This window comes from Polypterus senegalus, chromosome 8, assembly GCF_016835505.1.
Source record: "Polypterus senegalus isolate Bchr_013 chromosome 8, ASM1683550v1, whole genome shotgun sequence".
Lineage (NCBI taxonomy): Eukaryota > Metazoa > Chordata > Cladistia > Polypteriformes > Polypteridae > Polypterus > Polypterus senegalus.
The window spans coordinates 5,923,897-6,045,792 of record NC_053161.1 but is presented as its reverse complement, the minus strand read 5'-3'; the positions used below and the strand labels follow the sequence as shown (position 1 = coordinate 6,045,792).

Here is a 121,896-nt window from a genome sequence, read left to right as displayed (position 1 = left end):
CCTTTGGCGCCCATGGAACCCAACACCAAACTCCAACTCTCATGGAGCTCTGTGGGAGTCTGAGGCATCGCTGCAACCCTGGAGAGCTGCCATCTATTGTTCCGGGGGTTGGCCTAAAGTAAATCAAACAAAATTTGCAAATGTTGCAGAAAAATGTTTATGTAGAGTCTATCATGGTTACTCCACTATTTGCAGGGTTTTATCTCAATGATCCTCTCTTATTTGCTGGTATGTGTTTATTTTCCGATTTAAAATTATTATTCAAATATCTCCATGGAAAAGTAAAACATAAACAGTCTTCCGGCATTTTCTTCTTTTGTCAGACTCCACCCAAGTCTCTGGATAATCCTTCACAGTCTGCAAAAAATACTGAGCACAAGCAAAATTGAATAAATAAAAGAAATAACAATAACAATATAGTCTTTCTTCAGTCCAGTTGGTAAGTACAGAATTCTAACAATATTATTGACTCCTTCAGTGGGCTTTTCTCAAAGATAGTCATGTCCCCTATTTCTTTATTATAAAAAATTTGCATTAGGAAGCTCATCAACATAAGAACATCTTAGCTATCATTTTTCAAAAAACTGTTCAAGTATATTGTAGAGAAAATTTTTATTATTTACTATTTATTAAACTAAGAGGGATAGGGTTTTTTCTGATATATCTTTGTGCATTAATATTCTTTTCTGGTATTTTTAATAAAGATATAGTTTAAAAAATTATTAGCTAAATTCATTTTGATGTCTTTAACAATTCAAAGAGTTTATGTGTAAGCCTAATATTTAGCCTATTTTTCAAGGAAATATGCTGATTTCTTCTTGTACCGCCTGTTTGACTTGTTGCATTTTGCATTTTTCAGTTGCAGCCCCAAAACATTGGAACAATTTGCCAATGCACTTAGCCAGGTTCCTTCACTAGCTGTCTTTAAATCTTATTTAAAAACACACTTTTACTCCCTGGCTTTTAAAGCAGTATGATATGTTGGCTGTTTTTGTACTTTTTTTTATCATGAATCTCTTCAGATCTTATGTGTTTATGTGTTTCTGTTTCTTTTACCCTTTGGTTATTGTGTGTCTTATATGTTGAGCTTTTATTGTGGTCAGCATTGATGTTGTTTTTAAAGTGCTTTATAAAAAAATAAATAAATAATACTGTGCATGAAATTGATACGTTTTTCTTTAGAAACAATGAAGTCCCATAATGAGGATTCAGCATTAGCAGGGAAGAATTTAAAATCAGCCTGGCTAGGCATAAATGAGGGGCTAAAATAATGGGAGTCTCGGGCTGGAGCTCAGGTGCCACCTGATGATGGGCAGCTGAAACCGTACAAGATTTCTTTATATATCTTATATCCTTATTCTGCATTCTGTTCAAATTTATAGATTAACCTGCTTTTGTACCAATACCTAAAAGGCATTGTACTTGGTCTTATTCATTTTAAGAACTAAATACTGTACATTTTTTCTGTTTAGATAGATAGATCTTTTTTCCATACCATACTGTATCTCTGCCTGCGTAAATAAGATGAAATCTATCTAGTATTAAAACAGTGTCAGGTATGTTCACTTCTTTGTAATGTCGCCATTCCTTAGTGTTCTTCAACACTTAAAAGACGTTTTGGCACTGAGGAATCCAAGTGATGAAGATTTTCAGGTGTTATTGCTCCATTCTTCCTGTAAACACGTCTTAAGGTGTGCAACAATACAAAGTTGTTGTTGTTGCATTTCTTGTTTCAAACTTCTCCAAACATTCTCTACTGGGGACAGCTCAGGGCTGCAGGAAGACCAGTTCATTACCTGTACCCTCATTTTCCACAGCCATCCCTTTGTAACTGAGTGTAGAATGTGATTTTGCTTTGTCTTGTTGAAAAATGCACATTCTTTCCCTGGAAAAGACATTGTCTTGAAGGCAGCATATGTTGCTCTGCCATCACAGTGTATAAGTTACTTTTGCCAAGGGCAATGACACAGCCCCATACCATGACAGACCCTGGATTTTGAACTTGTTGCTGACAACAGTCTAGATGGTCCTTTTTGTCTTTGGTCTGTGTGACGGTCCATCCCAGATGCCTTCGAGCCCAGAGAAGTCAATGTCACTTCTGGTCATGGTTAACATAAACCTTCTTTTTTGCAGAGTAAAGTTTCAAGTGGAATTTGTGAACATAACTCCATATTGTAGTGCTTGACAAATGTTTCCAGAGTAATCTCTTGCCCTTGTGGTTATATCAGCTATTAATGAGTGACGGTCCTTGATGCAGTGCTGTCTGAGGGATCAGAGATCATGGGTGTTCAGCTTAGGCTTGCAAACCTGCCCTTCATGCAATGAAATTCCTCCAGATTCCTTGAACCGTTAAATGATATCATGCACTGTAGAGGGAAAAATATCCAAATCCTTTTCATCTTTCTTTGGTGAGCATTGTTTTTAAACATTTCAATCATTTTCTCATGCATCTGTTGACAAGCTGGAGATCCTCTGCCCATCTTTGGTCCTCAAAGACTTAAAAAATTGAAAATAACTACTTCATTTTCTCTTTTCTGTTTTCCTTCACTATCCTTCCATTTTTTCTTTCAATGCCTGTGTGTGTTTTTTTTTTTTTGTTAACTTTACTTTCTTAAAAAGAAACAAAATAAGACCTAGACACATTCCTTCTTGTTTAATGTACAACTCCAAAATCAGAAAAATTTGAATGGTATGGAAAATACAAACAATAATGAAAAAGCAGTGATTCTTAATTTTATTTCATTGCAGACAGTATAATCCCAAGATATTTCAAGATTTGTCTGGTCAACTTCATTTCATTTGTTAATATGCATCTATTTCTGCATTTTGAGCCTGCAACACATTCCAAAAAAAGTTGTGACGGGGACCAAATTAGGGTCAATAATATGGTAAAATAATTAAATAATGACGTGATTTCAAACAGGTGATGACAACTGGGGATTGTAGAAAATTAGAAATTAGAAAGGGAGAGTGTGGAGGAGACACACTGGCATGGGCTTGTCTCTATGGGGGAAACGACAGGGACTTATTATGCCCTCTCAAAGGAGGGAGCTGTCCTCCTCAATGGGGCCGAAGTCCCAGATAAATGTGGGGCATCCCCAGACCAGCAGATGAAGACTTTACAGGCATGGAAATTAGACCCAGAGAGGCCGACCTTCTGCTCCCTGGGAAATGGTGGCAGCATGGCTAAGACCATTTGATTGCTCCACCTTCCAAATAGTGCAAAAAGTGGCTTGTTTTTTGCTAATGTCCAACCTTCCCAATCATTTCACCCAGCCGGTCTGGGGAGACTTCCGTAATATTGACAAGCTCATTTGACTCATCGAAACATCTAAGACAGTTTCAACAAACTGGGAGAGCAGAACGGTCTTTTAGCGGACACTATGGGGATCACGTCCCATCCAATCTGCCACCTCTATATGAACCGGAGTGTGTGCCGGAGTCCCCAGATCTGCAGCTGCGCAACTCACTCTGGGATAAGGTGGGATGTAAGTTGAGAGAGAGGGGAGGGTTGTGTGCACTTTCAGACCCCCTGTTGGTATCCCATGCGGGAGTAGTAGTAGTAAACGATTTTAAAGTGGAAGCCCTCTTCGATTAAGGCAGCAACATTTCTATTGTTGACCGCCAATATGTACTCCCACGACAATGGATTAAGACAAAGACCAGTATAACTTTCATTCATGGAAAAGTCCGACATTATAAAACCACCCTATGTTTCATCAGCCATGGAGAATCGCTGAAAAAGTTCCCTGTAGTGGCCCTCCCAAATCCAGCATTCACTGTGATTCAAGCGTGGGACTTGTCTAATAATAGAAGTGGTGCAGTACTGAATACTCCCAGACCCAATTTAGGCCTAGATGATTACCTCATCAACCAGTGCCTCGACAAGTCAGGTTGAATCCCTGCCCCTTGAGGTCAGACTGGACCCTCCCTCTGAAATACATTTCCAATTTAGAGAGACGCTGGCTTCAAGAATGCAGTAGTACTCGTCAATGGCCAATGCACACATCAGCCCATGCCACAGGGTCGTCACATTGTAATAAAAAATTATCTATTATATTGGGTTTCTGACCATGAGGGGGAGGTACAGAAGTTGTTGTTAATTCCATGTACCTACCGTCAGCAGGTCTGTGAGTTAGCACACTCCCACCTCCTAGGATGCCATTTGGGCACCGAAAAGACATTAGAGTGTATTAAGCTCTGATTCAGGAATTAACAAGGAGGTTCACTGTTTTTGTATCTCTTGTCCAGAGTGTCAATTGTGGCAAATTCCTATGAGGGACTATGCTCCTCTCGTTCTCTTTCCCTTGATTGATGTTCCATTTGAAAGGATCGGGGTCAATATAGTAGGACCCCTAGAGCCCTCAGCCTAAGGACATAAATATATTTTAGTCTTCGTTGATTATGTGACCCGATATCCAGAAGCTGTTCTTTTACACTCAGCTACATCTAAGGCTGGAACTAGTAGGGGTCTTTGCGGTCCACGGTGTATCATCCTCAAAGCGAAGGTCTCGTCGAGAGGTTCACTCAGACTCTCAAAGAGATGTTTCATAAGGTAGTCAGCGGGGACAGGAGGAGTTGGGATCAGCATTTTCTTTGCCTATCAGGAAGTTCCTCAAGCCTCTACGGGGTTCTCGCCTTTTGAATTATCATATGGATGACAACCCCAAGGTATATTGGATATTTTAAAAGAAGGCTGGGAAGGAGAGGCTCTTCCCTCTACAAATTTATTGGAGTATATCGTGCAGTTACGTGATAGATTTAGAAAAGTTCAACCTATACTAAAGAGTCACATGGAGGAGGTGCAAGCAGCACAGGCCCACTATTATGACCACGGTACGATGCTCTGAGAATTCCATCCGGAGGATTGTGTCATGGTGTTGGTTCCCATCTCCCATTCTAAATTGGTAGCCCATTGGCAAGGCCCCTACGAAGTTAAGGAGAGGAAAGGGTTAGTTGATTATTTGGTGAAACAACTTAATCGTTGGCCAAGCGAGCAAATATATCATGTAAAGTAGCGGAAACTGCGGAAGGAAAGGGATCCTGATCCCTCCTCCGATCAGCCCCGCTCCTTCTTTGCTCAGACTAACATACTTAACTTTGGTACAGAGTTAAACCCTAGACAGAGACAGGAACATGAAGCAGTTATCCTGTCTGTCTCGGAAGGGGTGAACAAGAAACCAGGAAGGACCTCTCTGATTGGCCAAAAAATTGTGACAGAATCCAGGGTTATATTCCAAGAGCACCCCTATCATCTTCCCAAAGCAAAGAAAAAAGAAGAGGAGCTTGAAAACAGGCGCATCCTGGACTTAGGTGTAATAGAGGAGAGTCATAGTCCCTGGTCAAGTCTGATAATGTTGGTTAGTAAGCCTGATAGGAGTTGGAGGTATTGCAATGACTTCCATCGACTTAATCAAGTTTCCCTGTTTGATGTTTATCCAATGCATCAAGTGAACGACCTCTTTGAGAGGCTTGGACAGGCAAATTATTTGACCACACTTGACATGACAAAGGGGTACTAGAAGGTTCCTTTAACGAACTCCACAAAGATAAGTTTTTGCTCATTTATCGTAAGGACTCTCTCCATGCCAACACCGATGCTGTCTCTCATATCCACAACCTTTCAAATAGGAGTCAACTAAAGGGCCTGAATGATGGCAATTCAACATCCAACCAGGAGGTGGCGGGGTGCACTGTCTTTCTCAATCCCTTGCAGATCATTCTCTGGGAAATCCCACAGGGTTCAGGTGCCTTTGATGATGTCACTTTCACTTCCAACGTCTTCGATGATGTCACTTCCGGTCATGCCTCTGATGACGTCACTTCTGCTTCCAGCCCCGATGACGTCACTTCCTACACTGCCCTTTAAAGCAGCTATCTTAATTCAATACCGGCAGTTCTGTTTTGGACTCAGTCTTATAAATAACTGATAATCTTTAACTACCTTTCTGCAGTCAAGGCACATTATACGGGTGGCTGCCCCAAACTTTTATGATTTCTGTTTGTCGTTCTTGTGACAACTGTTATTTTATGTTTAAGACAGTCCACTGATCAGATAAACCTTTGCATGCAAAGCTAGAATTGACTGGCCAGCTATCCTGTGGCTGGGGAGGGATAGAAGGCTTTGCAGTAATCTACTTATTTCTATATGAATATGTCAAAGGTATCATTTTAAGTACTCTTTTTCCCCTACAGGAATAATACTTGTATATTGAAAAAGCAGTTTTGCATTTTTGAGCCAAAAAAATATGACTGGGACAGGCCACTAAGGAAGAAAGTCAGGCAGTGAGTTAACTAAGAAGAGAGCTGAGCAGACAGAATCAAGTTGGTTATAAATGTAAAAGAAATGTGGAGGTATTTAACTACAGTGGCCAAGCTGGTAAGAGCAAGAATGCAAAGGCTATGGATAGGATTTGAAGTATTTTCTTAATGTATGCATAATAAATCGTATAAACAATTGAACTGGGTCACCTTAGCACCCTACCACAACAAAGCAACTGGCTTAGTAAATTGCTTTTGGTATCTAGTATAACATATTAAATGTGAGTGTGCATCAGGTCACAGGATAATGCCCAGGGACACTGCAGAGTCTTAAAGCATCTCTGCATGGAATGGTTCTCTGGCAAAAATAGAATGATGTTAGTATGGCTTATGTTTCTTTGCCCAGGTGTTTTCCTTCCTCCTGGCATCTTGCTGTACTACAATTTAGAGAGTTAAGAGACAAAGTGGTCATCTATTGCTGTCATAAAAATGATATTTTCTAGGCAGTCAGTGATCTGTTGAGTCCGTTCTTCAGTGAGATGAACATATTGCTTAACGTATGGTCTGTCTTGACTGTGCTCTTTGCTATGATTTAGCAAAAATGCACTAAATGCACCACTCCACAGTCAACTCCGTTATACCTGGATTTCTGCACTTACAGTTTAGTTCTAGATTAAGCTTTGAAATATAATGGTTCACTCAGTCTTTTTTATGGACATACCCTAAGCAGTGTGTCCTGTTACAGAGCTGAAGTTAAGGCCAAATAAAAAGTGGAGAGCAGAGCTAGTGAGTTTTAAGGGTTATAAGGCAAGCAGAGGACATTTTGCTATTGGTTTCTTTGAGTGAACATAAATCCCATTTTTGGGCTGAAAACTGGTGCAAAGTTTTCTATTTTCCATTAACCTGGAGAGTTTAGCTTTATACTCCATTATATGGCTCAATTGACTTTAATTATGTTCTCATTGTCATGGTTGCTTGGTTTTGCAAAACCAATTACCAGTGAAGTTTCAGAATCAGAATGCTACTCCATCTTATTTCTCTTTTGTTTCATTTTGTTATACAACATCTCTGACATATTTTAAATCAGTTCAACATGTTACTCGTTCAGTCTTACTAAGATGAGCAATTATTGAGTAAAGCTTTCCAACATAAAGACAGCAAGTAAGCTTTAAAAAGATTGTGAAACATTGTGGATCTTAGAATGGGTAGTAGCCTAATAAAGTTTAGACATTTTGGGTTTTCAATGAACAGAAAGCAACACCTCTGTGACCCCAAGAGGTATAACTTCTTATAAAATGCTGTGCTCATATGTTTTACAATTAAATCTTTTAACACTGTTTAACTTCACTTTATCATGTATTGTAATTTGATATCCAATATGTTTACTTATCTATTTTATCACTTTGCAATGTAAGTGTGAATGAGTGATTGGTGGAAACTGCTTTGTGCACATTTGTTTTAACATGTAACAAACAGTAACACTTGGAATTCTCTTCAGTTACTGCTTCTATTCCTGGCAGTACAAGTCTGGGAGTATACACAACTCTTCTGAGGTTAGGAAATTTTAAAACACACAGGTATTTAAGATGTTTCATAATAAGCACCTTGGGTGAAAAACATAAAACTGTGGATTAATGAAGCATTGTTATTTAGAATGTAATCAGTCTTGTCATTCACGTTGCTCAACCACAGCATTCAACATAAAGGAGGAAGATTCTTGAATTTCAATGTTGTGCGATTCCAGTCGCTCTTAAGGAAGATCCAGTTTGTCCTGATTTATTTATATACACCTTGTTTTTGATGTTTTTAATTTTTTTTCACAGTGAATAATGAAGGTCAGTTATAATAAAACAGTTTGCCTGATGGTGCTGTTTATTGGGGCAGCTGCGCTTTATATGTATAGTGTGAGTTTTGAGCAAAATGGAATGAAGGCATTTCTTGGAGAAATTCAATTACTTTTAAAGCAAAATAAAGAACTGATGAATGAGCTGAAAATTAGACAAGAACACTCTGGTAAGTTTTTACTTTTGTATTACATTTACTGTTTTTGTAATATTACAATGGACATTTATCATTGCTTTTTAATGAGTCATTCACAGCCTTTACAGTATATATTATAGATATATTTTAGCATGTTTAACTTGATTAGCACTAACAACCTGATGATGCGCAGGTTCTAAAATTGCACTGTAAACTACTTCTAATTTTGTTACAAATTATTAATATTGTTTTTGCTATTGTAACTATTACGAATTTAGCACATTACAAAAAATTTTATGTTTTATACACCACTCTTAATTTTTGAATATTAAGCTGCACCAGATACTTGGACTAAATGCTTTTTATGAAATACGTTTAAATGATGACTTCAACAAATATGCCAAAACCAATGCACTTTAATTTCCAATTGAGGCAGAAAATTTGCATGCAGCTCATAAATAAGTTATTTTTATTCTAATTTGCATTAAAGTTCTTATTTCTGCTGTTAGAATCTTTGCTTGTCATGAAATCTTTAAGTATACCAACTTAAGAGTTTGTTTGAAGCACTTATTAAATAAAGGATAAGGAATAATTTTTTAGTTATTTTTTTTCTGAAGTAATGATGAATGCAGAATTATTCATGTGGAAGCCAGGCAAACATTTATTGGTTACAGGGGCTGCAATCTAACCCTAACCACTAACCTAACCCTAAGCAGAACCTAAGATAGGAATCCAAATGGCATGTGTATGCATACAAACTTTTGGAGCATTTTTAAGGTTTTGTTTTTATTTATTTTTTTAGTTTAGTAGTTTTTAGTAGTTAATTTTTTAAGCTGGTAACTAAACCTGCACATCTTTGGCATGTGGTAGGAAAACACATTTAAAACATGGGTAGACTGAACATATGCCACAAAGACAGTAAACGGATCAAGATTACAACCTAGAAATCTAGAGATGTAAGGCAGCATCACTGACTACTGCATCACCATGTTGCCCATTCATACAAAAAAAATCAGGTGACATTAAATATTAAATTGATAACACAGAAAATTTGGACTTTTATCTGTTAATAACACATACAGTATGCCAAGGTCCAGCCAGTTCCAGGTTCTTACCTTGGTGCAAAACCATGACTATAACCGTTCATCTGCTGACACAAAAGTTGTTTTTCAGTTCACTACATGTATCCTACATACTGTTCAAGTTTGTGAAAGCCTCTGTACATGTTATGTTCTGCCCATACTGGAGAAAGGAAGTTATTTTACATGAAGAGAGACCAAAAGGGAAAATGTAACCAAAAAATGAGCCTAATTTAGAAAATTACCATTATTTATCAAAACAAAAATTATAATTCCAAAAATCATTTTTAATATAACTATTGCAAAGTTTCTTTAACCAGTATTTCCTTTAAAGAAAACGGCAAACAAAGATATTTGTTTAGATGTCAATCTAAACTAGGATGATATGCAAAGTACTTGGACTGACCTTTATGTAGTCATATAATTAAAGTCACACATTTAGATTCCTGAGCAGGTATTCGTGGTGACTAGCCCAAAAGATAGCAGTGCCTCCTAAATGGAGTTAGAAAACATTTGAGAAATATTCAGTGTACCCAAAAAACTACTCCAAAAATATTTGAAGTGTAGAAATAAATTCTATGGATTTCAAAAGTCAAGTTGAATCAAGAGGCCTTATTAACATACCACACATACACAGCATACATTGACTAGAAATAATGTACTCCAGGACCACAGTGCAACATACGCATAATACAGGAAAAGTGCAAGACAAGTGAGAACTATACTATAGTATACTATACATAGATAAATAAATAATAGGTAAATTAATAGACATTAAGTACAGTACAGGGCACCAACCCTCAACAATGTGTGTTTTATTACAAAGTTATATGTGGAAGAAGTATTTATATGTCTGTTGAAATCATTTTTCCTCTCACACACCAAAGAGTTTCCTTCCTTCTCTGTCATTTTTAACATTTGCTCTTAAAAAAACCCTCCCGCCCCAACACTCTAGAGTTCTGGTTACAACCGATTTGGAATTTTTATGTGCTGAAAATTTGAGTCTGGGTACTCCATTTTTTCCCAGTTACTAAAGATGTACAATGTATGTTATGTTGGTGGAAAAATGTAAATTGTCCTGCTTTGAATATGGATGTGTGTGATCTGCATCCCATCCATGCATCCTGTACCATATACCTAACACTGACTGTACAGGTTATGTCTTCTGGCATCCCTGAATTGAAGAATACAGGTGTGATAATATTATATTATGAAGTGCAAGTCTTTAAGACTTTAAGACAATTCCTAAACCACATTAAAGAAACATGGATTTGTATAAATAACATAATTGCTCAAACTGAAAGCGCACACACACTTTCAGACTGCCCTGTCTACATGATTACATGCAGAAGAACAATAATGGAGTACAATAAAAATATCCTAAAAACAATGGAGCCTAAAATCTTAATGAAAGTAATCTAGGGAAAGAAAACACTTTATATGGCAGTGAGGTGTAGAAAGAAAATATTTTTTCTTTTATCAAACTCCAAATAGTTAAATCAAATATACGGTTTAGGTAAGTTGCAACCTGCTATAAAAATGCAATGACTAAGGGGTGGCTATGTCAGAGACCTGACAAAAATACGAAAGAGAGGATAACCATCAAGGAAATCATTTAGAAACTGACATTTAATTAACAGGTGTGTTGCAAGGGCTGAAATGTTGCATTTCCAGTTTTTTAAGTAACTTATACATATTATTGAATTTAAAACAGGACACTTCCTTAATCCTTAAACGGATAAACATTCCAGTAACGTATTATGATAATGCAATCTTCCTCACATGATAAAAAGGCTTTGTTGCTTTAACATGAATAATGCATCCTTCCATTATTGAGGTTACTTAAATCAGCAAGAGAGTCTGTGCTTCCAGTTGCCACAATCCCTGGATCGGGAGTCAGCTCATGGCAGGGAAAACTTGTTGTGATACCCTTTTTAATCACATAATATTTATAGAATAGTTGTATATTGTTTGTATAATATATGGAATCATGACCAACACCACAAAATCTGTCATCTTATTATGAATAGAAAAAGTCATTAAGAGCACTCGTTTTTATTATAGGTAATGCTCACATTCATTTACTAACACACCTTGCTTTCTGCAAAACATTTTATCAAAGTTAGTGGATCAGGTCAATATGATATGATTTAATTATTTGATTTAATGATTTAATATGATTTCATTATATTAGGACTTCTGCTTGTATTAATATTTCCTCTCCATCCACCATACCATATCTTGAAAAGGGAGCTGCTCTCTTTAAGAACCATTTAGTTTCCTTTCACTGGCATCTGTAGAGTAGCTTGATGTCAGTACACTGTTTTTCTTTTTTAAGGCATTTCTTTTTTTGGACATCTCCAAGGGCCTCATGTATAAACATGGGTTTTGCAGATTGACAGCACCCAGCATCAAAGCAGTGCTTTTGTTCCAGTGTGATTTCCCTTTCTTTTTTAGATTCACATCCCTGACACTGCTTTATCATATACGCTGAAATTAACCGCATATCATTTATTAGTTTAGGGCATCTGATTGTAATCAACCTGTAACTATATAATGGTGCACAGAATGGCCAAACTATTCCAAATACAATAGCTGCTTTAGCGTTGTTACTTTCAGTGCACCACTGAATATTTAACCCATTGTATCTGAGTGTGGAATCACAGTTCTACAGCAGCTAATCGGAAAGAGGATTATTGGGATACAGCATCAAACACACACTGCCTCAGCCATGAGCACAGTCTATTTGAACCCTTCCATACAGTATGGCAAACACTTCAGAGCCTTTCCTGTAGGGACCTTGCACTTCAGAAACAGTTTCATCCCAAGAGCTCTAAACACACTCAATCAGTCCATCAAGTGTTCCTTGTAGAACTGTTTGTACTTTTAAGTACAATCACCTCTCTGTAAACTTGCACTACAGTTTTAATATTGTACAACCTGAGCCACTTTATAAAGCGCATATTACATATGCTGACAATTGGCTTCTAAGTTGATTTAGATTTCCAAGCGCTTATCTTCTTGGACTCTTGATATCATTTTTAAGATGAAATGCAGTAAAGTATATTTATTACATTAACAGATTATTACAGATAAATTTTAAATGTCATTTAATATAATGTGCAATATATTGTTAATAATTAAACATGTGAGGACACGGTGGACAGCAGTAGCGATGAGCTATTGCCCCATTCAGGGATTGTTCCTGCCTCGAGCTGTATTCTTGCTGGGATACGTGCGACCCTGGATGGATAGATGGATGGAATAATTAAACATGTACTATGAAGATATTTCAGTGTTCCATAAAAGTTTTGGGGCGGCATGGTGGCGCAGTGGTAGCGCTGCTGCCTCACAGTTAGGAGACCCAGGTTCGCTTCCCGGGTCCTCCCTGCGTGGAGTTTACATGTTCTCCCCGTGGGTTTCCTCCGGGCGCTCCGGTTTCCTCCCACAATCCAAAGACATGCAGGTTAGGTGGATTGACGATTCTAAATTGGCCCTAGTGTGTGCTTGGTGTTTGTGTGTGTCCTGCGGTGGGTTGGCGCCCTGCCCAGGATTGGTTCCTGCCCTGTGTTGGCTGGGATTGGCTCCAGCAGACCCCCGTGACCCTGTATTCGGATTCAGCGGGTTAGAAAATGGATGGATAAAAGTTTTGAAGAATCAGTGTTCTAAACCTACAGATGGCTTGACATCTATTACAGAGCTGATCGTGTGGTGATTTGTTAATTGGAGAAAGAAAAGGAAAGAAAGGTTAGACTAGAAAAGAAATACTAGAAAAGGTTAGTATGTTTGAAAGAGACAGTACTGCTACAATAAATTATTTCATTGAAGGTCACGCACAACGCAGTAAGCATCTTGTGGGAGGAAGGAACAATTTCTGGACATCACTAATACTGTGCCACCATGTCTCCATGTTTAATACATAGTTTAATTCCTATCATTATGAAAATGACATCAAGTATACATCTTAATATTTAAATTGTAAATTGTTCAGAGAGCTGTGATATCATGAATGTAATGTATTCTGTGTCCTGTCGGCAGAAGAGAAAGCCCATTTAAGAAGCACATGGTGATTCACACACACACAGTACATAGAAGAAAACATAGAATAGGAAACATTTAACATTGCACTTTAGTTATGATGGGATTTGAGAAACTAGTAAATTAAACAATTTTAAGATGAAGTTTATGACGTTCTACTTTAATGCCAAAATATGTGATTGGAGCTGAAATTTTGAGATTTAAGTTGACATTTGGACAACTGTGTCCTTATTTTTGTTTTTCGTTTCTCTGTACCCTAATACGCTTCCATATGACACTCAGATGGTAGGCTACGACTCACCTTTTCATGGCGACTTTGAAATCTGACCACTTCTTGTTTATTTCAGGCACTTTGCGACTTTCTGAACTTGAAATTTTGAGCTTTTCTGCCACTCTGTTACTCAATCAACTTCCTTTTGTTGTTTATATCACTGCTTAAATCAACAGATAGTATGTTTTTCCTTGCCTCTACTTGGTATTCGCTGAAATTCTTCTTTTTCCCCTGTGCTTTTGCCATTGACTTTTCACAGAATGCAAAACATAAGGGGCTATTTATATTGATTTGCAAATTCAAAGGGGCATAATTCTGGGAGAAGTCTGGGTGGGGCAGAAGGCGCGTGTATGAACGTAACTTTTAAAGCTGACCGGGATTTAAGTAGCGGAAGAACATGGAAGTTGGCATACGCACAGATTTATGCATCTGGATTTTTTGAGCGTATGTACATTTCCCTTTTGTCCGTATGCCATGTTTTAGTCTGAATTCTACGAACGCCGTTATGCATGAGGCCCCTGGTGTATTGGAGTGTAAGAGATGGGGACTTGTTTTCTGCCTATTTCATGTTTATAGCATTTCTCATTTGACTGTTTCCATTTTTTTAAAAAAATCAACAAAAATGCTCATTTGCAGGTGTGGGTGGATGAAGTCTTCTGTGGTATATTTTTTTTACAACATATGATCACAATTGCTGGCAAGTTCTGCTCCGTATGTGTTTGTGTGTGTTGGTAGTGGTTGAGGTCTAGGCCAAGAACCATATCGTTTATCCATTTCGATAACCTACTCAATCCAGCTACAGGTTTATGGAGAACAGCGACTAAAAAAATAAAGAGCCAGTAAACTAGTGTAAGACATCCTGATCTTCTAACTTACCTTGGATAAAGGGATCAATCAAATCTTACATGTGTAATATGTCTGGAATTCAGCTTTAGTACCCGAGTGTAATGTCATCCAGTATCCACAAGAGGGCTGCAATGTCCAATGAACAAAGGCATTGTACAAAGAAAGAGGGACGTACGGGCTAGAATGTGTAATAGACAAAGAAAACCAGACGCACAAAGAAAGAGGGAAATTAGAGCTAAAATGTGCATTGAACAGAGTGAACAAAGACACACAAAGAAAGAGGGATATAAGGGCTAGCATACAGTATCTGGTGAACAGAGATTCCTAAATGCATGATGTGCTTGAAATAGACTGACTTATAATTGAACCATTCTGCCAATTTTAATGAATGGATGTTTTGCTTTGCTAGTATCTATATAATGTAAGCTGATTTCTGTCAGTCTGGCAGTAACACTCTGGCCATGTTCTGTGTTATAGCTTGTGATGCACCATTTCCTGGATTGTATTTTTAAGTATGGAATAATAAAATGCATTGTATTTTTCATTCAAATAGGTGAGGCAGCACAAAACTTTGCATTGAGTTTGAGAATACGATACCAAATAGTGTATAAATGAGGCAACAAACTGACACTATAACATAATGAAGGAAAATTTCAAGTGAAAAAATAGGAAATAAAAAAAGGAGTACTAGTCCATGGTGATCTGCTCTCATTAATGTAGCAAAATGAGAAATGGAATAAATCATGTAAATCAGTAGAAAATTCCAACAGCAGTTATAAAGAGGTAATACCTTCAACTACTTCCCTCTCTGTGAAAGTCAGTGGGCTCCAATTTGATTAGTATTCCCCCTATCTTTCAGTTTATTTCCTACCATTTTCTTCCTTTTAACATCACCTTTAATAGGTTGATAATGTCGGTTGTATATGTCACCTGTTGGAATGAAAGCTTCAAAGCATTTTATTAATAAAAGTGACTAACGTCGTGAGCATATCATGAGCAACGTCGTGAGTACTTCTGACTGCAGTTACACTCCCATTTGAATTTGTTTCATTCAGATGATGCTTCTACACTTAGATTTAAGCACTATACAACCAGTTCATGATTTATTGTGGACTGGGCTGGCCAGCATAGTCATAATGAATAAAGTTTAAATGGAAATAAAAAACATGCATATTGTATTTATAGGTAGTTTTTTTTGCATTGTGGAGCTTTTGGAGTTAACTTTGCAGATAAAATGCTGGTATGCAATTATATGATTGCCATGGCTATGTGTGTGCTAGCACATAGCATGTTAGCAGATCTTTGTGATATGTCCCTTATTTGTGGAATATTTAGGCAAAATAAATAAATAATAAAGACAAGAAGAAGACTGGAACAAATAATGACTTTATGCATTTGCTAAATTTTAACTAAGAAAAGGACAAATCTATTATTACTTAATGAAGTTATGGCCTGGGAATATTCAAAGTTTCAAAATGGGATATGCTTTTCTTTAGATTGGTATGAATTTTGATGGCAGTTGCATCACTGCAGCTCCTTGATATGCTAGAACTTCTTACAATTTACATTTTCATTGTAGATCCCTGCAGTTGTGTGTTTAACCCTTTTTCATAAAAGGGGTTACTTTATAAGATGTTTATAAGGCTCCAGGAAATATTACAGCAATAAGTGGTATGACAAACAAAAGAATCAGTGATAAGTAAGACCAATCCTTAAGTACACTATCAGGCCAAATAAGAGATTCTAATGAACCTAACATTGACGTCTTTGGGCTGCCTGGTGACCACGTACAAACTGCACACAGACATTGATTGGGGTGAGGACTCAAAACCATAATTCTGGATTTGGAAGATGGCGGGGATAAACACTGCCCAGTATTTTGATTCGTTATTCTGTTTTTTGTGGACATTTTCACTGCAGTTTACTTTTAGATCAGGTCTATTTGTGAAAACAACACTGAAATGACCTATTCAGCTCCTTCAAGGAAAAGAAGCAATGGGTTTCCTTAAGCTGATGTAAAATGACATGACTTTTAGTTGTGGGACATGACAGATTTTCCGACCACAGGTGCTGATTTCGTTGCTGGACCGTATCAGTTTACACAACTGTAAATCGTTACCCATGTGACATTTACCGACTGAGTGCTGACTTTCCCGCACAGATATGCTCACTCGTTTTGGTACTGTCTAAAGTGTTCTGCCTGATGGAACCAGAGCTGTATGAACGGTTAACATCTACAACTTCAGTCACAATCTTTGTTTTTCTTTATCCATTCTGTCATGGTACATAAAACATGAGACATCAGGCAGATGAGCTTCTCTTCTGTTTATAAAATCCAAAACACGCACATTCCTTATTCTTCATTGCTGCATTATATGAATTGTACTTTGGGATGAGCATTCATTGGTTGTCAGCATGCATGCACACAAAGTCCATTGCTATGACTAAACACAAAATCAGAACTGCTTGATTTTAGAAGAGTAGGTTTAGGACACTGAGTCACATGCATTTCACGTTACACAAACTGCTTTACAGGAGTGCACCGCCAACTGCTTCTGACTTTCTATGATTATGTAAATGAAGGCTATGTCTGAAAATCGCTTAAAAAGTAATTTTAGAAATGGTTCCAGTTATATTCATAACAATAATTTTACAATGACCGTGTGATAATTCTCCTCAATGTCTGTCAATAATGCTTACAATTTCTTCATAATGGAGGTCTACAATACTTCTGTATTTTAATTACAAAAAATTTGGTAATTCTCTGGTGGAGTTAAAGGTGATGATATAAAATAGTAAAATGTAATTGTGCTAGGGTAGAGTGTTTCAGAGACTTTGAGGTTGCAGGATAATACTCTCTATAAACTACTGTCTCTGGGTTTTACTCCAAAACATTGCTCTGATTGCACTGTGTTAGCAGTAAGGCAGTGTGATCAAGTCTTTAGCCTTTAAATCACACATTTGCAGGTTTAGGTCTCGGTAGCCCACCTTGATGCTGAATCATTTCACCATTCCATTCTTGTGCTCTATTTGTAATGTAAGCCATTGCCTTGGATAAACTATGGACAAAGACAGAAGAGCCGACATAAATAATAATTAAAAACAGGCTGTCAAAGACTAAACCATCATGTTGATAGCATTATTGCTAAATACAGTATATCCAAAGGGGCCCTTTACTAGTTGTGGTATGACATTATTTAGGAGATTTTTGTTGCATCCCTTTAACCATCCCTCTCTTTAAATCTGCGTCTTCCAACGGTCCTCTGCTACAACTACAAAAACATCACAACACTTATCACAGCTAGTAAAGACTACAGGAATAATTTCCTGCATTCTCAGACAGAAGAGCATGGGTAGTTGGTTTGTCAATGGAGCTGCTAATTTGAGCAAACAGCAAAACATATCATTTAACAATTGTATTTGTGTAATTAAGAGAGTTTTACAGTGTTTTTCATTTCCTCTTGTGTGAGACAATGACTTAAAATGTAATGTAGTTAGAGAGAGAGAGAGACAACATCGGTATAGGAGATGACAGATATGTGGGTACAGCCACAGAACAAGAAAACATTTATGGTTAAGACGTGAACAGAAGGAATGCATTCAAAACTAGAATTAACATGTTTGCAGAAATTTGGGGGTGTGGGGGGATTGGGGGGTGTGGATGTGTAAATGTCATTTGGTCCAAAGTGCTCTAATGCATGTTTTTCTCTACTGACTTCAAATAGTTGCCATCATTTTCAGCAAGAAACTGGAGGCATATAATTAGTAAAATAAAGTGAGGAGATATTTTAAAGAATTAACATTGTGTCCATCACTGTATAACTGTTAATTACAGGTGGGAGTGCAAACAATTTCAATGTAAACATTTTTTTAATAATCTGGAAAATTAAGTTTCCAAACAGCTAACAGTCATGAAATGCAACAAACACCCAGTTTCATAAAAAAATGTATTATTGGAAGAACCACTAATAAAAAAAGCAAAAAAAAAAAAAAAACCTTTACCAACAGGTCTTTCTCATCTCTAGAGATACTATATTACCTTCTTAGAATTTTAAGCCATTTTAATTCATTGGTTATATTTTTGTTCAAAGTTTCAATTTGTTTAAAGCTATTATAAAAAAATGCAAAGATAAAGAAAAATGAGAATGGAATACAGCCAGGTTTCCTTGTTAATTTTTGTCTTTCCTTTGTTTAAATGACACATACTGTACTTGTCAGTCTTAATGGCGTGTCCTAACTAAATTATTCTTCTTGACAGCAGATCATCATCAAACAGGAATGCTTTGAAGTGTAATATGATGCAAAATCAGTTGTTGTGTGACATTACTCGGTTTGACGAGTTCAGAAATAAAAAGAAAATATTCTTATGCTCGTCAATTACAGTTATTTTTTGCCATTTGAAATGAAAGCACTTAATCACACTGAATTACTGATCTAGTTGCTCTACACAAGCACAAATGTTTTTCAATACTCAAAATGTTTGTTCCTAACACTTTGTTGAATGCAAACTCACACAAATCTGCTGGACAAGACAACATGCCTGGCTGTGTGCTCAAGAAATGTGCAAATCAGCTGAAGGATATCTTTGCAGACATTTTCATCATTTCCCCCAGGCAGGTAGTCATCCCCAAGTGCTTCAAAATGACCACCATACTCGTGCTAAAGAAGTCCTCTGTCTCTTGGCTCAATGACTATGGCCCTATAGCACTCACAGCTGTCATTTTGAAGAACTTAGAAAGGCTAGACATGGCCCACTGAAAGGCGAATTTCCCACATTGAATGACCCTCTCCAGGTTTCCTGTTGCCCGAACCATTTCTTTCAAGTTGCCATATGATCTACTTTTCATCTGGTCTTTCCCCATCTGGAAAAATGACACATATAATTCTAAAATGTTTTCTATTGACTTCAGTTCAACCTTCAACACCAGGGGCCTCATGCATAACGCCGTGCGTAGAACTCACACTATAACATGATGTAAGCACGAAAGCCGAAATGCGCTTACACACAGAAAAATCCAGATGCATAAATCTGTGCGTTTGCCATCTTTCGCGTTCTTCCGCTACATAAATCCCGGTCAGTGTGAAAAGTAACGCTCGTGCACGAGCCTGCTGTCCCGTCCCGACTCCTCCCAGAATTACGCCTCTTTGAATATGCAAATCAATATAAATAGCCCTTAAGCTCAGTGTTCTCTTAAACGACAATGGGAAAAGCAAGAGGGAAAATGGAAGAATTTCAGTGAAGTGGAGGCAAGGAAAAACGTACTATTTGTTGGTTTAAACAGTGGTATAAACAACAAAAGGAAGCTTATCAACTGACATAGCGTGTCAGAGAAACTTGAAAGCTCAAGTTCACAAGTCGCACAGTGCCTGAAATAAAAAAGAAGGTGTCAGATATCAAAGTCGTTGTGAAAAGGTGAGTCGTAGCCCACCATATGAGTGTCATAAGAAAGCTTATTAGGGTACAGAGAAAAAAAAGGCACACATTGGGGAAAAAGCACAAAATGTCAACTTCAATCTCGACATTTCCACTTTAATCACGTAGTTTACTTTGTCATTAAAGTAGAACATCATAAACTTCATCTTAAAATTGTTTAATTAACCAGTTTCTCAAATCACATTGTAATTAAAGTAGCACATTAAATGCTTTCTTTTGTATGTGATCTTCTATGTGCTCTATGTGTGTGAATCACTACTTGCTTCTTAAACCGGCTCTCTCTTCCTCCGACAGGACACAGAATCCTTTACATTTGTGATATTACAGCTCTCTGAATAACTAAAATACTGAGATGTATACGTGATATCATTTTCATGATGATAGGAGTTAAAGCATGTTATTAAACATGGGAATATGGTGGCGCAGTGATTGTGCACGACCTTCGATGAAATAATTTATTGCAGCAAATATGAAAAGAAGTAAGGAACACAAACAGTTTATTTATAAATTGTTTCAAAACACAATCTGGGGTGGCAGCAGTATCTGCATGTATTAGATGCTTTCCACAGTTGAATTGGTCTGGTTGTCTGATACGACAGACCTTTCTGTTGTCAATACGTTCTCACCAGCCTGAAGAAAATGAATATTTATTTTACCACGGTTTGTGATGGTATCTTTCCAAGTCCAAATAAGAACCAACTTCCTTCATTTTCTTCTTTGAGCTGGAAAAACTTTTCTAATGTATCATGTCACCTTTCATGGCGACTCAGCCAAGTCATTTTCAACAAATTGTCGGGCTTGCCAAAAAACAACTTTGATCAGCAGTCTATCTACAACATAGGTAGGCTACTTCTCGTGTCTTCGTCACCCATCATGTTATTAAAATGAGGAAATAGTTTGGAGGGCACAGATAAGCGGTATTTCCCTATTTCTGTATGACGCAATGTACTCGGAATATATAGGAAAATCACTGCATTTCGAATTTAAAATATATGTAATTCTGCATGGTCTCTGACATAAAGTGTGATGTATAAATGTTCACATGTTGAATTCTGGCATGGATCCATGTCACCTCAGATTTAACATACAAGATTTATCTGAAAATATTTATACTACATGTTACAGCTCCGTTGTGAAGCAGTGTGGACACATGACAAAGAAATGGGAAAATGAAAGATACAACTTTATAATCTTAAGGGAATGTATTAATATTTTGTGATATATTATGTCTACAGTAATCACACAAATACACAATGTTATGTTAAGCTGTTGCCACGAATCTTGTGCTTGAATGCAATATTGTAAAGGACATTATATTGGATGCAATCAGTTAGACTAGGTTACAGTCTTCTCTGTGTTGAAAAGCTGCAAAAACAGTTATGTCACATAAAAGGACACATCCTTCGGGAGTAGAGAACAGAAAGAAAAAGAAAACAGAAGATGAGAAAAAACAGCTTGATAAAGCATTTCACTATAATTACATGACTGTAAATCGTTACCCATGTGACATTTACCGACTGAGTGCTGACTTTCCCGCACAGTTATGCTCACTCGTTTTGGTACTGTCTAAAGTGTTCTGCCTGACGGAACCGGAGCTGTTTGAACGGTTAACATCTACAACTTCAGTCACAATCTTTGTTTTTCTTTATCCATTCTGTCATGGTACATAAAACATGAGACATCAGGCAGATGAGCTTCTCTTCTGTTTATTAAATCTAAAACACGCACATTCCTTATTCTTCATTGCTGCATTATATGAATTGTACTTTGGGATGAGCATTCATTGGTTGTCAGCATGCATGCACACAAAGTCCATTGCTATGACTAAACACAAAATCAGAACTGCTTGATTTTAGAAGAGTAGGTTTAGGACACTGAGTCACATGCATTTCACGTTACACAAACTGCTTTACAGGAGTGCACCGCCAACTGCTTCTGACCAACAGGTCTTTCTCATCTCTAGAGATACTATATTACCTTCTTAGAATTTTAAGCCATTTTAATTCATTGGTTATATTTTTGTTCAAAGTTTCAATTTGTTTAAAGCTATTATAAAAAAATGCAAAGATAAAGAAAAATGAGAATGGAATACAGCCAGGTTTCCTTGTTAATTTTTGTCTTTCCTTTGTTTAAATGACACATACTGTACTTGTCAGTCTTAATGGCGTGTCCTAACTAAATTATTCTTCTTGACAGCAGATCATCATCAAACAGGAATGCTTTGAAGTGTAATATGATGCAAAATCAGTTGTTGTGTGACATTACTCGGTTTGACGAGTTCAGAAGTAAAAAGAAAATATTCTTATGCTCGTCAATTACAGTTATTTTTTGCCATTTGAAATGAAAGCACTTAATCACACTGAATTACTGATCTAGTTGCTCTACACAAGCACAAATGTTTTTCAATACTCAAAATGTTTGTTCCCAACACTTTGTTGAATGCAAACTCACACAAATCTGCTGGACCAGACAACATGCCTGGCTGTGTGCTCAAGAAATGTGCTAATCAGCTGAAGGACATCTTTGCAGAAATTTTCAGCATTTCCCCGAGGCAGGTAGACGTCCCAAAGTGCTTCAAAATGACCACCATACTCGTGCTAATGAAGTCCTTTGTCTCTTGGCTCAATGACTATTGCCCTATAGCACTCACAGCTGTCATTTTGAAGAACTTAGAAAGGCTAAACATGGCCCACTGAAAGACGAATTTCCCACATTGTATGACCCTTTCCAGTTTTCCTGTTGACCGAACCATTTCTTTGAAGATGCCATATGATCTACTTTTCATCTGGTCTTGCCCCATCTGGACAAATGACACATATAATGCTAAAATGTTTTTGACTTCAGTTCAACCTTCAACACCAGGGGCTTCATGCATAATGCCGTGCATAGAATTCGCACTATAACATGATGTGAGCACAAAAGCCGAAATGTGCTTACGCACAGAAAAATCCAGATGCACAAATCTGTGCGTTCGCCATCTTCCGCGTTCTTCCGCTACATAAATCACGGTCAGTGTGAAAAGTAACGCTCATGCTCGAGCCTGCTGTCCCGTCCCGACTCCTCCCAGAATTACGCCTCTTTGAATATGCAAATCAATATAAATAGCCCTTAAGCTCAGTGTTCTCTTTCTCCTCTGCGTAGAAAAGCTGCATAAACAGTTATGTCACAAAAACGGATACATCCTTCTGAAGCAGAGTACAGGAAGAAGAAGAAGAGAGAAGATGAGAAAAAACAGTGCGATTAAGCATTTCACCATAATTACTTGCTAAATAGCGTTATTGATTTCAGTCAAGGTATGTTTGATTAATGTTAGGTAGTTGGGGGGTGAGGAGGAGGAATTCATGACCAGTTGTAAACGCATGTATGTCGTTGTAAAATCTATGCATGCCATAGACCCCTTTTCTAAAAACAAAAAGGTAAGTTTATATATATTATTTTACAAAAAATGAGTAGGTTGAGAGCAGTATTGACTATGTCAACAAACTGTAGCAACCCCAGAGAGGCCAGGAAAGAGAGATTCTAAGGTGAAAGTGTAATATTGAGGTAGATTGCAACAGGAAGAAAATAAGAATATCTAAAAAAAAGAAAAGGAAAAAAAGGAAAGTAAATGCCTTAAATTTTATTTTGGAATTTCTTTAGAAATATGTACATAGTTTTCATAATTATTCATCTTTATATTGAACAGTTATTGTAATTTTGTTACAGGTTCATCTTTTCTTTTTATGTCATTATTTAAGTATTCATTTAATTAATTTGATGTCGTGTTTGTTTTGGGTTGCATTTTTATTTTTAAAATGTTATTTTATATTATTTCATTTGAAGTTGATAGTTGTTCTGCAATTTTACATCTCAAACATTTTTTAAGAAAATTCAATTAAAGTGTTTAACATGTCTACAGTAAATGCATGGCCTACTGGTTTATTCGGTTACTTGTCAAAATGCCACATTCAGTATACAACTTATCACTCTACTGTACTCAAAGTACTGTAACTCTTTGAATAGATATTTTCATCCCAGCCCTCAGCCCATCCCCCAAACTACCCTCTCCCCCTAAAGTCCAACTTTTTGCTCTGTTCTAACTCCTACCTCCAACATAGCCAAGCAGTCAGTAATACTGCACAGCTGGTTCAGGTGTGCTGAGAGTTAAGATAAAACAAAAAGCTGAACAGTTTAGGGGAGCCTAGGTATTGGGTTAGGAAACATTCACTTTGAATATTAAAGTACACATTAACACAAGACCACTTTGGTGCGTTTAATACATTTTAAGATTAAAAACCACAGAAGGGTACAAACATGCCAAGTGGCTGATATAATGTAAGTAACAGAAACAACTAATAAAAGTGATAATGGGAGTGTTACCTTTATATTAGGTGTGTGAATGATCAAGCATTGACAATAGTAGTTTTGGCAGTGCCTAGGTGGTGGAAGGCCCCCAAATCTTGTTCTGCTTAGGGACCCACAAAGGCCATGTTTAACATCATCAACTGTCGGAAGCTGACAGGGAAGATGAATTTGCTAGGCTACAACACTTCCCTATGCAACTGGATTCTGGACTTCCTGACAGAAAGACCCCAGGCAGTTTGCGTTGGAAACATCATTTCCAGTACCATCATGCTGAGCATCAGAGCTCCCTATTGCTGCTTCACCACCCCCGCCCCAACTTCTACCACTCCTCATGCTTGTACAGCTGCATACAGCTCCTTAGTAGATGACACAGTGGTGGTGGGTCCTATCAACAGCTGGGATGAGTTTACAGAATGGAGATATGATGATTGGCAGACTGGTGCAAGTTACACTTGGTGAGGAGCAAGTGTAACAATTTGTCTATTAATGCGGTAAAGACAAAAGAGATGATTGATGACTTCAGGAAGGCCCATGTTGTCCACACCACACTGAAAAATCAATGGGTTGTGCTGTGGAATTAGTCAAGAGCACCAAATTCCTTAATGTGAACCTGGCAACTGACCTTCCTTCTTCCTTCAGCAGATGAAAAATTCAAGACTACCTCCACCCATACTTACCACATTCTACAGTACAGGGGCACCATTCAAATGCATTCTGACCAGCTACATCACTATCTGCTTTGGATACTACAGTGTTTCTGATCATAAGGTCCTGCAATGGGTATTTCATACAGCAGTAAAGATCATTAGGACGTCTCTGCCCTCTTTTATTTAGAGCTGCATCCACAAAACCTATTGAATTGTGAAGGACCACTGCCATCCTTCCCATGGTCTCTTTGTACCTCTTCCATCTGACAGAAGGTGCTGTAGCATCTCTACCAGTACTGCCAGGTTCTGCAACAGCTTCTATCCCTTAGCTGTCTGGAATCTGAAGTCTGTGCTGTCCCCCCAAATCAGATCTACTCCAAGAAGCTTACTTATCTTATCTACTGTTTTTTTTTTTATTATTATTAGTTGTTGTTTTTATTTATTTATTCATTACTATCTGTTTTAAGAGTTTTATTCACTTACATCTTATTTATTATTGACTAGCAAAATACCCGCGCTTCGCAGCGGAGAAGTAGTGTGTTAAAGAAGCAATGAAAAAGAAAAGGAAACATTTTGAAAATAACGTAACATGATTGTCAATGTAATTGTTTTGTCACTGTTGTGAGTGATGAGTGTTGTTGTCATATATATATATATATTTACACACACATACATAAACATATATATATATATATATACATATCTATACATATACACATATATATATACATATATATATCTACATATATACACATACATATACACACACACATAAATACATATATATATACATACATACACACACAAATACATATATATATACATACATACACACACACATATATAAACATATATATACATATACATACATATCTACATATATACACACACAGCTATTTCAGATCAGTGCAATACGCTGCTTGTTAAAACGGATAACTCCCACTCTTACGTGCAAGTCTGCGTGGATATTATGAACTATCATATTTGTTCAAGTTCTATTTAAATTTTAAATAGAAGGAATTTTTATTTAGTCGACAGAAATATCTTTGGTAGGAATGGTAAAAACAGACAGGAATATTATTCGTGAATAAATCAACTCAAACCTTAAACAACTTATAATATTTTGCTCTCCATAAAAATTTATCCTGTCTAAATTATACAAGTTAGAAATAAAGTAAACGTTAAAAGAACAAACATTCACATTTCTTTACTCTTATGTAATTTTATATAAAAATAAACTTAGATTTTAAATATCCCAAAAGATTTTGCTCTCCATAAAAATATATCCTGTCAAAATGATACAAATTCAAATATGAACATGCTGCATAACAAAACCTAGAAATATAAATAAAATGTGTTCCTTTCAGCAATAACAAATCAAATCATTCAGTTGTCTTTGCTCATATGTCATTTTAGAGCTGGACGCCTGGCATCTTTTTTTGGCCACAGGTTCGTTTATGTTTGGTGTGAGGTTCTGTGTTGTGGAGATTCTCAGGATGGATTGCAGGTGCTCATCAGTGAGGCGACTCCTGTGTGCTGTTTTGTTAGTCTTTATCACTGAGAAGAGCTTCTCACACAGATATGTGCTACCAAACATGCACAAGGTTCGAGGCATGTTGACGGACTTTTTGTTCTTCAAAGTCACCAAAGCGCCGTGCAAACTCAGTGCGCTCAGTTTATCAGCAAAGTGCGTATTTGGGAACACCGTAGTGACGACTTGGTTTAACATTACTTGGCAACAGGGAAAGTGGGCAAGGTGCACTGGTGCATTTGTGTCTCCCATAAAAGCAGCTTCACTTGAAATCACTTTGTGATTGTGCACGGGTTAAAACGTCCGCTGAAGTGTCAGATTCTTATTTAATTATGCTGCTTTCTGTATCTTCTGCATTGCATTCAGGTTAACCTGATGTTTTGTCTCATAGTGCCGTCTTAGATTAAATTCTGTAATTACAGCCACATTAGCTCCACAAATGAGACACACGGGTTCAGTAAACATATACTCAGCCTCCCATCGGTTTTTAAAGGCTCTATTTTCAGAATCAACTTTTCTCTTCAGCATCGTGTGAGCTAGCTTCGCAATAACTTGATTAACTCGTAAGTGTTCGGCAAGGCAGCTGAAGCGCTGCATTATGGGATCTGTAGTTTATTGTGTTACCAGCGCTTCATATACCCGGGCTTTAATAACAATAATACAGTATATAAAATGATCTCGGGCGGATATAATTACACGCCGGGCGGATGTGGCCCGCCCCTTGAGTTTGACACATATGGACTAAATAGAACTTGAAAAGATATATTTTTCAAATGTGATCGCGCAATTCAGATAGAGTTGACGCGCACTACAGCCTGCATGCCTCAATAAGTCATCCTTCCCTCGCTCTTACTTTTTTACCGTTCATCTAATGAATACACTGAGTATGGCTTTACCAAAACAATCATTGATGGCGAATAAAGTATCCATTATTCGAGTATGTAGATCGGGTTATATATATATATATATATATATATATATATATATATACCCGCGTATCGCAGCGAGAAGTAGTGTGTTAAAAAGCTAGAAAAGAAAAGGGAACATTTTAAAAATAACGTAACATGACTGTCAATATACAGTATTTGTTTTGTGAGTGTTACTGAGTGTTGCTGTCATCAAGGATTTGATTATCATTATTTCTTTCAATCAGGTTCGTATTTGTAGGATGTGTTGTGTTCAAGTTACATTCCGTGTTTGTCAATCGTTGTAAAGATGACAGGTTTCATTCATCGATTCGTTTCTTACTGCATCAATAAACAGCTCGTCTTCTTCTTTATCTGAGACCTGACACACTGCATGCACGGTTTTTTACACTGTCTTCCTTTAGCGGGACATTGACTTTTTCCAACGTGTGCTTTGTTTTGGATTTATGAATATGCTTGTATGTATGAGGCGCTTCATATTTTTGCTGCCTTTTCAATTGTGTAATTCGGTTTTGTTCAGCTCTTTGGAACTGTTGCTTTTTATCTGTGCACTGCGTCAGTTCACGTGAGCAGCTCGGTGTACATGCATCGAAGTTTCCCAGCTGTGCTGGTGCCATCTCGTGCTATGTCCATGGCTGTATTTAATGTTACCTTAGTCCTGGCACTTAAAACTTTCTCTCGCAGTTTTGCTGAGTTTGTACCAAACACCACCCTGACCATCTCATCTTCCTCTGCATAAGCACAGTCCTTAACCCGTGAATATTTAGTGGGAGTTTGCTATTGGATTGCCGCGGACGGACGGCCTTATATGGGCAGGCACTAAATTACAAACGCCAGCGCAGCCTGTCTATGAACTTAATTTAAAGTGTAGGTTTACATCGTGCTTTGTTTCCGAAGTAGCAGAAGTCATGAATATGGTTGTATATGTCACTCGCTCGCTTCTTATTGTTTCGCTGCCTTCTCAATTATACAATGCATGTTTTCTTCAGCGCTTTTTTTAGGTCTTCCTGGTTTTCTATGTACTGCGTGATTACGTGGGAGGCGTGATGATGTCACACGAAACTCCGCCCCCACGGCGTTGAAGCTCATCTCCATTACAGTAAATGGAGAAAAACTGCTTCCAGTTATGACCATTACGCGTAGAATTTCGATATAAAACCTGCCCAACTTTTGTAAGGAAGCTGTAAGGAATGAACCTGCCAAATTTCAGCCTTCCACCCACACGGGAAGTTGGAGAATTAGTGATGAGTCAGTGAGTGAGTGAGTCAGTGAGTGAGTGAGTGAGTGAGTGAGTGAGGGCTTTGCCTTTTATTAGTATAGATTTATTTATCCATTTATAGTATAGTAAAGATCTTTACCTGTTTTGCTCTTGCCCTGTGTTTATGTATCTGTTGCACCATGGTCCTGGGGAAGGTTATTTCTGCAGTACTGTGTATGGAAGGTATAACAATATAGCCACTTGACAAGATTTGACTTGAAAAGAAAAAAATATTGTCAATTTTCTACTTTTGTTTTCAGATGTAAAAGTCAGAAATGTTCTTACTATTCTGACACTATATTGTAATTTCAATGCAACTTTAATACATTAATTATATTCTGACATTTGTTTTCTTAAGATGAAATTAAGAAAAACAGATCCTCTTATTTTTGCCATCCAGAAATAATGGCACACTGTTCTATTTGTTCAGCATGAACTTTACCGTACCATTTGCGTTGGGTAATTGGCAGCTCCAAACTAAGCTCTTTGATGGACTGATTTCTCATTAGGGTTGATGTAAATAAGATCAGCATTGGATTTCCATGACCTTGAACCTGAATAAGTGGGTTGGAAAATGTGCAGACTATATGAACAAATGACACATCCAAAAAGTAGGGAACTATTCCATTATTCCATTTGGTAATTTATGATTCAACTTTGTTTCAGCAAAGGAACAGAATAAAGAAGTCAAGGAAACTCCAAATATGAAGGCAAAGAAAAATACTAAGAAGCTGTTCCCCAATTCACCACTATTTAAGGAGTGGGGAGATGAGCTGTCTGAGGAAGAACAAAGGGAGGCAGAAAACTTGTTTCAACAATATGGATACAACGTTTTTCTAAGTGACAGGCTCCCTCTCAACAGGGACATCCCAGACACCAGAGACCCCAGGTACAGTAGGCTGTCATATCAGGCCTATTTTGCATCTCAGGTTTTTGTTCACAATGTATAATACAAAAATATATCAAAGTGGAAGGCAACCCTAACACACAAAGATGAGCTTTTAAAGAATTGTTCCTAATTGATATTTCAGCTTTTAAAAAATTGATTCTACTTGATATTTCAGCTTTTTGTCATTTTATGCAAAGTTTTTAAAATTTCAGCCCACACTGTCAAATGTCTGAACTTGTTCTACTCATGCTAATCCATTTAAGAAAGAAATTCTTACACACACAACCAAAATCTTTTTAATCCTCTGGATACTGTTGGTTTGGCAGATTTCTTTTACATCTGACACTCTGAACATGCACAGGGACTAGAACATGTAAATAGAATCCCTTGAAGGGGAAGACATGCCTCACAATTTTTGAAACTGTATATTTTATCTCCTACTTTTTTTTTTTTTTTTACAAATAGAATTTAAAAAATGAAAAAGTATACACCAAACCTAACTATGGTTTGTGCTGCCCTTAAAGTCACTTTTCACTGGATACAATGGGGCACTTTGTTCGCTTCTCTTCCACTAATATCCTCTTGTCATTAAAAGGCAGCTTGTTCCTCCTGAAATGGAAATGCTGTGTGGCGTTTCAAGTCCAGAATCATTTTCTCCATCAGTAGTCTTTCCAGGATGCAAGAAGGGAATCATGAAAAATACCGCTCACCTATGCTTTGTTTAAAATCCTTCCACTTGCTAATAATGCGGCAGCAGTTGTTATAATAATTGCTGAAAGAAAAGCAGTCATGAGTACAGACTGCATTCATTTTTCCCTTTATGCACTAAGTGGTTTTGGCTATTATTGCACCTAAAATACCACAATAATAAACAGCTATTACTAGCTATTACTTTGCTTATGTAATAATGGAGCTGCAAATGACTGAAGAGTAACGAGTACAACACTTCAAAAAGTTTTCAAAACTTCTTTTTTAAAAGAAAGAATTTATATGATTAAAAAACTGTTTACACCAATATCAACTAAATAAAATGCAAATAATGTGTTACTTTAGGGATTTTTCTCCAAAAAAAACTTTTAAAGTACACACAGTAACCAAGACATTTTATGCACAACCCTGGAATCAAGTTTGTTCTGTGCTGTCATTGTGGTATGCTTAAGATGTCATATACATAACATAGCATTGTAAAGTTATACTGTTTGACACAAGGTGTCATTCTGTTTGGAAACATTTAGTCTCTTGCACCAAAACAATCTCTCAAAACATGCACTGTAGTTTTAATTTTATAGAAAAAAAAATTTACTCAAACGCTATACATCACTCTGAAGCAACAAGTAAACTACAGTATTTGTAACTATGCATATATAATTATGTACTCATCCAAACCTTTACTTTCAAAATAATTTTTCATGCAAGTTCTTGAAACAATTTCTGTTAACTACTAGACACAGATTAAAATGTTACATTTTATACAATAGATTGGGATTTTTGTGCCGCAATTTACACATCCTCTACTGCCTTCTGTTGCAGTTATCTCACAGAAGTTCAGTGCATTTTTAATTATTCTTTTTTTTTAGTTGTTTCTTTTTTCTAGAATAGACTAAATGCATACATACATTTTCATACCAGCTTCTTCCAGTGCTGGGTAACAGGGGTAGGGACAATGTCTTTGCTGGCAGCCCTGAGCAAAGTGACGGAACTGTGCTCCATGCAACATTAGAATGGGCTGAAACAGGTAGCCCTGAGTGCCAAGCTAGTCATACAGACACATACATTTAAACTAGTGTTTCTCAGCCACTTCTTGGTTGTAGATGGCCGTCACTGGGTTCTGAGTGTATGTAACTTGTTCATGGTATAATCTGCCCTGCCCCTGTCACTGCCACCAGTTAGATTAACAAAACTGAAGATTTTTTTATCCAATTTTTAATCATACTTGCTTCACTAAGTGCTCACTTTACAATACCACATGAACCCCCAAACCCAACGCCACACTTGGATTACATTTCCCATTTGTAATTGCATTTGTTTCTGGGATCTGTAGTGGTGTTCATTGGGTGAGCGTGATTTTAAACAGGATTGGATAAAAAATATCACACAGTACAATCAATCCCTTTTAGTTGTGGGAGGGTATTATACCATGAACAAACCACTAGCTGAAATGCCTTTTTTTTCTCATGTGCTCATGGCACGGTGATGTGTGTGCAACATGACGCAGTGTCATTCAATCAAATCTGGGGGTTCCTGACATGAAACACTCGAGAAGCACAAATACAGTGTAATAGTACTCATAGGTATGCTCCAAGATGAAATTAAAAGATTAAGCCAACATACTGTAGGCAGAACATGTAGCAGACAGCATCTGGGTATGGTAATTGAACCTATGAAAGTGGAATTGTAAAACTGCATGCCATGACACTTCAAAGTTATAATAAAAGCTACTTACAAATCAAGTTTTTCATGAAACGTGTTGTTTATAACAGATTCAAAACTGTGACCAGGATGTGACTCCAGCTTTGTGTGCAACCATGCATAAAGATGAGCTGTCACCCAAAAATGTATTTCCTGCTTTTAATACACAATATCATCTTTTTCTTTTTTGGCTGCTCCTGTTAGGGGTTGCCACAGCGGATCATCTTCTTCCTTATCTTTCTGTCCTCTGCATTCTGTTCTGTTATTTTAATGCACAATATAACTATAATATAAATGACCAATCATTGACAACCATGCAACATTACAATGGGCTGAAAGTAAGCCTTTCAGTATATGTGGCTTGAAATAAGTGAGATCTTTGATAAAAGCACATTCACCCAGTTGTGAACTGCTCACTGCTTGCCTCAAAGCATATGCGTAGAAACTGCATATTTTAAGGATAAAAGAGAGCAGACAACATGGAAACATGTGATTTATAAGTAAAAATACCATTATTGCCTTATTTCATGTACATTTTTTAAATATGGCTGTGTCTCACCAGAGGAACACCTTGTGCGTTAGTGGCTACTTTTTATAAAGATTTATCGAAGTAAATAACTGATTTATGAATAAAATGATAAAGATTCCTTCATTATTGGGGTTCCATCATTTTACTTTACTTATCTGTTTCAGACTAGTCATCTCCATTTATCAAGTGCTTTCTGAGACAAACTCTCCTTAGGTGGCAATAGGTTAAATATGTAATCTTTCAAATATTTGATATATTGCACATTTTAACGCACCTCCTGATGTTTTGTTATGACACTGTGCACAATATGCATAGTGTACAAATCCACCACCTACTGAAGAACCACCAAAACCAAAAAGAGTGACATGGCAAGGCTTTCTGCAGGTTGCAGCATCTCAGCAAGAGCCAGATGAGAGCCTAGATCAGCTTGATGCTATGAGTTGTGAATTTGGCAGTGGTCAAGCTTCAGTGTGGCCAAGGCTGAAAGCAAGACCAGGAGTGAAGATTCTTTGCATTTAGCCTACAAAACAATAAAAAAGGGCTCACGTGTCACCTAAGCTGAAAACCAATATAAAACAACAACTGGCTACAAAACACCACCTGAGTGCTGAGAAAAAGAATGTACAGAAAATGATTCTGAATGGAGGAAGCTGATAAGCTGGTTTGGATATGAAAGAAATAAATACACATTATACAGATATAACAGTTTGAATGATCCTAAGCAAGAAAATAATTTTGACATGGAGTACTTACGAGTTACTGTACAAGGATATGGACAGTAGATCTGAGAACAAAATCAAGCCACTTGAAGATATGATATGGTGACATCCCACACTGAACATCTGAAGCAAATGGTGACTATGATTGATTAATGGGTGACTGATTCAGAGAATTGCTGTTTATGGTAAAACCTATTTTGAAAAATAGTTTGCATTATGATTGATCTGAAAAGCAAAAGGGCTATGTATTGAAAGGATGACTCTGTAAATATATAAAGCAGAGTGTTATGTTTAATCCAGGGTTCCTCATCTGGTTTATATTTAAATATCTTTTTCCTGCTTTTTTTTGTTTATTTTTGACTCATTTATTGCTATGAATGTGGAGTTCCTGCATGAAATGATGAGCATGAAATGTTCCATAAATAGCTCAAAATGCTCACTAGTGCAGGGAAAACCCCAGCATCCCATAGAAATGAAAAATCAAAAAAGAGATCTCCTTCATATTTTTTTGGTTTCTCCTCAACAACAATGAGACCAGAAAGAAATTAAATGGAGACATTGTCTTTTGTCTCCTGCTTCTCAGATTTTTTCTCTTGAGAAAACAAGGTATTAACACATGTGGCTCCTCTTGAGTTTCAGCAGAGATATCAGCAAAGTCACACAATGGGCTCATATCTTACAGTTAGGGTGCATTTTGAAAATATTTGAGTTTTACATGGTGAAATTTATGAACAGTAGTAATAAAACACTTTACTATGACTGCAAAGATGTAGTCCTTGCTTCTGAATAGTACTATTAAAGGCGCTTTTCCACTGCATAGTACGGCACAGCACGGTTCAGTACAGCTCACCTTGGTTCGGCTCAGTTCAGCTCGGTTTGCGTTTCGACTGCAGTTTAGTACCGCTTTAGAGTGGGCGGGATTATTCACGTGTCGTTATAGTTGCGCCGCCTCTACTGCCGTGACACCGTGGAACTTTTACAACAACACGCAGACAACGACAACACTTTAGCTCGACGACGCGCAAGGGTAAGCATCTAAAAAAAGCACATCACTAGCTAACTTTTATCACTGTTGCAAAGCATAAAATGAACTGCCAGTGTAACATTAAAATGCTGATTCTGTATATTACAGATCTTCCACATTTTGCAAAAACGTCGCCGCAACAGACCATCTGTTTGGACATTTAACCGTGCTTCAGAGTGGTGGGATGTGATTGTTCCCGGTTTTGCAAACACTCAGTGGCTGGAGAACTTTCGAATGTCTGAAGAAACATTCATCCACTTATGTAACAAACTGCGTCCAGCGATGGAGAGACGGGACACAAACTTCCGCATGTGTGTACCTTTAAAGAAAAGAATAGCCAGTGACAATTTTCTCCGGCCAATCAGTGACCAGCAGAGTTTACACCTCACGTTTTGGTAACGGTTCGGCGCGCTTGGAACCTCGGCTGAGGTGGTACTAAAAAAAGGACCAGGTACCAGGTACTGTACCCAGTGGAAAATGCCCCAAAAGTGAGCTGAACTGAACCGTGTCGTGCCGTACTATGCAGTGGAAAAGCGCCATTAGTTACACTAATTTATATTGCTGTGCTCCAGTTAGATCCTACTTATTCTGGAGGAAAAGGCAGGCAGTGTAGCAAAGTGGTTAAGATTTTACACTTCAAACCCTGAGGCTGTGTGTTCAAATCCCACTTCTGACACTACTGTGTGACAAGCATCATTTTATTTCACCTGCCTGTGTTCCAAGTAGCAAAATAAATGTAACCAAATATATGTCAAATAGTCACTGGGACAAGGACATCAGTCCAATAAAAATATGAAGTCTTGAAAGATATTAAAACAAAACTAGAAAGAGGTTGATTCTTTAAATGAAACATAAATAAGAATCTCTTTTTAGTTTCATGACCCACCAAAGATCATCCTTTGAGAAATAAAATTTTCCTATTGGTAGTCACAGAAGGGCAAACACGGTATCTTTATACATAAAACATGCACAAAATAACAAAACTGCTTTTTTCACAAAAACAAGCCCCAAGAAGCACAAAAGGAATAGGAGATGCCTGAAACAACAAGGTGTTCCAAGGTAAACAAGTCCCAAAAACACAAATCTAGAAAGCAAAGTCTCAAGGAGAGCATAAGGTGAAAATTCAGAGGGCTGTTCCACGAAGCGAGCTAACCTCAAAATCCAGGTTTATTTCGATAATCCCGGTTTAATTTCTCCAAATTCGGTTCCACGAACGAGGCTAACCTGAAGCTCCGCTTAATTACTATGCCAACATATGCTCTTGGACAAGCCTGCTCCATGGCAGGTTAGTTGTGAAGCTTAGCTTAGCTTGATGAATATGATTGGACAAGCCATGTGATGTCACAGCACGACATTCTGCGGGGCTGGGATTATTCTGCTGCTGTTCTCTCCCTCTTTCGCACACATTGACCCTCCAATATAAAATTATTACAGATTACATGCAGGCAATTCTAATTACTTAGAAAGTATAAAATGACAAGGAGTGCATTGAAGGCTTTTACATGAATAACCATGGCGTGCCCATTTATTCATAATCCAGTTGAGGAGGGAGCGAGGCTCATTCGTAGAGCTTTAAGGCAACAGGTTCCACAATTACTTCAGCCCAGGATAAATCCGTTGCATTTTGCGGATGATTATTTATACGAGCGCTATAGATTTAGTAGACACAGTATTGCATATTTGTGTCAGTTATTGGAACCTTACATTTCTAAAAACACACGTCGCTCTAAAGCCCTTACGGTTGCAAAGTCTTTGTGTATCGCTTTGCGTTATTTTGCCAGTGGTTCATTTCTGTACAGTGTGGGGGATGCTGAACATTTAAGCAAAGCTACAGTGTGCTGTGAAATCAGGAAGGTTTGCGTTGCATTAAAGTCCTTTTTAAATATATTCATTACATTTCCTGGCCACCGAGGAATTCTTGCCATTAAGGAAACTTTCTTTGGAATTAATGGTGCTTAATCTTTAAACATCTACTCATTTACAGCACATAAATCATTACCTGATAAGTAACTGAATTTAATTTGTCAGGCTTTCCTAACGTCATTGGAGCCATTGACTGTACACACGTGAGGATAAAGGTTCCAGCAGGTCCAACAGAGCCTGATTACATAAACCGCAAATCATATCACAGTATTAATGTACAGGTAAGTACTGGTAATATCTCACATTTATATACAAGAGGTGAAAGTGTAGTCGTCCAACATTAGCAATGTATGTCATTACCATTTCCTAAAATGTTTCAGATGGTATGCACTGCTGAACATCTAATTTCAAACATTGTGGCAAAATGGCCAGGATCAGTACATGATGCCAGAATTTTTCGAGTCTTCACTGGCTCAAAGCCTCAGACAAGGCAAGTCAACTAAAATTCACAAATATACTATAGTTTATTATACTACAGTCTAATGTGTCTACTTTCCATTATAGGAATTTTTCCTGGTGTGCTGCTTGGTGACAGAGGATACCCATGTCTACCGTTTCTTCTCACACCATATACAGATCCTGCAACACAAGCAGAAAGACATTTCAACTATGCCCATTGTAAGACAAGGGCACGCATTGAGATGACATTTGGACAATTAAAACCCTGGTTTAACTGCCTGTGGCATCTCAGAGTTACACCAGACAGAGCGTGTGACATTGTAGTAGCCTGTGCAGTTTTGCATAATGTGGCAATACTGCAGCAGGAGCGTATGCCAATAATGACGCATTCTTCACTTGCTGCCAGGACCTTTTTGTTCCACTCATGTTGCTCCTGAAACCAAGCATTATTAATAATTATATTAATAATTACAATTATATATCACTTTTTATCCAAGATGAACCCATATAATTAACATGCTGTCCTGTTTATCAATTTGTTAAAATAACCTTAAAGTACCTTACAACTGGTAACAAAATGCATATGTAAAAGGAAATTTTAATGACTATACATTTTGAAGGCTTGAAACTGTTCTCATTTAGTTGTTAAATAGTTTGACATCCTTAACACAAAAGTTACTAAAATCATGTTCTTACGCATTTAACTTGTCAGCTATTTTCTGCCATGCAGCCTCACGAGCTTTGATAATACAGCTCGTGTTCCCCTTTCTAATTATTATAGCTTTGTAGTCCTCATAGGCTTGTAATAATAATTTTGCTCCTAAAAAACGCAGCTCTTTCCTTAGTTTCCATTCTTACTTATCCAGCATCGATTAACAAGGCTGCCTTTTATATCGCGTGGACGCGCACGAGCCTCGCTTATCAAGCTGGTTTGAATTAGCGGAAATTAAATACACCTGAATTTTGTTCGTGGAACTCAATGAGCCTGAAGTGAACTGTTAGGCTAACTCAAGCGAGGCTATTACAAATAATCCTCGATTTTATAAGCTCGCTTCGTGAAACAGCCCTCAGTAAATTCAGAAGAAAGCCCAGTATAATCAGAAGAGAAATTCACTAACACAAGTGCATCCAATGAATTGTAAGGGACTGCTTGTTTTCTCAGCCTTTATAGGTCCAATGGCATCACCTTGAAGGTGATAGGCAGGTGACCACGCCTCTTAGGGAACCACCCACAAAAGTCCCCATAAAATACATGGAACATAGCATGTAAGTTACATAGACACCTAGGAACTAAAAAGTACAAAGAAAATATATAAAAATTAAATGATTCATCTTTCAAAACAACAATAAAATGAATGAACCCCTGTAAAGCCAAGATATTTATTACATTTAAGTATTTTATTATTATTTATGTTTATTATTTTTTTGAAATATTTTTGATAGTTTTTTAAAATAATTTGGTTTCTATGTGTAGATGTTTGTTCTGCTATGTCCTTTGAGTTTTATGGGTGGTTACCCATGAGGCTGGTCCACCTGTCAATCTCCTTTGAGGATTTGCTTCCAGCCCTATAGTGACTTGTGGGAATTGCAGCACATTGTATGCACTTGGTGGCTGGTCAGCTTTCATTTTGCAATTGCTCTTTCTGGCTGTTTGATTCATTTGCTTCTATTTTTAGGATTGTGGTTTCTGGTTAGTGTTTTGGGTCTTGCTTACTTAGTATTGCCTTGTTGGCAACTCCTTTTTATCTTCTTTTTAAAGGGCTTTTGTTATATTTTATCATTATTTTGTTAATAAATCCTCCATTTTATAAAGATTCTTGTGGACGTGACTATAGATGGGCATACTTTAAGTCTTTTGTAACTTTTTGCTATTCTTTTTGAATTAATTCAATTTACTTCCTTTTTGAGGCCTAAAAAGCCTATAGCCTCCCATTTTCAAGAGTACAGGGTTTCCATAGTGTGAGAGTTGGGCTAGTTTTGAAGGCCTTGCCTATTACTATTTTCTGTGCCAAAATGCACTGATCTTTAATCTTTACACCATTTTGCACTTTTTTTCTATACAGATGTGCAAACAAAAAATATCCAGAGGACCTTCCAACATTGAGTGTGGTTCTTATTTATCTGAATGAAGCACTCTCCATCCTGAAGCGTGCCATAAGGAGCATCATTGACAGGACGCCTCCACATCTTTTGAAAGAGATCATTTTAGTAGATGACTACAGCACAAATGGTTTGTATTCTGGTATTCAGCTAAATAATTTGAATACAATGCATGTTGATTTCACATCATTTTACATTTAAGACTAGAATTATCTACAACAATGAAAAACATTATTATATTTCAAGCATCACAGGGAATCACAGCTTATTATAGCAGCATTGAACACAAGTCAAGAACCAGTCCTAGACACGACACCAGTTCCTTTTTGTACACTCACATGCACTCATAAACAGCCAGTTTAAAGTCTTCACACTGCATGGAATGAATGTATTAGAAATATGCAAGGAAATCTGAACACCAGGAGAAAACTCTTGCAGCTTCAGAGATTTAAATCCCCCAGGATTTAAAGCTAAGCCTTTGAAACAGCAGTACTATCTTTAAATGTTTAAGCAAGATGTAAGTTGTGGAGTGTTTTAATAAAGTACTTTAATCACTAATCTTTCCAATCTCTGCATTGTTTGAGGCTACCTTATAAACAATGCAGAGGACAGAACTCAATTTCTTAATAAACACAGTGTTAACACAACGGATGAATCACATGCTCGAGGATATCAGTGGAAATTAAGGGCAAGTGCATTTAAGATTAATGCCAGGAGGCACTTCTTAATGCAAAGAGTTATGGGAATCTAAAATAAACTACCAAGACATGTACAGTAGTTGAAGCATAAACCATGACATCCTTTTTGAAGTACCTGGATGAGATATTGGGACAGCTTAGCTATCAGCTAAACAAATGAGCTTGATGGACTGAATGGGCACCACTTGTTTCTCATATTTTATTTTATGTTCCGTTTGTATGTACTTTAAAGCAGTCGCTAGACCTAATCTGGAGTACTGTGTACAGTTTTGGTCCCTGGGCTACAAAAATGAGTAGAAAAGGCAAGGAAAAGTCCAGAGAAGAGTGATTAGGCTGATTCCAGGGTTACAGGGGATGAGTTATAAAGAAAGATAAAAGGAGCTGAGCCTTTTAAGTTTAAGCAAAAGAAGATTAGGAGGTGATTAGTACAGTGGATTGAGACTGTTACTTTAAAATGAGTTCATCAAGAACATGGGGACATAGTTGGAAACTTGTTAAGGGTAAATTTCGCTCAAATATTAGGAAGGCTTTCTTCACACAGAGAATCATAGATACATGGAATAAGTTACTAAATAGTGTAGTAGACAATAGAACTTTAGGGACCTTGAAAACTCAACTTGATGTTATTTTGGAAGAAATAAGGAGTTAAGACTGGAGAACTTGGTTGACTGAATGACCTGTTCTTGTCTAGATTGTTCTAATGTTCTAATGTAAATATTATGATCTATACGGTTAACATATAAACATTTATGTCTGATACAGTACAGATAATCATTTCATTGTAATGGTCCACAAAACTAAAAATTCATAGCTTTTAATTACTGCATATGTTTGTGGGGTTTTTTTTGCAACAAATATACATCAGCTTTTAAGGTGTCAAATAAAGCAACCCTACCCATTAATAGTACTTGCTTGTTAAAAACTATAAAAGCTGTTATTAATAATACAAACTCACTCACAGATCCATCTGTCATTATCTAGCTGACCATGAAAAACAAATCTTTAACAGTCACAGATTCACTATGTATATTTTGAATTGCAGCGGTCATGTAGCCTACCTCCTAAACAAACTACTTGAGGTCAAAAATGTAAAACAAGGTCAAACAGATTTGTTTATCAGTACTAAGCTCATACTGATGTCAAAATCAACAGTCATAAACCCACAACTAAAGCCCAAAAATGTCAACCTTAATCAGCAGCCTGACTGAAATGTAGAGTATTTTCAACCCCAAAACAAAAAAAAAATGATTTCAGTCATATGATGTTGGTTCATCTAGCTATTATTATTTTCCTCTTTTTTAATGTTGACTCTAATGGGAAGAAACTTTCTAAACACATGTCTTTCTTCCAATCTGCCTTTGTGAAAAGGATGCACAAAACTTTGGTGTTTTCATTAATGCTGCCAAAGTGAAAAACACCCATCCAATTCATTTTGAAAAGCGTGGGATAGATACCAAACGAAATGCCCACAGGAATGACTTCAGAAAACACCATGAAAACATGGTCACGTAAGGCAGAGACAGAGACAAAGATGTTGGCAAAATCTGACAGCAATTACTTATTTACATAGCATAAATGTTACCCTGAGCTATTTTTGTTGGTAGTTAATACTTTGCTTAAATTAACAGAGGATCTGCAAGAAAAACTACAAGACTATATTAAGCTAATAAATGAGCAACACCCTGGGCTGATTAAACAGGTTAAACACGCAGAACAGATGGGGCTGACCCAAGCACGAATTTCTGGATGGAAAGCAGCTACAGGAGATGTTGTTGCTATCTTGGATGCCCATATAGAAGTTCAAGCAGAATGGTAAAGTATCTAAACGTTATTATGTTAATGCAGCCTGCATCATCTCAGCAATATTGTTAATTCCTAACTATTGGCAGTTTGGAGATTTTATTTTTCATTGGGATATTTAAAAATATTTAGGAAGCAAGATAACAAAATACCTTTTAAGAGTTCATTTAATTTTCAGCTTTGCTGTATTGGATGTTTTTAATGTATGGACATAAGCAGACTTTTCTGTTCCATATATATCATATAAGCAAAGTTCAACAAAGTTAAATAGTGACTTTATAAACAAGTTTCAATCAGTGTGGGAGATTTATGTTTCACGCTCCAGCCAGAACTATTACGAGATCTGTAAAATTTGTGAATAAACTTAATGAAGTTCATAAATTGGTGAATATCTACACCAGTGTTTCCCAACCTGGGTCCTCTGTCCACATGCGTGGAGTTTGCCTGTTCTGTCTGCATGGGTTTTTACTCTGGGTACTCCGGTTTCAACCCATAGTCTAAAGACATGCAGATTAGGTGTATTGGCTGTTCTAAATTGTTCCTAGTGTGTGCTTGGTGTGTGGGTGTGTGTATGTGTGTGTGTGTGTGTGCGCCCTGCAGTGGGCTGGCGCCCTGCCCGGGGTTTGTTTCCTGCCTTGTGCCCTGTGTTGGCTGGGATTGGCTCCAGCAGACTCCCGTGACCCTGTAGTTAGGATATAGCAGGTTGGATAATGGATGGATGGATGCTAAAGTATTTGCAGCCCTTTGTGATTCAGTGCTGTTTGCGAGCGTGTCTGCTCTGCTTATTTTTAATTATCATTAATAAATACAACAAAGGGGGAAAACTGCACAGAGAAAGGGCAAAATATAATGAAATCAACAAATGAGAGTTAAGCATTTAAATCTATAGCAAAAGCAGAAATATTTCTAAATTTCTTATAAATGTAAAAATCATGCTTCTGTGCTTTTATGTAGAATAAAAGAAAAATAATACCAGCTATTTAAATGAGATCAGTGTTATCAGGTGTTGGAACAAAAACCTGCAGCCACAGTGTGCACCCAGGAATGAGTTTGGGAAACATTGATCTACACAAATCATTCTTCACTTTCTCTGTTTGTGATTCGAAAGTGGTGATAGACTACTTTTAAATAAATAGTTGCTGAAATAAATACAAAGTAAAACAATACAGCTAATTCATAGCATAAAGATAGTAGAAGATGATATATCCATATTTATAAAGAAATAATATGAAAACAAACAATACAGAATTTAAATCTATGTCAGCCTGGTTTGTTTTTTTTTCCTTTAAGAGGTGGTTCCTTTAGTTTTTTTACCTGAAATTAAAATAGGGAAACTTATAACAGGTAAACACTTATCCTTAATAGATGTCACTACGTTCAGTAAAGGAAACACCAATAAACAGAAATATTGCATATGTTTGTACACTACCAAGTTACAGGTCAAGTCAGGTTGGGGAGCACGCACTGGTACAGCACCCACTACACAATGAAAAAGCTTGGGAACCTGGTTGGCAACCCCACAGGCAGACATGTGGTCCAGACCCACCCTCCGGAAAAGTCCATATATCTGGCGCAGCCAGGTGTTACATTGGCGTCCACTAGGCCTGGTCCAGCCACTTAATAATAAGGATTGTGCAAGCCGGATGACCCTCAGGGAATCACACCACATGGCCATAGTGCTGTAACTGACACCCCCTCACAATGCTAGTCATGTGCCTCATTCGGGACTCTGCTCATTCAGCACAAAGTCAAACCAAGGATTCTCTGAAGACACACAGAACCAAAGGAGTCCAGTCTTTGTCTTAGGTCACTGGATAGCGTCCATGTCTCACAACCATATAATAAAACAGGAAGCACCAGGACTCTAAAGACTTGGAACTTCGTCCTTTTGCATAGATATTGGGAGCACCACACACTCATTCCTGGTGACCTCATGAACCCCCCATGCTGTCCCAATCCTACTGACTTCATAGGAAGAGTCACCAGAGAAATGAATGTCACTGCCGAGGTTAGTAAACCTCTCAACAAGGTTGACACCCTCAATGCAGACAGAAACACTGCTGATGGCTGTGCTCAAGAGGTCATTAAAGGCCTGGATCTTGGTTTTATCCAGGACACTCGCAAGCCCAGACACTCATACGCCTCGGTTAGTCTTTCAAGAGCACCAATCACAGCCTCCATTGACTCCTCAAGTTACAGACAATAACTCATTGAATTAAGGTACAGCAGGAGTAGTTGTGATTTTGTTTCTGTTGACTTCTGGTGGTGAAGATGCTTTGTTCCAACTCCTTAAGGATCCACGAAGAATTTCTCTTGCACAAAGTATATGTATATGAAGTGTGCTTTGTGTTTTTTTTTTTTTGTCCAGATGCTTTTCTCTTACTTTGCAGTTTGCTCTTTTTCTAATATTAAAATGTATTTATTTAGTCATTTGAGATAATATTTGCTACATTAAATGAGCAAAAATGGAAGCATTGATATATATATATATATATATATATATATATATATATATATATATATATATATATACACTCACCTAAAGGATTATTAGGAACACCTGTTCAATTTCTCATTAATGCAATTATCTAATCAACCAATCACATGGCAGTTGCTTCAATGCATTTAGGGGTGTGGTCCTGGTCAAGACAATCTCCTGAACTCCAAACTGAATGTCAGAATGGGAAAGAAAGGTGATTTAAGCAATTTTGAGCGTGGCATGGTTGTTGGTGCCAGACAGGCCGGTCTGAGTATTTCACAATCTGCTCAGTTACTGGGATTTTCACGCACAACCATTTCTAGGGCTTACAAAGAATGGTGTGAAAAGGGAAAAACATCCAGTATGCGGCAGTCCTGTGGGCGAAAATGCCTTGTTGATGCTAGAGGTCAGAGGAGAATGGGCTGACTAATTCAAGCTGATAGAAGAGCAACTTTAACTGAAATAACCACTCGTTACATCCGAGGTATGTAGCAAAGCCTTTGTGAAGCCACAACATGCACAACCTTGAGGCGGATGGGTTACAACAGCAGAAGACCCCACCGGGTACCACTCATCTCCACTACAAATAGGAAAAAAAGGTTACATTTTGCACGAGCTCACCAAAATTGGACAGTTGAAGACTGGAAAAGTGTTGCCTGGTCTGATGAGTCTCGATTTCTGTTGAGACATTCAAATGGTAGAGTCAGAATTTGGCGTAAACAGAATGAGAACATGGATCCATCATGCCTTGTTACCACTGTGCAGGCTGGTGGTGGTGGTGTAATGGTGTGGGGGATGTTTTCTTGGCACACTTTAGGCCCCTTAGTGCCAATTGGGCATCGTTTAAATGCCATGGGTTACCTGAGCATTGTTTCTGACCATGTCCATCCCTTCATGACCACCATGTACCCATCCTCTGATGGCCACTTCAAGCAGGATAATGCACCAAGTCACAAAGCTCGAATCATTTCAAATTGGTTTCTTGAACATGACAATGAGTTCACTGTACTAAAATGGCCCCCACAGTCACCAGATCTCAACCCAATAGAGCATCTTTGGGATGTGGTGGAACGGGAGCTTCGTGCCCTGGATGTGCATCCCACAAATCTCCATCAACTGCAAGATGCTATCCTATTAATATGGGCCAACATTTCTAAAGAATGCTTTCAGCACCTTGTTGAATGAATGCCACGTAGAATTAAGGCAGTTCTGAAGGCGAAAGGGGGTCAAACACAGTATTAGTATGGTGTTCTTAATAATCCTTTAGGTGAGTGTATATATAGTAACATGAATGACCGAGACATCGGGAAGTTTTGTGGCAGCCACCTATATAATATTTCCCGGCTGCAAAATTGATTAAACAGAACACTCATGTTCACACGACTGAGTCCAAAACAAAACTGACTGTTGTCTTAAGAAGGCAGCTTTTAAATGCCCGCAGAGGATGTGATGTCATCATGACTGAAACCGGAAGTGATGTCGTTGGTTGCCCCAGAACTGGGCAGGATTTCCCGAGAATGATCTGCAAGGAATTGAGAGAGAGAATCAGTGCACTTTGCCACCCCCTGGCCTGGTGTGGAATTACATCTATTCAGTCCCTTTAGTTCTCCCCTAATCATGCATGTGTGACTTATATATATGTATATATAGTGGCAGACGGCTGGGGACCCTACCCAGCCGGGGCCTGGAAGGTCCACAAGAGGGATAATTCCTCCCCTGGGCCACGAGAGGGCAGCCGCCCTGGTCTGCATGGGGGGCACAGGAAGAGAGCTGGAAAGCTCATCCCTGTTGGAACCCGGACGATTATGGAACCCTGGATGGCAGCACTTGCGCCCAACTTGGAAGTGCTGCAGAAAGGAATGGCAGGGACACCCTCAGTGCTTCTGGGTGCTCATACGGCACTTCCAGCACACCAGGAAGGGCAGCTGAAAGATCGTCACAGAGCAGCTGGAGCACATCCGGGTTGTTATAAAAGAGGACGCCTCCCTCCAGTAGAGTTGGGAGGAAGAAGACAGTGCTTGGGAGGAGAGGAGTAAAGGCAGCAGAAGTACAGAGAGACTAAAGAAAAGAAGGGACTGAGTTGGCTGATTTAGGCATTGTGGTGCTGTTTATTATATTTAGATTAATAAACATGTGTGTTTTGGGACATTCGGTGTCTGTCTGTCTGTGCCTGGAGACTGTCTTTCAACCATATCTATATATATATATATATATATATATATGTATATATATATATATATATATATATATATATATATATATATATATATATATATATAGTATATACTGTTGGTAAGGAGGACAAATCCAGCAGTCTTGGAGAACTGTGTACACCTCCTTGGCTACAAACCTCCAAGTGATGCCTACATCTTATGTACACTGTGAATTTGAAGTGGCCACATAGGTACTGTCTTTGGTGTTGTTGTCTCCACTTCTTGTTTGTCCGTTCATTGGACTGTGTTGATTTGCCCTGTGAACTTGGCCCGGACACAGACAGGTGGACATGTTGTCTTAAAACCACCACACGTTTATTAAACACAATATATACAATAATATGGTCACAAAGACCCAGTCCAGTGGTCACTCAGACCTAGTCACGTGCACAAACCCCAAACAGTCACAATCCTGGCCACAATGCCTTGTCTTCGGGCCGCCTCCACAGCTCCTCTTGCCTCGTCCTCCTTCCACCTGACTCTAGCCTCGAACGAATGGAGACGGCCCCTTTTATAGAGGACCCGGATGAGCCCCAGGTGTTCTCGGCATTCCTCCTCTAGCCACGCCCCAGTGTGGCGGAAGTGCCGGCTGTCCTCCCGGCTGCTCTCCGGGCGCCGTCATAAATCCCCCCGGCACTTCCTGGTGTGGCGGAAGTGCTGGGGTAACAGGTCCCCAAGGCACTGGGGCGCCTCCTGGCGGTGACCACGGGCCCCTACAGGGAAAGGCTTCCATGCCCTTGACCCATGGCCCCCAAAGCAACTCGGAAGGCAAACCCCACGTGATCCAGGCAGGGCTCTGACCCTCTTCCGGTCCCTCCTGGCGTCCTGGCCGGGTCATGGTCCCTGGCATCCCTGACAGCCCCAAAATGGAAGTAATATCTGCACCTTTAATGGAGAAGATGTACGTTGTACTGGCAAGTAGGAAAGGCAGGATGTTGGTTAAAAGAAACAGGAGGTCCTGTGCAGAGGAATGGTTTTCAAACATCAGAGGACCTCAGAAATTGTGGGAAGAGAAAAGTTATTGTGGCTGCATGAAATGCAACCCATTAGGATGGATGCCTGTTTTGCACCATCCAGAGATGAACACCTTTTGTGGTGAGACAACTAGTGTAGGGTTATTCTAGAAGAATGGAATGCTTGCGTGCTGTGGAAGAGTCATTAGGAATAAGATGTGTGTTTTATCTGGGAAGCTTATCCATCTTTCTTATGGCATTTCTTATGCATATTGTTTGGATTAAAATATTTTGAGCTGCTAAGTGTTATTTTCGTATGCTGTTTCATGCACATCTTGTGTTTATGAATTGTGCATTCATGCATCGATCTTGTATTTTGTGTCTTGGCTTGATTTCAAAATAACCGCAATGTTTAGCTACAGAGTACAAGCATGTAGCCTTGTTGTTTTTGTGGAAAGCGGTAACACTGTTTTATAAGGCCCCATTATCTTATGAAATAGCAGTGATCAGCTGTCAAGCTGAACTGACCAATTTTACAGCATAGTGTGGAGATCACTACAAATTTAAACATATTATTTAAACACATCACAATATACATCAGCTGCTATGGCTAAGTTAATGGGATACTAGAACTTTAGAACACATTTAGCGGCTTTTGGAGAAAATCAGTTTTACTTTCAAAGGGTAAATAGGACAAACTGGTTTACGTTTAATTTTTATTGGGACAACTGAAAAAAAATATTGTTATGATTTTAAAATAATGTGTATGTGCAAGAATGATGTCAAAATCAAGTTAGTCCTGGGGCGGACTGCCTGGTGTAAGCGGCCAATCAGTGAAACAACTTACTACGTCAGCTTAGTAGGGAATTGAGTGATATTCAGTGCAGGTCATCTGTCATCTGTTTTATTCTTCGTTTACTTATAATATTCCTGCTGTGAATATCAAAACAAAGGCCTTTCCTATTTCTGTGAAGCTAACCAGCAAGTAGTAAGAGCATAAACTTTAGACACAATCTCTCATGTCAGAATGACTTACAGGCACCTTATTTTTTTTATATTAGTTCTATTCATCCATCCATTATCCAACCCGCAATATCATAAATACAGGGTCACGGGGGTCTACTGGAGCCAATCCCAGCCAACACAGGGCGCAAGGCAGGTAACAAACCCCAGGCAGGGCGCCAGCCCACCGCAGATACTAGTTCTATTTATTTATTATTTCCAGTATTTTTAAATATTGACTCTATCAAAGTTCTCAGAGTATTAAGAAAGGATCAAGGCAATATGAATTTTGTAATTATCCTAACCATGCAAAAGCATTTGTTTATTCACTGTCTTGAAATCAGATAAATGGATATTTTAAAATAACATGAAATTTATTGGCAGGATTACTGTTGTGAACTGCTGGCCCAAAATGAAAATCACACCACTACTCGCACACTGGTCTGAACAAAATCTAAGACTGATTCACAATATCGAGAACCAAGCTTTGACTTCCGCAAAAGTTGAAGAGGGGAAATGATTTAAAATCCCTACCTCACAATAACAAAAAATAATGTTCCTTTATTATTAATTATTTAATTAGCAGATATTAGTACACAGCACAGTGAAATTCTTACTTGCATGTGCTAATCAATGCAATACATTACCACTCTCTAGTTCCATGATTACTAAGTATACGAGTAACCTTAGCTTGGACATTCTGTCTTCCTTATCTAAAAAATCTCAGAACACAGTTTTACGACACTATTTAAGGATTCATATTCATAACCCCAAAACCAGCAAACATTTTTTCTTTTCTTCCTCAATTTGCATGTTCTCCAAAAGATTTTCAAAATAAAGATAAGAGTGAACATGAAGAGTAAATAAATGCAGATCAGATAAAAAGTAGTGTATGTAGAGTATGATGACATAATTGCAATCGGCTCACATAACAGGACCTTACATCCTGCACCTATTATGAGCTGCCTGACATGGCAATCGTTATTTTTCATCTTTGCAACATTTTCCATACCTCGGCTCCCAGACTAGACCTTTTGGCTTTTTAGAGTTTTCAAATGGGCACCCATGTTTTATTATTTAGCACACAACACCTCAAAAGAGGCTTGACAGCACAACACTTTGCTGTAGAGCTACAACTCCTTAGTCATTTAGGTCCACTCACTTTTAAGTTCAGTCCTGCCTGTTTGCTGCTGCCTTTTTTGATCCAAAGCCACTGGCTGCCTATTTTTTGCCTAATTGCTAAGACTGGATCAAAGCTTCCTCCAAGCAGATCAAAACCAAGAAACCCCACAAAGCTTTCCAGAGGTAACTGGTAGTTTCCATGCTGATATTTCCTGAGCTTCCATTCGTGATGTGGCTCCTCTACCCTTTTCTCCCATGGAACAGTTAATTCAATGATGACTACCTGCTTGGAGTTTTTGAACCAGAGGCCTGAGGAAATGGTTGATGTGGGGACCACTGGATTTATGTTTCACATTGTTCTTCTTCACATACTCCAATGTCACAGTCAGCTTATTCAGCTCCTGGTCATGACACCACCTGAACCTCCTGTCTGCCAGACATATCGGTCATTCAGCATAGATGTAGGTTCATCAGTGAGGAAACAACAACAACAACAACAACAACATTTATTTATATAGCACATTTTCATACAAACAGTAGCTCAAAGTGCTTTACATATTAAAGAATAGAAAAATGAAAGACATAATTATAAAAAAATAAATCAACATTAACATCGAATAAGAGTAAGGTTCAATGGCCAGGGGACAGAAAAACAAAAACTCCAGACGGCTGGAGAAAAATAAAATCTGTAGGGATTCCAGACCATGATACCGCCCAGTCCCCTCTGGGCATTCTACCTAACATAAATGAAACAGTCCTCTTTGGATTTAGGGTTCTCACGGAAGGGCTTGATGATGATGATGGTCACGTAGACTTCTTCCTTTTAATCCGTCCATCATTGTTGGAGCATCATGAAGCTTTGAGTAGGTGGAGGTGGCGCAGGCCACCACCACAAAGAAACCGGAAAAAGAAACAGAAAAGAGAGTAGGGGTCAGTACCGATTTTAGAGCCACCATGAATAGTTGTTATGATGAATTGAACATACAGAGTATCAGGATTAAGTTAAATTACGATTAAAATGAAGTTATAAAAAGGCCATGTTAAAGTAATGTGTTTTCAGCAGTGTTTTAAAGTGCTCTACTGTATCAGCCTGGCGAATTCCTATTGGCAGGCTATTCCAGATTTTAGGTGCATAGCAGCAGAAGGCCGCCTCACCACTTCTTTTAAGTTTTGTTCTTGGAATTCTAAGGAGACACTCATTTGAGGATCTGAGGTTACGATTTGGAATATAAGGTGTCAGACATTCCGATATATAAGATGGGGCGAGATTATTTAAGGCTTTATAAACCATAAGCAGAATTTTAAAGTCAATCCTGAATGACACAGGTAACCAGTGTAGTGACATCAAAACTGGAGTAATGTGTTCTGATTTTCTTTTCCTAGTTAGGATTCTAGCAGCTGCATTCTGCACTAGTTGCAAACGATTGATATCTTTTTTGGGTAGTCCTGAGAGGAGTGCGTTACAGTAATCTAGTCGACTGAAAACAAACGCGTGAATTAATTTCTCAGCATCTTTCAGTGATAAAAGAGGTCTAACTTTACTTATGTTTCTTAAGTGAAAAATGCTGTCCTAATGATCTGATTAATATGTGATTTAAAATTCAGATTACAGTCAACAATCACCCCTAAGCTTTTTACCTCCGTCTTGACTTTTAATCCTAATGTATCCAGTTTATTTCTAATAGCCTCATTGTATCCATTATTGCTGATCACTAAAATTTCAGTTTTCTCTTTATTTAACTTGAGAAAATTACTATTCATCCATTCTGAGATACAAGTCAGACATTCTGTTAGTGAATCAATAGAATCGGGGTCATCAGGTGCTATTGATAAGTACAGCTGTGTGTCATCAGCATAGCTGTGGTAGCTCACGTTGTGCCCTGAGATAATCTGACCTAACGGAAGCATGTAGATTGAGAATAACAGCGGACCCAGGATAGAGCCTTGTGGAACACCATATCGGATATCATGTGTCTTCGAGTTGTAATTCCCACAACTAACAAAATATTTTCTCCCTGTCAGGTAGGATTCAAACCAATTTAAGACACTGCCAGAGAGGCCCACCCATTGACTAAGGCGATTTCTAAGAATGTTGTGATCAATGGTGTCAAATGCAGCACTCAGATCTAAGAGGATGAGAACAGATAAATGGCCTCTGTCTGCATTTACCCGCAAGTCATTTACTACTTTAACGAGTGCAGTTTCTGTGCTGTGATTTGTTCTAAAACCTGACTGAAATTTATCAAGAATAGCATGTTTATTTAGGTGGTCATTTAACTGCATAATGACTGCCTTCTCTAGAACTTTACTTAAGAAGGGCAAGTTAGAGATGGGTCTAAAATTTTCAAGAGCCGAGGGTCAAGATTATGTTTCTTAAGTAGGGGTTTAACTACAGCAGTCTTAAGACAGTCTGGGAAGACCCCAGTATCTAGTGACGAATTTACTATGTCAAGAACATTATCAATTAGCACGCCTGATACTTCTTTGAAAAAAGAAGGAAAGAAGGAAAGAACATCATAGACAGAGCAAATCAAAAACCTAGTCTGTTACCCCTCTATGTTTCACTATTTTTGCCAACTCAAACACATCTAACTGGGGTGTTGTTTCATGGCAGCACCTGTAGCCTGTCTGCCCTCATCCTCCATCAACAACTCCCCATGAACCATGTATTTTTTCAACTTGATCTTGTCTTACAGCCAAGACTAAGCCTACCCTGGTTCACCATCCATAAAATGTCAGCAGGTTGTAGCTGTGCCTCTGCTTCCTTCATTGCTCTGCTGGCTGACCACTTGCTGCTGCTTGTTTGAACATCCATACCAGTCTGGCAAAACTTTGCATCTTTACTGTTTTGCTGCATTATTACCTAGTTTTTCATTCTCCCACCACCAAACTTAACAGCAACTGTACTTTGCTCTCTTTGCTTTACAAGTCGATAAAACAGAATTTTTTAGGAACTGAAAGCTTTCACCTGAGGGAACTGTTTTTCCTCTACAACACTTCTATTGCGGTATTGGGTGCATTAAAAAATAAAAGTGGCCACAAAATTCTGGGAAGTATTCCATGTTGATAGTTCCAGGCTTGAAACCTGTCTAGATGACCACTCTTCTCAAGTGCTCTCATCCTTGTGGTGACTTGATTTAGCATCTCCTTCACTCTCACTCTATTATTAAATCTCAGCCCTTGTACCATTTCTCCAGGCTTTTCATTGACTCCTCTCTAACAGTTGAAATGGTCTCTCCCCAACCTGGAATAGAAACAGGTGCTGCACATGACTCTTCTTCAGGACTAAGCCGCTAGATTTTGATGGCTTAATGTTCATCCTGGAATCATTAATGAGTTCCCCCTATCTTCCAAGATCTACCTACATTCTGGGACTGACCTTGATGTTATTGTTAAATTATTGATGAATGCTGTGATTGATGCCTGTTGGTTCCTGAATGCCAGAACTACATCCCTTGATCAGGAGATTGATTGCTGCTGAAAGCAAAATACTAATACAGTTTGACTATTGACAATACCTGCCTCTAATCTTTGCCAGTTGGTGGTAAAATCGACACACATGAAGAGTACAGTCGTCCTTCGCCATATCACGGTTCACCTTATTGCAGCTTCACTGTATAGCGGGTTTTTTAAATACAAGTGACCCCAGCCTATCGTGGAAGTTGTGTTCCAGACCCATCAGCGATAGGTGAAATTGAAAGAACATATAAATAAACATTTTTTTAAATAGTTTAAGCATTAAAATACCCATCCCACACTCTTTAAACACATGTAAACTTAGAAAACACACTTTGTTAACACATATGATATGGATGTCAGGCTAAGGATATGAGTAACATCGCTCTATTATAAAACATTTTAACTTCACGCAAGACAAGGCAGTGAGACAGGAAAACTGCTGCTGTACAGACTTTCAAATTATTGACACGCAGAGCGACAAGCAGCACAAAGCCCTCACAAAGTCCACTTCTCCTTAGCATGCATTCAGCCAATTCAGAACGTGCAGAGGGACAAGCAAAACAGGCATCTTGGCAGAAGCAGCACAAAGTCCATTTCTGCTTAGTGTGCGTTCAGCTGCTCCCTTCACAAAGCGAGCGCAGACACATCGACGTCTGATCGCTGCGCATAGTGTTGCTCTGCGGTGTTTAAGAGTGTAGAAAGTGTTTAAGAGCATAGGAAGTGTTTATAAGAGCGCAGGAAAGGTTTATAAGAGTGTGGGAAAGGTTTAAAAAGCCTTAAAATATATATAAATAAAATAAATATAGGTCGCTACTTGGCGGATTTTCACCTATCGCAAGGGGCTCTGGAAAATAACCCCCGCAATAGGTGAGGGATGACTGTACCTCTGAAGAAAATGTCGAACGTGGGAGGCTCATAGTGTAGCATCTAGCAGATTGTGAACTATTTTTCCATGAGAATTAGCTAGCACCTTGGTTCAACTCGTGAAAGTGTAGGAAATTTTGAAGTACTGTACAAAGAACACAGCATCCAGCCACCCATTTTTGAACCTGTTTAATCCAGGGAGATTTCATAAGTGGAGACTGAAGCCTATTCTGACAATACAGAACAAGGCAGAAACCAAACCTGAACAGGATTCCAGTCCATTACAGCAGAGTGCAACAGATGATGTTTAAGCTGTCTGCATGTTTACCTTAACACAAACTGTCAGAAAGTTTGAAGACTAAATTTATTTTTTTTCTTTATAAGTAAAATGGTCAACAAACTGCACATGCATTTTAGGCTGTTCAGAAGAAGGGACGGAAAGGCAATTAACGGTTATCATGCATTTTTTTAATTAAATTTAATATAGTAATTTGCATCTGCATTTTCAGCGATTATTGATTATGTTCATGTATACATGTTCAGGCCAAAGTATGTATTTTGCTACTTGGTAAATATTTGAATGTTTCTTAATAATACATAAAAACAAGTTGTGAAAAGTACTAAATTACAAATGGGCTCTTTCAGGGTGCTCAATAGTTGTTTTTTTATTTCCTAAACAGATTCTTCTCATCTTTCCATATTGTTTATGCAGGGCTCAGCCAGTTCTTGCCAGGATTAAGGAAGATCGCACCGTGATTGTGTCACCAGTCTTTGACAGGGTGAACTTTGACACCTTAAAATTAGTCAAGTATGCTACTGCAGCTCATGCATTTGACTGGGCATTATGGTGCATGTATGAGTCATTTTTGCCAGAGTGGTACAAACAAAATGATGCATCCCTTCCAGGAAAGTAAGTTATACTATTTTTTTCTCCTGCCAATTACTGTAAGTATTTTGCAGGCTACAAGATGTTTTCAATTAAAAATGCTTTTGTATGATAAAACTGCCTGCTGTCTCCTTTGTCAAGCTCAAATGTCAGTTTAGCTTCATTGTGCGACTCAAGGAAAGTCTTTTTTACCATCCTGAACTTTGGCTTTAAGTATATGATATAGTATGTGTAATATGCTTTATTCTGAATATCACTTAAAGTAATTTGGTCATCTTAAAAAGGTTACATTACCATTTTATATTTCTATTAGAGACCTACTGATAATTTATTATATACAGTATTCTAAATAAAATTTTCTCAGCTGGTATAAATATTTTATAAACTAACATTTGAGCCTACTTTAATTGAAATAATCTCACCCATCCATTTTTAACAAAGAGCCAGTGCCTATTGTGGAAATACTGGGTACAAGGCAGAAATCATCAACCTCACTCATTGACCCATTGAAAGTCACCAGTTAACCCAACAGGCTCAACTTTGAGAAAATTTCTGCATGGGTTGTGACCCGGATGAGAATCGCACCCAGTCTCCTGGAGCTGTAAGGCAGTAGTGCTAACCATTGCACCACCTTGCATCCTACTTACTGTTGATTTTCACACTTGATCTATTATCAATATGTGGTGGCACAAGCTTGTTTACTTGGCATTCTGCATAAACTGAATCCTTTTTATTAACTTAACTATATAATAAATTAAAGACAAAAATCGGTACAAGAAAATTACGGGTATCATAAAATACACATAAATACAGTATTACTGTACATTTAAAAACAGTATAATTTTAATACCATAAAAAAGTCTGAATTGGTGTAAGTGACACTAATTCAGAGTGTTCATAAGAAATTAACAACATTTCAGCACCCTGTGCCAGCATGCAGTAAAGAATGCTATCTTATATATAAACGTTTACACGTGGAAGTGTGGGTGTCTGTCTGTCTGGCCCGGAAGTGCGAGGCTACAGCATGAAACTCAAAGAAAGCGACTCTGTTGCCAAAGTGAAATTAGCCAAAAAAGAGAGAAACACACATAGTCACTAATACACAAGCGAGACGAGCACATGGGCAAAACGGTATCCCTTTTACTTTTCCTCCTGCCTCTAATATAGTGGTTCTGAAACTGTGGGGCAGGCCCCCCTAGGGGGCCGCAAAGTAACAAAAAGGGGTGCGCAAAGATGTGAAAAGAATTAAAAATATGAAGAATACATCTATTGAAATGAAAACAAATTAACTTAAACTACATTCTGATACTAGAAAAATAAATATAGAATTAGATAAATGTTGATAAGTTAAGAAGGTATAATAAAATATGCATCTATGAAATATCATTAATTAAAAAAGAATAAATTGGTGTTAGTGGGCTCCTTTCAAAAAAATGCTAGGGGGGGGCGCGATTAAAACTGTTATGAAAACTCGAGTCACAAATACTTAAAGTTTGAGAAACACTGTGCTAATACACAAGCCTAGGCAAGCACATCGGCAAAACAAAACTTCAGAAGAAAGAGACACCTGCTTAGCCGCTAATATACTAGCGAGGTGACCACGTCGACAAGACAAAATCTCCAGGGAGAGAGATGCCCAGAGTAGTTCCTTTCAATTATCTGACATCTCTACATTTCACATTTTTTTCTGACAATTTCAATAGTTTCTAGGACTCCGGGCTTTTTACAGCACGGGCTTACACAGCTAGTACAAAAATAAGTATTGTTGTAAAAGTAATGATTCACTTTATGAGGTAGAAGTGTATAATAAACAGGAATACTTATAGTAAATATTTATTCAGTTTAAATGATTAAAGTCTAAATATTCTCAACTATAATAATAATTTGTGATTTTGCACCATCTCACAGAGGCCCACAGTGGGCTAGATCCTTAGTAAATGATTAAAAATAAAAAATAACATCATATTCTTAATTATTGACCTTGAAATAGTCTAAAATGCTATTGTACATGCTTACGTTTGAAATCTGTTATTATTAACCTTCTGGGAGTAGGTCCCAGAGGGCTAGCACCACCAGTAAAGAATCAAATAGCAAACATATTGTGATATCTGTGATTAGCAACCTCGAAACAGCATAAATCAACACTCGACATGCCTATTTACACCAATCCCCATTTTTTTCAAATTTTTGTGAAACAGAGAAACTTTGACCCCTCATACCCCATTTGGGAGTGAACCCCTGGATTTGGTGCATAAATTCTGATAATCCTTCTGATCATTTTTGCTGAAGACACCTATTGGTTTACTCTTTATTAGAACATTAGAACAATCTAGACAAGAACAGGCCATTCAGCCCAACAAAGCTTGCCAGTTCTATCCACTTAGTTCTTCTAAAACTCATCAAGTCTTACTGTCTACCACATTACTTGGTAACTTATCGTATGTGTCTATAGTTCTCTGTGTAAAGAAAAACTTTAAAATGTTTCTGCAAACTTTTCCCTTCCCAAGTTTCCATCTGTGTCCCCATGTAAGTAATTGTCTCAATCCACTGTACTAATTAATAATAATAATAATAATAATTATAATAATAATTATAATTATAATTCATTAGATTTATATATTCCAATAATAACGCTTGAATCATGTCTCTTTTTAACCTCCTTTTCCTGCTTAAACCAAAAAAGCTCAGCTCTTTAAATCTTTCTTCATAATTCATCCCCTGTAGCCCTGGAATCAGCCTAGTCGCTCTTCTCTGGACCTTTTCTAGCGCTGCTGTGTCCTTTTTGTAGCCTGGAGGCCAAAACTGCACACAGTACTCAAGATGAGGTCTCACCAGTGCATTATAAAGGTTGAGCATAACCTCCTTGGACTTGTACTCCACACATTTTGTTATATAACCTAACATTCTGTTCACCTTCTTAATGGCTTCTGAACATTGTCTGACAGTTGATTGTGTCAAGTCCACTATGACTCGTTAATCCTTTTCATATGGCATACTCTCGATTTTCAGACCTCCCATTGTGTATTCAAACCAAATAGTTTAACTTGCTATATGTAATACTTCACATTTACTGACATTATACTTCATCTGCCACAAATCTACCCAAGCTTGTAAGATTGTCCAAGTCCATCTGTAATGATATAATAGATTCTAGATTATCTGCCAATCCATCTATCTAGGTATCATAGAACTTTATGAATGAGGAAGGCCCAGTTTATATTATTGATTATTTGATTGAGTAGCTTAGTGGTATGGTTCTCACAGCAGCATCACAGTTCCAGGAGCCTGGGTTCGATCCCTGCTCAAACAATCTTGGTATGCAGTTTGCACTGTCCAGCCATGTTCATCTACATTTTCTCTGGGCACACTAGTTTCCTCTGACATTCTAAAGATTTGCACATAAACGTAATTGACGGCACTAAAGTGAACTTGTGGGTACCATTGTCACATCATGAATGCTGCTAGGATTGGCTTCAGCTCTGGATGAATACAAAATTCAGAAAAGTCTTATGGTACCATTTAAAAATTTTATAACTTGCATAATATTCTATTGTCTACAGGTCTCCCTCTATTATGGGCATTCTTTTTGCAGACAGATTATTTTTTGGAGAAATTGGTGCATTAGATGATGGTATGAAAATCTATGGTGGAGAAAATGTCGAGTTGGGCATTCGAGTAAGTCAAACCACGTTGAAATGGCCATTAATTTTACAGAGTGAAATTTTTAGCAGAATGCTTTTATAACTTTATTGCTATCTTTTATCAGTTGATCCATTGCTTTAAAGAAGAAAATGGCCAGTGTGGTGCTGCTTGTAGTGTTAATATCAAATAATGCATGTACCCCAGGTTTCATTTATGAATAAAGTGTATTCTATCTGAAATTCACATTTTTATGTTGGTGTCTTTTTAAATACATGCTTTCCAGAAGGTCTAGGAATCCTGATCATATTACTAATTATGTAACAGTACACTTTTCCAGAAAAGTTCCACCCTCATTCTTTTCTCTTGGGGTTTATTTTGTTCTATTTTGGTATTTGTCTGTTACTTCATTCCCTTTGTGATGAAGACAAATACTGTATACTGTAACCTGCTTATAAAAGCAGTGATGGGTCTCATGATAGCAATCCTATGCTGTGAAATTATCCTACACAATTGTACCATTCCTCATCTCCTGTTCTATTGGTTGCGTCATACTGCACAAACCTTCCTCACGTTCAGGTCGGTGATGTTCAACAGGCATAGCTTATACAGCATACAAGCTTTCTGTTCTTTCTGCAGCAGAAAAGTGGACACAGGCATCACACCGTTCCACAACTTCATCTGGATCTGCTATGGTCAAAAGTCTCACAATTATGGCATTGGTTAACCAGATGGCCAAAAGAGAAAGAAAGAAAGAAAGAAAGAAAGAAAGAAAGAAAGAAAGAAAGAAAGAAAGAAAGAAAGAAAGAAAGAAAGAAAGACTGCCAAAAGGACAAGTCCTTTATTTGGCAGAGTAGGAAGGCAGGGGATACAACTGTAGTTCCTGTTACATGTGGTGCCCATAAAAGTTAATTTCTACTAACACAAATTGAAAGAATGAGATGGGCACCTAGGGGGCTGCATATCTGAGAAGCTCTGAACCGCACAGTGAAAAAAAATTATGGGATAACCCTTATCTCGTACGTACGTGAAAATATCTCGTACGTACAAGATACTTTCACGTACGTACGAGATACTTTCACGTACGTACGAGATAAACTTAGATTAAAATATTACAAAAGTGTGCTTCGGGGCTTCCCAATTACGACCTTACCAAGGCCATGGCGCTTCAGTTTGACGTCACTTCCAGCACTTGTAGCGTGATAAAATAAAAAAGCAGATGGATGGGCTTTTATTTATTAAAGGAGTGTGGGATAGTTAGAGTTGGGTTTAACAGCAGCTTGCAGTACCTATGTCAGGTAATTCCCAGAACGTCAGTCACGAAATGCCCATCGTACACCCCGTTACACTATGGTTAAGATTAGGCTTGTGGGAGGGTAACGGTTTAGTTACGTGCTTTATGTTTACAGGTATTCGTCTGCACACTCGTATGGAGCAACTGAAGAGATCTGGTGTTTTTTTTCTTCCTGGGAAACAATTTTGTGCGTACAACTTACTATCTCGTGCCCACCACTTACCATAGCCTGCGCTGGGTAAACATCACACGCATTAAATACGTGAAATATTAATTTCTTTCGTAACTTGTGCGAATAACAAGCTGCAGGCTAGAAAGTAAATGGTTAACTAACTTAATTTCCTTTTACTATAAATTAGTGCATTGGTTAGCGGTGCTGCTTCGCGGATTTAACGATCTGGGCTTGAATGCATAGCCTGATTTTATAAACTTGCCAATATTAATTTCTGTGGACTGTAACTGTATGAGGAAAACATCAGACTGTTCAGTGATATGTCCTGTTTCCAGAAAATGATGTACAGTAGCACGCGATGGCATTTGGTGCTCATCTGAAAGAATGCGGTGCACACGCAGTATTGGCAGGTGCGCCTTAAAAGTGCCTGGTGCGCAGGCTATGGTAAGTGGTGGGCACGAGATAGTAAGTTGTACGCACAAAATTGTTTCCCAGGAAGAAAAAAAACACCAGATCTCTTCAGTTGCTCCATACGAGTGTGCAGACGAATACCTGTAAACATAAAGCACATAACTAAACTGTTACCCTCCCACAAGCCTAATCTTAACCATAGTGTAACGGGGTGTACGATGGGCATTTCGTGACTGACGTTCTGGGCATTACCTGACATAGGTACTGCAAGCTGCTGTTAAACCCAACTCTAACTATCCCACACTCCTTTAATAAATAAAAGCACATCCATCTGCTTTTTTATTTTATCACGCTACAAGTGCTGGAAGTGACGTCAAGCTGAAGCGCCATGGCCTTGGTAAGGTCGTAATTGGGAAGCCCCGAAGCACACTTTTGTAATATTTTAATCTAAGTTTATCTCGTACATACGTGAAAGTATCCCATACGTACGTGAAAACATCTTGTACATACGTGAAAGTATCTCGTACTTACCTGAAAACATCTCGTACGTACGAGATGTTTTCACGTACGTACGAGATAAGGGTTATCCCATTATTTTTTTCACTGTGCGGTTCAGAGTTTCTGTAGTCTGTGGTAGAAATGTAAGAAAAAATTTCAGTGTGCAATGTAGACTTGACAGCAAATTTGATGTTTAACTGGAGTTTCAATGTTAAGCTTGCTTAGCAACATGATGCTAACTTCTAACATTTCCATTTTAGAGCTTTAAAGGTATTTACATGATTTTAACTCTTGTTATCTTTAATGATTTACATGTTTAAGGACTGTTGAGAAGACTAACAGACTGTCTACATTTGAGCACAGTTACCTGTAAGATATACTAAGGCACACTGCGAATATTATAATATTTGATTTGGTTTGTTGAGTTCAGCCACAAAAAATGCATTAGTGTGCCAAAAGTTCGCTTGTTTCATAAGCAGTTAGAAAGTAATCACAACAGACATATTTTCCTCCAGTATGTGTAGTCTACTTAATGCAAAGTGAATGCAATTGACTTCTGTTTCCTTAAGTCTATATATTATATATATAAAATCCAAAATCTGTCTGTCTGTCCATTGTTCACGAGAAAACTACTTAATGGATTTAGATTGGGTTTTTTTCTATTAATTGCTTGAACATTCTGGTTGATTTTGCGACATTTCTCATCGCGCTAAGTATCATAGTTCACTTGCGGTACTGATTTATTTGTACAAATCCGAGACAGACGGGGCAGGGCCCTCCTCACTCACGCTCCAGCCTCCATTCGAGTCAATCTACCCCTTGTCATATGTTGGAGTGTACTTTGCCTCCGCTTAGCTAGCGATACCTGTTTTTTCAACAGACATTATCATCTACAGATGAGGAGTAATGTTAAGGAATAATGTTTGAACTTTTTGAGAGAGATCACAGCTACATTTGTTTTAGAGGGCAGCTGCAAGATACCTTAAAGAGTGGCTAGTCTTGGACTACATATATATTATGATATGTAGCCAGTAAATAATCGTAGAAGTAATTTAATTAGTAAAGCAGTTAGTGGAAGGATATAATATAACTGTTTCCTTTAGGGGGCGATATAGCTCCCTAATTGGAATAAGTTCTTTTATAATTGCAGCGTTTTAAGTAACCGAAAAATATAGAGATATGATATTAAAAGGTGATACCTCTCCCATAGTGATACGGCGGTAAAAATCACATAAGAGAAAATAACTTAGCTTTCTTTACTGCCGATTTACATGGCATTACAAACGGAGGAAGCTATAGCATGACAATACCAAGGTGGGAGCTTGATGTATACAGTCTGCCATTATCTATCGCTGTGCTGAAAGGATTTTCGGGATGAATGATGATATCGCTCATTCGTCCATCAGCTTCGAAGTGTTTGGCTGCTTGTCCAAGTATTTATACTGTCTTCTCCATGTGTAGGCCCTTCCTTGGTTTTCAAACAAGGAAAGGAAAGGATTCAGTTTCATCTCTAACATACCGGAATAGTACAATGCCTATTTTCGCAGTTGTCCCCTTCATTCTCCAAATGCTAACAGTTTCTAAATGCTGACTAGCAGTTTCTAAATGTTGCCCCTGTGTGCTAACTTTGGCCTGCACATGTGAGTGAAGTTATAAAATAATTCCTTGTACAGAGCACAGTGACATTAAATTTATATTCCTGTTACAATAACTTGAATAAAATATGTGATAAATATACTAGGGAAATACAGTGGCAAGATGTGTTGATGAAGGTTTGACCAGTGGAATTTTGTTGTATCCGTATGTACTGTACTCTATTGATATCTGTGCAGAAGTTTGATTTTTTTTGAAATTTTATTAATTTTATTGCAATCATTCCATACAAATCAATCAATTTTTACAAAAAGTAGAATTAAGAACAAGTCGACCCCCACCCCTGAGAGAGAGAGCAAGGCAAACGGAGTAAAACTTAAGGCTTGTAAACATACCTAAATTGATGCGTTTGATTAGCCAATAGAGATGAATGGAGAAGAAAAAGAAATGCAGAAATAATTGCTTCCTCTGTGCTTTAAGAGCTTATTTTAGAATATTACTGATTAGATCCTGCCATGTTTTGAAAAAAATCTGTACAGATCCTCTAACTGAGTATTTGATTTTTTCCAGTTTCAAATAGTATAAAACATTGGTTTCCCACTGACTTAAAAAAGGTGAGTTAGGATTCTTCCAGTTTAGCAGAATAAGTCTGCGTGCCAAAAGTGTAGTGAATGCAATCACAGTTTGTTTGTCCTTCTCCACTTTAAACCCATCTGGAAGAACCCCAAACACAGCTGTTAATGGGTTAGGAGGGATTGCGAGACCAAGGCTGTCTGAAAGGTAATTACAAATTTTGGTTCAGAATGATGTTAATTTGGTGCAGGACCAAAACATGTGACCCAGTGAGGCTGGGACTTGATTGCAGCGTTGCAGGTTGGATAATGCCCTGGAAATATTTTGTAGAGTTTTAGTCGAGACAGATGTGCTCGATATATAATTTTGAGTTGAATAATTGTATGTTTTGAGCATATGGAGCTTGAGTGAATCCTCTGCATTGCTATTTTCCACTCCTTTTCTGATATATTAATTGAGAGATCTTTTTCCCAGTGTCCTCTTGGATCTTTGAAAGGGAGGGACTGTAAAATGATTTTATAAATTGCAGAGATGGTGTCTGAGTTCTTGAAATTGAGCAATATTTTTTCCAGCATGGATGAGGGTGCAAGATGAGGAAAATCGGTTCTGTTTAACAAAGTTCCTAATTTGAAGATAGTGAAAGAAATGTATAGCTGGAATGTTAAATTTGGAATGTAATTGTTCATAGGATGAAAGACGTTGTCTATATAAAGATCTCTAAGCAAGTTAATCACAAATTTTTTCCAAATATTAAAAACTGCATATGTTTGCGAAGGTTGAAAGAGGTGGTTCTCTTGCAGAGGTGCCACAGATAAAAGCTTCTCCATCTTAAAATGCTTTCTACATTGGTTCCATATTCTAAGTGAGTGAAGCACAATTGGGTTATTAGTATATTGCCAATACCTTGCATTTATTGGGGCACAGAGCAAGGAATACAAAGAAGTACTGCAGGATTTTACTTCTATTGCGGACCAAGCCTGTGTATGTTCTTCTATTTGTGTCCAGGTTCTTATCGCCTGTATATTTGCTGCCCAGTAATAAAACTGGAAGTTAGGTAAAGCCATGCCACCTTCTGCATTTTGTCTTCGTAGGGTCGCTCTTTGGATATGTGGATGTTTTGAGTTCCAAATAAATTAGGTTATTGTTGAATCTAATTGCTTAAAAAATTATTTATTGATGTACAGTAGACCCTTGATATACGACCGGCCTGACATGCGAACAACTTGATTTACGACCAAAATTTTTGTTTTGAATTACAACCAACATCTTGCGTTACGACCCGAATGCGGTCACGTGTATCCGCTCGCGCGATTGTAAACAAACAGCCGAGAGCATTTGCAAGCGGCAGTCGGAGTCCGGATACGTGTGTTTGTGGACATAATTTTTCTCAGTGCAGTGATTTATATCATTTATTTTGATAATTACTATCAAAATGGCCTCAAAGAAGCTAAGTAAGGAAGAGAAGACAATGAAGGTAAAGAAAGCGATCACAATCGAAACAAAGAAGGAAATTGTGCGTAAATATGAGAGTGGCGTTCATGTGACCGATCTCGCTAACATGTACTGCATGTCGAAATCCACCATCTCCACAATTTTACAACGAAAAGATTTGTATAAGGAAGCTAAGTGTTGCTAAAGGTGTTACTCAAATTAGTAAGTCACGATCAACAGTGTTAGACGAGGTAGAAAAGCTGTTATTAGTGTGGATAAACAAAAGGCAGATGGCAGGTGATAGCCTATCTGTAATGTATTCAGAAATGCATTAGATTGTGTATTGTCTTCTTTAAACTCAGTAGAATATAAGAATTTATAGTAGTCTCTGAATGTGTGGAATATATTTTTGTGGTTGATGATTTTGTCTTCCGTTCGTGTTGGTGATTACTGAGATTGCATTGCAGACTCCTTGCTTGTGAATCTGTTGAGCTAAAAGCTTATTAGCTTTCTCTCCATGTTCTTAGTAATGATGTGTGGATTTATAAATTAGTTGTTCAGTTTCTTTAGTTGTCAAGAGGTTTAGTTCTGAATGCAGAGCCTGCCTTTTCCTATGTAGAGAATCGCTTGAAAGCCTGGCATGTTCTTCATCTATTCTAGTAATTTTACTTTTTAGCTCTGCTACTTTCTTGGTTTCTAATTTATTTCTGTGGGAAAGATATGAGATAATCTGTCCTCTTAAGAAGGCCTTCAGATTTTCATAGATTATTCCTGCAGAAATCTCTGAGGATGTAGTGGTCTCTAGGAAGAAACTGATTTATTTGGATATAAATTCTGTACAATTCTTGTCTGCTAATAAAAGCGGGTTGAGACGCCATCTGCGAGGTGAGTGTGTGGGGCATAGTCACTTTAGCTCTAAGATCAGAGGTGCATGGTCAGAAATAACAATAGCATCGTATTTGCAAGATTTAATCAAAGGCAAAAAATTATTATCTATAAAGAAATAATCAATTCTTGAGTAGCAATGATGTACTGGTGAGTAGAAAGAATATGTTCTTGAGTTTGGGTTTAAAAACCTCCAGAGGTCTGATAAGTTGTGATCAGTTTTAAACTTTGTAATTATCTTTACAGTGGTAGATGTCATCCCCCCGTGGTAGAAGTTTTAAGAGTGGATTTAAAACACAATTAAAGTCCCCAGCCATTATAATTTTATGAGTGTTCAAATTGGGAATGGATGCAAATAAATTTTGTATAAATTCCTTATCATCAACATTAGGTGCATAAGCATTTATCAAAATCATTTTACAGTTAGATAAATAAGTCTCCCATGACCATCACATATCTCCCTTCAGTATCCACTATTACATCTGATGCTACAAATGGTACTGTTCTATGTATGAGAATTCCCACACCTCTAGTTTTCTTTGTAAAGCTAGAATGGAACATTTGACCAGTCCAGTCCTTTTGCAGCCGGAACTGATCCTTGCTTAGTAAGTGGTTCTCCTGTAAAAATACTATTTTAGCGTTTAAACCTGTTAGGTGAGAGAGTACTTTCTTTCTCTTTAATTCGTGATTCAGGCCTTTAACATTCCAGCTCACGAAGTTAACTGTCCCATCATGGAGACATTGATTCTGAATTTTTTGATGTCATTTTATAGTCTTAACTGGAAGTGAGATAGCTTCAGCCTTAATTTCCTATCTCCCCAAGAGTTATTGCCATGCAGCCCATTATTACGTTGGTAGTTATAATTATAAAGATTAAAATGATAGATTAGGTATAGATATAGCCTGCTCTCTTTCTCTCCTCCTCTTAACCCCCCACCCTCCCATTTTGCCTCCCCACGTGAGGTTAGACCCCACTTCACACAGTCCCAGTCCTCTGACATACCCAGAGACAGAGCACATCCAAAGCAAAACAAGCCCCCACACAGCGGCGTTTTAGGATTAAAAAATAGAGATATCTATTACCAATATAGTCTAAATACTATACAGTAATCCCTCGCTATATCGCGCTTCGACTTTCGCGGCTTCACTCTATCGCGGATTTTAAATGTAGGCATATCTAAATATATATCACAGGTTTCTCGCTGGTTCGCGGATTTCTGCGGACAATGGGTCTTTTAATTTATGGTACACGCTTCCTCAGTTTGTTTGCCCAGTTGATTTCATACAAGGGACGCTATTGGCGGATGGCTTAGAAGCTACCCAATCAGAGCATGTATTACATATTAACTAAAACTCCTCAATGATATAAGATATGCTTCCCGCGCGGTGTTTGCTTTTTTCTCTCTCTCACCCTCTCTGACATTCTCTGCGCCTGACGGAGGGGGTGTGAGCAGAGGGGCTGTTTGCACAGAGGATACGGACGCTCCTTTACAAAATGCAGCTTTATCGCTGTGCTTCGGCATACTTAAAAGCACGTATTGATTTTTTGATTGTTTTCTTTTATCTCGCGCTCTCTCTCTGACATTCTCTGCTCCTGACGGCGCTCCTTTGAAGAGAAGATATGTTTGCATTATTTTAATTGTGAGAAAGAACTGTCATCTCTGTCTTGTCATGGAGCACAGTTTAAACTTTTGACTAAAGGGTGCTATTTCATGTCTAGAGGGCTCTAATAATGTTAACAGTGTGGGAGAGTTTATAAGGGCTTAAAATATATAAAAATAACCATACAAACATATGGTTTCTACTTCACGGATTTTCATCTATCGCGGGGGGTTCTGGAACGCAACCCCCGCGATCGAGGAGGGATTACTGTATGCCTAAAATTTAGTCATTAACAAACTGTGAACTTAAAATATATATAATCTCCAACAATCTTAATGTATTAAGACAGTGTTTTTCAACCTTTTCGCTGGAGTTGAACCCTGCGGGAATGGTTACCTTGCTCATGGAACCCTGTGCAATTATCCACCAGTATGTCCTATAGATTTAGGACTTTTTCGGTGGAACCCTTGGCTAGCACTCACAGAACCCTTGGGTTCCGTGGAACCCCGGTTGAAAAAAATTGTATTAAGATAATACACCTGGATAATAAACCTGTGGAATGGTGTTAGAAAGTGGTCCAGAATAAGCATAATAAGTCTTAATGCAATAATAGCAATAACAATAAACCAAGGGTATGGTGTTGAACAGTCTCGTTTAGGGTAGAGAAAAAATAATTAGATAAAAAAAAAAAAGGAATTAACCACAAACATCTATAACTGTAATTAAAACATAAACAGATAGCGTCCGAGTAATAATGAGTAATAATGAGGATATACAATATAATGATAAAATCCTGTATCTTAGCAAATAGATCAGACAGTAGGTTATTTATCCTTGCAATATCATGAACGGCTATGACTCACTATTATGTTTCAGAATATTGCCAGGATCAGCTTTCTTAGTTTCCTTTTCTGCTTCTTCCTTGCTAGCGAAGACATAGAATTGACCATGCAATTCCACTTTCAGTTTGGCAGGATACAATAGGCTGTATTTGATATTGGCTTGCCGTAACCGCTGTTTAATGTTGTAGAAGGCTGCGCATTTAGTAGCTGTTGCTGAAGAGATATCAGGGAAGATATGAATGTGGTTATTTTCATATATAATCTTTTGCTTGTGTCTGAGGAGTGCCATCACCTCTAGCTTAAATAATAATCCCTCAAAGCGAATAATAAAAGATCTAGGTGTAACGGTATTTGATAAGCCACTACTATCTCAGAAGTCTTTAAAGTCCTCTCCAATTATTTCAGAAAATAGTTCAGCTGCAAATTTCACTGGGTTTGGACTTTCTCGATTCTCAGGCAGACCTTCAATTCTGATATTATTCCTTCTGCTTCCATCTTCCAAAGCAGCAAGTCTATCTCTGAGTTTTTTGCATTCAGAGTGGACAGTTGTTGCTTTTTCTTCAGCACTGGCAGGTAGATTTTTGGCTGTTTCAATCCGAGTCGTGAATGTCTCCTTGACATTCTCCAGTTGATCAGGAAGTGTGCTCAGTTTAAACGAGGTTTCCTGAATGTGCTCTTCAATTTTACCCAGCATATCTTTAAAGACTTTATTATCCTGCTGCCGCTCCTGTTGCAGCTCTTGTCGCAGCTTCCCATTTGCCTTTTCCCTTGCCTTCTCATTTGCCTTCTCGCTTTTCTTTATATCTTTCTTTATGTCTTGCATGAGCTCAGCAATCATCACCTTTAGTTCAGACAGATTAATTCTGCTTTTGTGCGCCGTAGGTGAGGCGGCAGGCTCTATTGTTGCCGGTGTTCCCAATGTTCCCGGCTCGCGTGGAGTAGATGAAACTGCGGACTGCAAGGCCTTTTCCAGTTTCAGGTGATCTACTCCAATCAGCGAGCTATCGAGACCTGCTTCACTCATGCTCGTACATTCACTCCCCATTTCGCTCTCAGCCGAAGACGATTTGTAGGACCATGGTCCTGAGGAGTCTGGCCTTTCGCAATTCTGATCCAGGTCAGTCTCTAAAAAGCCGTACCTTGAACTTGGGCTTGCCGACCTTAGCTTGGATGTAGCTTTAGTTTTGGTTTCTTTTGATTTGTATGTTTACATCATGGTTAAGACTGAAATTCGAGGTATTATAGCTCTTTCCTGTTATGGAAGCCATTTTTGTGTATCGTTGTCAGGATCGCATCCCATGGTTCTAAGGGTGTGGTCTCCGGGGTCGTGTCCTCAACTTAATCAGCAGGTGGGATAAAATTTCATTCTTTTGCACTGAGCCTTATTTGATCTGCAGATAAAAATCTTCTAAACCTTTTGGAAAATCTTTGTGATTATTTTTCATGTCTTGTCTGGATTCAAATCATGAGTCTAATCTTGAACTTAATTTTTAATTTCAAAATTCTGAAATATTTATTTCAAAATAAACAGTACAAAATTAACAGAATAAGGTTGCAGCAGGAATGTCATCTAATTCCCCTTCTCACAGTTGATAAAAGAAAAAGGGTAAATTTGCCTAGCCTTACATTTCATTTCATGACTGAATGACTCAGTCACTTGCACAATATCCACCTTATTAAAAGGATAAATATCTGTCTGTCTGTCTGTTGCTGGTTTATGTGCCCCTGTCATTCCCATAGATTTTGTGTCAGCAACATTAACTCTGCTTTTACAAATCCCATATCAAATGGCATATAACAGAGATATATGCATTACATGGTGTACTGCAAACATTAACACTGAGGTCCACACTGAATAATTAAATTTCATCCTTAGGCAGGTGTCATGGCCACCATAGTAAAAATGTTAGTGTCACTGCAGATATCAAATTAATTGTTTAATAAAACAGATGCATTCACAAACCTAATAATTTCAGGATTTTTTTTTTTGTCATTTGCTCTGCTGATCCAGGTCTGGCTTTGTGGGGGCAGTGTGGAGGTAGTGCCATGCACCCGAATTGCCCACATAGAAAGAGCTCACAAACCGTACCTCCCAGACCTGAGTGTCACAATGAAGAGAAATGCTCTGAGGGTGGCCGAAGTTTGGATGGATGAATATAAAACAAATGTACTTGTTGGCTGGAGTCTCCCAATAAAGGTAAGACGTTTTATACTTTTGACAGAGTGGTAAATATTTTTAGAATTTGTACAGTTCAAACAATAAAATGCTAATGGATACTCTAGGAGAAGGATGGACATCCCAGCTGGGTAAAGGGGATGGTTGACTACCCAGATGGGAAGCTAGGATGGAAGAAATGTTAAATTGGCCAGCTTGATCAGCGGAAGCTGGAAAGGTTTGGCGTCCGTACCTGGGCGGGACATCCATAATGTGGAAGAACAGGAGAGATCAATTATTTCTGTCTATTGTTTTCCCACTGTGTACTAGATGGCAGCAGCTCTGCATATCATTTCCCATCTGGACACCCACAGGGAATAAAAGGAGTTGTAGTCTGGTAGTGTGGCCCTGCTGGGGTCCAGAGGTGCTGCTATTTGGTACTTCTGTATGATTTGGAAGTGTTTCCTATGGGAAAAGCTCTGGGTCCTAAATAAAAGGGACTGCACTCCCTTCATCAGCTGGAGAAGAGCAGAGTGGTGGAGAGAGGAGAGGTGAATTGGAGGAGAGATAACTGTGTTTGTGCTTAATTTGGAAGTATTGTGTAATAAAAACACCTTTATTTTGAATCTGGGATTGTCTTGTGTGTTCGTAGTTTGGGGCTTTCTGGTGCCCCCTAGTCTACACAATACAAATTAACAGAATGGTAAAACATGTTTTGAGAGACACTTTTATCCATCAAGAAAGCACTCCTCCATTTTCCCTGTTTAAATCATATTATTCCTACCAATGACTTCACTCAGCCCCTACTAAAAAGCTGTAGCACTAAAATGCTTTTTTTACCTTTATTTATTTAGGTAAAGCTTTTTATCTATAACAACATGCAAATCACAAATGTATAGTATAATTTATCTATAATTCTACAGATGTAACACAAGAATGTTAGGAAACTGTTAGGAGTTGCCCATTGAGTGAGAGATGGTTCCAGAGGCACTTACATTGCTTTGTTTTACCACCTACACCATACCTGGTAAATGTTGTCATATGACTGTATTATCCAAAGCTGGGGAAGCGGCATTCAAGCTCACACATGACGTTAACTCCTAGACTCTAGCATATGGATAAAACTACTGCTATTTAGTATATACTGTATAAAGCTGAATGTATGTTTGTGTGTGTGTTGAACCGTTGAACTTGCCTCCACCAGATTTTGCACAGATTTCCCATTTGTGCAGATGAAGACCATAGGCTATGTTTCATTCCAAAAGTTGGTTGGTGCCTCCACCCTGTGCAGCTTCAGGTACTCTTGCTTGTCTTTGTCTACAATGTAAATCCACACCATTGAAGTTATCTCCACCAAATTTTGTACAGATTTTGCATTTGAACAGGGTAATACCATAGGCTATGTTTCGTTTTGAAATTTACATGGTGCCGCCAACCCCAGGCAGTGCCAGTTGATGCCACCAACCTGAACCGTGTCAGGAACTCCTGCTAGCTCGTTTTTGACCTCTGAAAATTCATTCTGATTTACTTTTGGACTTTGTTTAGACTTTGTTGTTGTTTATGGTTTTTAACATTCAAACTTGGAGTGGGTGATATAATGACAGACTAAGTATACAAGATGAAATTCTTCTTCCTGTATGGATTTAAGAAAAAAACTGTTTTACCATTATACTAAAAATTAGTGGAAAACTTGTGAATAATTTTAAATATGAAGCACAAAGCATGCAAACGTGCATTTAAACTGAAGTGTGATTTTCTGTCATTATCTTTGTGTCTTAATGGTAGCGTCTTTGTGTATATGGACTTGTACATGAGCTGCATGTAGTAAGTGAGCTCACCCATTTAAGAATATTTCCCAGAGTGCTGTTCAGTTCAGTCTGATTGATGAGTTGATCTGAGTTGTGGGAAAGGAAGAAGCTGTGTCTTGTGCTGTGTTTGCTTGGCAGTGAAAGCAGTTGCAGCAAAAGTGTAAGTGGTTGAGACAGAAAGAAGCTGTACTTTTATTGATTCAAGTGAGGCCAAATTATGTTAACATCTGAATGGCCAAAACAATTTATTCATAAAACATACTTCGTATGTGCAAGATGATTTACAGGAACGTCTCAACCTGATCGCCATCATGTTCAACTCACAAAAACCAACGAGCACCAGTTCCATTTAAAGCCCGGACACGCGTTTTGCGGGGAATAGATGATACCACAGTCTGTATTCTGTCCTTCAGGTCATTGATATCACAGACTTTCCTGCTGTACACACGCTCTTTCACTGTACCCTATAACCAGAAATCACAAGGTGTCAAATCAGGGGAGTGTGGAGGCCATGGCAATGGTCCACCATGACCTATCCGTCAACCTAGAAAGGTATGGTCAAGGTAAAAACCAACCATTAGTGTTAATATAATTTTGACTCACCCTGTATAATTATGCATTTTTTTGATATTTGTTAAAAAAATGTTTTAGGGGTGGGGATCGATTTGTTCTTAACTCAATTTTTCTTTTTGTAAAAACTTGATTGCTTTGTATGGATTGCAATAAAATTAATAAAAAAAAATATATATGTTTCAATTTAAAATGTGTATACAAATACATTGCATATGTCAACTTTTTAGAATTTTATGTTATACCATGATGTGGATTTTTGGCCATACTACCTACTCCTAGTTGTAACAGTGACAGTATCCAGATGCTTTTTTGTATAGTGAATTGTGTAGTTTATTGCCATTTTGATGCTTGCTTTTCATGGCAGTGGCCATGTTTTTTTTCTTTTTATAACAACATGACCAATTCCCAGTTTAGGAAGTTACATAATATGTGACTTTATCGTGTCTCACTTAGTTAAGATTGCTTGACATCCTTAATTTCTTTCACATTCACAACAGAACAAATGTAAGAAATTCCTGTTATTTAGGGTATTACACAAGTTAGTGTGAGAATCTTCTTTGATGGTGGATCAGCCTTTCTCTTTCAATTTTCAGACCTCTGCCTGCTTTAAGGACAGGAGTTTTCTTTGTTCATATTTAATTTTTTTTTTATCTCATGGTTATTTTCTCCTACATTTCCACTAACGTGAAAGTGCCCAGTCTCTTCTGTTCCTTTTATTAGTGCCTGGTTTAACTGGCTTTATGTTTCCAGAAGCAATATAATTTGCCTCATTATTAATACCTGTATTTCAAACATTTCAATGTGTGATTTGCACAACCATAGCTTGTGCAAAGTTGTGGTTCATATTGGTTGCTTTTGTGCTTCATATGGTGGTCTAGGAAGAGTATTATGTGAGGCACTGTTGAATTGGTTCATGTAGAGTTTGTGACTTGATGATCACAGTCAGAATTTTGAATCAACACCTCAAAAGGGAAAGAAAAAAATCAGAATAACACTTTAGTTTAGGCATCTGTGAGAAACAACTATTAAAAGTCTGTATGTTATAAAAAGTACTATAAGCCTTTGTAACGTGCTGTAAAATAAAGCTGATGATAAAATATTTAAGGTGTTATTATTTTAACGATAATCTACTATTGTTGGTAGTTTAGAATAGATACTTAAACTAAAGTGTGTCCAAGCTTGGGTGGATTTTCTAAAGAGATTTTAGAAGTGTAAAGAAATGAGATTGTTTGTCCAATCTGGGCTGATCTAGTTCTAAAATTATGGACATCCTCCTATTCACTCAATGGGTGCAATGAGAAATAGTACTTGATGCCAACTGTGTCAAATCTTTGAGTAGGATGCAGGATAGAGGGGGTTGCAAAACTGAGCTACATTTTCATTAAAGGTGAGTTCACAACAGAAGAGTAATGCATTTTTACAGTTCATTTCCAAACCAAATGTTTCAAATTAACAAGAATATTTAGCTCTAACAGGTAGACATATACTGTGTATTGGTTTACATGGTTGTGTAGTAGTTGTGGTTCTGCAATCAAAGCCTGTCCATGTACAGTCTGCACATTTTTCTGATTACGTTGTCTCTAGTTGTGATTCTAAAATTACCAATTTTGGATCTAATGTATGTATCAGTGTGTGCTGTAAATGTCCAGGGTTGATCCCTGCCTAGTACCCAATGTTTTAAATCTATAATTAAATGGCTATAATTCATGTTGGTTCATTATCTGTAATTTCCTAAATTCATATAATTTCTGACTTTATTTTTAATAGCTACTGACAGAGACAATATCTTAGCTTGTAGTGCTATTATTCTCATTTTCTTCTAAAGCAATATCTAACCTGATTTTTTTTTAGGATCACGGTCTTGACATTGGTGACATTTCAGCAAGAAAGAAGCTCAGAGAAAAGTTGCAGTGCAAGCCCTTTAAGTGGTATTTGGATAATGTATATCCTCAGCTTGATTCCTGGGAAGATCTTCTTGCATATGGAGCTGTAAGTCATGTTCAGTTCTGTAAAACAGTTTATATGAAGATATGTATTATTATTGAATAATAATTTTCATCACAATGAGTGCAGTGTACCAAAGTGACAAGTAAAAGGTTAATTAGTTTCACTTTTTTGCCTATTAATTACTTGTACTAAATTCAAAAACATGACTTAAGATTTTTATTTTAACAATGACATTAACAAAAGAGGAAAATGCAAAGAACTCTAGCTTTTATTTTATTAAACAAAGAAAAATGATTAACCTGTATTTACACAAAATCTGTGATTTGTGTAACACAGCCTATGGTATATATTAATTACTTTGAAAGGGGAAAAGTCACATGTTTCTATCATTTAATAGTAAAAATTTCTCTTTCATGTAGGATATTTGAAAAAGTCATGGCATAAAAAAATGCAGCCGTCGTCATATGTTGTAGAAATCATCTGAAAAAGAACAGACCAGTGACATCTTTTGTCTGTTATTGTGCTAGGGGAAGAACTCAGAAATCCTGGATCAATGATGCAGTTAGGGTAGGGCTGGCTATGCATGTCTTAGTCCACGGCACTGCATTGATTTTGGGGTTTTTGAGTTCTTCCCTCCAGTTGGCTGGCGTCCTGCCCAGGATTGTTTCCTGCCTTGCACCCTGTGTTGGCTGGGATTGACTCCAGCAGACCCCTGTGACCCTGTGTTAGGATATGGCAGGTTGGATAATGACTGACTGACTAAGTTCTTCCGCCACTGCAACTCTAAAACAGTAGATAAATAAAAAGAGAAATAAATTGATACATATTTTTAAGTTTTAAAAGCAGACTTTATTGAAATAATCACAAAAGACAATAGTGAAATAATTACAATGTCAACTAAATGCTAACAGTATAGACAAGTCCCCAAAGACAATCTTCCACTTGTATATCAGCCCCCTTAAACATATTTTTCACTCAAAGCCATAAATCCCACCTTTCCAATTTATATCCAAGCCCTTCTAATTCTACGCACCCTCCAATCACATTCACCCTGATTACTACTTATTAACCCCATTTTATAAATAAAACTCAGCCATAAAATCAGAATATAAATTTATTTTCATCATATTTAAACAATACATTATTCACACACCTTATATTCTGAAAGTTTTAATTAACTTAGAAAAGTTTGACACTAATATCCTATATACTAACTTACACTGCATATTCCCCATCTTACTGACCAATAGTGGATTTGTACATCAACCTTCAGGCGGGATGCCTTCCTTGGGGAATTCCATTTTTCTGTCTCCACAGGTTGTTATTCTTTAATGCAGTGCTTCCCAAACTCGGTCCTGTGACCTACTGTGGCTGCAGGTTTTTGTTCCAACCGGATTCCTAATCAGTGACAACACCTGATAGCACTGATCTCATTTAATTAGCTAGCATTTGTTTTCTCTTATTCTACATTCAGAAAAGCAGAGCAGCATGATATTTACATTTATAAGACATTTAGAAATATTTCTGCTTTTGCTGTAGATTTAAATGCTTAACTCTCTTTTGTTGATTTCATTATATTTTGCCCTTTCTCTGTGCAGTTTTCCCCCTTCGTTGTATCTTATTAATGACAATTAAAATGAGCAGAGCAGACACGCTGACAAGGCTGCAACTACTTTAGCATCAGACCCATTAATTAGTAAATAATGGATTAATTAAACAATTAGAACACATGGAAAAGTAGAATGAAAATCAAGAAGAAAATATTGTTAAAAATAAAAAAAATACATTATTCACATATAACTGCTTATTACAAATATTTTTTTACCAAACTTAGTTTTCTAATTTCTATATTGTTCTCAAAATGCAGAATCTGGGAAATAACACTTAATTAGCCCAGGAGTCTAATTAAAAACAGAAGCTGGTTGGAAGAAAAACCTGCAGCCACAGTGGGTGCCCAGGACTGAGTTTGGGAAGCACTGCTTTAATGTCCTCAGCTGTTCTAGATGGTTTACTACACAGATCTTGCAGAGTTGTTTCTCTGTCACCAGAAATAAGTGGTAAATCCTTTAAAGTCTTTATGGATAAAGAAACATTGGCTTCTCCATCACTCCATTCACTAGCAGGAGATATGGTAAGCATGTTGTCTTTTATCTGTGTGGTGAATACAGTCTGCAGAAGTGTCAAGGCTTCACTGCCCAGTGATGTATTGTATTTGAGGTAGACACTTCCCCATCAGGTATACTGTGTACACCCATATTTCTTCTGTTTCTCTTTCTACACTTTTCCAAGTGTAACTGTTACAGTCAATGGTGTCCTTAATCTTCATTATTCAGGAGTTCAAGGTCATCACTTTCTCTTTTAAAAGCTAATACCTACCATGATGCTATGAGACTTGCATTGAACTCTGGCATTTGTAACATTCTGACCTTGTCTAGATGTCACCATATAGAACTTATTCCAAGTCTCAGTTCTTTAACATGTTTAAATAAGAGTACACCAAAATTCACCCAAAAGCGCAGTCTGAGGGGCAGGGGTGATCTACTATGAAAATAATGAAGCTTAAGCTTCAGGGCTCTTAATCCTGGAAGGGACCCAGAAGCGACTTTAGCACATGTTGCTTAAAACTTTTGAGTGTCTACGGTAAGAGAAGAGTTTTTTTAAAAATGTCTACATGTAGTGGTTATTTTTTTAATTGTGGTGATCTGTTGTGGAACATTCCCATTGAAGAAGAGAACAGTGGTTACTCAGACCTCGTTATTTGTTGTGAACAGTTAAAGCTTCAGGGCCCAAAAAATGTAGGTCTGCCACTGCTGAGGTGTAAAACAGTTTTTGAACTGTCTAAAGGCAGAAGGCAGCAAACCTATTATTAATATCTATAAGTCATTATTTGTCCTCCACTAGTGGCAGGAATATACCACTCCTCCTCAACCAATGAATATCATCCCAGAAAAAAATAATAAATACCTCCAGTATCTAGTGAACAAGCTGAGGTCAGGTCTGTGGACAAATACATTAGTACCACAATCTGGAGATCACCAGGCTATTGATAACTATCATCTGTCTTCTTAAAACAACTAATATAGGATCCACTTCCATCTGGCTAGGTGAGTTGTGACTTTCTCTGTCATGCCATCCCAGTTCTTTTGGACATATTGTTCATCTCCAAGATGGACTGGTAAATACAGGAACCCCTCAGTACTCCACTGAAGTCCCCCTTTAAGATGAGGAGGATTACATCCAGCCCAATGTCCAACTAGCACTGTAGCACTTTTATTCAAATTATTTTTATTATTTTTTCAAAATTTCTTTGACAGTCAATTAGTCTGTCCAGATCACCGTGACTTGTGATAACTACAGCAATTACATCTGCATAAATGGTGACTTTCACAGGGTTAATATTGTAATGGGGAATAGAAAGACTGGTCAGCACTTTATTTAGTTGTACAAGGAAAACAGCATTCTCAACAATAAGCAGCCCTGCTTGACTCCTCTTTGAAAGTTGAAAGGCACGTACAAGCCACCATTGACTTTAACAATGTTAGAAATGTCACTACATAGTAAGCGAATGTAAACTGTTCCTCACACCCAAAAGTCTTCATCGTATTAAAGTAAAACAAATGACTAACTCTATCAAAGGCCTTCTCCTACTCAATAAAAATAACACCAGTTTAAAGCGTAAAAAGGTTGACTGCAGGGAAAATGTCTTGAATTCAAAAAATGTTAAAAATTGACCTGCCAAGTACACATTAGATTTGGTCCGGGTGCACTGTTTTCGAAAGGTCTTTAGCTATTCTGTTGGACAGAGCTTTGGAGAGAATTTTATAATCAGCATATAGGAAAGACACTGGCTGACAGTTTTTAATCTATACTAATAAAAGCCAAAGCCCTCACTGACTGACTGACTGACTGACTCATCACTAATTCTCCAACTTCCCGTGTAGGTAGAAGGCTGAAATTTGGCAGGCTCATTCCTTACAGCTAACTTTCAAAAGTTGGGCAGGTTTAATTTCGAAATTCTACACGTAATGGTCATAACTGGAAGCTATTTTTCTCTATATACTGTAACGGAGTTGAGCTGGATGGCCGTGGGGGGGCGGAGTTTCGTGTGACATCATCATGCCTCCCACGTAATCACGTGAACTGACTATAAACGCAGTACGTAGAAAACCAGGAAGAGCTCCAAAAAGCACTGAAGAAAACATGCATTATATAATTGAGAAGGCAGTGAAACAATAAGAAGCGAGCGACTGACATATACAACCATATTCAAGAGTGCTGCTACCTCGGAAACAAAGCACGGTGTAAACCTAAAGTTTAAATTAAATTCATAGACAGGCTGCCGCTGGCATTTGTAATTTAGTGCCTGCCCATATAAGGCCGTCCATCAGCGGCAATCCAATAGAAACACTGCCGCTAAATATTCACAGGTGAAGGACTGTGCTTATGCAGAGGAAGATGAGATAGTCAGGATGGTGTTTGGCACAAACTCAGCAAAACTGCGAGAGATACTTTTAAGTGCCGGGTCTTAGCTAACATTACATACAGCCGTGGACATCACACGAGATGGCACCAGCACAGCTGGGAACCTTCGATGCATGAACACCAAGCGGCTCACGTGAACTGACGCAGTGCACAGACAAAAAGCAACAGTTCCAAAGAGTGCTGAACAAAAACCGAATTACACAATTGAGAAGGCAGCAAAAAAATATGAAGCGTCTGATACATACAAGCATATTCATAAGTGCAGCTATTGCGGAAACAAAGCACACGGTGGAAAAAGTCAATGTCCCGCTAAAGGAAGACGGTGTAAAAAAAAACCCGTGCATGCAGTATGTCACATCTCAGATAAAGAGGAAGACGAGCTGTTTATTGATGCAGTAAGAAGAGAATCGATGAATGAAACCTCTTATCTTTACAACGATTGACAAACACGGAATGTAACTTGAACACAACACATCGTACAAATACGACCCTGATTGAAAGAAATAATGATAATCAAATCCTTGATGACAGCAACACTAAATAACACTCACAAAACAATTACTGTATATTGACAATCATGTTACGTTATTTTTAAAATGTTCCCTTTTCTTTTTCATAACTTCTTTAACACACTACTTCTCCGCTGCGAAACGCGGGTATATATATATATATATATATATATATACTGTGGTCCCCGGCCGGGACGCCCAGGAGGAACGGAGGAGGGCTTGTGCCTCCTCCAGACTGCGAGGGGGCGTCCGCCCTGGTTATGTTGGGGGCCTCGGGTGAAGGGTTTGGAAGCCCAGCCCTGTAGGGACCCGTGGCGCCCCAGTGCCTGAATATCCCGGGAGCCCAGCACTTCCGCCACACCAGGAAGTGCTGGGGGGAAGATGATAGGGGACACCCAGACGGCTTCCGATAGCGCAGCCGGCACTTCCGCCACACTGGGGTGTGGCTATGGACGAAAGCCGGGAAGCAGCTGGAGCCCATCCGGGTTCCCATTTAAGGGGCCGCCTCCCTCCAGTCATCGGCAGAAGTCGGGTGGAAGAGGACGGAGCTGGAGGGAGGACTAGAGGCGGCCGGGAGAAAGGCACTGGAACTGTGTGGCCTGGACATTGGTGGTTTGTGAGTGCACTGAATTGTAAAAATATTATCAATAAACGTGTGTTGGGTGAACATAAGATGTCCATCTGTCTGTGTCCGGGCCAGCGTCCACAATATATATATATATGTATATATATATCCCGATCTACATATTCTCAAATAGACAAGCCACACGCCGTGGTGCAATTGTAGAGGCTTCGCCTCTAGCGCAAACATCCGAGGTTCGATTCCCGAGAGGGGATGCACTGAGTATGTACGCGCGCTTCCCGATTCATTTTACCCTCGCATCCCCTTGGTTTGAGACGTATGAAAAAATATGCGATTAACGCAGAATCATGTTACTTTATTTTTAAACTGTTTCTTTTTCTTAACACAAGCTCAGCTGAGAAGCTTCGATGCATGTACTCCATAACGCGTTAAAAAAAATAACACATTTAATCACACTTTCAATTCCAAGCAAAGGGGAACTTTTGTCAATGCATGATTTGCTGGTACATCGATTACATTGATGCACACATCAGAGCTACAAAAATGTTAGAGTTGGAATAAAGCGCGTTCATACAACTGATCGGAGGAAAATTTCATTTCAAATGACTACCAGAGCGAAGCCTTGATAAAAGCATGGCTTTGTGCACACTGAAAAGCAAGCAAAATTAGATGCATTACAGAAAGCGGACTTTGTGGCTCTTACTGGGGATCATTGGACTTCCGTGACCGTTAGTAATTCTGATTACATCTAATTACAAAATGTTCAATGATCACACTGTTTTAGCCTAATGTACAAAATAATTTTGGCTAAGGTTACTCACAGTTTAAAGATGAAGCTGATCAAATTACCTTTTATGTTTATTTTTTTAAGAAGAAAAACTGCACTTTATGTTGAAATTTTGGTTATTATTATTTAAAGACAATACCATTCTGAAAATGTACTTAAAGTACTTAAACTACCACTTTATTTTTAAGTCTGCCCAATTTTAGCCAAGGATGATATTTTTGTTTCTGTTTTGAATTGAAATGCAGTTTAAAAGCATTTTTTTTTTCAGAAATTAAGAGCTTGAGTTTACAATATTCATGTCCATGTCTATTATTTGATTCTGTCACCCACTAAAACCCTTTTAAATTAAAAAAAAAAAATTGCGATTTGGGGCAAATTTTCATGTGTGATTACATACGATTAATCAAGATTAATTATTACACAGCCTCTAATTAATTGGATTAATTTTTTTAATTGAGTCCCACCCCTAATATATATATGTAGATATATATATGTAGATTTGTATATATATATGTGTGTATATACAGTATATATATAGATATGTATATATATATATGTATATATATGTATCTATATGTATATGTATATATATATATATATATATGATGTGTATATATATGTTTATATATGTGTGTGTGTGTGTGTGTGTGTGTGTATGACAAAACAATTACATTGACAATCATGTTACGTTATTTTCAAAATGTTTCCTTTTCTTTTTCATTACTTCTTTAACACACTATTTCTCCGCTGCGAAGCGCGGGTATTTTGCTAGTATGATATAAATCTTATTTATTTGGCAAAAGTGTAATTACTACTCTTCTGCAACTTTGAGGTACCACAACAGTTTTAAAACAGCTCATGAATAATTGTAATAAGTCCAAGCCAATGACATCCTGTAACTCCTAGGAAAACTCAACCGAAATGTCATCAATTCCTGAGACCATCCCATTGTACATTTCTGTCTGTTCTGTCACTATTCAAATCTGTAATGTCTGCTGTGGGAAACAGTGAAACGTCCTGCAGAAAGAACTGTTGGTCTTCACTACAATCACCTCACTGCAGCAAACAGTTTTTCATAAAACCCATTGATCATCTACATTATCTCAATGGGTTCCTGTGCCTCTATGCAATTTGGTTTTCTCATACAATGTAAGATTTTGCTTCATGTGTTCTTTTAATTTTAAAGACCAAAAAAGTACTATGATGGGGCATCTGTTGTCTCTAGAAGGGGTGGGCCAGTTGCAGTTTTGTAGTTTTCAGGGTCTCTAAAGCTCCTGTTTTGGCCCATTGTCTAACAGCTGTGGAATTTCAGTTATTTGGCTCTCTAATGCTGCTATTTCTGTCTGTAACTATTCCGAGACATTTCTGTTATACTGCTGACATAAGGACTGTTGGTGAACTCCTGCTTCATAGCCCCCATCCTCCCCTGGAATACATAAATAACTTTAAAATTCTGAGTTTTACGAAGGAATGTGCTAAAATGCACTACAGTGTCTGTATGTGTTAAAAAACAGATTGTGATCAGAGAAGCCCTTTCTTACTATCTTACCCAAAGCCTGTGGTAAGCAGGGGTGCAGCTCCAGTTCATTACCATGGGAAAGAAACATCAAAAAGAGATCTCCTTAATATCTTTTTGGTTTCTTCTAGAAAACAAGATCAGAAAGAAATAAAATGGAGACATGTTCTTTTGCCTCCTGCTTCTCAAATTTTTCTCCAGAGAAAACAAGGTATTAACACGTGTCTCTTTTTGAGTTTCATTGGAGATTTCAGCAAAGTAACACAATGGGCTCAGATCTTACAAGTAGTGCCGTGACTTTTTCTTTTTTTTTGTGCAATTTGAAAGTATTTGCATTGTTTACTCAGTAATATCTGGTGAAATGTATGGATAGTAGTAATAAAAGACATTACTAGGATTATAAAGCCGAAGTCCTTTCTTCTGAATAATACTATTAGTTGATTTAAATAATAATGCTGTTCATCAATTAGGTCATACTCATTGAGAAAAAAAAGGCCGGTAGTGTGCCATAATGATTAAGACTTTTGGCTTCAAATCCTGAGATTGTGGGTTCAAATCCCACTACTGATATCACTGTGTGACCATGAGCAAGTCAGAGTCCCAGATGGTAGAACAATCAGAGAAAGTATTGTCGTTCTCCTCCCTGTCACAAACCCCAGCAGAAAAGTCATCAGGCATTTCAGCAAGGACAGCAAAACTCCCCTGACTAATAAGGTCAGCAATGGGATCCGACCCTGGCTCATACTGATTTTTTTCTGTGTTCAGTCTTTTGTTTTCCCTTGCCTGTTTTGAGCTGGATATTTAAATCTCCCATTTTCTTCAAAGATTCATTACAACAACAACAACGTTTATTTCTATAGCACATTTTCATACAATTGATGTAGCTCAAAGTGCTTTACAAGATGAAGAAAAAAAGAATAAATATAAAAATTAGGCAATACTAATTAACAAAGAATAAATTACGGTCCGATGGCCAGGGAGGACAGAAAAAATAAAAAAATAAAAAACTCCAGAGGGTTGGGGAAAAAAACTAAATCCACAGGGGTTCCTAGGCCATGACACCGCCCAGTCCCCTCTAGGCATTCTACCTAACATACATGATCTCAATCAGTCCTCATGGTTTTCAGGCTTCAAATGGAAGAATTAGACCATGATGGTCATGTGGCCTTCAATCCATCAATGTATGGACTTCAAGGTGCTTTGATCGGGTGGTGGTGGCGCAGATCACAACTACAGAAAAAACAGAAAAAGAACAGTAGAGAAAGTAGAGGTTAGTACGGATTTTGGAGCCATAAAAAAAAAACATAATTAAATGCATATACAGAATATCAGGATTACACTAAAATTAAGCTATGAGAAAGCCATGTTAAAGTAATGGGCTTTTAGCAGTTTTTTAAAGTGTTCCACCATATTAGCCTGGTGAATTTCTATCGGCAAGCTATTCCAGATTTTAGGTGCATAACAGCAGAAGACTGCCTCATCACTTTTTTTAAGTTTAGCATTTGGAATTATAAGCAGATACTATTTTGAAGATCTAAGGTTACGATTTGGAGTGTAAGGTAAAAGACATTCTGAAATATAAGATGGAGCGAGATTATTTAAGGCTTTGTAAACCATAAGCAATATTTTAAAGTCAGTTCTAAATGACACAGGTAACAAATGTAGTAACATCAAAACTGGAGAGATGTGCTTGAATTTTCTTTTTCTAGTTAAGTTTCTGGCTGCTGCATTCTGCACTAGTTGCAATCGATTGATGTCTTTTTAGGATACTCCTGAGAGGAGTGTGTTACACTAATCTAGTCGACTGAAAACAAAAGCATCCTGCAAAGTTATAAGGGGTCTAATTTTTGCTGCATATCTTAAGTGAAAAAATGCTGTCCTGGTAATCTGATTAATATGCAGAGGTGGGTAGAGTAGCCAAAAATTGTATTCAAGTAAGAGTAGCATTACTTCAAAATATTACTCAAGTAGAAGTAAAAAGTAGTCATCAAAAAAATTACTCAAGTAAGAGTAAAAAAGTATTTGGTGAAAAGACTACTCAAGTACCGAGTAACTGTTCGATCATAATAAATGATTTACTTTTTAGAAATGTTGTAATAAGACAGACAAAAATATAGAATATTGTGCAAATTCTGCTATTTCCAAATAATAAAATAAAAAATGATTAAAAATAAACAACATCTTTATAAAATAAAGATGCACAAATAACACAAAGTTCCAAATCTCAGTTTTTCACAACAAAGCTTTTCAAGCCAATACCTACAGTAGGTAACATGTATGTTTGAACAGCACAAACTGCTTACAGTGACAAGATATACTGTACACTGACAGTATAATACTGCATATTCACTTGCCCTCCAAATAGCACAGATGATAGAAAATAACATTAGGACAAGGCAGCTTGTGCACGTACAAGAAGTCTCACTTTACTTTGACTGTCTGTGTCTGTGCATCTTTGGTTAAAACATGCTTGTTCTTCACTCAGTGAAGTGATGTAAGTTCATTTTCACCAAGAGTTGGCTCTCATTTTTCATGTACAAGTGGAACCTTGGATTGTGAGTAACTTGGTTTGCAAATGTTTTGCAAGACAAGCTAAAATTTTTAATAAATCTTGACTTGATAAATGAGCGAGGTCTTGCAGTACGAGTAGTCCGTATACGCTTTGTCTGCCGAGCGTCACGTGATCACAACTGAGCTGATGGTTCTTCTCTCTTTCGCTGCGGGATTGTGGGTAATCGTCAGTCAACATATCTTACTCATATATTCAACATCCGTACAAGCATATACTGTTTACTACAGTATTGTGACCACGTGTGTGTGCTGTGACGTGTGAGTCCCCGTCTTGCACCACAAAACACAAAGCTGAGTCTCAGTACTTTAGCAACACCATCTTTATTCAGCTTGAAACAGGAACTTACTGTAGTGGGATCTGTCACTGTCTTATACACAGACACAGCAGTCAGGCAGGGTCATGCCCAGGTTAGTGGCCAAGTAATACTGTGCCCTGTGCCTTTATAATGTTCCTTGTATCCCCCATCAACGGCAGGTGCTTATAGCATGACAGCGATCTTTACAGATTCACTTTTACAGTGAACTGCTACAGCGCTGGGTGCCTGCGGTTGCTTCGGGACTCTCTTCCGCATGTCGTTCAGTTGGGTGAAATCCCACAAGAGTTTAGAAACTCACTCACACCAGCCATGATTCTTTTCAAAGGTAAAGTTCAGGTTAATTTGTTTTACGTATTTTACGTAGTTTCCATTATTTCTTATGGGGAAATTTGCTTTGATATACGAGTGCTTTGGATTGCAAGCACATTTCTGGAACAAATTATGCTCTCAAACCAAGGTTCCACTTGTATTCTTTCTTTCCCTGTCCGCTGTCTGTGAGGAGTTTGTGCCGCTATGCCGCCACAGTTTGTGTGTGGTCATGTGACTGCATAGCTATGTCTGATTTGTGAAATGGAGCCATGTGATTATTGTTGCTACGTCTGATTGGTTAAACGGAGTCTTGTGATTATTATTGCTACATCTGATTGGTGAAACAGTCATGCAGCAGATCCACTGGCAGCTAAATAGCATATCTAATGTAGTGGAGTAAGAGTAGTTCTTCTTCACAAATGTACTCAAGTAAAAGTAAAACGTATGGTGCAGTAAAACTACTCTTAGAAGTGCAATTTTTTTAAAAAGTTACTCAAGCAAATGCAACGGAGTAAATATAACTCGTTACTACCCAACTCTGTTAATATATGATTTAAAATTTAGGTCCGTTTATTTCTAATACCCTCATTATTTCAATTTTTGCCAATCACTAAGATTTCCGATTTCTCATTATATAATTTGAGAAAATTACTATTCATCCACTCAAAAACACAAGTAAGACATTGGGTCAGTGAACCAAGAGAGTCAGGATCATCAGGCGCTATTAATAAGTACAGTTGTGTGTCGTCAGCATAGCTGTGGTAGCTCACGTCTATCATTATGTCTTGAGATAATCTGACCTAATGGAAGCATGTAGATCAAAAAGAGCAGTGGATCCAGGATAGATCCTTGTGGGACTCCATATAGTAATTACTGCCCCCTCTTCAATTTCACTTTCTCCCCACAAACTCTGTACTGCCATTGAAGTCTGAGATGAAATCTCACTGTCATCTATATTTACCTCCTTTGTGCTCTCAGATGGCAATTCATGACACACTTCTCAATTACACTACCAATGGCATTTTTATGCTTCTATCTCTCTCAGTGTTTTTTTCACCATTTCCTTTTCTGAAATGATTTATCCCATTGAAAAGTTCAGTTTTTCTTTGAACAATCTCATGGGCTTTTCACCAAAAGTCACAATACATTGCTTATTTAACTTTATCATACCTAAGCCAAGGAAATTCCTGAAGCAAGACACTTCTAAAGTGCTGTTCATGCATGTTGATGAATAAATCGAATACTCGTACAAATGTAGTGTGTTAAGTAGTTAATCTCACCACAAGAATTTTAAGAATCAATTATCGTGGTCATAGAGCCACTGGTACTTTGAACAGACCAGCATGTACCTGGCAATACTATGACGTGGGCAAGCCATTGAACTCCATTTTTGATGGGGACTGAGGTTTGCAATTGTTTCCCATGTATGAGAAATTCCCACAAAGTGAGGGTCATAAACTGGCACTGATTAAGTCCCCACATTTTGTAAACACCGCCTTTCATTATTACCGGTTGGATGGTTTAATTAGGCCCTTGGATTGGCCCTGCTGCTGTCTCCTACAGTCTCTGGTAGAGTGTCTATAAGATGATTGAACTTGACCATAAAAGAAGTAAAAGTTGCAACAAGAGTTCCATAGATGAATCTTCGGAAGGATACTTACGGAGTTTCATGATGCAAGCCCCGGCCAATACCCCCAAGCCACCAGGTGGAGCCCTTCTTGCAGCATGGAGGTCCCCAGAAGACCAGCAGGGCATCATGGACAATGGAGTTTTTATACACAGCCCTGCTGGATGCCATGGGGGCCACAAGAGGGAGCTGCAGGGAGGACCGAAGACTTCTTCGTGCTCTATGACCCAGAAGTTCATCATAGTAAGAACGACGGGCTTCCGGGATGAAGAAATGAACTTGTACCTGACCCAGAAGTGATTAAGAGCCACATGGACTGGGGATTAGGAACACTCCCGGGTCAGGGAATATAAAAGGACTGTGAAAGCTCCCAGACGGCGAGCTGAGCTGGGTGGAAGGGTGGCAACTCGTCTGGGAGCTGAAGGATTGTTAATTGATTGTATTGGTGTGATTTATGAGTATAGTGGTGGAGAGTGTGTTTTGTACACTGTGGAGATTAAATAAAGTTAACTGTTGGACTTTTACCTGGTGTTTGGAGTCATGGACAGGTGTTCAAGTGAGCAAGAGCGTCCCCTATCTACCACAAATGGAAGGCTAACATGTCTGCCTGACCCATTTCCCCTTTAACCAGTGTCCTAAATCCATTTTTCCCATAGAACCAATGCTTCACTATATGTGGTTTCTACATCCATTAAGTTTTTCAGGAACATAACCCTCACAGGTAATGAGAATTGAGGTAAAGAGAAAAAGGTAACTCATCCCCAGCTACCACTTTCCTGATTTAGACAGAATAGTTAACATATTTCCAATTGATGAAACTTAAGTGCTTGCCATGTGCAGACCAAATATGGTTAATTCTGCTACTTAAATATCACACTTGAAAAGTCCATTGAATAGCTTCTAAAAAGCTGATTGGTGTTCTCTTAGCATATGAAGTTCAATGGCTGTCCACAGTGAACTCATTTTCAGGAAATTCACGTATATTTTAAAATTGGCACATGTTCACATTGTCTTCTTGCTGTTGAGCAGATTCTGCATTTCTTGTTGGCACCCTGAACAAGACCGAAAGATTCTCTTCTTCTTATATAAATTATATCACATTAAAAGCAAGCTTTTATGACAAAAGAAAACAATAATTAAAAAGTAATTGTATTCCATGAACTGACTGACTAAACATCCGGGAACAGATATATACAGGTATATTAAATAATTTTATTCAACCTTCTTTTTCCATCTGTGTTTATTTTAGACAATTCCTTCATGAGTAGAACTTTGCTCAAAGTAATAAAAATAAAACAGTTATCAAATCTGTTTGATCTAAGCTTTACCACTTGGCCATTACATATCCTTGAGCACAATCCTGCATTCAAGATAAAGCTGTTGAATCATCTTTTAATTTAGGACTGTCGTTATCTGATTCTGGCATTTTCAAATAGGTTGCACTGCAGTAAGACCCGATATGTGCCAGATGTGGGATTATCTGGTTGAGAATGTCCTTTTGCACCTTTATTGAATAAATATAAAAATGACAATACAGATTTGAGCCCTTCTAAATAAAAAAATAATCATTATATACTATTTAAAAACAGACATTGTAGCTGTCTTTTGTCACAAAAACATGATTTTATCTTTATCTTATGTTGTACACTACAGCTCAAGAATACTTTGGATGAAGAACTTTGTGTTGACCAAGGAGCAGTTCCGGGAAGTGTACCCATACTGTATGGATGTCATTACTATACCCCACAGGTAAGACTACTAAAAGTCAAGGCAAATATAAACTTATTTATTCCTGAATGGGAAACTTAGTTAGTTGTATGCATTACCATTAACAAAAATTATTATGGCAAAGGAAAAACAAAAGTATACAATAAGTCAAAAATGAATATACTCACTTAAGCTCAATATTCATTGCAGTTTGTCTTGAATTGTTCGTAAGAACATAAGGAAAGTATTGATGAAAAAAGGCTTATTTCTTGCCTAGCTCTGTTCACTGAGTTCAGTGGTTTCATACAATTTTAATTAATTGAAAGTAAATTTCAAACTATATACACATTAACGCATCAACTAATATCACAATAAAACAGAACAATTTCATTGACTAATATAAACAAATGATTACAAAAATTAAAAGTATTCTGTGAATCAAATTGTCATATCTATAATATTATCTTCCTGTGCTTCACTGCACTCAGTGTCCCGTTTCTAATTAAATGTAAATAAAATAATGTTTGCTTGCTAGCATAGAGTTAATTTTTTCACAATACTGCATGTGAAAAAAATAAACTGCAAACAAAATATGACCCAATTTGTCTTTATTCTCTTATCACAGTTTGTCTTAGTCGAAATAATCAATTTAGCAGTTATAAAGTGACTTATTGTTTATTAGAATGTGTCATAAGGTACTGCAGGTTTCCAAATAGCACAAGATAACCAGCCAAATCAAGCATAACAATTATCATGCAGAGTTCTTGCTCTGTTTAACCAAGATCTATAAAAAGTGTTTTTGTGATCTGGGGGGTGTTCATTAACTCATTTTCAAGTTTGCTAACAGATGACTAAGCGTTATTGACAAATCGTCTTAAGCAATCTTCAATAGAACCCTAGTAAAAGTGAATGAAACTAGCAGGTAAATGTGTGAAATAGTCTTATATTTCATTTATTTCTCCTACATTCCAAAGATGCATATAGTCAGTTAATAGTGTTGGATGCTCAAGCTTGTTAAGAGTTACAGAAAAAGGGTCATTTGCTCGAAGTGGAATCTGCATGTACACAATAAGAGGACCCCATAATTTGGACAAGAGAGGTCATTATAGGGAACTGCCAGAATGGTTTAAATCTCCCAATGACATAAGGGAGGGAGAGGAGGAGGGACAGAGGGAGATACTGTATCATGTGAGTATTATGGCAACAACTAGGATAATACAACAAAGAAACGAGAATATTGACGTCATCATGAAAATGCAGAGCGTAATAAAAGAAACCAGATAAAAAAACGATTACAAAATGTGATTAGGGAGATATTCACAGGGCCCCATACATCATGAAGGGAGTGCCTTGAAAAACAGCTGGTGAGCGATATCTTTACCTTTTAGACTCGTCACCTGAAAATATAAAGGAATTACACTTTAGGATATATATCAACTAACTATTGCAGGATTCAATATTTATCTGATCTGGAGATTTATTCACAAACTTGAATGAAGTTGTTTCTGTGTGATAAGTGTTTCGTTTCTCAATAAGTGTGTGGTTTCATAGGATGTGTAGGCTGTTTGTTGGCTTATATCTGAATTAACTTTATATCAAGTGGCTTCCAACAATATGTTAGCTATGTTGACCATAAGCATTTTAGGTCATTTCATTTTATCTTTTTTTATTAAGAGATTTAGGAATTGGCTACAAGCTCTCCACAGCCCTAAAACCACTAATCTTTTAGTGCTTTTATTTGTAAATGCTTTTAGAAAGCTGAACAAAACTTGAAATGCTGCACAGATGCCAACAGACTTACAAAATATTTAGTGGCTGCGATATACACAGCTGATGACCGCAAAGTAACAGGGCTTAACCTTTGTTGATGCAGCTGCATACTCTTGGAAGATGCCCTTGATGTAATCCCAGTCCAAGTGTGTACTGAAATTCACCTACAAAGAAAATGTTGATTTAAATTTCATTGATGTTGCTTTCTTACCCAGTGATTAAAGGTGTAATGAAAACAACTGGCTTTGCTTACACACCATACAATTGCTATAAGATAAGTGTATATAGTCAATTGCAAAATTCTTAAGTATAGCCTTGACTAAGACTTAAATTATTCACATACTGAAAATGTCATTATACAATTTAAGGATTAGTTAAGGTATAAAAATGTGTTAAATAATTTGACACCCTTTCAGTTTCCCAAAATGTATTTTAACCAGCGTTTTTTTTTTTTTTTTCACAGAATACATACTATCGTAGGAATGGTGAGCTTTATATTGGAGGAATAAAATCACATAAATACAACAATAACCGCTGTTTAGTAGATACTGGGAACAGTAACACCCCAGCTTTACATGACTGCAAAACATCAAAGGAAAAAGGCTTTAACATGCTCTGGGACTTCAAACAGGTACTCTACTCTTCTAATGCTTTTTATTTTATTTTATAACTATGTATGTCTAGCAAAAGCATCTTCATAAGTTAGAGTATATTGTTGCTATACAGTAGCTTTATTATATACCTGAGTAGCAAAGGTTTTGGACACAAACATATCATCTGTAATATAAGCCAGGATTGGTTGATCAGGTGAATTTTTTTCTTGCAACCCAATTTTCTCCTTCTTAGTGTATTTGAGACGTAATCCATGATGACCATTAGAATGGCAGGGAGATTCTCTGATGAAAGTCAACCTATGAGTGTCAATTAAATTTAAATCCCTGCAGTGATCCATTGGAATCACTTCTCAAACTGTGTGTAACCCTTTCCTATTGAATACAACAGTGAAGTCTGCCCCACCCAAAAGTTGGCAAACCGCAACCCATGTGGCTCACAACCCATAGTTTATGAAACTGTGTACTGAACTATTAATTCCAACATGCAAACTATTAATTCAAGGAGAAAAATAAGATATTCTAAACCTTTTAGTCTAAACTACACACCAACTACCAGCTGTATTGCCAGAGTTGTTAAAATTGCAGGCCCCAGGGACAATGAATAAGACACTGGACTCTCGTGTATAAATGGTACATATGCACAAAAATGTTGCGTACGCCTGTTTCCACGCTTACATCACGATGTATAAAACCTAAAGTTAGCGTAAAGCCATGCACATTTTCACGCCAGCTTAATCCTTGTCTTCCGCTTGGTTTTTCAAACTGGCGGCACCCAGTGTCAAAGCAGTGCTTTTGTTCTAGTGTGGTTTCCCTTTTTTTTCTTTAGATCCACATCCCTGATGCAGCTTTATCAAATACACTGAAATTAACCGCATATTGTTTATTAGTTTAAGGCATCTGATTGTAATTAACCTGTAAAATTAACTGCATATTGTTTATTAGTTTAAGGCATCTAATTGTAATTAACCTGTAACATTATAATAGTCCACGGAATGGCCAAACTATTTCAAATACCATAGCTGCTTTAGCATTGTTACTCTCACTGCACCACTCAGAGTATTTATATCGCTGTATCTGAGTGTGGAATCACAGCTCTACAGCAGCTGATTGGAAAAAGAATTATTGCTATACAGTATCAAGCACACACTGCCTCAGCCATGCTGTCTATTGAACTGCTCTCATACGGCAAACGCTTCAAAGCCTTTCCTGTACGGCCCTCGCGGCTCAGAGACAGTTTCATCCTCAAAATTCTAAACGCACTCAATCAGTCCATCAAGTGCTCCTTGTAGAACTGTTTGTAGTTATAAGTACAATTACCTCACTGTAAATTTGTGATACAGTTATAATGTTGCACAACCTGAGCCATTTTATAACGCGTGTATGTACATATGATGACAATATAATTTTTAAGATGAAATGCAGCAAAATATGTTTATTATATTATACAGATAAAATTTTTACTTCATTTAAATAATCTATGTTGTTAATAATTAAACATGTGAGGATACGGTGGACAGAAGTAGCAATGAGCTGGCGCCCCATTCAGGGATTGTTCCTGCCATGCTTGCTGGGACTGGCGTGACCCTGGATGGATAGATGGATAGAATAATTAAACATGTACTACGAAGATATTTCAGTGTTCCTTAAAAGTTTTGAAGAATTGCCATTCTCAGCTTACGGATGGCTTTACATCTATTACAGAGCTGATTGTGTGGCGATTGGGTATTTGGAGAAAGAAAATGAAGGACAGGAAATGGTTAGGACATTTGAAAGAGAGTACTGCTGCAACAAATTAATTCATCAAAGGTCGCACACAGAGCAGCAAGCATGTTGCGGGAGGCAGGAACAATCTGTGGATGGGGCGCCAGCTCGTCACTATCACTGCGCCACCGTGTTCCCATGTTTAATAACATGCTTTAATTCCTATCATCATGAAAATTATATCAAGTATACGTCTCAGTATTTAAATTATTCAGAGAGCTGTAATATTATGAATGTAATGGATTCTGTGTCCTGTTGGAGGAAAAGAAAGGCCGTTTAAGGAGCACATAGTGATTCACACACACAGAGCACATAGAAGAACATAAACAAAACAATGCATTTAACGTGCTACTTTGAGAAACTAGCAAATTAAATGATTTTAAGATGAAGTTTATGGTGTTCTATTTTAAAGACAAAATAAACTATGTGATTAAAGTGGAAATTTTGAGATTAAAGTTGACATTTCAAGCTTTTTTTTGCCACAGTGTCCCTTTTTTTTTTTTCCTTTTCTCTGTACTCTGGTCTGTGAAAATAACTTCTAATCACAAGGCTAATTGAAGAAATAGATTCCATACATTTAAAAATACTTAAACAAGAAAACAATGAGAAAATACATTAAATAGCAAAAAATTTCTAAAACGTTTTACTTTACAACACTAATATTAGATATGTCAAATGGGCAATGGCTCACAGAAACATGAAAGAGTCTGTAGAATCAAAGCAAAAATCAACAAAATGTCACCATCTTTGTGGTAACAGAAGAGAAACAAAACAATAAACAAAAATACATTTCAAAAACCAGTTTGAAAAATACTCCAGAATCCAGTTACCAGTAGGTGTGGACTGTATAAACTTGTGCGCAAATTTAATAAAAATAATGTTAACATACACCGGAAATTCTCATTACAGTATTCAGCTAAATTTTTGCAAGATAACACATGGACTTTATCAAAATATAATGTTATAATCTATTAGAAAAGGGAATTTCATAATTCATAACAATACCACAACAGTGAAAAATGCAATGTGTTGTCATGCGGAAATTAGTATTTGCAAGTATACTCTGAGTCTTGATATGCAGGATGTCATAGTCATAACTCACGTTGATGTCATGTAAACCGGTTATCGTTAACGATGCATGTTTTTGTGCATTAATATTTGGACTTGTTTATGGCCTACAAATAAAATGTGAGTTTCAGTGTTTCGACAGGAAGTGTGAAATTAACGTAGAGGTATCATCATGAAATCTTTTACCGGTTTCCAGGTTCAGAGACGAAAATGCACTTTTCTTGCCTACCGATTGGAAAAGTTGTTGATGACATTCTTCGTAGTCTAATCTGGATGCAATGTCTTTTTCTATAGATGGGAGAAGCCAACCCGGCGACTAATGGGCTATACGTATTTTAGGAAGGCATTATACTGGCGACCCTTTTCAGGCGATGAAGGTGGACTATGTAATGTTTTCAAAGACGTACATGTACAGAATTTTACCTTAAAGAGGGATTTTGAAAGGGTTCCTCTTAGAAGAATCTCAAATATATATATATATATATATATATATATATATATATATATATATATATATATATATATATATATATACTGAGGAATATAACCTGACAAATCCACTCGACATGCGGACCTCAAAAGCGGAACCCCCTTAGGCGCGGGGCCTTGCGGGGGGTTACCCCACTTGCCACCTCTAAACGCTGCTATGGGAACTCATGATGCTTTCTTTAGAAGAAAATGAATTCTATGAGACAGTTTTAAAAAGCATATACAGTAGTTAAGTCAGTCAGGGACTGTTTAAACTATGAAATTAAGGACAGTAAATTCACACCAGGCCAAATATAAAAGATAAATTAAAGTAAATATCATATCCAACTGTAAAATGACTAAAATAAATAGAATTAGGAATAGACTAAAACTTACTTGTCAAAATGTAATCTGTGTTAAAAATAAAAGTAATAACATTACACATATATATTACATGATGCTATAGCAGTAGTGATCATCTAGCTTAATCCTACAGATGGCGATGAGCCTCTTCAAAGTGTTCGAAACTATATGTGTCATTCTGCTTCAGCAGGTTGCTGAAGATTGGGAACATTTTCCTTGTCAAAATATGTTCCTTCATAATCTGTTAACTTCTTGAAGTACTGTACTCCAAAAACATGCAGCAGCAATTTTATTTACAGCAAAGGCAGAGAATTACAAACATTTTGTAAGTTGAAGGAAATGATACTACAGTTGCTCTACTCATTGTCTGTATTTCATGCACTTGATTCAACATTTCTGAAGTATCATGAACATTCTTTTCAACATTTTACACAAGAATAAATCTTTATAGCAAAGTTGAAGAAACATCACTTGGGGTTAAACTAGAGATTAAACTAATGGATAGGGCAACTTAAACAAATATTGTCACTGAAAATTATATATTTTTCAAATTTTACTTAACCAATGTGGTTTGTAATGATGGCAGAGAAAACATTTAAATCCCGTGTTTTCATGTAAAACAGAGCTAACAAAACCTATGCTTTAATGGCGTCAGGAAGTAATCCATGCTGGACAACAGTGAACAATATCAGAATGTCCATGAAAAAATTTCAAGTGGCTTGTCATATAATCGATGTTAAGTCATCCAGTTGTGCCCTTGTGTGTAAAATGCATGTATTTTTTGCTAAAGTATTGTTAAAATGATTCCTTCAGTAAAACAGAAGTAGCCCATAAGCCCTTTCACATGGTGTCATGTTTTGAATTGAAGACAGGACTTTTGGCCAGTGTATCAGCAGGAGAGGCAGGTCTTCAGTTCAAAAGCATGGCCCTGTGTAAAAGGGCTTCTGGGTTGTGGTTAGAAGGGAATATTATTGTAATGAAGAACTTAATTACTGAAGTATAAACCTACAAATACTGAAGCAGAGGAAAAGAAGTTCATAGATGAATTCAGTGAATGATTACAACCAAGACTATCAAAACAACATAAAGAGGAACCACCTGTCTAGATGTAGTGTTTTTTTAAACTTTTTATAAATCCAGAGGTTATTGAACTGTAGGCTATAGTGATCATAATGTACTTCAGAGCATTTTTTTTTCTGTTATCCAGAGTATACACATAAAAACTGAAACTGTAAAGTTTTATTTCAGCAAGACAATTTCTGAGCAGATGAAGTAAATGTAGATGTGAAGCAACAGCATTATCCACTGCACCTTCCAGGCACAGAACAATTTGTCATAAATATGAGCTATCTAAGGGCAGACAAATTGTGAAAAAAAACCTTCACAAGTAAGGAGATGGTTGAGGAGCAAAAGGTATACTACATAGAGAGCAAGTTTATCAAATACATTTTTTAATAATATCCATCCATTATCCAACCCACTATATTCTAACTACAGGGTCACGGGGATCTGTTGGAGCCAATCCCAGCCAACACAGGGAACAAGGCAGGAAACAAACCCCAGGCAAGGTGCCACTTCACCACAGGTGCACACACACACAAACACACACACACCCACACACCAAGCACACACTAGGGACAATTTAGGATAACCAGTGCACCTGACTTGCATGTTTTTGGACTGTGGGAGGAAACCAGAGCACCCGGAGAAAACCCACTCAGACACGGGGAGAACATGCAAACTCCATGCAGGGAGGACCCAGGAAGCGAACCCGGGTCTCCTAACTGCGAGGCAGCAGCGCTACCCACTGCCACACCCACACAGAATCAGTCCTTCTGATTTTATGCATCACTCTGTCTCACTGTTTCTCTCGACTTCAACTTCTTTCCTCTTTCCTCCTGCTTCTGTGCTCAACAAACCTCTATGGTCCCTTCCAGATAGACCATCACATTGGTCATAAGAGGGACCAAAATTGTTCTCCCACCCTTGAGACTTCCATTGATTTTAAAGTTAAAGCTCTCTAAGGCTGTCATCAGGTTAGCTGCTCTAAACGTGATGCAGCACAGTCCCAAGATATATCTTCTTCAGAGTCCACCAATCAGCAAGTAGCCACAAGAAGTTTCCTCACTCTCTTTTCAATTAGCCCTGCATACACATTATTTAGTCCATCCATGCCACCTCTATCATGCTCTTGCTGATGTCCTTCTAGGTCCTGCTGCATGTGCACAACCCTCTAAAAGTCACCATATCCCCGCACCAATATGTAGACACCCTTTTTTCCCTCCTTCTCTTTCTGCCCCCTCCAAAGGTTTTCTACAGCAAAGAACCATGTCATGTGCCATCCTCATGGCTAGTTCCTCACAGCCGTTTTAGGTTTACAGCTACCACTTGAAGGTAGCATACAGTGTGGTGAGGGTCATACCAATTACTGTGAAAAGGTAAGACCCTTAAAACTTGCATGGGTAAATTGAGACAATTAAAACTCAGAGACAACAGTAAATTTGAGTTTGAGATTTAAGACAGGTGGAGTCACACATTTTCTCATTTTGCTACTCTTACTATGAAATAAAGATCACTCAAATAATTCTTGTTCTGAATTGTAATTCTTTTACAGGGACAAGAACTTAAAAACAGGGGAACAAAGAGATGTCTGGAAATTACAAAGCATGACTACTACCATTTAGTTATTCAAGAATGCACGGGACAGGTCTGGAAAATGCAGCATGTTATCCATGAGTTTTAGCAAGAGTTGGATTAGTGGAAATAAAATAAAAGCGCTGTTCATGGCTGTGGCTCAGGACAAAAGAATAACCAAGAGGTACTGCAAATTTAGTGCCATGTTTTATTGTAATTATCAGGATGAATTGTATAGTTATTTAATTGTAGTTTTTCATTTTTAAAAAAGAGAAAGTTAATTGAAAATTTGCCGATGTCCACTGCCTACTGCATGCACTGCAAGGTGAGAGCTAATGACTGCCACCCTTTTGTTTTAATCCTTTTGTATTAGAAAGGTGGAGATGTAGGTGGGAGAAATACATGAGTTATGAGAGGTGAACAGGCAGAAGATAAGTAAGGATTCTCAGTAACACTTTAGTTTAGATACTGCAAAAATGCATCTATTACTCATTTACTTTTATGCACCAAGACCTCAACAAAGGCGTCTTTTGGTCTTCTTAACACTTATAAAACATCAGATAGGTTATTCATTTCTGTGCAGAGTGGCATATTGACATAATCGTAAAATTACTTGGTAATATAAAGGATTCAAAGGTCTTACACTAAAGATGTAATATCAAGAGAAATGTGCCTCAATTAAGCTACATCAGACCACTCCCGTGTGAAATGTTGTTAGTAGGCTGCATTGCAGAATGAATAAACACTTCACTGATGTTTTGTAAGTGTTACGAAGACCCGAAGAAGCGTTTATTATGTAGTAAATGAATAATAGATGCATTTTTGCAGTACCTAAACTAAAGTGTTACCGGATTCTCATTTATAATCTGTGAAGAAGCTCCTTAAATCTACCCTTTAAAAATACTGTATAAGTTGTGCATGCAGAAAAGTTTGTTTTGGAGGAAACCCAAGGGTCTCATGGAAGAAATTACATTCAGTCTCTATTTAGCCCTTTAAGTCATAAAGGGATTTATCAATCCATGTCTTCACATAGAGAGCAGCACAATAGCAGGAGGCTGAGAAAAATCAGCTGCCCCATGGACACAATCTCAGAATTGACTTCCATCCCATTTGAATAATACTTATGCTGAGTGGGAATTTGTAGACAGGCCCTTTGTTTGATTGCTCTTTGTTCTATGGAAACAGAACTTTACATAGACAGTCCAAACGAGGCCTGCCATCTTCATGAAAAGTTTTGTAGGGTCTAATCTCTTTTGCAAAGCTGGCTTAATTCTGAGACACCTCATAAAGATTTAGTGAAATAGAATCTAATCAATAAAACTGAATGTGTGTCTGTTATATACACCACGCAGCTGAACTTACTGTATCTCTGACATTTTGCACAGATTGTCCATTTGTACAGGAAAAACCATCATAGCTTGTGTTTTGTTCCCAAATTTAGTTAGGTGCCCTCAGTCTACCCATTAGCAGGTAACACCAGATAGTATCTCTCATAATAATAATAATAATACTAATAATAATTTATTACATTTATATTGAGCTTTTCTCACTACTCAAAGCACTTTACACAATGAATGGGAACCACTTCATCCACAACTAATGTGCAGCATCCACCTGGCTGATGTGACAGCAGCCATTATTGTGCCAGTACTGTAGGTTCAACACACATTAGCTACTAGATGGTGAAGGGGTGAAAGTGAGTTAGCCCGTTAGAGACAGGGGATGATAAGGGGTTCAGGTTAACCAGGTCACAGTGGGCAATTTTTTTACCAGGATATAGGGATACACCCTACTCTTTAGGATGGATGCCCAGGCATCTTTAATGACCAAAGTGAGTCAGGACCTCAGCTTTATGTGTCATCCAAAAGATGGCACCATTTTTACAGTGTAATGTCCCTGTCACTGCACTGGGGCATTGGGATCCACATTCAGACTACAGGGTAAGCACCCTCTGCTGCCCTTAACCGTCCTTCCATTACAATGGCCGACTGGCCGGGTAAGGTTAGATGTTCGGTCCTACCCAAAATGCCCATCCATGCAGGCTGTCCAACACACAGCATACGTTCTGAAAGAGAAAAAACAGAACATCTTCCTTCCCACTGACTGAACTCTACTCATTTTTTTGTCAAAATTGTTTAAAAATTCTTGTTAAGTCTCACTCCTCATTGCCAGTTTGCTCTCATTCTATTTGCATGTTAAGTTAGACAGCTTTCATGACTTTCTCTTTTTTAATGTTTAAAGTTGAAATGTTGGCTTTGCGTCACTCAGGGACATTCATTGTTTTCTTTACCTTTGTTTAGGATTATTGTCTGATTAAAATGTGAATCTTTTGACCACTAAAGCCACCCACCCATGAAAATGTAACCATACTTTATTAATTTGATTGTTTCCTTCAAGTATCTAAGCACCTACAATGCTAGAAGTATCATACTCCAACTTAAGGGTGTTGCTACATATGTGATAAGCAGTGCTACTTATTCCAAGGCTTCAATTTGATTTTTCTTTATTCTATCAGACAAGACAGTGTTTTTCAGTATGGTGCCACCTTATAAAATTCCAGGTTTTTCTTTCTCTCTCAGGAGCAATATTACTACAGAGCCATTCATTATTCCTGATCTGAGCAATGGAAATTTAAATTCTCATTAAGGCAGCTTCTTTGAAATGCTGTGAACATGATTCTTCTCAGGCAGTTTCCAAATTTGCAATGATGGAGAAGAGGAGGTGGGTTGGGTGGAACAAGCAGGAAGAATAATTCTGGTGGGAAAGTGTGTCAACCACCTTTTGGAGAATTAGGGTAACTTATTGTGTAGTTATAGATACAAAGATAGTTCTGCAGGTTTATTGTTTCTCAAGTGTTTTACTTAGATTTAATAAATGTCTTTGCCAATGTAATGTGGCTTCCTTGGCTTCATTTGGGTTCAGGGTCTTCTTAAAAGCATTCCCTCCAGTTCACATAATTCATAAATATGTTATACAGTTTCAAGAAAGTTCCATGGTCTTCATAGTACAGTGCACTTTTATCAGCAGGACCTTACATACAGAATTCATTGTGGGGGTAACACAAAGTTGGCACTGCAGATTTTTGAGAAGACCTTTCTGACACACTTCTGAGGACTCAAAATTTGTGTTTTACCAATGACACCAACCATGCCTCCTGCAGCCAGGCTAAATTTCTAACAACCTGAAAGAAAGAGTTTGTTTCCAGGAGCATGTGTTTATTAGGGTTTTGCTTTCTGTTTTATTTTTTTTTCTTTATCTTTTTCACATGGGGTTCTGTAATCAATCATTCATGATTGGGGTTTTCGAGGATCCTGATTATGTTTTTGGAAATTCCAATCGCATAAAAAGCTGTCAAATTTACTGGCTGCCTCGTCTACCATTTTGCATTTCATATTGTTGCCACCATGTTATGTTCTCATCGTCAGGACCATTTCATGTGTTGTTATGGGTGTGTTCTTGGAGGTTGTGACCTTTGGGTAATGATGCAAAGGGATACAAGATCATCTAGGAATTTGCTTCCTTATCTGAGTTGTGGAAAAAGAACCCTTTTTCAAATCACTTTTTCTAAAAGTTTTTAGTTTTTTTTACATTGCCATCTGTAAAGCTTTGCAACAAGTAGTGGTGTATAGCCTATATGTATTTTTCTTCATGTACTACAACAAAAAAATATATAAAAACTAGCAACTAGTTTTAAAAAAATCATTGCGGCAACAAAGTTTCAATCTTCAGGACAGGCATTGGCCATGTCACACAACATTTTTTTAAAGTCGAGCTTCATTTTGCTGGTGAGTCTTTTCTGTTTCCGTTCTGTGCTGTTGGTATGCACTTTTTTCTTCTATCAAAAATATAGAAATGCCTTGTAAATAGTAATAGATCTTTAATTATTATTATTATTATTATTTCACAAGTTTTTTTTCCTGACTCTTGGAGTGCTTTAAGGTTTGTTTTGTTCAGGGTTGCGCCACAGGGCTAATACTCATCCATCCATCCATTTTCCAACCCGTTGAATCTGAACACAGGGTCACGGGGGTCTGCTGGAGCCAATCCCAGCCAACACAGGGCGCATGGCAGAAACCAATCCCGGGCATCGCGCCAACCCACTTATGCCTTCCTTTATAGGGATCCAGCATGCAACTGCTGACTTTTGAATATCAGTTTGAGCTACTCTATACCTGCAGTTAAAGTATGACTGATGGTGACCCATACAAGACCAGCAGAGCCACAATTGCAATGACCTGTACACTTTGTGACCAACCTACTGTCAATTTGATAGCCAGGCCTCAAATGGAGTTATAACTTGGCGCATGACTGTATACACAGGGTAGGGCTAGGTGATATGGACCAAAAATCATATCTCGATATTTTTTAGCTGAATGGCAATATATGATATATATATCACTATCGCTATTAACACTTGGCCGCCACAACCCAATTAACTTTTTGGTAACTTTTCTGAAACCTCCTGGTTGAAATCCAAACAGCTAGAAGTATTGTGAAGTCCTGTATTCATGGTGTGCACTCATACTGAAAATCAAGATCAAGTGAGCTTTTGCCCTTCTTCTCAACAGGAGGTTTCTGGCTTCCCTTAGCTCACCTTAGGACACCTGCGTTACAGTGTGGAGAAGGCATCTAGTGACCGTATTGGTTCACATGGGATGAGAGGTCTTGGCACCCAGGAGGGTAGTACCTACCACCTAGTCTCTCCTGGCCACGTTTTCAGCTGCAACCCGGGAAGGACCCCCTCCCCACATAGGCAGGGGGAGTCGTGCACAGAAACTTGACAACGAGGGCACTCTCAGTAGATGCCCTCCCCTAGCCCCCACCTCTGTAGAGGGGAAGGCAGGCCCAATACAGTTTAAGGGAGGTAGAGATAGGGTAGTGTGGCCTCACTCTCCATGGAATCCCCAGTGGGAGCTAATCAGTAATGAACCTTCCGCAGGTTCATCTACGGAAACCTTATTACAACTTTTACTTCCTCTAGATAGTAAAGTTTGATTGTCTACTTGATGCTTCACCAGTGGCTGCAAGTGTCCACAACAAGGCCAATCCAAGGACCTCACAACAACATTTATTTATATAGCACATTTGCATACAAATAATGTAGCTCAAAGTGCTTTATACTTACGAGCTGGATCACCCTCGGGAAAACATGCCACATGGCCATAGTGCCATAACTGATGCTCCCTCACAATGAAGGTAATGTGCTTCATTTGAAACTTCATGAGCAACCGCTCATTCGACACAAAGTCAAATCAACGGTACCCAAGGATTCTCCGAAGAGACACAGTACCAAACAAGTCCAGTATTCATCTCAGGTCACTGAGTAGCGTCCATGTCTCGCAACCATATAGCAACACCAGGACTCTAAAGACTTGGACCTTCGTCCTTTTACATAGATATCAGGAGCGCCACACATCCCTTTCCAGCGACCTCATGACACCCCCATGCTCTCCCAATCCATCTACTGACTTCATAGGAAGAGTTACCAGAGACATGATATCCAGGTCGGCCATGATATCCAGCAACCTTGAGGGGATCCCGCGAACCTTAAGGATGTCCCACAGGGTAGCTCGATCAACTGAGTCAAACACTTTGTGAAAATTGGCAAAGGCTGCAAAAAAACTCTGCCAATAATAACGTTTGCGCTCCATGAGAACCCTCAGTGCCAGGATGCGGTCAATGGTAGACTTCTTAGTCGTAAAATGACCCTAGCAAGGACCTTGCCCGGCACCAAGAGCGGTGTTATCACCCTGTAGTTGCTGCAATCCAGGTGATCACCTTTCCCTTTCCAGATAGGGACGACAGATCCTGTTTTCCAGTCAGTTGGGATGATGCCAGTTTCCCAAATGGAAGCAAAGATTGCTTGCAATGCCAGGAGGACAGCCTTACCACCAGCCTGTAGAAGTTCACCCCGAATACCACAGATTCCTGCAGCCCTTCCTCCCCTCAGCTGGTTCACCACCTGTGCAATCTCAGTATAATTGGGTGGTTCACAGCTAATTGGAGGATCAGCCTCAAGGACCGTGGACCCAGAGATATCTAACGTCCTAGCCTGAGGATCAGCTTTGAACAACTGCTCAAAGTAGCCAGCACAGTGAGTCACACCTGCAGTGTCATCTTTAAGGACCGTTCCATCAGCCGCCCTGACTGTGACTCTCCGAGGAACAGATTTGGATGTGCGTAATGCTTCGATTCCTCTGTAAGCAGGACGTGGGTCGCTAGACCACAGATTGCATGTCACTTGCTCACAGATTTCTCTAACAAAAGCCTCCTTATCTGCCCTCAGAGTCCTCGCAGCCGTCCTTCTCAGTTCCCAGTACAGACCAGAGTTGCCATTGAGCCGTGCACTGAGAATTCTATCGATGATATCCAGGGTGCCCTGCAAGATGAAACACCTCCTTCTGGGAAGACCGGTAACACCAACACAACCCTCAGTAACCTTCAGGGTCTTGTCACAGAAGGTCTCCTACATCACATTAGTATCGGCAGATGTACCCAAGTCTGCAAGTTCCTCACACAAACTGCGTGCAAACTCATTAAAAACAGCCTGATCTTGGAGTTTAGCCATGTCCAGGCTCGTTTTCCTAGTAGGTGGTAACCTACTGGACCTAAGCTGGATCCTAAGAGTAGCAACAACAAGTCTGTGGTCAGAATTCACAAACTGGGCACTTCTGAAAGAGTCTTTCTTAATCATGGTCCCAGTTCAGGAAACCCACAAAATAGAAGCAGAGTCCTCACGGTGCAACGCCAACTTGATCCCAAGATCCAACTATGAGCTTTTTCACTGCAATAACTTTAATATACACTATTGGAACTGAAATTACCACAGCTGCTGGCACCAGACTGCCCTCTAATGGAATGGTCTGCTCATTCCAATTACAGAGTCTCAAAAGAGTTCTACATTGTAATGTTTTGTTTTGTCCCCGAGCCAGCAGTGGGTAATTTGCATGCCTCCTGCCTTCCTTGGATGTTGTAGCCATTTCCCAAAGGTCCACGTACAATGTCTAAAGGGTCAGACTCTGTGTGGCCATTGATCGGCAGGTTGGTTACGGCGTCCCCAACCACTGGCTAGAGGATGGTGACCACCACTGTCCCCTTGAAAATGCCCTCCTGGTCTGCACCTCGAAGATCCCCACCTGCCTGACAACTTTGCCACTGCCTGGAAAGATGGAAGAGTCAAGCAGTAGGAGGAGAGTTCCAGGAAGTGAAAGAATCGAAAAAAAATGCTAAGTTCCCTTGTATCGAAACTTAGCAAGAAACTTTGACATTCCTCTGACCACTACTGTTTTGGTATGTGTGGGATGCTGGGTGTATACCGGGAAATGTGCCCGGGGTGACCTGGGATCTTCCATCTATGTAATGTCCCTTTCTTTTGGGTCATTTTTGAGGTCTTAAAATGCTCATCATAAAATCTGTGGGAGGGTATCAGCTCGGACCAGAGCCCCAGGGAGGGTACTGGGCTGATCCCTATACTGTGCCCAGGGAGACGGAGCAAGGTCCAGTCCCTCTCTGGAATGTAGTCTTTAATGAAGGGCTGGGGAATATCCGGCTGGAACCTCGTGATGGCCACCGGATCTCCCCACAGACAATGGAGTACTGGACGGCCGCCAGGGCTTGGTTTTGCTCCCTCTGGGACTCCAGGGATGACCTCGAAGAGGAGTGAGTCATCCTGTGGCACCTTCGGGAGGGGAACTAGGCCAGACAGGATATTGCCCAACCTTGGTCCTTCCTGAGCTCCGACCATGGGACTACAGAAAAATTTAGTCCCAACCCCAAAGGCGCTTTTGGGAGAGGTGCTAGGCCAAGAAGGATTTTGCTCAGGCTCCCCAGTTCCCCCCCAGGCACCCTTAAGTCCTTAAGAATTTGCTTCACATCCCAGGACTCCTGATGTCAGCGAAACTAGTAATACACAGAAACCTATCAGCTGTGACCACACTTCCGAGAAGGATACCGGGGTGCTCTTCAGAATTAGCAGACCAAGGTGAGCCGAAGGCCTGCTGCCAGAGCCCTCCCTTAGACGAACCGACGGAAAAGCATTTACACTGAGGGGAATGTAGTTATCCTGCCCAGTTTTTACATGACACCCTGCTTGATTTTTACATGAGCCCATGTCCAGTTTGAATTTATATGACCCCCTGCCCACCAGAACTTAGAAAATTATGTTGCCTTCCCACTTTTTCCCTGCCTGATTTTTCTACATGACCCCATGCCCACTTTTTCTACATGATCCGGCAGTAAAACTATTTATACACAGGAACATATGGGCTGGGAACAGACTTCCATGAAGGCTACCAGGGTGCTTTTCAGACTTCAGCCAGGGCCCTTGATGACTCCCTTAGACGAACCAGTGGAATGAGCCCCCACCAAGGGCGAGGGAGAGAAATTTCTAAGGTTGGAGATTTGCCCAGGCCTCTCAGTTCTCCTCTGGATGAGGACTGATTGGGGGCTGTCGGGGGATCCTCAGTCCCCCGGGCCAGGCCGGGTTTAATGCTCAGGTTGGGGCTAGCCTCAGAATTAGAAGAAAGGAACTAATAAGGCAAGGTCAGAGGTTCATGTGCCCGCATGAGGTGTTTTCAGCAAAAAAAGTTAAACATGCTAGGTATCATGTACACAAGAAACGGTGTAGGTACGAAAACCCTGTATGAGGAATGTCCTTTAAACAATTAGAATAAAGGATACAAAATGTACAGCATGTGATTTTGTGGTTTAATCAATCAGTGAAGGCTTATACTGTGTGATCAAGGTGCCTTGAATGCAAATCAACTATGAGAGCCAACTGTATAAATAAAGGCTGCATCTTTTATGTAGTGAGTATGCTAATCTGCTAATCTGGTGGCTGCATAGATCTCATTTTTTGCAAACAGAAATGAAAAGAGATGACAAGCTTCCTTTTTGAGGTGAGTATTTCTTCTCCTTCTTGTTATTAAAATTTTGTATCCTTACTTATGATTTTTCTTTTAGGTGATGATTGCCTGTAATTTAACCAACTATCAACAAAACCGGATATTTAAGCAATACTAAAAGACAGAGAATGCTGAAACATTTCTACACAAATGGGCTGAACAATTTAATATACCTCCACCAAACAGACAAACAATTTACAGAAAATGTGGTAAACTCAACAAAACTGGGTCCATCTGTAATGCTTCTAAAAGTGGTCACCCGGTGAGTGTTAACAAAGAGAAAAAAGACTTGTTAGTGATTCTGGCATTTGCACAATGCCCAACAAAATAAAAAAAAAGAGCTCCCTTTGAGTTTGGCATTTCCCGTAGATCTTTGGGTCTTCTAGTGCAACATTTACATTTGAAAATGAATCGGCCAAGATTGACTCATGGGTTATTAGAGAATAATCTGGATCGCTTTTTTACAGTTCTGCGAAGTGGAATGGTGAAAGATTGGGCAATGGCATCATTGATAAAATTACATGGTCCGACGAAGCTCAATTTAAACTTTCAGGTTCTGTAATTGCCACAACTGTGTCTGCCATTTCACAAAAAATCCCCATGTAGTAATAGAAGAACAGTTGAATCAGCCGGGGGTTACAGTTTGGTCAGTGTGGTATAGCGGGTCCATGGCTTAAAAGAAAAAGCCAGCTGAGGTTGAAAAGGAGAAAAGGGAGAAGGCAGGAGAAGGAACTGGTATAGGAGCGAGCAAGCGAGCACAGGCTCGCTGTACTAATAATAGACAGCTGTGAAGTGAGCCCTAGAGTGGTGTTTGGCCGGCAACCAGGAACAGATAGATTGGGTCATTCCTGCTGAGTTTTGCAGAGGAGCAGGAGTGACCACACTCGAGGACGGTTTGCTGCGTAAGGCTGCAGAAGGCAGCGAGAGTCAGAGGCTTGGAAGGTGGAAGCCCCAGTGTGAGTGTCCTGGTTGCTGGGGAACCCAAGTCTTGGTTTGGCGAGAGCCCTACAGAGCCAGGGATCGAAAGGCTACCAGACCAGAAGGAGAAGGTCAGCTGCAGGTTGGGCGACCCGGATGGGAGAAGCCGGGGAGCTGCCAGCTAAAGAAGGCACCAGATTTTTAAAGGACTGCTTCCAGCCATTATTGTTGTTTTAACCTCAGTTTAAAATGGAATATGTATTGTACTATTTTAACCTCCACATTTCATCCTGGTTTTATGGATTTTTTATTTATTGAAACATTTTGAAGCACTGCACTGGACACAGTTTTGGTTTGACTGTTTTTAATAAAAGCACTGTTTGCAGTTTGCATCTTCCCCTTGGTTCGTTTGGTGTCCTCATTGTCTAGCCCATCCGGTTACATTACCGATGGTGTCGGGTTCAAGAGGCTCCCAAAAGGGAGATGGGAGCATGGAGTAGACCCGCGTTGTCACAGGCAGGTCTTTTATGTAAAGGGGTACTTAGACCTGTTTTTTTCCAAACAACTCTTACACATGACCTGTATCTTAACATGCTGAAGGACACTGTTTTACCACAATTACAGAGACAGCATAATAATGAAGACTTCTTCTTTCAACAAGACGGAGCTCCTCCACACTATGCCGTAGAAGTGTGTGAGTTTCTTGATGAACAATTACCCAACAGGTGAATAGGTCGATGAAGGCCAGTGGAATGGTCAGCACGATCACCAGACCTGACCTAATGGACTTCTTCTTTTGGGGTGTTGTCAAAGATAATATCTTTTCACGACAACCACATACTGTGGATGATATGGTTGGCTACATAATAGAAGCATGTGAAGAAATTGATGACAATAAAGGACTTTTTGCCAAAGTGTGCTTGAGTGTAGCAAGAAGACTACAACAATGTGGAAATAATGAAAGCTGACAGTTTGATAATTGAGATATATAATAATAATAGAGAAATAAGTCTTTTATTCCTGAGCTTTCACCCCCTACTATATGTCATCATCTGAGGAAAATGATTAGACATAAATGAATAAAAGACAATATGTAGCAAATGAGGAGGAGGGAATGGATGTGGAGGGGATTAAAACCTTCTGAATTCCTCCTTACTACCGATTACTTAAAATCTGATTGGTTTGATCCTACATTGGGTAGGATACAGTTAAAATTTCCCCAAATATTCTATGCTGTACTCTCCATTTGAAGGAGTTTAGATTGGTCTCAGTGTTACTGGAATGGACAAAGGGTCTGGATGTCAACTTGAGATCTCAGGATGAGAATTTCATTGTGGAGCTTAGGCCTTTAGGCCATACCTTTGAACTTTATAAGGCTATAAAATGCATTGGGCCAGTCACTCATATTATAGTGCTTCTAGCACATTTACATATTCACTGCACTTTCGATGTGTGCTGATTAAAACCTGTATTTTCAAACTCTTTTGTTACCCTGTTGTGCTCTCTTCCTTAATCAATTAGTCTTGATGGTTCCCTAGAATATGAGGTGAAATATGCTTTAATAATGTGTTCACTGGAGAGGGATATCGTTTCTGGGCTTTATATAGAAAGAAAATCTTTTGACATTGTTTTCATTTTTAGTTTCTACAGACTTCGGAATAGTCACATCAAGGGTGCAGGAGCTGTTTATTTTGCTGTTTTTAAAATATTTTTTTCTGTATTGTTTTCTTGGAATTACTTTCTCAATTTATTTTCATTAAATAATTGTTCACATCATTTCATGTCCTGCACTGGTTTTTAGATGCCAGTGTCATACATGCATCAACTGCTAATGAAGTTGATGCCATATCATGTAAGACAGAGGGGCTGCTCTTTGCAATTGTGTCTGATGTCACATTTCACGACTTCTAGTTTGAGGGTTAAGTCAAACCTGATGAAGCCAGCTTCTGATCTCATTTGATGTCAGATTACGCAACTAGAAATCACAGGGAATGTCAAATGAGAAGTCTGCATGACAACTTTCTGGCACAGTTTGACATTTCCAAAGTATCACAATACTTGCTCCTTTTTCTAACATCCAATTTCATGGTGCCTGACTGAGTTGGCACCCATGGGAAAGTTTTATGGATATGCCAAGCTCATCCACACCTTGCTTTTTCCTTTTTTCTTGGTATGTAAAACACACAACACCAGACAGACAAGTCTCTTTTCTGTTTTTCAAGTCCAAAACTCCTGTGTTCTTTTTCCTCATTGGCTACATTGTACAAATTGAACTTCCAGGTGAGCGCTCATTGGTTGTCAAGTGTCCATCCCTACAAAATAAGACAAAATGAAACATGCTGAGTCACAGACTGGTTACACTGAGTCATTTTGTTTGTCTGACTACACCGTAACTGCCTCCGACTTGCTAAGATTATGTAAATGAAGTCTACCACTGAAAATCTCTGGAAAGTTCTGTAATATGACATGGCCCTTAGTAGATAAATGGCAATTAATGTACAGTGTGGAAGAAGCCTCAGACACAGACAGGAAGACATGGTAAATTCACCAGCACACGTTTATTTACAACTATATTTATAAGTAAAGTGCCACACAACCCTCAAGACTCCCCAAAGTCCAGGACTCACACTGCCTCTTTTCTTCAGGCCACCTCCACTCTAACTCTAGGTAGCTCAGTCATTCTCCTCATCCGACTCCAGCTCTGAATGAAGGGAGTGGGCTCCTTTTATAATCACCCGGATGTGCTCCAGGTGTTTCCCGGCAATCTTCCACCAACACACCCCAGTGCGGCAGAAGTGCCGGCTGCATCCCCGGAAGCACTCCGGGTGTCCCTACTCTTCTTCCCCCAGCACTTCCGGTGTGGCAGAAGTGCTAAGGTCCAGGGTCCCCAAGGCATTGGGGCGCCCCTTGGTGGTGACCACGGGCCCCTACAGGGTTGAGCTTCAAAGCCCTGCACCCGTGGCCACCAAAGCAACCAGGGCTGTCGACCCCTCGTGGTCTGAGGGAGGCGTAAGCCCTCCTCCAGTCCTCCGAGGCATCCCGGCTGGGTCACCCCCCCAGCCATCTGCCACACTGCAACACCGCCAGCGAAGACCCGTCGGGTGGAGTGGCTCATCCGGGGAGGGCAGCTCATCCCCGAAGTGGGTCCTATTCCTGAGGCTCCCGGGTCCGATCCGGCACTACGGGGTCTACTCCTTCGGCACCCCCTCCGAGGAGTTCGTGCCCCTTTGGTCGGAGTCACTCGCATCTCCGTAGCCTCCGCCACTTGCCGCATCGCCAGCGAAGAGCTGTCCAGCCAGGCAGCCCATCCCGTGAGGACAGGTCCCCAACGAAGCGGGGTCCTACTGCGCATCCGGGGTCCGGTCCTGCCACGCTTTGGTGTCCCTCCATGCTGCGCATTGCTACAACAACAACAACAACATTTATTTATATAGCACATTTTCATACAAAAAATGTAGCTCAAAGTACTTTGGAGTGGTAGTGCTCCCCCCTCCGACCGTCACCCCGCAACTTGCCTTTTTGGCACCCCCTCCATGGGTTCCTTGTCCCTCCTGTTGCCGCAACAGACGGGACCGCATGCACTCCTGTTCTCTCCACTGACTTCCTGGTTTCCCTCTGCAGAGTGCGGCCCTCCTCTGAACGTGAGTAGCCTGCCTCACGTCCGCCCTTATCGGAGGAACTGGCATTCTTCCCTCGATTCCTCCTTTTCCTCTGGGATGACGGTTGGATGACGGTTTGGGTCTGCCTATGGCAAAAGCACAGCCCCTGTGCTGTCTGTGTCCCTGCAGAGCGACGGGAGGCCGTTGCGGGCTCGGGGCGTAGGGTGCTAGGACCCAGGGCACTTATCAGCCCCCGTCCTACCATCCCTCTCGCTCTTCCTCCCCTCACCTTGCGCTCAGCACTTACCGCCGCGTCCACTGTCGGAGTTATAATTTTTTGCTTAGCTCATTTCTATAACCTAAGAGCCTTTTGATAAAGGAAAACTCTGTAAATACACTTGTGCATTTAAACAGAGATTTATAAGAAAGCACAGGAAGCTATAGCGAGGTGTGCTTGTAATCCTCAAGCAGCAGGTGATTCAAGCTTTCCCATCTCACATAAAGAGAAGCAGCCCAAGTCAACTTTTAGCCGACAGCCCCCTGCAAGCAGGACTGTGTGCTCTGTCTCTCTCTCTCGCAGGGCCTCACCCAGCGAGATCGCCTTCAGAACGCTGACACCGGGGCTGGTCTCCCCCTCCCCATAAACCCCGTCTCCCACGCCACTGAGGAAATTGTTATAAGTCCTTTGAAGCACCCGAGGTCCTTTTTCATCTCTTTTAAGGGAGTGTAAGGCTGTGCAGCTCAAAGTCTGGTTTGTATGTGCATGTAAAAGCACTCACTGTTACACTAGCACAAAATTTTAATATTTACTATTAAATATTTATTGTCTACTCAAAAAACTAAAATTATTTCTATTAACACAGGTGATAACTAGAAATCATTTTACTATTTTTAATTCAAAAGTTAAAAAACACAGAAAAGCCCAATTATGATTTTTGTTTTGTCATGGGAGGGCCCTAGGGTGACACTTTTCCCCTTTATACTCTTACTTATGTAGACCTTAAAAAATATTCTTACCAAAATAGTTCATCACTTCCCAATTCTTGTAACTTCAGGTAATTAGACAGAGCTCCATAACAGGCAAGAGAAGATTATAAGTCAAATACACTGTGTCATAAAATAAAAGCAAAATAAAGTGTGAACACCGCACAACCTGGTATGGCTAGAGGTTTCGTTTTTCCAGGTGACCCATTTTTGCATTGCTTAAGGTATCAGCCATAAGTCAAGATCTTTCTTTTATTCTTTTTTGATCAGCTTTTATACTGATTTTATAAAGGTAATCTAGGTACGATGCGGTCATCTGTCTCCAAGACAACTTTTCTTGTCTCTGAAAATTCATTCATAGCTCATACGTTTCTGCTCTTAGAGCCAGAAGGTTATAGCGAGGTGTGCTTGTTTAGGCAAGGGATGTAAGAAGCACTCTTCTCCACATTCGAAGCTCATTGAACTAAAATCACATTTTTAAAATCAGTAGCTTTAGCTCATGCTAGTGACCTCATAAATGGGTGCCAACAGCTCAGCACGCTTGTATAGCTTACAAAATAGCAGAGCTAATTACTCTTTCTGCTTAAACTAATGATCAAATATTCTGGTAATTCTTAATTAAACACTAAAACGTTAGTGAACAAAAATACATGTTCAGTAGCCAAGTAAAATGACCAGTTGCTTTAACATGAAAATAAAGCATCTTTAGAAAATAAAGCATCTCAAAGCATCTTTGTAAAGGTCCGATTTTAAAACATTATAAGAAAAATCCTTGTTTCCAAAAGAGTTCTGCCCATTTTTCCAACAGTTTTCTTGACTGATCTTTGGAATCATCAGTGCCTTTCTGATCACATCCACCCCAAACAAAGCATAGAACTTAATTTCTGTACTCATTTTAAATTATAATAGCCATTATAAAGTCTCTAAAGGAATTGGAGACATCAGATATCTTCTATCATACTGTATATCTTTTCTTACCACCCCAAATAATTCCGATTCTGCTTACAACACAAATGTACAATTATTTTTTCTCAAATGGCCAAATCTTTGGCCTGCTAATCATGAAAAAATCAGATTTTATTCTCATCACACTTTATTTGCATATTTTATTATACCTACTTAACTTTTATCGACATCTATCTATCTCTATATTTATTTTTCTAGTATCAGAATGTAGTTTAAGTTAATTTGTTTTGGGTTCAATAGATGTATTTTTCATATTTTCTATTATTGTTTTATTTTTTTCACATCTTCGAGCCCCCTTTTTGTTACTTCGCTCCCCCTAGCGGGGTCAGCCCACAGTTTAAGAACCACTGTTGTAGGGTTTTATTTGTAAATATTGTCTGCTTTTTTATTTTTATTTTTTTCATTTTTCATTTTTATTACTATTTCATTTAATATTTTTTGTTTTTTTTTTTGTTTTGTATCAGTATACTGCTGCTGGATTATGTGAATTTCCCCTTGGGATTAATAAAGTATCTATCTATCTATCTATCTATCTATCTATCTATCTATCTATCTATCTATCTATCTATCTATCTATCTATCTATCTGTCTATCTATCTATCTATCTATCTATCTATCTATCTATCTATCTATCTATCTATCTATCTAAAACACTCTGTGGCATTTCAAGCTCAGTTAGATTCCCTTGTTTATTCAGCCGTCCATCGGTGTTCCATTTTTGTTATAAATTGTATTTAGTCTCTCTTTATTTACTAAACATTTTATATGTTGAATAGAAAACAGTTATCTTGTTCAGGCTTTAATAAAACAGCATTTTCATCAACAGGTTATAAACACTATGGTACTCAGGATGCTTTGTATAATACAAAGTTTTAGAAATTCTGTGAACGCTTGATAATAGCCTTCCGTTTTACATCAGTTATGAACCCCTGAAAATAAGAACAGTTATAGGAGGTTATAGGAGCCTATACACTACAGGGCTGATGATGATTAGGCTTATTTTGGATACGTTAGGCCAATCAGGATGGAAAACGTTTTAGTGAATAGTTACATCATATCTATTATATGTGTTAGCACAAGGATTATAATTTTACTAAAACTGTGAGGTTTTATTCTTTCTTTTAGGTAGTCCAAGGTAAATAGGACAGCTATCATTGAAAACTGCTGTTCCCCTCTGTTTGTGCAAAGCACCCTTGGTTTTAGTAGCATTCAGGGTCAAGGGACGCAAGTTTGAACTGTGATTGCAAGAGTCAACAAGTGTCTGCAAACTTCTTGAATTCGAGTCAAAGAACCAGGGTTTGTGCAGGGATCATAGTCAGGGGCAGAGTTACGCTAGACATTATTATTCCAAAATGAAACATTGACTCGCCCCTATCACAAAGATAAGACAGTAAAAACTAAAATGTACAAATACTAAGTCACAGAGGAGAATATAAAACATCTTAAGACCGGATCAACAAGGGACCACTCCAAGCTCACCGCACACTACAACAGAACCTACGTGTTCTGTGGTATATTATCAGCTAAACTGTCATCTATGTAGGCAGTTCCATGGGGTTGCAAAAAGTTGGGAAAAAACATTATTGAACATCGGCTAGTATGAGGCTAATTAACATGAGCCGGTTATTGTTAGAATCTTACCTGGCAGTAAAAGTCAGGCTTGTGTTCCTCCTGATTCAGGAAGAACATTAAATATTGGAGTTTAGAATATGAACTAGACTGGTAGTCTTGATGGTAAGGACATTTGTGCCAAAATAATTAAATAAAGTTAATTATGAAGTAAATAACCAGATGAAAAAGTGGAGTTATAAAGGAGTTATTACAATTTGAAAAACTGCCGTGATGTATAAAAAACATTGATAGGTGACAGAACCAGAATGAAAAGAAGCCTTTTGAAATAAATAATAAGCTTTTTTGACATGCACAGTCTGGAATAGTCTGAATATATCTTAAATAAAAGATCTCTAAATAAAACTTAATGCAAATTAAAAATATTAAATATTAAACCTAAATAAAACACCAAAGTATCATTTAATGATATCAATTAGGGTTAATTATTATCAAGCACCGGGATCTATTTATAAGGTTTATTTAATTTAGTTATAAACAAAATGATTGGCGGCATTTTGCTTTGAAATTAACAATAATTTGATAGAGCTTTAAGAATTAGAATGCAAGACAAACCTCTACACTTAATAACAAATGTTGCTGATTCAATAGGAGTATCTCGGATGTCTGTTTTATTTTAACCTTTTGACAAGAAGACCCTGGTCAGGGAAATATACCACATATATTGAAAATGAACAGTGCAGACATGCTAACTAAATAGATACAATTTAAAATATTTTAGAATATGGCCCTGGCTGCTACCCCATGATTCTGACAAACTAAAGGGTCTTCACTTATTTGTCAAACTTCCTGCAGGTGCTATGGTGTTTCCTGAAGAGGCATTAGCTCTCTTGAAAATGTGTTCTTTTTAAATTGCGGCATATTAAGTAACTAAACAATATAGTAATATACCAGAAAAGGCGATATCCCTCCCATCGTGATTACGGCGGTACAAGAATCACATGAGAAAAAATATACTTTAGTTTACATTTAGTGACGGTTAACGCGGTTACAGACAGGAGGCATATGGACAGACTTTATCCAGGTGGGAATCTGGATCAACACAGGCTGCCATTTCTCATTCCCATGCTGGGAGGTTTTTCGGAACTTTGCCGACACGTGCCCCAACGGGTCTGGCTGTTGTCCAAGCCTTTTATACTGTTCTTCTTCAACTTGCTAGTCCTTTCTGTCTCCAAACAAGGGCAGGAAAGGACTGAATTCCTCCTCCACAAAATACAGAAATATCAAAGTGCTTACATGCCAGTTCTCATTCTCCCAACAAGGAAAGAAGATTTTGTGCTGACAGAGGACAGAAATACTCTTCTGTGTTTAAGCTGACTATACAATCCTCCAGTTGTCTTTGGCTATCTAATCCAATGCTTGGTTGGCAATTCTAACTGCTGAGCCCCTGTGTGCCGCATGCACATGTGAATAAAACTCATAACAGTATCGTCCAGATATAGTGACATAAAGAATGGATCTTGTAATGGAGACTGCAAAAGATTCTATAATCTTTACTCTGTAATGGTCCATATGACAGAGATCTAGCGCCTGTGTCTGCAGTGTTAACCAGTCATAGGACATGATGTTTAAAATTCACCTAGGGTTTTTCAAAAGAGATAGAATGGGGTGTGTTCTGTATTCTCTTTTCTGTATTAACTATTCACAGTGACCATACCCCCAAGACCTTAGGTTTTTTATATAGAATGTGAGCTATACAAGCGTGCTGAGCTGTTGGCACCCATTTATGAGGTCACTAGCATGAGCTAAAGCTGCTGATTTTAAAAACGTGATTTTAGTTCAATGAACTTTGAATGTGCAGAAGAGCGCTTCTTACATGCCTTGCCTCTAGTTAAACAAGCACACCTCTCTATAACCTTCTGGCTCTGAGAGCAGAAATGTATGAGCTATGAATGAATTTTCAGAGACAAGAAAATTTGTCTTGGAGACAGGATTACCGCATCGTACCTAGATTACCTTTATAAAATCAGTATAAAAGCTGATCAAAAAATAAGAGAAAGATCTTGACTTATGGCTGATACCTTAAGCAACGCAAAAATGGGTCACCTGGAAAAACGAAACCTCTAGCCTTTGACCTGTAATCTTCTCTTGCCTGTTATGGAGCTCTGTCTAATTACCTGAAGTTACAAGAATTGGGAAGTGATGAACTATTTTGGTAAGAATATGTTTTGAGGTCTACATAAGTAAAAGTATAAAGGGAAAAAGTGTCACCCTAGGGCCCTCCCATGACAAAACAAAAATCATAATTGGGCTTTTCTGTGTTTTTTAACTTTTGAATTAAAAATAGTAAAATGATTTCTAATTATCACCTGTGTTAATAGAAGTAATTTTTGTTTTTTGAATAGACAGAAAATATTAAAATTTTGTGCTAGTGTAACAGTGAGTGCTTTTACATGCACGTACAAACCAGACCTTGAGCTGCACAGCCTTACACTCCCTTAAAAGAGATGAAAAAGGACCTCGGGTGCTTCAAAGGACTTATAACAATTTCCTCAGTGGCGTGGGAGACGGGGTTTATGGGGAGGGGGAGACCAGCCCCGGTGTCAGCGTTCTGAAGGCGATCTCGCTGGGTGAGGCCCTGCGAGAGAGAGAGACAGAGCACACAGTCCTGCTTGCAGGGGGCTGTCGGCTAAAAGTTGACTTGGGCTGCTTCTCTTTATGTGAGATGGGAAAGCTTGAATCACCTGCTGCTTGAGGATTACAAGCACACCTTGCTATAGCTTCCTGTGCTTTCTTATAAATCTCTGTTTAAATGCACAAGTGTATTTACAGAGTTTTCCTTTATCAAAAGGCTCCTAGGTTATAGAAATGAGCTAAGCAAAAAATTATAACTCATCACTGGCCACAGCAAATCCAAAAACACACATGGAATCTGTCTCTCTTGACCAGTGTGGTGATACTTTTAAAAATAACTTCATTATATTATACTTACAAAAAGAGTAACCAAACATGCTATATAGTGTAAGGAATGACAGGCATGGGCTGACCTCTCGACATGTACAGGACATGGTTCATTACTCAGCCACAGAAAGTCCGAACGACATTGGCTCCTCTGGAACTTGTTTGTTCACCCAAGGTTGTCCTGGAGCTAGGTAAGAGGTTTCCGTCTGATCACCATTAGCGAACACAGGGTAAGAACTCACCGGCCCTGGAGACTGAAATCCACCGCCGGTCTCAAGGTCTGTAGCCCAGAGAGTGTAATCAGGTCGTACAGTAAAATAACGTGGGTCACATTCTTGGCGGTTCTGAATGTAATCCACCCAGCCCGCGTTATAGAATTGGTAAGATTCAGGCTTTGGAGTCTCAGACGGGAACCTTTCGTCATTTCAGAGTCTGTAGCTGTCAAAATGCGGAGAGCTCTAAAAGCTTCAATGAATTCTGAGGTCTGGTCATCTGTCTGGATCCGGGGACAGGTTGAGTATTTAGGGTAAAGGGGAGGGGCGTGGCGTAGACTAAAGTTGGGCTTTCCCTATTGTCGCCACTTGATTCTACCTTTGTTTCGCACGACTTAGTCCGACCCGCGTCCGCCACTTCAGCTTCAAGAAACTCAGGCAACAAACATCTTTTAACCCTGCGGATCTGACACTTCACTGGGACCTCAGTCCTAGATTCCATTTCCTCCTCAAAGTCTTTAGAAAATGCTTTGCTATTTTATACTGCACTTTCAGAAGGGCTTTCAGCAGGGAGCACTTGTCCTCCGGAGAGAGGATTGGGAAGTGTTGGGAGGCCGACCGTCAGGTGCTGCCTCACCGGGGGCCGAAGCAGGCCCTTCAGGCTGACAGGGTACGGATGGGAACATGGCCGGACTGGTCGAGGACCGACCTTGGGCATGTCTGATCTTGTCAAGGGGACAGACATCCATCAAACTGCTCTTGACAGTTTCCTTAACCAATCAGGAGCAGGGTGCGGGTTCAAGGTGGAGTCTGGGCAGGGACAGGGTGCCCTTCACCAATCTGCCACCAGGGGGCGGGGCTAGGTCACGTGGACGTCATCAGGGGGCGACGGGGTGGAACTTCCGCTATTGTGTCATCAACTTCCAGTATGACGTCATTGGGGCGAGGCTTAAAGGTCAGTAATCATTTTGAATGACAGTTTGACAGAAGCTGCCTGGCTTATACTACTTTCTGCAACTCTGTCCAGAGGGCACGTAGCACCTGTGGAAAAGGCCCTGTGGACTGATGGCACTACTCCAGCTACCGCACGGCCCCAGGCAAAGACAGGAAGTCAGTCAGCAGTGGGATTACCTGTCCGTAGGCAACACACGTAAACTGCTTTCTGTAGGCCTCTCTCTCCAGCCCAATCTGGTCTCTCCTCAGCACGAGACGGACATTCCTTGGTCCCGCTTCCATCCAATCATTGGTGGGCACCCAAGACACACCGTCCAATCCTGTGCCTGTCACGGGGAAAGACTTCCGGTCCGCAGCCATTTTGGCTCCTTTCTTCCTGGTGTGGTGGCATGCTGGCTCTTTGTGTTGCAGTGTCTCCCACTCAGCAGCTCTCCCAGCTGCCACCGCGTCAACGAAGTGCCGTGGATCGACATGCGCCTGCCACCGGCAAGGATCCGGGTAGCCCCTGCCTGCTAAACACAAAGCAGACGCGGCCCCGCACGGTTGCCAGCAAGCAGGGAACTTACCTCCCGAGTCCTGTCTGTCCGGGGAAATGTCCTCAGCGTGACCTCGGTAGGAGACATGCCGTCCCGGGCTACTTTTGCGGTGGTGCGCTTGCAGGAGCCCACTGCACTCCAGCTACACACAATGTCTTCATCCCGCACCAGGGGAAAACTGCCATACTGTGGACTGGTGGCGGTCCATGGGGTGAGTCCCTCTCGCGGGGCTGTGGGCATGCTGCTCCTGCGGTAACGTGGGTGGGCTCCCCTGCTGCGCCAGGCCGTCCACAACATTATTTCTTAGTACAGGTCCTAATTTTGAACCAGGCAGAGCATCCTGCCGACTACGCCAGTGTGGAACGAGCCTCGGATACATACAGGAAGATTTGGTAAATTCACCACCACACGTTTATTTACAACTATATTTACAAGTAAAGTGCCACACAACCCCTAAGACTCCCCAAAGTCCAGGCCTCACAATGCCTCTTTTCTTCAGGCCGCCTCCACTCTTTTTCCAAGTAGCTCAGTCCTTCTCCTCACCTGACTCCAACTCTGAATAAAGGGAGGCAGCCCCTTTTATAATCACCCAGATGTGCTCCAGGTGTTTCCCGGCAAACTTCCACCGACACGCCCCAGTGTGGCGGAAGTGCCGGCTGCATCTACAGAAGCACTCCGGGTGTCCCTGCTCTTCTTCCCCCCAGCACTTCCAGGTGTGGTGGAAGTGCTGAGGTCCAGGGTCCCCAAGGCATTGGGGCACCCCCTGGTGGTGACCACGGGCCTCTATAGGGTTGAGCTTCAAAGCCCTGCACCCGTGGCCACCAAAGCAACCAGGGTGGTCGCCCCCTCGTGATCTGAGGGAGGCATAAGCTCTCCTCCGGTCCTCCGAGACGTCCCGGCTGGGTTGCCCCCCCAGCCATCTGCGACAACAGTAAGAGAACATTGCATTATTGGGGAGGAAATTTTGTGGCTCAAGAAAGCAAGTATTAGGAAGAATTTCCTTATACCGAATTTGAATAAATTATGCCACACCACTCAAATTTAAAAGTCGTGTTTCTTTTATCAGTTGTAATTTAAAGAAAATTGCATATATTTGTTATAGATCCTCACCACATTGTTGAACAATAATTAACAAATTGATCAATCAGGCATTAAACACAACAACTGACCAATGGTGATCAACAACCAGAAATGTGTGTTTCTCTACTCTGTATTATAGTGATATGTTAAATACTGCTAAGGTTTAGTTACTACGGGTGTTGTGGTTTGACAGGTAAGCTATCCACTTGCCAGGTACAATTATTTTTTTAATAAAGTGGGAAATATAATGACTCCAAGCCAATATGCAAAGCGCCAAGAAAACCAACATCGGCATGCTGATTACAAGTTTATTTCATCTTGATACTGTTGGCTTCTCTCTTTACAGCAGCTTAGTTTTGAACTGAAGGGCAAGAATTCACTCTGGGTTGGAACCCTCTTTGTCTCATTCAAGTCATCCATCTGAAGACAGCAGAAGTGGGATTGTGAACTCAGAACATTGGGATTACAAGCCAATAGGTGCGCCTTTACAGTAAATTGGTCAGTTGTCTGTGACACGGCTTTGTCCTACACAGCCACACTCTCCTTTTCTCCCTCAGTCGCTCCAGTTTTTTTGGTGCCAGCTACAAGGAAAATTGATCCACTCAGTTAAACAACCTTAAACCCTGCCCAGACCCCAAAGCAAAATTAACAGGATGCATTTAAATGGATACAAATAAGTTAAACAACAAAACATGCAAAAAAAAAAGTCAGAGTATATTCCATTAATCCATTTTCAAACCCGCATAGTTGTGTTTGGGTTTATGGAATCCAGAGGCTTGTCTTTACCTGTCTTAGTCTGGGACCATCGCCAGGTGTGTAGTGTAAGGTGTCTCTGTTCAGAGGCAAACTTAAAAACAACTTTAATGATTTGGGTGAGATACACAGTTGCAGTTCTTTCTAAAATCATGAGAATGGACAAAACCTTAAGTGACACCCCTAAACCCATACACTAAACAATGTAAATAACCTTGATATTCAAGAAGTAATGAAATACTATACATTCAAAAGAAGTAGAAAACAACAAATTGTTTGCCACGGCAGTGCTTGGTTAACTGGATGGATTTGTCAGTCAAATTAACTGTGGAAGAACAGAAAGAAAGGAACAGTAAAGGTTGGCACACCTTCTTGCAACTGTATACTATGTTTTCTTTGAGAGAAAAATGCCTTATGTTCTTTTTGAATGACTAACCATCAAACTGTAAAGTTGCAAGAGGCCCTGCCTTGTTTTCCTAAAAGCAGATTCTTCTTCACTGCCAATTGTTTCATACCAGACATGACAGATGAAATGTACACTTGCACCATGATAACTGACTGTGTTTCTTTGTCTTACTTCCTGAAGGAGGCTCGGCTTTGGAGGTCTGTGTTGGCTTTCTTTCTTAAATATCTGCAAATCCCACTTGTAATGAATGGGTTACATACAGGGAGAAGGGATAAGTTATACAATTCACTAAGTGGATTCTAAATCAACATACAGGGTTTGAAAACAAACAGAAATAAGAAAACAATTACAGAAAAATAAGTAAAGCAATTACAATGAAAAAATGTGTGTTACTTGTATTCTAAACAAATTATGACAAACTAGCTGTGCTACCCATCTAAGAAGGGAAGAAATCTAAAAAATCAGTATAGACATCAATGCTAATATTGGCAATGCACCATACAATGCATATGTCTCTGTTATATGCCATTTGTTATGGGACTCATAAAAACAGTGTTAATGTTGGTGACACACCATCTTTTGGAATCACAGAGACAAGGCAACCACCCAGACACAAAAATACATCTCCCTTTATTAAGGTGGAAAGTCTTTAGTTTTTTGATCAAATAAAGCAAGCAAATGAATTAACCCATTAATGATGTCTGATCTAATGCAGTTATTTACCCCATGTGAAGATCTAATATTATGTATAAAAATGGTTCAAGTTGTTCAGGCATATAAATAAAAATACACAATAACATGCAGATATAAAAGCAAACTGAAATTATTTTTATAATGAAAAGGAAAATGAAAATCAGCCATACACTGGGCTATGATGTGAGGCAACAAGGTGATTGCTTCATTTGGCACTTTGGCCAGGGTGGCATTTTCATATATAGCATAATGAAATCGTAATACAAAAAATGAAAGTTATGTATGAACCATAACATTTACATACATATCTAGTGCCTATTTATTTTAAACATTGTAAGCAGTGTTTTTAAACATTTAAGTTTTAAATATCTCAGAGCACCACTTCGTCACACTGTGAGTGTCCAAACGTTCTAACGACACATGCACATTTTGTAGCAACATGTTAGTAGCTGACACTAGCACTCGTTTTTCTGATTTTTCAACTGTTGTGTTGTGTATATTGATTATCGTTTTATAAAGTTGTGTTAATGTCTGTAATGTTATTAAGGTGTCAATGACAGATACAATGCATGTTAAATGTCTTGCAAGTCTTGTAAGGATGGTTTTTCTCTTGTGTGAGATGGACAGCTAGAGCTGAGCTCCATTAAGAGGGGTGTTATTTTACCCTTTTTGTACTACATGCCAAGAAAGAGCACCACAGATTCAATGTTTGAGGATGTTGATGGAGAAGTTTAGAGAAGGCCAGAAGGAGTTGCATTGTGTCTTTGTGG

The 121,896-nt window shown here is 38.7% G+C and overlaps 1 protein-coding gene across 6 annotated transcripts; it reads left to right on the top strand.

Moving 5' to 3' along the window:
• The first annotated feature begins 319 nt into the window (after positions 1-319).
• On the top strand, positions 320-106,818 carry LOC120533723 (probable polypeptide N-acetylgalactosaminyltransferase 8). 6 transcript variants are annotated; one of them, XR_005634604.1, is made up of 13 exons: positions 331-439; positions 8,085-8,274; positions 29,282-29,504; positions 38,571-38,737; positions 40,934-41,117; positions 53,910-54,107; positions 57,644-57,758; positions 69,035-69,220; positions 73,411-73,548; positions 87,861-87,956; positions 90,148-90,315; positions 96,573-96,776; positions 105,554-106,813. XR_005634604.1 is itself a non-coding variant. In XM_039760640.1 (12 exons), the coding sequence occupies exons 2-12, from the start codon at positions 8,091-8,093 to the stop codon at positions 105,611-105,613; spliced, it is 1,719 nt and encodes a 572-aa protein (XP_039616574.1). In that variant the 5' UTR covers positions 320-439; positions 8,085-8,090; the 3' UTR covers positions 105,614-106,818. The 6 variants fall into 6 exon arrangements, 1 of the variants encoding a protein (XP_039616574.1); XR_005634608.1 differs by lacking the exon at positions 105,554-106,813 and adding an exon at positions 99,172-99,484; XR_005634607.1 differs by lacking the exon at positions 331-439 and adding an exon at positions 7,766-7,814.
• Positions 106,819-121,896: the final 15,078 nt, after the last annotated feature.

Excerpts from the sequence above, each read along its gene's own strand:
- LOC120533723 (XM_039760640.1), top strand. The coding sequence starts at position 8,091 with ATGAAGGTCAGTTATAATAAAACAGTTTGCCTGATGGTGCTGTTTATT. Across the intron at positions 29,505-38,570 it reads CCAGACACCAGAGACCCCAG|ATGTGCAAACAAAAAATATC; the intron begins GTACAGTAGGCT and ends TTTTCTATACAG. Across the intron at positions 41,118-53,909 it reads ATAGAAGTTCAAGCAGAATG|GGCTCAGCCAGTTCTTGCCA; the intron begins GTAAAGTATCTA and ends TTGTTTATGCAG.